Source organism: Struthio camelus, chromosome 2 (assembly GCF_040807025.1).
Source record: "Struthio camelus isolate bStrCam1 chromosome 2, bStrCam1.hap1, whole genome shotgun sequence".
NCBI lineage: Eukaryota > Metazoa > Chordata > Aves > Struthioniformes > Struthionidae > Struthio > Struthio camelus.
The window spans coordinates 152,775,850-152,915,286 of NC_090943.1; the positions used below are offsets into that span (position 1 = coordinate 152,775,850).

Consider the following 139,437-nt stretch of genomic DNA (forward strand, 5'->3'; position numbering starts at 1 on the left):
TTTAATTTCATAGGCCCAAAAGAGGTCTATCGGTGTCTACTCTGCATAAAGTTAAACACGTTCATAGTGTTTTGCAGAATTAGAGCTTTAGACATAAAAACTTTGTCCACATTGGTCTGGAAAGCCAGGGACCCACTTCTATTTATACCGTGAAGATTTTGCCAAGGATATCACATTTCTTTAATCCTGGTTTCCTGGAAAGGTGCTAACACTTTCCCTGCAGAGTGTGGATAGCCTAAAATGTGGAGGCAGTAATCAGTGGCTGATGGAATATAGACTTGTTTTTTAAGAAGCTTATTATCATCCAAGATCATCAAACTTTTTAGTCCCTGTGCTTCCGGGACACTTTTTGTGGTTGCTGTCTTAGCAATTTATTTTCCTGGTTCTAATGCATTAGTATAATGTGACAAAGTCTGGACCACAAGTAACGCACAAAAACCACAAAAGTAATTATAAAATGCTCTAAATTATATTAATTTATGTTTATGGACATTTTACTGCAATCACTATTGCACTTTGTAAATGCTTTTTATTTCAGAATAACACTGAATGGGCTTTGAATTCAGAATTCTTTCCTCCCACCATTAAGTTTTTGTAAAAAGCCTTTAATGGTTTTTGTCAGGTAGAAGAGAGAACTAACAGAAGCTGCCCAAAATGCAAGTGCTGTGCAGCAAGCAATAACTAGATGTCAGCTACCCTTCCTAAGGTGCCTCAGTTTAGGTCCTGTGACTTTGTTTAAAGACGAACACAATTTCTTCCTCACCTGCATGAGGGCTGATCCGCACTGTGACTTCAGGAATTAACAAGTCGTAAGAGTCTATTCACAGAAATATTTCCTTTGCGTTCTGGTTCAAGAGGGCTTAAAAAGCCCTCCTTTATAACATTAACCTTTTTATCTGCCTTCACACAGCAAAAAATAGATTGTTCTTGACAGTTTTTAATTTGAAATTGTAAGAACCAGCAGCTTAGACTTGAATTGAGCAATACTAATAATGAATTAAGTTAGCAACACTGATAGAATCATAGTTAAAAACTGAAGCGGGTATAAAAAGGTGCAAAGGGAAGAATTATAAGCTAGCTGTGTTGGGTTTCAAGAAGCAAACCAGTTGTCCTGTCAGTCACACATGGTCTGCAGCGTTTGGATTGGAGAGCTAGAATTACTTTAGAGATTGTCTGATGAGACACTAAAAAGGTCATAACTGTGAAATCTGGCTCCTATTCCAAGCGATCATTTTACTGAATCTGTGCCAGGCTCACCTCGCACATATTTTTCATAGTCAGAAAATTGTCATTGATTATCTGATCAAGCAAAAGATACTATGGCATTTTTTCCACATTAAATCCCCATTAAATTCCCATTCCCAATCTGTCTAATAGGACAAGATTTATATTTCCCTTAGCTATGATACCTAATACTTCATTTCTTTCTTTGTTAGAAAATTCAGAATGATCTCTCCCCAGTCTTTCTTTGTCATTGCATTTCTTAATATTATATTGTCCCCATATCATGCTGGAACGCATCATCTGTTTAACTCAAACCATAAACACAATTTAAGATCTCTTTGGATGCATCCTATCTAACAGGTCGCTTATGTTTTTCCGTGGTCTAGCAAGTTGTTCTTAACCATTGACAGAAGGTTTTTGACGTTATCTACATAACTAACTCTCATTGACCACCACTGCCTACCGATTACTTAGACAAGGAATTGAGGGGTCTCTGGCTCTTCTTACTAGCTGCACTAAGGATGTTTCCTGCATTTGGTGCTATGGCTTTAGCACAAATGAATCGTACATTATTCTGAAGGACTATTAACAGTTGACATGAGAGCGGGTCAAAAGTCAGGATTTCCATTCTGCAAGAAATGCATTCTGTTTCAAAACAGTTCTGTAAAGAATTTACAAATTTTACTGATGGCTGCCCCCAACAAAATTTGCTGAAAAGAGTTCGGATTCTCAAAACAAAAAGCCAGTGAGCCTTGAACACCTGCACCCCAACTTAGCAGGCTCAGTCGTCCCTGACTGCCTTGCAGCTCCAGGAGACAGGCAGGAAGCCAGGACGCTTTCATGCCACTAATAACACAGCTTTGAGACTCAGAACCCAAACCTCCTCCTTCACCAGGAGAAAGGCTGCAAGTCCTGAATCTCTTTTGACACCAAAGAGGATGTGAGCGGCAGTAATTTTTCAGGGCTATCCTAGACCATAGCAGCCAAGACTGCAGCAGTTCCCCACCCCTTGCTGGAAACGCTGGGGTGCCGTAGGCCTTGACGTGACCCAGCTACTGAGCTCTTCAGGCTCCCTGTTGGGGAACTGGAAGCTAAATCCTGGCCAAAACCAGCATACCTAGCGTTTTCAGATGCTCTACCAATTTTGGTAGTGTCATTTCTCACACAGTTCATAGAGCAAGGTTGCCCAAGGGCAGTTAATCATGCATCCTCCATACCAAGCAGAAATTTCATCATGTAGCAAAACACTGAGAATCATCTCGGTAGTCTGACTAGAAAACCGGCGAGGGACTAATCAGGTGAAGCTGTCGCTTTTTCAGTTGTCATGGTAATTTTCCTCTGAATGCTTACATTCTGGTAACTCATAATTTCTGAATAAAAAATTAACAGAAAACCGCTATCCACCTACAACCGAGATGTACCTAAAAGCTATTATATTTCGAGGTACCAGTGCCACAAGTTCTACAGGTTATAACATTACTTGCACAATAGTATCTGAAATTGCTGTCGTCAGCTGCAGACATCTGCAAAAACAGATATCAGTAGTTTCCTCTTACCAAGAACAGTCCGTAAGAAAAACAGGAAAATGTCAACAGGTTCCATTTTTGCAACTCAGGATGACAAGGCAATGCTCACGTAGTCTATGATACACTTTATTTTATATAGAAATAATTACTCAATACGCTCAATTCAAATGGTTACAAATATAGATAATAGTACAACTATGTAACTGTGCAGCAGGACTTGTAAACCATATGGTCCTAAAAAGACAATCCTGCTTTTAAGCACTTATGAGACAGAGTTTAAGCCAAGTAAAATCCCAAATGTATTAGTAGAACTTCACTTTACAACAAAGAGGGTCAGGACATGATATCTTATTACTGGAGAGAGAGGTGATTGTGTGTAAATCTTCTCAAAGTACACGATAGGCCCTGCTTCAGGAGAGAACTTCAAGTGCTGTACCTCAGTTAGGAGCTTCAGTAGGTATCAATCCCAAAGAAGATGACCTTGCAGATTCCTATCACTACAGAAGTGGTTTGACATAATTCCCAAAACATCCAAAGCTGGTAGGACCTCCTAGGTTCTGGACCTCCTCTTGTATTAATGAGAGCTGAGCATCCACTGATCTCCGTTTCGGTTGCACTCTTACACCAGAATTACCCTTTGGCCTGTGAACATTTAGTGTAGAAATCATTGGCCAATATTTGAACAGTTAGAATGACGGATATTTTAATTTGGCATCTAATGCTTGTCATATCTATTTTAATGAATCTGAAAGTAAACAAACCACAAGTCACTCTGTTTCCTTATTACAGTCCTTTCTCTTATCACAATTTCTTATGTTATTCTGAAATCATATGAAATCAATAAAAGTTGGTTAGAAAGTGTTACTGTCTTTACTGTTGAAGAAAGCCTATAAAAGCCCAGGCTTAAGCCAGAAATTCAGAAGAAAATCAAAGCACAGATCTTGTCTTTACAACAGCTTTTATCAGCACCGGTACCTTCTTTTTAAAGAAGACAATATCTTGCAAGCAGAAAAAATAAATGGCAAATTTGAACTGGAGTTATCAAGGCAACAATGGTAAAAACTATCTTTCATAGCAAATCAAATTTATTTAAAGTATATGGAATACTTCTTTCCTTTTCCTTATAAAAACTCTTTAGAATGATGTTGGGTATTAACCTATCAAATATATCTGTCATGAATACACCAAGTTTCAAGGGAAAGTGTCAAAAATTCAGCATTGATATAGAATTTAAAGTAGAAAGCTGCTTTTTTTTTTTCCTTTGGCCAGGACCTGACCACTGGCACAAGTTATACCCTATTGGCAATGGAGCCCATCAATCTCCTATAGAAATTAAAACCAAGGAAGTCAAAAAAGATGTCTCTCTAGGGCATCTCCAGATCACCTGGAAGCCTTTCACAGGCAAAGAGATTGTCAACGTTGGACGTTCTTTCCATGTGAATTTGAGGATAAGGACAATCAGTCAGGTTAGTAAAAAGGAGATCTGGAAAGGAGGAACTGGAAACATTTTCTCATTCTCTTTTTCTTTAATTTGTACTGAAAACAAGACTAGTGGCTTTTCAGGAGTATTTATACAGCTCAGGGTACGCTTTCTGATTTTGTAAGTTACACCAGCTGCCAGTACCCCTTAAGTGTCACAGAAGATCCAATTTATGCCCTTTAAATCTATAATGTTTTGGCAAGTGTTCCTGTGTTAACATCAAATGGATTGATGATTTCCTGGTAGAAAACCTCCAGGATAATCACTGATTTTAGGGATTGGACAGTAGGAGGAGAGTTTCTAAACACAATAGGGTTTGTTTGTTCATTTAACCAACATGGCCTGGGAGATTTATACATACATAAAAGTTACTGACAGGTATAACTCCATTTGGAATCACTCTGGACTAGGTTTTATTCCTCAGGGAGTCTTATTACTTTGATAGCAAAGAAAGGGATTTACTTGTGCTATTGTGCAAATACTATTGTAAATACTGCCCTACGAGAGCTCCAGATATGTATTTCTAAGTATCATGCATAAACAAATACAGGTCCATATTGCCACGGTGGGAATGAATACGCATTTAATCACACATGCGCTTTTAATCAGAGGAGCAGTGATAATGACCTAAAAATTACATCCAGGTATACCTGTAACATTTCATAAGTTAAATTCAGAAACAGTCACGTACCCATAACTATTACCTCTGCGTAGAAAGGGAGTATTAAATACCGTCACAAATGAGACAAATTTTAATGGGACGTGAACTCCATGAGGTAGGACTTTTCATCTGCAATTATTAAAATCTAATTACTCTTCCTAGAAAACTGCTGGTTTTCTGCTTTTGTTTTCACTCTAGAATAGCTGGCCTAGTCACATATATTTGATCTGAATTTTGGAACTGCATCTGGGAAACATGCAGATTTACTATATCAAAGCACTCTTATACACATATTTAGAAATGACACCTTCAATAACTTTGGCTTAACTGCACACACTTTTTTCTTCTACTTATGACTAAAAACAGTCTACTAGATAAATATGTTAACTTCCATTTTCAAGAAAAGTGCTTGCGTGAAATACTTGAAATCTATGAACTCTGGTAGTCAGGAAGACTTTAACGACTAATGATTTTAACTTGTTTCTTGATGTGCTTGCAGCGCTGACCAGGGGACCTCTCACTGGCAATTACACACTGTGCCAGTTTCACTTCTTTTGAGGCCAAACCGGTGAACAAGGCTTTGAGCACGCAGTGGATGGGGGGAAAGACACCTCAGAGGTAGAGTCAATAAAAGAGATATCAAAGTCACTTTTTCAAAACCCATCTCCAGAAGAAAGAAAATCGCATATGTAAACTGCTCTGATAATTATTTCATTTTGCAAAACACCACCATCTCTGCACGGGCATAGCTGACTTCATGAAAGCACGTTAGGATCTATGGTCAGTACTTAATAAGATAGATTTAGATAAACTAAATCCATATTTAAATAATGAACTAGGGCTGAAGGGTGCACGTACACAACTGAATAGCACCTGCTAGCTTCCCAGTGGTAAAAAGTTCACATATGCAGGCACACTCAGCTTTCGAGTCAATTAGCTGCTTTTCAAAGAGTTTGATCACTCAGTTCCCTACCCTCATTGTAGCTGGAGATGCACAACTCCTCACAGGTGCGAGCGTGCTCATTACTGTAAGGTGGTGTTCTTTGGCTTTTTAATAAGAACGGCAAATAAGAAGGAAAAGCAGAAAAAAATAATGAAGAGAAAGAAGTAGAAAAAGTTAGTTAACAAGGGTCCCAGCTGCTGTCACGTACATTAACCCTCTTCAGATAATGAAGCAAGGTCCATCTGATAGGAAATAAACATGTGTAAACCAACTTCTTTTTATGTTTCCCAGGGGCTTAGCGTCATGCTATTAGTTAACAATATACCAAAAAACAATCCATGTTCAATCCATGTAATGTTATCTTTGGCAGCTCTTTAGATTTCAAGAGTATTACCACATGAAAATCTAATGAGACAGATTAGAGTACTCATTTTTAGTTCAGGCATTAGGAACACACAGCCAAAAGTGTGTTCGTAATAGGAAATTTTCCACTGTTGAGAGTGCTAGAGCTATCTCATTTGATACAGCCAAGATATGAAAGGGGTGTCCCTGCAGAATTGCTTCCTGCCATAAAGAGATAGTCCACTTACGCTGTGTTTAAGCAGCACACGGTTAAAAGCATTTATTAGTTTGCTTTGAATCAGTGGTTTAAAATACTTTAAAACACTATTGAAAAGATAGCAATTCAGCTTTAAAATGTACCTGGGGACTCACAAAGATGAAACCACAGTTTTAAAAATATTTGCATTATATGATGAATTCCATATTTTGTCTCTAATTTTTTTGTTAAGAGATTGCTAAGTATGCTCCAGTGTTCATGGATGAGAAGGCATTTAAAGAAACTATTACGATTTCCACGGTCTGTCAGTTTTGGAAATGTATATTTCACACCTGGAAAAATAACTCAAGGTATAATAACAGGCTGAACAAAATTTTCTTGAAATGCTTTTAAAGGAAATACTGTCAAAACTGCAAAGTTGCTGGAAGATCTGTATTGAATATATAGCACCCACAGCTATGAGGTTCATGGCCGTACCAGCAGTCTATTGCAGTAAACGGAACTACTGTGAATAAGTAGAGCACTCTGTGTGGCAAAGGGGTAACATTTCTTGAAATGCTATTTAATCTATTACATTTGTAAAGACATGGAAGCAAAGGCATGCACAGGAGACTGTTAAAGGTAGAGTTAGAAAAATCTATGCCCCTTGTAAGTTGTGATTTTCCACATCTCTGTGTACTTACCCCTAAATTGCTTTCAGGAATGCATGCAGTTCTGCCTACTGCGAGATAAAGCCTGGGTATCGGAACTGACACTGCCAGAGCAATGCGGCAGAACACCGGAAACCAACAGGCGAAGTTCACAAGCACACTCACACCTTCAGGGTCAGACCCTAAGAGCACAGACTGCAGTTTCTAGCATATTTTACTTTAATTACAGCATCTCCTTGCAATAGAACAGCAGAGTTTATCCTGTCGATTGCTTTTTAGCTTCATTTCCTTCGCTGGAACTCGGACAAGTATGCAAGCAGGGCAGAGGCTTTCGACAAGCCGGATACTTTGGCAATTGTCACTGTTTTCCTGAAGGTCAGTTAATGACATCCTGAAAACACACGTGTCTCTCTTCCCTGTCTTTATCAAAGCTGCACTCAGCACTGAGGATTAGAAAAAACACATCTTTGTGTTAAATTGGTGGAGATGACTATCTCTTATCCTAATTTAGCCCATATTGCCAACTTCACCCACGCTTCCACACAGGTATTTTGCCCAAACCCCGATTTCACTCATACAGCCTTCAAGCAGATCTATGCTTTAATGGTCTGGTTGCTAGTGAGCTTTGTGCTGTTTCATCCACCTTTGCGACAGTCAGTGCTCACACCTTTTGTGTCTGCTTTTCACTCCGTTTACAATGTGAACTGTCACAGAAAGACAGTTTCAGTCACCTACGCAATTACTACCAGAAAAGAAATTTTTAAATCATAATTCCAAGAAGCCTTGGAGCCATGTACGTGACATATTTGGCCTTTCAAAACCAATTGAGGCAGCAAAAATAATTCCTTATTATTATATAAGGAAATGTGATACCGTAATATTACATTATAACATAGTGCTAAAATATAATTGGTCATAATGCACATTGCAAAAAAAGATACCAGCAAAGCCATCTCACTGAATGCTTCCAAGGAAAAGTAGGTTTCAAGGATAAACACCACAGCTGTAGAACAAAGCAATCATATACTTCTTAACTGCAGATTACTATTCCCACTACTATAGTTGCATTAGGCTACCAAACAGAAAATATTACTTTCAGCAAAACATCTTGTTATTTCCTCAAAATTCTAAATATTATTTCCTTCATAGAAGGTTTTCAAAACTAATCTAATTAGTGTTTGTAAAGCATATTTGTATTCTTGGGTGGAAGATGTTCTTTTAGAATAAAACGGTTGTTACAAGCTTAGGATTTTTAAAATATTTTTACATTTACAGCTTGGTTCAGGCAATGAAAACCTGAAGGATGTTTTGAAGGCCTTGGATTCAGTAAAGACTAAGGTAAACATCAGCACAGCCTGGTCATGATGAAATACAGAATAGTTAAATTAAAACCTACTCGGTCTGTCATCCTCCTTTTTGAAGGCTTCAGAATAATTCGGGGGTTCAGCTGCAGGAGGCTGTTGAGACATGGGGCTGAAAGTGTCTTCCTGAATATGAGTTTATAGGAGCCTGTGAGATATTATGGATTCTTGGGGCTCTACCCTGTAGACGGCTGTAGGCTCTTGGTAAAAGATTAAGAGTTCTTATTTCCTGATTCCTGGCTAATCCCATGCTTCCATCCATCTGTCTGTCTATTTAAAATGATCCCTGGTGTCTATCATCAGCACACCCTAGCAATAACTGAACTGAAGCTCTGCTTGGTGGAGGAGGGAGAGGAGGGAGAGCATATGAGTAACACCAGAACTGCGCCTTTCTTAAGCTCTTGTGTAAACTAAACCCCTGGCTGTTCCCACTAAGCCTCACACATGAGAAGCTGAGACAGCACCTGCATTTTAGTGGGCATGTTAAAAATATAGTACTGCATCTCCCATAGGAGGAATGTGGGCTTTGACCCAGAGCATACAACCACTATAAATATATGTGAACATGTTTATATTGTTATATAAAATTAGCCTCTTCAAGCAAAGTGAAATTAATTATCTACTGAAGTGTTTCACTTGCTCAGGAGCATACTATCTGGCAAAAAGAAACCCCTTTGTCAGTGATGACAAAAATTCTTTGGTATCCGGTAGCTGTTTCGAGCCTTTTTGGTTGGTTGGTTGGTTGGGCTTTTTTTAAGATATGCTGCTCATTTCTATTGGTGCCAGCCTAGATCTCTCCCAGTATCAAACTTGCCACCAGGGCCACAAAATCACCTCTGCTGCCATGAGACAATGCTAGCTTTTTGAAGTGACATCCTCTATGTTTTGATTTAGGAACACACTCCCTTGTAGTCTCAATTTTATGTAAGCCATATCTTATTCATGAATAGGTCTCATTAACTCTTATGTATCTTCCACAGGGTAAGCAAGCTCCATTTTCTAACTTTGATCCTGCCAGCCTACTGCCTAAATCCTTGGATTACTGGACTTACAATGGCTCTCTGACTCACCCTCCCCTCCATGAGAGTGTTATCTGGATTATCCTCAAAGAGCCCATTACTACCAGCTCAGAGCAGGTATAGCATTGCAAAGAACAAAAACCTCTCCTGTCTTTTAGCTTCAGTGACAGTATCATTTTACAGCACATTTTATATTAGCTTTATTTATCTCATTTTCACTATAAAATCAATATTATCTTTAGACCAAGTTATTGCTCTTAGTAAATACTTAGGATTCTGCCTTAGCCTGCTTAGGCTACTACCATCTTACAAAGTGCTGTGGGAATTGAGGTAAGAAGACTTCAAATCTGTGGACACGCTTCCATTGTTCAGGTAAAAGCTGTTTGCTTATTTTAATTTCCTTGCAGCGCTGTCGCTCCCAGAGCAGAAGCCAGGCAGAAAGCTGGATTCTTCCTGTCTTCATTCCTGCATGACTCCCCCAAAGAAATTCATATTCCCATCAAATCTCAGCCAAACACCTGCCTGAGCAGGAGGTTTCGTGGCATGCCATAAAAGTCAAAGGGCCAGAGTACGGGTCTCCATTCAGTGCTATTATAAGGTGGTTAGAAACGGTACCGATTGCTCACCATTTCCCAATAATGTCTGTAGGACTAGCTAAAAATCTCTCACTGGCCTTGTCAAGTTAAGTATTCTTCCCTTTCTGATGTAAATTCTTTTATGAAACTCTTCTGTGTTGTTAAATTACTGTCACGTATCATCTAAGGGCGTTTGAATTAATATCTTCCTGGGTAAGGGTAGCTCAGTGCTTTGAATCTTTGAAAACAGAAAGTGCCTATGTAAAAATAAATTGGGTTTTATCAACATCCTTTATATTTGTATAAGGTGTTTTTACTTGGGCTATTTAATGGATATGTGACAGATATTGGGTACAAATAGTTTGACATAAAAAGCAATGTTTATATGCAAACTTGAATTAATTCTAAGGCACTATTTTTTACTTTGGTAATTGGTGATATTTTTAATTTATCGTAACCCAGGGTTTTTTACATAGCTGATAGCATGGTGTACCGGTGAACGAAAGTTTCTGCAATAGTCAGACACAGAGGTAAACAGAATATTTTAAGATGGTTGTTTGTTCCAGCTCTCATGCGACAGCATAAATGCTGATGCATCACTGGATTGATTCCTTTATGCAGTTAAATGTTTTTTAAAAAGAAAGTTAAATGTTTTTTTTCAGTTGGGCAGTATAACAATCTCTCGCTGACATGCAGTGTAAAAGCTAAGCGTATTCCTCCTTCCCTTCTGCCGTTTAGCTGGCCCACTTCTGTGCCCTCCTGTCTTCTGCTGAAGGGGAAAGACCTTGTCCCATCCTGAGCGATCACCAGCCACGCCAGCCACTGAAGAGCCGAGTGGTGAGAAGCCAATTCCAGCCAGTCCAAGGCAGCGCAGTCTGCTCATCAAGACCAACACACCTAAAGAAAGAGCACGTACAAATCTACAAAAGAGTTGAAAAAGAGAATATGTTCTTCGCTGCAATACTCTTATCCTACCACAAGCTGTTGTAGTTCACTGTGGCATTAGGTTAGCGTTTAGACTGAAATTAATCTATGTTCTTTTTATAATAGGAAATCAACCTGTTTTAATGCATGACTTTTAACAGTTGGATATATAAGTTTTTTAATTGATTTTCACATTTCGTCTGACATACTAAGTCAACAGTAGCGATACGAGGCAAAGTAAACGTTCAGAGTGAAATTAATCTGTACTCAGTTTACTATGAGAGGAGTTCACGCCACTCTACAGAATGTCTGTTGAAGTGACAGTCAGTGAAGTCAGTTCTGTTAACGGCAAGTACTAATATGTTATTGTTGATTTTGCTAAGAAAAGTTGAAATCAAACCAATAAAGAAAGCATTCTGAAAAGAAACAATGTTTTAACAGAGATATGTGTCAATTTTTTCAAAGAAATTGTGTAATATTTGCTCTGTTTTATTTCACCTGCATCATATAGTAAAGAACTAGGTATGTGCACTAACATATGTCCAAGCAAAAATAAAATGTACAACCAGAGCCAGGTGCTTTATGTCACACACTTACAATTCCAGATTTCACTATTTTTTTCCAAATAGAGCAGTGCTTAACTTTGCAAATGGCTCCAACAATGAAAACTGAATTATTCAATAACCAACAGTGGCAAAGGTCTGAAGAAGATAAGGTCAGATTTTACAAGGAACAACATCAAGCATTAGAAAAGAAATTAGGTTTTCAGGAGACCCCATTATGTAACTTTAACGGTGTTTAACTAAAATGATGAAGTACCTTCGTTAAATTACATTGGTAATTATTATCTGTTGGCCTATTACAGCATATGTTGCTACACAGTTTCTTTTTAATGTTTAGATGCCTTTCACTATACAGCAAAAGTGAAGCTGTAAACACTTACAGTTCCTCACATTTTTCATAAGCTACAGAAAATTTTCAAATGCTTCTTCCCAACATATTCAAAAGCAGAATTGCCTTAAATGCAAAACACTGTCTGTACTGCCTGCCGGCTGCATTAGTAGGACACATCCCTTGATCTGCTCTTCTCTTCAGTCAGCCAGTGTGTGAATTCAGCAACTGGAGCAGTAAAGCCTTGGTTTGTGACTCTAATATCTTGAGAACTGCATCATGATCTACTGGCAATGATATCAGAACATATGAAATGAATAATTAATTACTCACCCTCCATAAATTATCCTATACCTGGTTTGCCTCGATGTCATTGCTGCATTTCTGCATTGTGCCATTGTCCTCTTAATCATGACATTTGAAACATAAGGATAGAAGGCAAGAATCCAACTTAATTCAAGGCAATGCATTTACAAGACACATCATAAAATCATGCCTACACCTTTCTTTATTCCATTTCTAAATAGATGTCACATCTACGGCTGACTTCATATGAAACAGGTCTGAGAGACCATATGCAAATACACATTTGAAATCACAGAGGTCATTCAGTCTTACTTTCCTTCTCCTAGCTGAGAACTAACGAAAAATGGTAATGAGTTTTTTAAAGCACAGAAAAGCAAGCACAAATCACAGATATGCACATGGCTGCTGAAATATAATTCTTGAGCTTCATCTTGAGACCTCTATCTTTATAAACAAGAATCGTCCTTCCTCAAAAAAGCTTCTTTTCCTAATATCAATTCCCACTGCAGAATCATATGTAAAATGGGAGCTCACCACTCAAAGGCATTCTCAGTTTCTGTGGAGATTAGAAAGAATTAAAATTAATTAAAAAGAATGCAAATCAACCCTCAGTCAGACATTCCTGCCCTCCTCGTTAGCAATATCTATTCCTATTGCCTCAGTTAGCAGAGCCAGTAAAGGGTTGTTACCTCTTTCTGTCCACAGACCTATGCAAAGAATTACAAAGAGGCCAGTAATTCCCTCAGCTAAATGATACCTTCTTAATGAGCCATGCTGCACCCACCCCACCTGTCCCTGCCTTAGTGCAACAACTGTTTCATTCCTTTAACCACCATGAATAGGGAAATGATAATTTTCATTCATGTCGGTTCTCTGAAAATAATCTAATAGCGCTTCTGGGAAAAATGAGAACAGAAACACAACTGTATCCACTGGATTGATTTCAGAGGAGATGTTTTCCTTGTGGTGGCAAATAATTTAAGCAAAATGCACAAAGAGGCACACATTTGAGAAATGGGAACAGATCTGTTAGGCAAAACAACAGCTTCATAAAAAAAAAAAAAATAAAAGGTGTTTCATTCAGAGTCTCTTTGCAAAGCTAACTAGTTTCCTGAGCAATATTGTATAATTTCTCAGACTGAATATGGGCCTGAGCTGTGGATTCAATCAGTTGGAGACCTCTGCATGTGGGCACGAGGGTGACAGGAAGCAGGCAGCTACATCTGCCCCTTCACCTCACATCCATCTTCAGTATAAATGATTTTACCCCATTCTTTTTGTGCAAGTCCTCCGATAAATTACTTTAACAAAATGCCAATGAAAGTATCAAGGAGTAACACTGTAAAAAACACATGGATCTAATTATGACCAGTGGCAAAATGAACGAGCAGTTCCAGGTCTAGGAAACTGTAAGGCAAAGGAAACGTCCTTGATATGTGATGAAGGAAAGGCAGGCTCATAGGATCTCTAGACTTTGCCTACCAGTTAAGCAAAGATCTCTTATCTTTATGGCACAGAAAGAGAACAAAATACAAACAGGATTTTATTCTGAGACGTAAAACTATCACTATATTGACATAGAATGATACTTCCTGGAAATATACAAAAAGAGACGGAAAGGAAAGTTACCTCATGTAGTAGTTTAAACAAGGGATTTCTCAAACACTTGAGAAAATTCAACAGCCAAACATAAGTATTTTAAGCTTTATTTTAAGAATATCATTTTCTACCTTAAACAGAATGAATCTTCTGTCATCTGCTGCTCAATATCTTATTCATACATAGAAATATTTTAACATCTGTGCGCTATGCCAATAGCCAAACCCAACAGTAAATCACCTATAGTCCCCAATCACATAGAAACACAGACAAATGCAAGCTACCACTTACGCAGCTCATCCTGCAGATCTTCTGCTGCGCTTTGCTTATCTTGAAAAGGATTAAACTGCTTCGTTCTGCTAAAGTAAAGCTCCCTCACGTTAGCCCCACGGCTGTGAAAAAATTAATTACACTTAACATTTAGCATCTGATCAACAGACTGAGCTTCTGGTCAGGCTCCAGAGATACCTCCCATCTCTGGAAGGGACAACTCTAACAGGTACTTTAACTAGGACTCCTTCGTTAGAGGAATAAGACAAAATTGTGTTAGTTAATACGTTCCACACTCATTTTTGCTTTAGAAAATCCTTCCTGATGCAATTTTCCTTCACGCTGAGGGAAGGAGTGCACTATTATAAATATGTAGGTGGTAAACGAACGATGTAGAGCTGGTTGCCTAGAGCGGGTTAGAAAAGCTGTCTGCTTTCAGTGTGTTCTGCTGGGTTATCAGTGTCTCCTTAAGTGTCAGCGGCTGTGCGTGGGATATGTTCCACAGCTTTATAGGAAAACATTTATTTTTTAAAAGCTGGAAATCGTGACCTCCTGTTGCTGGTCTTGCTTTTCCTTCTTCCTTTTCCAGCCTTTTATCATCTAGTTCTCTCCCTCAGTGCTAGCTAAATCATTATGGGATAATAAAATCCATGAAAATCTCACTAGAGAAATTTTGTTGTGTAATACAGACATTGGTTTAATAACAACATTTATTTCCAGAAATAAATTGTACTATTATGGAGATCTATGAGTAGACAAGTAAAACATAATGTTTTGATATACTTCTTAATTCACATTAGCTGCCAAACCTCTGAAAGGACGGTAAGTTGCATTCAAGTAAGGCGAAGCACCTGTTAAACAGCTGAAATGAATGTAACAGAGGTGTCTTCATGCATTGTGGAGTAAGCTTAGAGTCTTAGCATTTCAGTAGAATACTTATCTCAGTCCAAAAAGCCCTGAAAATGCATTTTTTAGAAACGTTTCTCAGAAGGAGGCATATTCTAGCTATAGGGGCTGCAGCAGAGCCCTCCTGATGGTCTACCAAGCCTTCCAGTCCTGTGATGGGTCTCAGCTCTACATCAGAGCAGCATCCTGCCCGTGCTGTTCCCCCACTGGCCCCGATGTCAGTAGAAAAACACCGCAGGTTGGTTGGACTTCTGTTTGCAAGGTGGGTGATGCAGGTTAAAATCCAGTTTACCAGGATCCCACAGAAACCTTCGTGTAAAAGAAGAGCATCGTTGCTCCTCTCTCTCTTGTGTCTGGGGCTGAAGTGCTCTGAGCACACCTGCTAGAGAAACCCTTACAGTTGAGACAGCCTGAGGAAGGCCTAGTTAACAGCTTCTGGTAGAGCTTAGGGACTTTACCGTAGGGTCTGTAGATCTTTTGGAAAAGGAAAGACCTTGTTCAGGAAGTCTCCCTTCTTTCACAGCACTTACTGGAAATCCTCTGCATCACTGATCCCCCCTGTAACGGGCGAAGCAACGCTGGGAACGCAGTGCTGAGAAAGCCCAGAGGCACGGTACAAGAAACTCAGGGAGCAGAAGCAGCTAATAACAACGCTGGCTGGTGTAAGCAGCCACTTAAAACTGAAGTCAGTCACAGTAGGTCATTTAGCAAATGTCAAAATGTGATCCTACCTCTGAAAGCTTTTAAAATTATTTTCCAAGACTAACCACTTGATAAAATCAACATATTCACTAGCTATTTTGAAATTCTTAATTGCATTCCTTAGTAAAAAAATAAAATAAAAGATTCGGTGAAGAAGTCCAACCAGGATTAATGGTATACTGCTGACTGTGTTAAGGCCAGGCCCCATAGCCTCCTTGCATACCTTATTCAAGTTTCTCTGCATTAGCACAGAGGTCAAGCGAAACGCTTTCCTTTTTTGACTGCTCAGTCCTTAGCCATTTAGTCTTTTGCAATCCTCTGCAGTAAGCAAAAGATAACCTCATAAACACTGTAAAACCAACAAACTAAATTGTACCACAAAGTCCACCGTAATATAGCGAGAGTCAAGTCAGCTAAAACAATGGTTCTGTCGGAAAAGTTCACCAACGTGGGTGCGTGTGTGTCAACAGAGTGCACTATGACTCATCTCTTTGAGAGCTATCGGTTACAGCGCTAAGACTGCCAAAGGTGTAAGGTTCCTCGCAGAAGGACGCTAAAGAAGGAGCCAGGTGGCACCGAAGAGCCCTTCGCCTGTCCCCCGGGCCTCTCGGCAGCTGGCCGAGCAGACGGTGGAGCTGCCGGAGGGCTCCCGCATCCCGAGGGCGCCCCGGCAGCCCCGCGCCTGGGAGGACTCAGCACGCCTTTGCCATTTGGAGATCAGCAACAGCAGCGGCACTTTCCGCTCCTGTGCTCTGAAACGAGCGCTTCCCTCATGGCTAAGCTATCGCCACCTGATCCCCTCTTTTTATGCCTATTACATTCACTTCCTATTTTGTCTGTGGAGCAACACCGCTTGCGTTTGGATACAGCCAGGAAATCAAGAGGCTGGAATCCTATCTCGAGTGTTCACCATATCGTGCAGGGGTAGCAGCTACTTTATTTTCTCATAAACACACCTCTGGGTGGAAATTTAAGAGAAAACACGGGAAAAAGCCCAAGTTTCTCTCTATCCTCCCCCCCAAAGGGGGAATAAGATTCATTTATCACATGCCCTTTGAACAGTATTCACCCCTCCTCGAAAGACCCGTGAATTAAATCAATCCTGCCCAAGCAAGAGAAACTTGAGGATGACCAAAGGGTGACGGCAGGCGGCACGAGCCCCGGGGCTCCGGGCACGCGGCGCTCTGCAGGGGCAGCAGCTGCTCACGTGACGCCCCCTAACTGGGTCCGGCGGGGAGGTTAGCGTGTCTCCTCCGAAACAATGCCGCAGATATGGCCTGAAAGACGGGCCGGCGGCCCAGCTATGCGCGCCCCGTGCCAAGGCTGGGCCCGCGGCGTCCTGGCTGCAGTTGCATAACTGAATTTAGCCCCAGCAGAGCCCCGGGCCATAGTGCTCATCCCGACAGATCAGCGCTGACTTTGTCGGCGTCAGGTGAGCCAGTTTCTTAAACGGCGTTTTTGACCTTTTGCTCACAGAAACATCAGATATGCCCAGGAATTCCAGCAGGGCAAGGATGGGCTTTTTTGAGGCAGCACACCTGCATTTTCAGCATGTAAAGCAGGGTGGCATCTGTGACAAGTTGGTTCCCCCTCAGCACACAGGCACGTGCCCTGGAGGAGGTAAAGCACTGCAATTAAAGCAGTGCTTTGTCTAATTAATATAGTTTATTTCACTGGCTCCTTTTTCCAAATACATGCTTTGCTCTCAAGCAGTTAAATGAGATGGTTCAATATGAAATAATGAAAATAATGAAAACTGTCAGAGTTCTTAATCTGGCCTGCTCTTACCCTCACTGAAATCTTCAGCAAAATTCCTCTTGATTAACGTCATTTAGGATAAAGCAGTGAATGAGAGTGAAAAAAATCATGGAAAAAATAGTGTCTGGCATGACAAAATCTAATGCAATGAAACCCCAGCTCCATTTGGGACTTTCAGTTACAACAGTAACATAATAATATGAACCGATATGAAAGGCCAAATCATTCATTGCCAGTATCGTTATAAAGGATATCTCTGCACACATCCTCCCACTGCAAGCTCGCTCCTTCAGCCGCAGCTGCGTTAATCAGGAGGTGATAGCAGAGGGGCTGGGGAATCTGTTCATCTGGGCTGCTCATTAAAGCCAAACTGCTTCCTCATGATAAGGAGACACCAACCCTTGGCACACAGACAATGTGCGGTCAGGAAACATTTAGATTTACCCTTGAAAAATGCGGTAGGACAGATTTGGTGGAACAAAGATCCGTCGGTAACTGATACAAGACCACCGCTGTCCTGTCGAGTGGTTCTCCATGAGGAAACACAAGCAAAGAGCGGTGTGCCCACTGCGGCTTCTGCATTTCCACCCAGGAAAGATGTGCTCCACAAGCAATAGGGCTTCCTGGTAGCTCTCTGGTGGAGGCCAAATCCACGTGTCCCCACCTTCCCTCACCAGGCTGAGCACTTTTCCACTGATTCCTACTGCCGTGAGGTGTAGTCTAATATCATCATATTTCTAAATCGTATTTCTAAATTGTCTTCATGGCACCATACAGGCCATTTCCGCAAAGGCACCATACTTTTGAGCCATGATCCAATGGAACCATTGTGTCACCTACCTATAAAAATACACATATGCAAGAGGAATGCCTGAAATGGTCACATTCCTTCCACTATTCAGAGTGCTTTCAGCCCTTGAACAAACCCTTTACGTCAACTTTAAGTAGGATCTTTACAAGGTTGCCAGCTATCGACGTTGCATTTTGTCTCCTTCCACTGCATCTCCCACAGCAGAGTCTGCAACTTTGATTCTTTTGTGATTTGGTCAAGAGAAAGAAAGCCTCCAGGGAAAGCACCAGACGGTTTTGGATAATTATTGCAAAGGAAAGCTCTGCCAAGTCCTACAGAATTGTTTCCTATTTCACTCATTGTACCCTGCTTCTGGCCTCCTAGGTTTTCCTGGTATGAACATTGCTGACCTATCTCTGATCCCCTAGTCCTCCTTCCAAGTATTCATTGTATGCACATTTCTTTCTTCAAGTGACATTTTAACTCTTTTGAACATATCTGATTGATGAGAGAGTGGTTGAGAATAGATGTTTGGCTCAAATAATTGCAAGACCAGACACTTATGCACAGGAGATCAAGCTCTAGGCCTTTCTCTGAAATCTTATTTCTGTAATACTATAGCAAGTTAGGCCAATTGTGAAAGGAGCATAGACTGAATTCAAATAAATGATTCAAAATAACAACACTGTAAGTATAAAGAAGTACATATTAAAACTTAATGGTGGTGGAAAATGTGACATACACACCATTCATATTCATGTTCTTCTGTAGCTCTCCAAACATAAAGGGATATAGTTATTCCAATGGGATGGTTAGACTAATGCTAAGATTCGGCAACTACTCCTGAACCCCTGTGCCTAAAGGTTACGCTTTGAAATCTTTAAGCATCGCAACAGAAATGACCCAACTTGCTGCAGGTAGCAGCTGCTGTTGACTAGAAGATCTCTTTGGTGGTGAGTACTTCATGAAAATTAAAAGCTTCTTTTAAAATGGCTAAGTAAGGAATTCTAATTTCAAGAAACCAGCTTGAAAATATTCACATTATGTGACTAGTGCAAAGCTACAAAAAAAGGGGGGGAGCGGGCTCCAAAGTTAGGAACAGAGCACAGTGTTTCTGCCCTGATCTCCCATACTAGAGGTGGTTCAGCCCCAACCATTAAAATATAGCTTTGCAAAACCATCTTCCATTGCACTCCCTCAGACAGATACATGACCCACCCTGGCCTGAAAGTCAACTCCTCCTACCCACCTACTCTTCCAGGCTGTGAACCAGGAAACCCCTCTCTTCCCATAAAGAAAGAAGAGAGAGCCCAGTCTGTAATTGCTTCCATCCTCCTTAATCTCACCCACATGCTCTTGGCTTTGACCCTAGAACCAGTTGATCCTAGCTTGATCGCGCACCTGACAAAGACAATAGTTGTTCCCATAATTATAACAGCATTCACTTATGTCATACCTGTTACTGATATATTTTTCCCTATCTGCCTGCAATCTGGCTTCTGTGACTCAAAAATCACAAGAATCCTAAATTTCTGTTGAAAGACAACAGGCTATGAGTGGAAAAAGCATTACACAACAACAATACACTCATTGTACTTACTTGTACTTACTTATAAGAAAGAAGCACAAGAAGGAGTTGAGATAGGATCCAGAAGATTTATTTTGGCACCTAAAATGAAACTTAAGCTAAACGTAGGTGGCTAAATTAAGTAAAGAATTCCAGAAAGCCTATGCCAACCTGTCTCCCTCATTTACGAGACATCTAAGTATCACTGTTGTGCAGGAATGCAGTGCGCAGTGGTGGCCACACATCAGCCAGCTTACAGAGACTGAAGTGTCCAGACCTAGTGGGGACAAGGCGCAGAGGCTCCAGTGCGACCCAGAAGAGGGGAGGCCCACGTGAAGCCCGGTGTCGCACTGCTACCCACAGCACTCAGCACGCACGAGACGTGTTAGCTGTGCCAACGCTACGAACTTGCCGGGGACAGGGCTCGGGCGCTGGTCACGGTCCTTTCTGCTGGGAAGTTGTTAGGAAGCACCTCAGCGTGGTTTTGGCAAATGTCAAAGCCTGGGAGAGGACCCAGGCGTGGTGGCAGCGGAGCGTGGACCAGCGACCGCTGTCTGCTGGCCTTGCAGAGAAAGGGATCCACAGCGTTTGTGTTTGGATCATGCCCACAGGCAGGGCATGCTGTGACCCTTCTTCTCAGGACCAGAAAGGGGGGCCCTGGCCTCTTTCATTCACCATGATAGGCCTACTTACTAAGTTCACTGCAAGGCACAGCAGACCCACTTACTTTTCTCTCTGGAAAAGCAGCGGGTGTTAGTAGTTAAAACACTCCTCTGAGAAGCAGGCGGTTTTTTCCCGCTCAGGCTGAGGAAACCCTATTGCCTCTACGAGTGCCCTAATCAGTAGGCTTTAAAAAAAAGTCCATCATGGGGCACCCGCTCCCCCTCCGGTACAAGGGGTGCCTGTGCAAGCAGGGATGCTCCAGGAGGGTAGCGGAGGAGCTGGTCCTGCAGCCTCGCCGTCGGGGAAGGGCTCTCTGGTTTTGAGAGTGTTTATTTACGTTGCACAGTCACTGAGCAAAGACTGGAGGCCGTCCCTGGAGGCAGTCCCCCCTCAGGAGTGCGGACTGGAAACGCATCTCCTCCCTCATCGTCTGTTCCCCTTTTCCCCTGCTGTTTCCTTCAGCAAAATGTGGTCCCGGCTTGCTTAGCTGCCCAAAAGAGTTTTACTTGAACCTAGTTTAGTACTGCTGTGAACACAGCCTTTTTCCACACCTTACAGGACGCCACTGGTTTTTAATACGAACTCTCCACTGTCATAACTGGATAGTACTTACAGAGTGGATGTGATGTGGTGCCTCTCTGTAAACTCAGAAAATATAATAAAAGTTTTAGCAATGAGAATATGCAACTTAATGATTTCTTTTTATCTATTTAACCATTTATTATTATTTATACCATATATTATTATTTATACCATTATTATTTACCTATTTAACCATTTATTATTTATTATTATTATTATTTATTAACCACCATGCTAGTGCTTTTGTGCTTTGGCCTGCTAGCTTTTCTCTCGCCACACGAGGAAGGTATCTCTCACAGCTGGTAACAAGCATTAGCCAATGTTTGTACAGTGCCTACCAGTGGTGCTAAATATTAGAAGTGAGGCACACCTTTGCACCCCCCCAAAGATGCATGTTAAATAGCTGACTCAGTGCCCAGACTGGGACAAGTACTGAGTCCACAGAGGCTGAATATAGCCTTAAAGCCGTAGTAGAAAAAAAGACCAGTACAGATATATAAGTAACAGCATGTAATGCACAACTAAGCAGCAATATACATGTTTCAGAAAGGGCGAAGGGACTTTCTCTGCTTCAATAGAAAGAATTTCAGTCGGTCACATTTTCGTCCTGCATGAATTACTGTATGTAAAGCAAACAAAGAACTATTAAATTTAATCTTTTTTAATCTTAACCATTTTCAGCAGAAGCTTAGTGCAGGTGACTTGGCAACATTCAGGGAGTTGTTTTGCCATAAGCTAGAAAACACCGCCGACCACATTGCCATGCTGCAACACACCCTCACCCGTCGCAAGGGGAAAATGAAGCACAGTCATCCAGCTTCAGTATTATTGAAGCAATATCGCACATAGGCAGGGCATATCCCCGAGGGCTGTTCGGCCCTGATATCCTGGGTGTTCCCACTCCGCTACGAGACGGCCAAGTGGCAGGACTAGATTATTTCCTGATTGTCGCAGCGCAGCACAGGTTACGTGCACCCTCCATGCACTGACACAGCGGGGGAATCCAGATCGATGGGAAAACTGCCCCGAAGGCCAACGGTCCCTGAATTTCATTCCAGTTCGTGCTGTCCTGCATAAGGCATCCAATATAAAGTACCTGAATCCAGTACCTGGAACACTTCTGCAGCTGTGCAGGAAAGCTCTGACACTTGATACCCTAGCGAGCATAAGCTCATCATAGAGGTATTTGAGTTAGATGTCTAAGAGTAAATGGCATCAAGGGTCTCTAAGAAGCTGATAGTCAAATTTCACTTTTGACTCTTCAGCAAAACAGTATTTGACTTTACCAGATGTTCTAGGTGTAGTCCGTCTTGGTTCATTACTGATCCTGCTAAAAAAAATCAAATAAATCAGTTGCACAATGAATTTAGTGCTCAGAAAACATTTTAAGGCTTAAATTTCTGAGTTTTTTGACTTATCCAATAAATCATATATAAAAAAGCAGGACAGAAAGGAAGATGTTGGTAGTTCATTGTCCTGTTTACGATTACTTCTTCCATCTTTTTGTAATCACATAGAGCCATTTCCAGTTAAATGTTTGCAGTTTGGTTGTGTGAACCAGGGAGCCTGCTCTGCGGCCTAACAGGTGGGTGGGGAGAATTCAGTCTCCAGATTCAACAGAGGCATCAAGAAAGCCCACAACACTTCGGCTTTCCTGACTGTAATGCCACCTAAATTCAGTTAGTGCCTGTAATCTAGGCTGCTAAAAATGAAGCTCGAACCTCAGATTTGATATAAATCTGTCCAGTACAGTTCTTGGTCCAGTCCTCAGTCGGAGTAAATTGCTTCTTCGTTGACTTTCATAGTTCAGCGGCCAAAGATCTAATTTGTCCTGCCAGCTTCACAGGAGTATCAAAGACACAATGTAGCCTTTAAATCACATTTCAGAGACCTCTACCTGGCAAGACTGGGAACGAAACACTCTTTGCCCTTCACAGATTTAACTAGGCCTGCTTGTGACTGGGGGACCTCAGCAGTACGCTGGTCTCAGCAGTGCACAGACTCTCAGCTTGCTTTACTATCTTTACTGCAAATATTTGGCACGGAAAAAGGAGCAAAACCCTTTGCATGCATCTAGTTACAGAAGGTGATGTATCTTGAGCTAGATGCTTTTTTTTTTTTTAAAGGAAAATGACTTGAAAGCTCATTTAAATTATTTAAAATGCCACTATTTAGTAACTGGTTACCTGGATTCTGATTTTTTTAAACCTCTTTTTTAGTTTTCTTTTCCTTTCTTTTAACCTTTCTTTTGCAGTTGATGTTAATTATCAGCGGTTAGTGTTCCAAGAGTTCTTTTAGTTTCTGAAAGATTTTCATTTTGCCAAGGAAATTTCCTTACCTATTACGAAGCAAAGATTAGAAGAAATGGCTGTGAGCACCTTTTGCAGAGCGAAGGACATAGCATTTCACTATATCCTGCCTTAAACTTTACAAAGCAACCACCAGCTCAGTCCACTGGGCCCGGAGAAGGCTCATCTCCCTCCTTCTGGGATGGTTTTTACACACGCTACAGGGGACAGTGGCTCCACGAAAGTGGGACGTTGTCCCAAGGCAGGGCGTCAGACTCCAGGCCTGGCATATCTCCCCAGGAGCCTGACACCAGGGTCGTATGCACCAGTGCAAGCCAGGAATACCTCTACTGAAGCAAAACTTTAAAAAATTTGAAAGTAAACTCACTTTTTAAAACTTCTTTTTAAAACTTTGTTTATTTCTGATGTAAAGGAAACATTTTGATGCGTTAAACAGAATTAATCTAACTAATCTGCACTTGCCGGAACTGTTGTGATGCTTTGAAAAAACACTTTTTCATCACCACCTGATCCTCTCCCCTTGGTGTGCTGGGACTCCCGCCCCAGTGACGCCTTTACGGTACCATCTTTCCCTCTGGGCGAACCACCATCATGCACAAGAAGTGCAGTCCAACCGTCAGACTCATCCTCCACCCGAATACGTGTTTAAAGCATTCAAATCATAACTAATATGGAGGTGCTGATGTGTCTCACACACCTGCCACTGCGTTTTCTCAGCAGAAGCCAACGCTGGGGCACGTTTCATTTAGCTTTACAAGTCCGCCTGAAAGACAACGATCTCTGAGCTAGTCACCCCAGGAATCTACATCGGATTTCATGAAACTCAGCTTAAACGTTATGTTCTAACAGTGAACATATTCCACTTGAACTGCAGTATCAAAGGTATACATTTCAGAATTTACTTCAGGACAAGGGTTTCAGGAAGAGGTAGCAGCTTTGGCTAGACCAGCCGATACATTTGGAAAAACTTGAAAGCCTCTGCAGATTTGAATTTATCTTTTTAATTTGCTGTTCAGTGACAAATGGCACATTTTGACTTTTTTTCTCCTTCTTTTAGGCAATAAAAAGGGTCAAATTCATGAAATTATCTATGGACAGGAATTTCGACTTTTTACTGCTTTTAATTAATTTCTTTTCAATGACACTGATAGGACCAATGCGCTTAACTCAGACTTCCACAGAGCTGCCTAAATGTTACCCATTCCTGCATAGTTGTTAACACTAAAATATCCTTTATGATCTAAAATCTCCAGGAACATACATTAAGATAAATTCCATTTTCTTGAATCCCAGGCAAGTCTTGTATAAGAGGTTTATACAGGTAAGAGTAGCACCGGCATATGGAATTTCAGGAATAAGGGGAGACTACTACTCAGTGAAAAATGTGTTTTGAGTACAGTACAAGCATATCAGCCTGCCTCTTAGGATTTCACTCGAGCTATTCCTTTTTACCCCAATGGAGTTAAGAAAAAAGCAAATCAGGACATGCTTCCAAAAGAACTGAGTTTACCACCTGTAGTTATGCTGTAGTCATCCATGGTAAGTCCTGTTACAGACAAAATAGTTTTGCTAGTGTAAAAACTGTCTGGGGGAAAAAAAAGTGATCCAGCATATAAAAATGTTCATGTCACTCACTCACCAGTCCCAAAGGCCAGGATTTCGTCGAAGGGGGAAGGGCTGGTGCACTTGCACTTTGCAGGTTGTCACCATGGCCTATGAAACATGAAACACAGCGTTCAGGACCGCAGGTGCGAGGCAGCCGCTGTACCCAGCGCGAAGCCACAGGTCCGGGGCAGTGTCTCAGGGGACTCCTTGTTCATACTCCTGGGCAATATAGGGCAAGCTGGAAGAGAGGACAATACATTTTGACCAGGGCTGAAGAATATTTCTGGAGAAAGCTTTTCCTTAACTTTGGGGTTTAAGGAAACGGGCAAGTTTTAATTTGCTCAGTGTATCAATCAAGAAACAATCTATCAAGTTACATTTTCAGTGAAGCAATAATAACCTCAGAGAGACATCTTACACATGGAGCAACATTTCCCTTTGATTCTACCTCTCCTGCCCCAGAAAGTAAGTTTCCAGCAACCCAAAATGATGTTTCTGCCTTTGTTCCATATAGCAGAGAAACAAATCCATAATTTATTCATATTTGTCTGCTCCATCTTGAGGAATCACAGCGGTTCTTTGTTCTCCCCCAAGGCTGTGATGGGTGGCAGCTTTCTTAAGGGGAAATCCTCCTTCACTGCTTCTTTTCCTCCTTTTGCAATCATATGCATGATCCAGCGAACAGCTGCTGATTTCTTGCATTCACCTGCAAGAGTAATCAAGCCCCAGCAGAACGGTTAGCATGACTAATCAGGGCATGAGAAATGGCAGAAGGAGGTGAGAGAGGTGCCAGCACTGAACTGAGCACCACATTCCCCTGAATCTGCCAGCACGCTGAACCAGAAGCAAGGTTTTTAAGTAGCCGTATTTTCCATATGAACCTTCTCTGTTCCCTTTGGTTTAAAAAAAAAAACACACACAAAAAAAAAAGCTCAACCATGGTCACCGTTGCTTGTCTGTATTTGCTGGAAGCGTGGATTTGTCCTTGCACAGAGCTTGCTCGCAGAGCTACGTGCACCTGCATGGTCTGACCTGCTGCCCACGCTCTGCTGCTTGCTTCTCATCTGCTCAGTAAAATCCAGCTAATCCAGCACATGCTGGATTTCCAGTGCCTGCTTGGTAGCATTGACCTGGCCACGCACAGCCCAGGAATCCCTGTACCCGAATGACCTAAATTCTCTCTTTTTTAATGCCTTTGGAAAATTTCCAGCTGGAAAAAAAACACAAAAAAACTGAATCATTTCCATCAAAAAGCTGTGAGGCATGTGTATATCTATGTGACAGTTAGTGCTTATGGAAAACAGCTGAGTATTTAAACGTACACATTTGCCTAAATGTGACAGTTCAAATCTGCACATGGATTTTGTTATATATCTGAAAGCAATCCTTTTTTGTATAATCCTTCTTTCACTTTTATGAAAGGAAATAAGTCACGATCAATGCCACATCCTTAGTACCTGAGTTATATTACATATTCTTCCTCCGCAGGCTGAGACTGCAGGTTACTTGTGCGGTGACCCTGGCACCCACAACATTGCCTTGGTCGCAGTGACACCTGTTGGCGAAAGCAATCTGCAAAGGGCCTTTTATTCTATCAAAATGGTCTTCCAGTGTTTATCTTCCTGTCTTTTTCATTCTTCTTCTCCTCCGTAGCCAATTGTTCACATTCAGTTCAACACTCCAGACTACCCAATAGATTTTAGCCTGTTGCCATCTTTTCAAACGCAATACCACTTTCCTCAAAGAACAGCATACCCATCGCCTTCTCCAGAGTATACGCCAACAGAGAAAAGATTTTGTGACGCTGGCAGTTGAGCAGTGCCTGAAAGCACATGAGGCATTTCCAGCAACTCGGGAGACAGAGCTGTTACAGAGCTATTTACACATATAGTGTGTTTATAGGAAAAAAAGATATAGAGAGAGAATATATAGAGATAGTTTAACATCGTTCCTAAACTATTCAGGAACTATATCTAGCAACAGTAGGTACATTAACACTGTCAGACTGTGAGTGCAGAAGAAAATATTTCAAGGACTTGTTCAGAATACCTGCCGAAAACACGCTGTGCTACCTTACAACTGTTCACATAACGTTACTACAGCAGTTTTGTTTTGATTATGCCACACAAAGTGATCAGTCAATTGAAAACAAATTCAGTCAAACAGGAACCGGCCTGGTCTGACAATGTTCAGCAACGGCCTACGGGTCAGCATCACCCTGATAAATGATTCCGTTTCTGATTGTTTTAAACATGCAGTAAAAATTGGCCCTGCAATTTGCCTGTCTGCAGCAAAACAAGTAACTGTTACGTTAGCATGTCAGTACACCTTTGGTGAAAGTATTCTAACCTACCCCTTAGCTGTATGCTCTGTTGGATTTTAGTCAACCAATGGCATGGAACAGAAGTCACATAATAGGACGCTATCAGGAGATAAATTCACTTTGAAAACAGATTCAGAACGCAGCTACGTTTACTGGTGTGACTGCTGTCTCTTCTTTCACGTGGCTACGGATAAGTCAGCCTTAAGAAATAGTCTGTCTGATGTCAAATGTGAATACTCTCACACTACGGCAGTCTAAAGGTGTCTCTGTATGGTTGTACGACACATTCACTCACCTTAGCTGTAACAGCAGGCCAAGGTTGGTTAGCAGCAGCAGACATCCTCTGGGCTTCCCTTCTGGTTTTGTTCTTCCTAGGAAGGTCTCCTGGACCAGCTGTGAAGATGACCCAAACTATGTCAGCAGATTCATTGCTTTCAGGAAGGAGCATTGGATCAGCAGGTTGAAAGTTCAGTGGCTAGTCCCTTCAAACGTTTTTAACAGACTTTCAAATTAAGCATGTCTCTTAATAGCCGAGTACCATGACACTTGTATCATTTAGTTTGATGTCACAATATATCAGTGAGGTTTTGCTCTTGTTTCTAACTATATTTGCAATGAGATGGGTAAAATACTATTTCAATTGTTTTCAGCAATTTTGGGATTGCCGAAGGCATCTGCAAGCTTGCGGACACAGCATTCTTTTGACTATTTATATATAGGTTCCTGTTTGCTGAGTAACCATGAAAATTGTAGAAAGTTTTGAAACACAAATTTGGATGCTGAGACCATTAGTGATTTCTAAGTAAACTCTTTATCCATCAAATCACAAAATATATAAGAAGTTGGAGTTTAAACAGGGCAAAAGGAAGCAGAAGTCAAAGAATAGACTCTCTGAAAAACTAATTCCACCTGTCCCGAAATAAAACCCCAATTTAATTCAAATTTAAATCATAGTTTCATCTAGAAATATATATATATATATGTATTCTGAGATACAAAACAGGAGAATGGCCCACTTTTATCCAATAGTTTTTGTTTTGTAGCTGCAGTAATGCAAGAGGATGTTTAGCTCCTTCTACTAATAGCAAGTACTTGAGCGTACATCTCCTCTGTGGCTTAGCCACTCTGCTGCCAGATATGCTGAGAGGTACAAGTGCCTTGATGCTCCACCTCTGCACTGTTAGCTGGACTTTGCACTGCTGAGAGACTATTTATTATGTTAAATCTCCAGTATGTCCATATCTCTCTTGTGCTGGGGACCCCAGCACTGGACACAGCACTGCATATGTGACCTCACCAGAGCTGAGTAGAGGGGAAAGATTACTTCCCTCAGCCTGCTGGTAGTGCTCTGCATAACACAGCCTGGGATGCCATTGGGCTTCTCTGCTGCAAGGGCATATTATTGGCACATGTTCAGCTTGGTGTCCACCAGGATCCCCACATCCTTTTCTGTAAAGCTGCCCTGCAGCAGGTCGGCCCCCAGCCTGTACTGGTGCATGGGGTTATTCCTCCCCAGGTGCAGGACTCTGCACTTCCCTTTGTTGAACTTCATGAGGTTCCCATCAGCCCATTCCTCCTGTCTGTCAAGGTTCTTCTGAATGGCAGCATAACCATCTGCTGTATCAACTAGTCCTCCCAATTTTGTATCATCTGCAAACTTGCTGAGAGTGCACTCAGTCCCATCATCTGGTTCACTAATGAAACTGTCCCGGCCCCCATATCAACCTCTGGGGGACACCACTAGTGATCAGCCTCTAGCTGGACTTTGCACTGCTGAGAGACTATTTCTATAGGTCCTTTACCTTCCTGTTACTGAATTACAAATACATGCAGGGAATAGAGAAGACTGCAGGAAGTAAAAGGATAACCCTTAAGGCAACTGAAGGCTGCTTTGGAGAACTAAATTCTTGTCCTTCTTCACTACAGAGTTCTTAGGAGCCATGCATTTGGCATCAGTGTTCATACAGCCTGAGATTAAGGATGGGGCTCAGGTGCTTACCACCGTCTGACATGTCCTACAAAATCTGAACATCTGCCCAGGGCCAAAAAATACTATCAAAGGCCTATGGGAAACCTTTTATCCTTCTAGAGTAGCAACTGAAAGTCAGGTGGGTACCCCACATGACAATATATGGTGTTACAGACTTGAGTTTAGGCAAATGAATACTATCCCATGACATCTAACTTCAGGCATCTTCGTGCTTGTGTGCCAGGTGACTAAATTCCCATTACAGTCTGTGGAGATACTCAGTCACCAGAGATGAGGTGATACTCATCTTTAGGGTGAGCTGAACTGCTCTCAAGGCTCCATGGAGCAGGGGATCAGTTCACTTGCCCACATATGGATATGTGTCCTGGCATATCCTGCTTGGTATCCAGCTGCTCCTTCAGAAAAATAAGCATCTCCCCAAAAGTCCTGTATTATACCAGCCATCCCATGCCCACGTCTATACCCTGAAGCATTTCAAACAGCAGCAGTCACTTAGGTGCAGGCAACTGAATTGAGATCTCCATTGATTGTAGTGGGAACTCAGACACCCAGGTCACTTATAAACACCTAAATTAAAGTTTCATTCTCAAACTGAAACCAGCTCATTCTTTATGTTCAATTCAATTACCCACACCTAGATGTCTAGTGCCATTTGAGGTGCTCCAGGTACTGAAGACATCTGCAGTAGGCTGGTAGATATGACACAGGACCTACAGGACACCTCTGCTTTTCTGGACTGCCATTGGAGGCCTAGTGTGATAGGGAAAGGCATCTCATACACAGCTACATGCCCATGGGTGGAGAGCTGAATCAAACCCTTTGTATTCCTCCATTTCCCACAGGTCCAATACAAAAGCATTCAAAGGCTGGCAAAGGTACTGAATGCCCTCAGCAGCAACTGAGGTCAGCTGAGCCATCCTCTGCCAAGTGCCGTGAAACACAAAGTTCAGTAAGATAATACAGGCTGAGACATTCCAAAACGGAGGTACAAAACTAGTGAATGTGTTTCATTTTCACCCATCCATGCCTCAGCTTCCACTCCTTAAAAGAGATAATGCTATTGCCTTGTTCTGCCAGAAGCATTTTGAATATAAAATAAAGAATGAAGCACTTGGATACTGCTGTAATGGATACCACACAACAGCAAAGGAATATATACTCTTTTGGACCAACATGAAATAATGCACAGTGAATAAAGCCTAGGGCCACATAAGGAGCAAACAGGAGGAAACAAAACGTGGCTTAGGACATGAGCACTCACAGGTGTGTACACTGAATAAAGTAGGGATGCTGCAGAAACTATAGCATCTCACCATGCAATTTAAAAAACATATTTTAAATTGGGGGGGGGGGGGCTTGTGTATAGTTTATCTTGCTTTCATCTCTGTTATTTTAATCTTTTTTACTCAGTTCTCATCAGCTTTACTGCTTTATCCCCTGTATTCACACTTATCTTGGCCGCACAATCCACCTTTTCTCCCTTGCCTATGGAAATATACAATATGCAATCATTTCTCTTTACATTTGTGTCATGGTGTACCCTAAAGAAAAAAGTTTATAATCCAGATTGCTCTGTGCCTTGCCTCTTTATGGAGCTCAGGAGCTGTTCTTGAAAGAAGAGAGGCCGCTGAATGAAGAACAAAATCTTGCATCAACTCTTTACCTGACAGCCTTTGCACTGATTTGTTACTTTTCTATCTCTTTCTTTGTTTATTCACTTTTCATTTCACATTCACATACTCCCATGTTACTTTTGCTCCAGGAACACAGAAATCAGAACATCAATTTTGGAAGCCCCACGTAGGGTACATTGACTCTCTCACTAATGTCTCAGGGTGTCTCTCCCTTTTCACAGAATCACAGAATTACAGATTGGCCAAGGTTGGGAGGGACCTCTGGAGATCATCTAGTCCAACCTCCCTGCTCCAGCAGGCTCCTCTAGAGCATATTGCCCAGGATCACATCCAGACGGGTTTTGAATATCTCCAGGGAAGGAGACTCCACTACCTCTCTGGGCAACCTCTTCCAGTGCTCTGTCACCCTCACAGTCAAGAAGTTTTTTCTCAGGTTCAGATGGAACTGCCTGTGGTTCAGTTTCTGCCCATTGCCTCTTGTCCTGTCACTGGGCACCACGGAGAAGAGTCTGGTCCCAACCTCTCGACACCCTCCCTTCAAATACTTGTACACATTGATGAGATCGCCTCTCAGTCTTCTCTTCTCCAGGCTGAACAGGCCCAGCTCTCGCAACCTTTCTTCATAGGAGAGATGCTCCAGTCCCCTCATCATCTTCATAGCTCTCCGCTGGACTCTCACCAGTAGTGCCATGTCTCTTTTGTCCTGGGGAGCCCAGAACTGGACACAGGACTCCAGGTGAGGCCTCCCCAGGGCTGAGGAGAGGGGCAGGATCACCTCCCTCCGCCTGCTGGCAACACTCTTCCTCACGCAGCCCAGGAGACCATTGGCCTTCTTGGCCACAAGGGCACATTGCTGGCTCACGGTCAACTTGTTGTCCACCAGGATCCCCAGGTCCTTCCCCACAGGGCTGCTTTCCAGCAGGTCAACCCCCCAGTACATACTGGTGCATGCGGTTATTCCTCCCTAGGTGCAGGACCCTGCACTTGCCTTTGTTGAACTTCAGGAGGTTCCTCTCCACCCAACCTCCAGCCTGTCCAGGTAGAGAAAGTTCCCATGAACTTTGTTTCCATCTTACCTGGATTACGCTTGAGTCTACTTCAGTGGACTGAATTTCATCCAATTCACTTGTTTTTCACCAGCACTGTAACATCAGGAGTTTCTTGCCTGTACCTGTTGAAAATGAAATGCAAAACCAGGTGTGATCAGCATGTTGTTGGCAACAATATTCTTGGCTTTTCACAAAACATCGAGAGATCCTCAGACACAAAATAGAGAGCATAGGACTGAGGCTATCTCGACTCTGCATTAAAGCTCCAGAGGGAGGAAAACGGCTGCCTGCTCATTCCCCAGACCACAGCTGTGGATAGAAGAAGGCAGTTTTCCACTCCACCCCCTGCCTTCGCCAGGGTTTGCAGGCCAGGCAGCTGCAGTGCAGGCTGCTCTTCCCCTGAAAGCTTTCGCAGTTTCAGGCAGAAGTTGTTTGGTGAAATTAAGGGTGCATCATTTTTCTTGGGAAGAGTAAGTCTGCACAAAATATAAATGAGAATTAAACTAAATGTTACAACTTTTCTCATCACCAAAGATGCTGGGGGTGCCTTTTCCCCCCCCCTTCAAAAAGTCAATTTTTTTTTTATTATTTTATGGAGACCACATTTGTCTAATGTTCATACAGTCATAGAAAAAGAAGAATTGGAAACAAAAATGTTGACTTTTAAATAGTTGACCTTTTATTCAAAATATGTTCAAATCAGAGTCACAGTGAAAAACTAAATCACATCTTCACAAAAAAAATATTTAATCTGTCTTTTGTATGTATGTATAGGATGTTATGTCCTATATGATTTATATCTGAAAAACCAAACTCTCAGGAGCATCGAAAAATTATTCAGATTTTATCTACTCGAGTATGTGGGTGAGCTTTGCTAAAACGGAAGCCATGTAGGAAGTGACCCTACAGCGCACATCACTCCTGTTGAGTGGGGCAGAGAATCTTTGTTTTCACAAGAGAGTCAAGGACCCTCCTGCCGGAGTTGCCTACTGTCCCCAAACTTTGTTGCATAGGCGAGTCCAACAAAGATCATCCACGTAAATGTTTCACCACAATAAAATCTTGCATTTTGCATAAATGATACAGAGTTTGACGGACAAATCATTAGTTTAGAAACACTACCTTGAGCATTGCAACACTATCTCCTGCCTGATCAAAATCATAGACAGCCAGAAAAGGTCATCTGTCCATAGTGGAAGCACTTTGGGAATAACGTATGGACTTTAGGAGTACCTAAGAAAATCATGTCACGGACCAAAACTCTGTTAGGCTAGATCTCTACAAACAGTAAAAAGACTTAATATGAAAACCAAGTAGGTTATCTACATGCAGAGAATAATGGAGGAAATATAATGCTACTAGATTTTTGTAGGATGTTTTGTAAGCTAAGGACTTTTATCCCAAGTCTAAAAGAGATGTCAGGGAAGAAGACGCCCTGGGAGGGAAGGCATAGGCAAGAAATTGTAATTAAAAACAGAAACGGAACTCTTCAAAGCTAAAACCACAAACCAAGATCAGACTGTCTAGGCAACCACAACATAAAAATTAGGTCAGAAGTTAGACCTAGTCCAACTAGCAGCACAGTGACACAGGGATAAGTCCTTCTAGCAGCAAAGTGACAGAGTAAGTTGTCACATCGCTTTTTTGTATTAGTGAATAGATAAGAAAAGAAGAAATCTGCTGTAAAGCAGCATTCTTCTGGCATTCACTCCTTCGTGCTGAGGCTTCAACCTCAATTATTTGCAACTTGACTACTTGCAACTATCCGAAGGTTAGGCAAAATTTAGATCTAGCAATCTGTTTCTTACTTTACTAAAGCTTAAAAGAACCTCAGTACTGAATTTCCTCTCTGTTAAGGCTACAAAAAATGTATTATATGTTTCTTTCACTCCATATTTCCGTTATTTTATTCATTTGCCATATTCCATTTTTTCCCGTTAAGTTATTTAAAAATCAAGTATTTGGAAGACTTAGGTTTTTTTCTATAACTGGTTCTTTGAATTCTTCTAGGTCCCAGTTTCATGTCTGGAAGGTTAACCAAGTCCAATTTGCTGCAACAAGAGAGATACAAGTCTGTGCAGTGGCACAAAAAGCCGACAGAGCAAGTGGGTGTATGGCAGCAAACAGCCATCTACCTGGTTGGTCTTCACCCCAGCTCTTAGGAAGCTGCAGTTACGGCAGCTAAATTACCCTCAGGCCATGTCAGGCCACTCAGACTGTGGAAGCCCTAGCTCTCATTCCTCTGACACGTTACCAGCTTATTTATAACTTCATCTTCCCTGTTTGTCTGAGTTTGCGGTTGAGTTGTAATAGGTTTTTACCTGACCCAAACAGACAAAGAGAAGGAGAGAAAGTGCATGTGCCTCCCCAACCAGACCAAAGCAAGGGAGCACTGTCCTATAGGAACAAAATCTGCAGCACTGGGCTTCGCCTTGCCCATTTGCAGAGTGGAGCGTGGGAAGCCCAGAAGTGTTTACCGCATGAGAAGGCGGCACTATAGGCAGTCCTGGGAGACTGCTCTCACCCAGGTCGCCCGCGGGCTGCGAGGCAGCATGCCCCCACGTTCCTGTGCTGGCCCCAGGGGACCCACAGCTACTCAGACAGCAGAGGCCAAAGGCGAGAGCCTGCCCCCACTGCACTCCAGGAGAGCATTCTTCAACACAAATAGCCAGCTAAACTACGTCCTTGTACCTGAAAGGCAGTGTGAGCTTGACTGGATAGGTAAAGGATACTAACGCAGCAGAGCGGACCGCTTCCCTCCCTGTTAGCTCCTGTACCGACCATAGTAGAGCTGACCCAAGCACCTACTGCAGTTTATTTAATTCTGAGAACATGTTTATGGGTGACCAATCATCCAGCCACATAAAACTCTTGACAGCTACTGTTTTTAGCCAATGCCCTATATGTTTTTTGGCCATGGAGCATTTCATTCTTCTTAGTACAATGGCTCCAAGTGTGTCAGAGGGTAAACAGTTGATCACAGAGCCCTGCGTGTTTTAGCCTTGTCTGCCCTAGAGTCATGTTACCACAGCACTGAACCCACGCTTGAGATTTAACTCCATGGGAGCACATGGCAAATACTCTGGAAGATATTAAGCGCAGGTGGAAAGCAGGGTGAGTGAGTGACTGAGGAGGCAACCTAGCGCTCAGTGCTGAGACTGAACCCGTGCTCCGAGCCTGCAGGCACAGCAGAGTGAATCTAGGAAGCCGTTCCCAAAGGATTTCAGAAAACTGAGCATTTCAAATCTTTCTCAGATGCTACCAGCTGCCAGTCCAGATGCAGTACCATACTAGGTAAATCTACGGCAAACAGCAGTCTCTCCACTTTAGGAGAATTACTGTGAATGACCGCTTGTTCTGGAAGTTATTGCATGAATCTATACACATACTCAACAGTTCAAAAGCGCTATCAAAAACTTTAAATACAATCAATTAAGTGTCTTGCCATTGCCAAAGACATTTCACTTAGAACGTTAAAAAGATACCTAATACTATACGGCCTAAAGAGGGACTTCTTAAAATGAGGAGTGAAAAAATTTTTCCAAAACTCGAGCCAGAGGCTCTAGTTATAAAACTGCAGGCTTCTCTGTAACATTCCAGTCTCTTTGATACAAAATACAAGACACATTCATAAAATCCATTTTTATTTTGATAAAATACTTATAAATATCAAAGCTCTGGATCAACTCCACTGTTTTCAATGTGTAAAAACACCTGAAATTCTTGCTTCTGATACTAAGTAGTAGGCTTATTATTTCTCCTCTTCTCAGGCTAACAAACTTTATAAACTTCATTCAACTTGTAAACAATTTGTTCATGTTCTGCAGCTACTTACATGACAGGAAATATAGCAGATGCCACACTAAATCTTAAAAAAGGGGTGTGAAAATACACAACACACTCGCGCTCTCTCCACGCACACTTTCCACAAGCCCTCATTCAGAAGGAACCAGGCTGAGGTCGTCTCAGCTGGATTCTTCTCCCTGTGCTGGAAAACAAAAAAGTGCCTGCAGGTTTTTCCCCTGTGGTTAATACTAGTACTTGGTGCTGCCAAATGCCTTTTATTTCTCCCTTGACCTATTTGTGCTTGTTCCTTCAGAAAACATTCTTAAGGCGGGGAGAGGCCTTGCAGCAATACTAGTTATATTCTGGGGAGGAGAGGACAAAAATATCCACCTATCTTAAACTAAGCTAAAATATCTATGTCTCTATGTCTATTTGGTTATAAAAATGAATATAAAGTCAATCCAGTTTGTGATTTCCCTCGCATTTGTCCATCTAAGGTCAAAAGGCCTGTTGAGGCAAGAGGCACAGCCTATAAAACCTGTGAAAGAGCAAATTCATAAAGCTCAATAGTAGAAAATTAGTTTAGTCAGAAGTGCTACAGAAGCTGGTGGTACTGGCTGCCCTTGAAATCTCTAGTTGCCTCTCTCAGCTATCTTTGGCTTTCACTACGTAGTTCTCCGTCTGAGGGTAATCTAATCCTATACTAACTATATCCTATGGCAAGTTCATTCAAAATAACAAAAATAAATTTGGCATAAAACAATTATTACATTCAAATAACAAAAATTCCTGAGAGAAACACAAGCTCAAGTCAATTCATAAAGATAGTCATTTCAAGGTATTGCTATTAAGGTTGATCTTTTATTAGATATTGACTGGATTATGATCTTTGTCTGAATGCTATCTTTGGTCTTGGAATATTAAAAGTGCAGCTCCTTGGGGTCACCTATGCTGACAGCAAAGCTTTAGCAGGTTTCCCAGGAAGCGTTGCATGCCAAAGCAAGGCTGTTTTCCACTGCCAGATGTGAGGTGGGCGATGTGTGTCTCACACGGCAGCGTGCAATGTGCCTAGTATGAAACAGGCTAGAGCAAGAGTTATCCCTCCCCTCTCAGCACTCGTAAGTGGTAGGACTACCATGCTTGCTACAGGGATCTAATAGTCCACAGACTACATATAGTCCAGTACTATAATATGTAGTCCCTTATCGTTCACTGAATGCAACAGACTGGATTTTGGCAGGTACCAGCAGATCCCTCTCTGCCCTTCCACCTTGGTTTTGCAAGTTTTGGGACAATTTCATCACTCTATGTGGTGGAATTTAGGAATACTTCATCCACCTGACATGATCCTACAATATACACAGCCCTTACTATCGCCTTTTTTTTCATTCAGTCAGTACATTATCACTGCTACGAAGTAGTGGGAACAAAAGGATCCTTTCAGATGTCTATCATACATAGACATCTGTATTACATCTATCTAGCTTACTGATGTAAATGCTGTTATTTGTCGCTGCTTTTGGCAGAAAGGTTAGCATGATATCCCAGAGGTCAGTGATGAAATCATGTCAGCCTTGAAATACGTTTTCCTTAAGAACTACCATGCAAAGGCTCACGTAGAGGCTGTATCTTATGTTAGAGACCAGAAGCGTAGTCCCACAGTACCCTTTACTGCCATTAACATCAGGGATCCTCTTCACTAATCTAGTGGCAAATTCTGGACAACTGCTTCACCGTTTCTGACCCTTAAGATTAGCACTGCACTCTGTGCATGTAACACTAACATCTCAACACGCTCATACCAGTGCACTCAAAAACATTTGGACCAGTTAACACTGATGAAATGCAACAACTCAGGACATATTTGTCTGTGAGAAATGACTGCATGGTAACCAATAACAAAGTAACACCTATTTGTTATAACAACTCACAAAAAAAAAAAAACACAAAGTATATTAACTATTAAAATTAATTCAGCCTCCTAAATGGTTTCAGAGGTGGCCTATTCTTGCTTTATTCCTTTAATTCCTTCTGACTTCTCGTCCCTTTAAAGGCTGGGGAGGCCGGTAGTTTCTCAGCAAACAGCAGGCTACCTCATCCTCAGCAGTGCTCAGGAGGCTGCGGAATTTGGCTAGCTGCAAATAAAGAGAGATACAAGGTTCAGCGGAGAACCATCATGCTCATACTAATGAAAAACTGTGTAGTAAACATTACATATACTTTTTCACCATTTTTTTCCGCCAAGAAGGAGGCAATCATATTTTTCTATGCCATGTGTGGAATGGCAATTCTACCATTTCTGTCCTTGTAAATGAAAACCAGTGACTAACCAAAAAAAAAAACCTCCTGAAATATATATCAGCAGGAAAATTATGCAAATTTTATTCATTTCATATATTCACATTTTTGTCTTCCCTAATCTGATCTAAAAAATGAGTTTTCTATATTATTTCAGTTTGATTTTGTAGCTTGGAGACTCTGGAATATTTTGTGCCAAAAGCACAAAATTTCTTATGTGTACCTGTGTACATCCTCTAGTTCAGAGAATATATTCACAATTAACCTGGAATAATACGTGCTGTGCTGTAGAAAGCTTCTGTAATTACCATGTGGGACATATTAAATGTGTGCCCAGATCAGGAGAGACTCAGAACTTTTCCCTTACTCAGACACAGAATTGGCAGTTATCAGCCAGCATCAGTTTCCGCATAAACTTCTCTGCCTAAGCCTATCTCAGCAGAAACCCGGATCAGAACTCCATTTCTAAATCTCAGGCAATCTCAGTCTTTTCAGTATTTTGTCCCACTTCCAACATACTAATTCTATATTCTTATACTAGGTCAATATTCAACATTTGATATTTGATAGTCTATATTCTTATTTCCTTTCTACGTTACCATGGGTAGAACAGCACAAAAATCATCCTATTTAATAGTGCATTTTTGTGCAGTCATGCAGCACATTGGGAGTGTCAGGAGCTACTCAGGCAGTGTCACGCAAATGGGATATCTTCCTTCAGAAACCAAACCATTTTAAAATAAAAGTGATGCAAAGTATAAAATATCCAGATTCCCTCTCCTTTAGTCATGAGCGGAACTCCTGAAATTGTCCCATTCATTTAATCAGGGTCTCTATCTTCAGTTTCGGGTAAAGTCAGTATAAAATTTGACCACGGGGATGTTCTGTGCATAAGGTAGCGTGTGTATTTGTTACACGAATAAATACAAACACATTTCCAGTTGTTCACCATTCACAGTGCAAGGTCCCCAGAACAAAAATATCAGCTGCCGACTCCTTTTAAAATCACATTTTCATTGGCAGGACACCTGACTTTTGCATTGAAGTTGGGAAATTTCATCATTATGTCAAAGTACTTAAATAATCAAAATTAATGTCATGCTGAACTAAGAAACACATGTGATAATGATTAATTGCCTTAAGAACAAAAAAATTCAGTATTATCTTCCTCTACCCCATTCTAAAGCTAACATTCATAATTCTAAGTCACTCAAACTCCCTGTGAGTTTCTACAAGCTTAAAGTTTATTTTTAATTTCCTTCAGCCTGTAAAGAATACCAAAAAATAGGAGAAAAATGGAAAGCCTCAAAGAAATACAATCAGGAAGAATAAAATTAAATGGTCATAGTATGAATCAGAATTGTAGGCATTACTGGAATCGAACCCTATATGCATGTTCATATGACTACACTTCATTTATACTTTAATACATAAGATATACAAGATAGTGTGTGAAAAATGACTAGTGAAGAATCACTTTCTTTTGCGTCATTGCCAGTGCGGTATCCTTTTGTTATACATGGATGTTTGCATTCAACATTTCATATTATAGAACATATTAACTATAGTTTAGCCCAAATAAAAACCTTTAACTCAGAACAACGGCTTGTCTTTGGGAAGTTCAGTACAAATTTTGCACCCTAAGTACATAGCCCGACTGGGGGGTCTGGGGAAGAGACATAGAGGAAAAAAATGGAAGCGCTGTGTGAATACTTGACTTAAAATCATGTTACAAATGGCATTAGAGGTCTCCTGACTAACTAGCATCCCTCCCACGCAGTGACTATCGTCAACCACCCTTTGTGCAAAGACTGAGGTCATCGTTTCTGCTGAGTACGTGACTTATGGCATCTAATTTTACTGAGCTATTTGTAATATCGACCATAAATTAGACAAATGCTGAGGTGAAAAGTTCTTGAGGTTTACAGCGTGCCCAGCATATTGATGACATATATTACAGGTAAACTACTTATCATCTTCCGAAATTAGAAGCTATAATCTTCAGCACCTCCATTGGGAAAAATTCTTTATATCTAAAGTGATGAGCCCACTGGATGTCACTGTTGCACCACCAACACGCAGCAAGAAGCTTCACTGAACAAGAAATGAGCGGTATCATACTTCTCCTAAGAAAGCCTATCATGAAAAACAACATATTACACTAATATTTGCTAGTCATTAATCTAGTAAAGTCACCGAGGCGTACGCATCTGGAATGTGAGAAATGTACTGTCGACCTGCCAAATTAGAATGCCAGAGAATAGGTGCGAGCAAGATCAGAAATAACCAAACTGAGTAGAATTCAAACATTTCTTAGCATCACCAGAGTTGCAAAAATAACCTTTGTTTCCATAAGGGTTTTGTCGGCTTTTTGACTTTTTTTTTTTTTTTAGACCATGCAGATTCTTTTTAAAACACGGCTAATAAATTGTTGTTATACAAAGAAAGGCAACAAGAAGTCATGGCAAATTTCATAGACACGCTTTGTCCTTTGAAAATTTGATAAGGTAAGCAGTGGCATGTTTTGCAAATCTATATACTTTCGGGTGGTATTCACAATTTGGAGTTTTACAAAAGCGACATTTTTAGAGCAATGAAGGATTAAAACATACCTGTTCAGAACAAACACTTATAGGCTCTCTCAGAACAATCCAGATGACACTTTCAAGAAGAGGTGGAACAGTGAGAGAGCCAAAATATGTCCAGTAGTCCAGGGATTTGGGAAGCAGACAGCTAGGATCAAAGTTTGTGAATAGTGCTCTTTTACCCTGGAAAGAAAAAAGCTCATTATGCTTCTAGATTAAATATATTTAGCAAATTATTTCTTACACACGTTCATTGATGCCTTATGTTCATAAAGAAGTTTTTTTAAAAAAGGTAGGGGAATATTATTTAAAAACAACAGGCCAGGAAGACAAATCATGCCAAAGGTTGCAGAGCTTGTTCAGCTATGGGGAGGGTTTGCAGCATCCTGGACGATCATAGCAGATGAGCTAGCGCCTTCAAATGAGGTCTACGCTACCTACGCTGCCTTTGCTCCTAGTATCCTTGACTAGTATCCTTCTCAGCCTGTAACTCAGCAAAACCAGGGAGAAAACCTTTGTTTTGATCAGTATGTTCCTTTTCTGTTAATAATTTTTATTTGCCAGAGATTAAGTTCTGTGAGGAACTAGCCTTCTCCTCTGACCTCTTATCATATAAAAATTGTTCTCTGCCAGCCTGTTTTTCAACTTTAACCTAACCAGAATGCTCCTGAACCGTCCCAAAGCACAGTTAGAAAGGAACAGCTACGAAACCAGGGGCTAGGGAACATGACTGCAAAGGGGAGTAGCAGCCAAGTTCCTGGAAAACAAAACAACAAAACCAACCACCAATGTCAGCGTTCTTGTAGAAGCATTCATTCACCTTGATTCTGATCGTGTCCAAGCGGTCAGTAATCTTCTTCAGCTGAGGGTTACATTCACCAATCTATTAAAAAAAAGAGACAAAAAAGAAATGCTTGAGCTCTGGAGAAAGTAAACAAAAGTAAATGACTGGAAAGCAAATGCATACCAAAATGTACTCATATAGTTTTACTTAAGTGCCTGTGAAATCTGAGTAGCTTGCGACTAGGTGGAACAAATACTTATTGCGAAGAAGATGCACTCTTCCGCTGACAACAGTCATTCTGGCTGCTCACAGTGTTTACTTCAGCTACAAAAAATTCACAAACTTTACACTGCAGTGGAACTAAAGCAACTTAGTTACTTAGCAACTTTTTCATACTTTATGTGGAGAAACTTCAAGGTTTTAGGTTTACAACTGAAATCTGAACTCCTTAAAACACAGTGAGAAAGTACAGAAACATAATTCTTGTGTATCCTGAGTAGAATTAGTGTGCTAAGAAACCCCGTGAAACATGTCTTGAATCAAGGGAAACCAAGGTAAACTGGGAAGACGGAGTTACTGAAGCGTCCTTTGCAATTGCTGGATGCTGCTCGCTCACTGACTGTCCCAGAGGCAGCCACTAGCTCTCCCCAGACAACTGTGGCAGCCAGGCAGACACCGCGGGCTTGACCAAAGCCCTCTCCTTTGTCCCCAGCGCCAGGAACTCTGCCTGCTTCTTTGTTCAAAAGTCAGGGAAGCTGCTGCAAGAGTTGGACTTCATCTGAGAACAGGCGCAAGAGGCAAAGAGGAATTTTAGGGAAATTTTCCCATGTTCGTTCTTGTTTTCCTTTTCAGAAACAAACCGCTACAGAGGTATTCAAGCCAAATGGGTCTGCCCTTCTAGAGGAACCTGTTAGCCAAACACAAGTTACTGGAAACCTTACGGAGGCAGCTGAATTAAGCTCTACAGCATAGATCATATACAGGATTGCAGACTACGTAAAATGAAGATTCTTACCGCCTTTAAAATCTTCTAATCTGACACTTTTATCTTCAAGTATAGCTTTCTATACTTAAATACTTTGTGTATTAGGAAGGAAACACTGTTTTAATGCCCATATAAAACAAGTATCTCTTCAGCAGTAATTATACCAACCATCACTGTTATCCCTTTGTTTGGGCTGGTAATGCAGATTTATTAGGAGGGCTGAGATATTCTCTCCTTACCTTTAGAAATACAGCCATGACTGCCAATCCATCTGACTGACGAGCCGCCTCAACAAAACTGGAATATTTTTCCGAGTTCCAGTGAACGACGTGAAGCTGAAAAGCAAGAGGCACAGACAGCATCAACTCCTGCTGAACTGGAACAGTTACAAATTAACACTACAGCTGTACCAGGGTCAATTTTCTACTTCGCTTGCTTGTACTCAGAGCCATTCAATTTTCTAACTGCAAATACTTATTGAAATCAGTAAACATATAATACATACAACTGCCAAAAAAGCACTGCCAATGGCTGGGATTATAGTCAGACTGGATTTGGCATAATTATGCCCGTACTAATTCAGAACCTCTTGTCTTCTATAAGCCTCTACTAGTGAAAGCCAAAATTTAGCAGCAATCAGCACACCACAGTGCCTGGGGAACTGCTGTTGGCTCCCCAGCATTTTGAACAGAGAAGCTAAGACAAGCTATCCCACGTCTGCCTATCTAAAGCCAGGATTTTACATCCATTTTTAGTACAGATGATTAAAAAAAGTGGTTGAAAAGCATGAAGATGCCATTAGTATTCTGCCCCTCTTTTTCCTTAATCAAATCTCGAGCTTTCAATAACATTAATCAGCCACATAGATAGCTACAAAAAGGACAGAGGAACACACATTAAACTTTTACTGACCCCTTTTCCCTTGTTTATTATACGCTGAATATCAAAATGCCATCTTTGATACTTTCCAAATGTCTTTTTTCTATGATTACTAGTACTTAGGCACTTAGAAGTGGCTTGATTACCTAAGGTGCTGAGCATTTGCATTTCCAACATATAATATTCTGGAACTGTCCTGTGGTAGTTGCTTAAGCAGCTCAAAGACACCTTGACCATATGAAATATAATTGCTTGAACACTCAAAAAAAAGGTATAAAGTCTGGAAGAACCACTCAGTCCTAAGACTGCTACCATCTGGCCAGGAGGAGAAAGAAAAAGGTAGTGATCTCTGCCCCCACACCACTTCAGTTCCTCTTACTGAGCGAGGGTGCCTAAGTCGTGCCGACTCCTTGGGGGGAGCTCCCGGTTCCCGGGAAGGGCACGGTGCCAGCCAGGGTGCCCCAGCCTCCAGCAGGGCGCCGACCGCCTGGCCGAAGAGACCACCAACACTCATAGCGTGCTTCAGACTAAGCGCTTTACAATTACTCCCACAAATCCCCAGTGGATTAGCAAATCTTACTATCCATAGTTTTTAGATAAGGAAATAAGATAAGTAGGGCACAGGATTAGTTTTTCTAAAATTGCTGTCCTTCAGGAATCCTGAAGAAAAGTCTTCTGCTTGGAATACAGCACCTGGAGAGCCCTAGAGTAAAGGGCAATTTAAGAAAATTGGAACTTGCTTTAAACAATTCGTATGGGAGGCAACATAGCTACCGGGCTCTAGGAGTGCAAAGATTTTGATCCTAAATCTCAACGCTTGCCTAATTTCCATGAGCTCCGAGTTTCCATATCTGTCATGTGGTGCTGATACTTGGTGTTACAGGGTATAACCGACATTTGTTAAACACCTGGGCTCTAAACTGCTGAGACATTACTTTCGGCAAGCAAGGACTCCCACTGAAATCAATAATAATACACAGATGCTCACAATCAAACGTGCTGGATCACAGCTTCAGAGATCCTTGAAGGAAAGTTGCTAAAAGCATTATTAATTCAACCAGGAGGAGAATACAGGACTTCGTAACTCACTGTCCAGCCCAGTAAGCCACTCTACGGTGTGCACTTGCACACGCATTACTGTACCGGAGCTCACAGCGCCTGCACGGCTCGTCGTTACAGGTAAACAGAAGCTACATGGAACAACTTTTGAACGATTACATTTTCACATACACAAAAAGGAAACGAATACTCTCAGTCGGAATTGACTTTATTGTGGATTTTTAAAAAGCAAAAAAACAACAAAGAACAAAAAGTAAAATTCCCACAACTAAATAAAGCTCTTGCCCTCCCCCATAACTTTGACCCCCAAAAAATCCAAGCAAAAAAAAAAAAAAAAACAAAAACCAAAAAACAAGAAACAAAAACCCCAAAGCAAACAAAGCTGTGAAACATTTTTGGGTACAGCCCCCATTCTCAATGGCTTGCGACTTCTCTTTTAAGGAATATATCCCGTCTTACCACCGCTCTGTCACTGCAGCTTGTGAAGAGACCTTGATCAGACCATTCGTTGTCACAAAGAATGGAGCCATGGATCCCTTCTGCTTCCTGGTGGTTTTAGGGGGCTGCACCTTGCAGTCTTCTTTACCTGTAAACTACTTCTTTCTTCGTTTTGGTAGATGTTTTTTCTTCAAATCTTACACATCTTGCTCATGAAGGTGAGCACTGAAACCATCTTCGTATCTCCTTCTGAGGTATTTTCTTTTGTGAGAACAGTGCTCAGAAGCCTTGATCTTAATTCTGGGTTCCTTATCCCAAAACCAATGTGACATCTAGAGGGCTTCTTGTGGAAGGTTACCAAACCAACAGGTAACGGAAAGGTTTTTAGACTGGCTAGAAATTCAGAGATATTTTCTCCTTCCATTTGGTTTCTTAGGTGGGAAACATATATATTTTTTCTCAGCTAGAAATTTGGTTTTGGTACTTAATGGTTTTAAAGCACCTCTATTAATTCTTTATATTCCATCTCACCTGGTTCCTGTGGAAAACATAAGCCTTTAAACACTGCAAATGTCACTTTTCCCCATTAGTTTTAGAAAACTGATTTTTTTTTTTTCTGGCCACTCTCTCTTATAGCATGTCCAATAAAATCTGATCACATCACTGTGCACACATTTTAATTTTTTCCTCTTTAAATAGGTCTTTTATTTTTCCATTCAGATTTATCTTTATACTTTTTCCCTTCTTTTTAACCCCCAAAAACCTGAGCTATGGGTTGTTAAAGCTCTTAGTCTCATCAAAATAGTCCATGTTCCTTCCAGTGGCAAAGAGGAAACGTACTGTCGGACTGCCTGCTTTTTACTGTAGACTATTCAAATGCACCGAACGAGCAAGAGCAAAAGTAAACCCTCCGTGCCAGAAGCAGATGGTGCATTTCTCCTGCGTGACACCCTGCCTCGACTGCAACACAGTACAGCGGCTGCCTTCCGGCACAGACAGCGCAGACCCCACAGATTTTAAGGTGCAGTTCTCAAAATCATGACCACCACATTGCTCAATGCGCCACAAGATATAATACTCCTCCGTCTTTCACAAGCATTAGACTGCACAAGCCTCAGGTCAACTAATTCTGTGCTGTGTAACTGAAGCTGACTTTGAAAATGCTCTCCAAGGAACAGATAGTGAAAGACAAAGATTAAAATAACTCTTGAACATTAAATCTCTGAATATCAAGTGTTTGTCTTCTGTACTCCTTTTTTTAATCCTCTCCAAAGCTTTCAAACAGGTTCTCCTTTGAGAAAGGACCAGACATGAAACACTTCAGCAAGTTTGCTTGTCTTGTGGTAAAATGGGGGGAAGAAGGAAAAGTGCGGAGAGAGGGGGCAAAATAATTCTTACAGTAGAAAACTAGTCACAACCTTAAACCCACAGGTAACTCCGAGCAAGGCCTTACCTCTGCTGCGTACTTCATGCCGTCCACAGCGTGCTCGGAGCCAGCCTCATCGCTGGAGCCCCAGTGGAAGTGAATCTGGCGCAGGCGGTACGTCCCACTGAGCGGTCCCCCCGTCAGCACTAGAAATCAAAACACACAAAAAGGCTTAACCACAGGAACGTACTTCTATTACCGAATCCTCTACGCGTACACCAGACTTCCACCTACAAACCTTTCCCTAATTCTTTGCAAAAGATATCTCAATGCACTCTCATTTCTTTCAAGTGCTTTAGAAATTCCTGCTTGTCAAGAATGACTTTCAAAGCTGCAGTTATGGGAAGACTGGCAGGTTAATGCCTGCTAAAGGATAGCCCCAGCTTTTGTCTTGCTGTGGGACAGATATTTCTCAGAAGATGGGAAAATATTTTGCAAATATGTTCTCTTGAATGCATTTGAAAGGATCACTGGGAAATTAAGCTTAAAGAGTATTTTATGAATAGTTATGAGTAAGGTTTTATGAATAAAGGGGAGGATCAGAAAAATGTAATGTGAACGGAATTTTTTTCTCCTATTTGAAATCTGGAGGAAAGCAATGTTGCTGGAGTTAAAAAAAAAAATTCAGAATACTTTCCTTCATTTGCAACCAGATCCAGTCACAGCACATCAAAGACTGAGAAACAGGAGTAAATACTAACATAAGTAAAATGAAATCAGTACTGTGTCCTCTGTTGTACAAGTGCAATATTAGTGAAGTTTAATTAGCCATTTATTTAAATTTAACACCCATACAGATGGGCTTTTTATTGTTTTGCTTTCATAAGCGTTCATCTTTCTCTAAGCAGAGCTGGACCCAAACCATCTCTGTCAAGTCTGTTTAGTGACTTGAATGTGAATCACCTACATTTCAAGAATACTCCTTCTTCACTGCAAAAAAAAAAAATCACCCCATTCTCCTGTTCCATATCTCCTCTGACGATTTTGGGACTACTCTGGGCAGTTTTATTAGCTCATTACAGAGGTCTTCAGGAGGAAGGACAAATGGGTTTTAATTTAAGAGCACCTGAAAGAAGAATGCTCTTTTTTCTCCCTTCTAGGTTTATACAAAACTTAGACTTTGTTAGGAGCAAAACACCATCAAACAATGGTAAAAGAAGAAATTCTTCAGTTGCCTTTCTGCTAAAAAAAGTATCCTGTCTAACAAACAGAAACTGTAACTGTTTATCTGTGGGGAAAAATATTTGACCTACTTAAAACTTCACCTCAAAAAGGTGCTTTTACAGAGCCCATACACGTAGTGAACAAAGGGGACGGGGAGGTGGCGCTACCAAACAAATTCCTTCTTTCAGGGACTGAAAACTCGGAAGCAAATGATCTGAACAGTGCGCAGAGATCAGCGCTCCAGCCGGCTTAGGGAAAACCACAAGGGCGAAACGTATCAGCCTTCAGTGAATCACTTCTGCTGAATAATGTGACAAATGGCCTGATGACGCACTTGTGTCACATCGCACAGTGATGACGACAACCTTCCCTTCCAACTGTAATTAAGGACAAAGTTAATCAGAAGATTTTCACAGCAAGTGTCAGTCTCTCGAAGTTTGAAAAGAGTTGCATGAAGAGGCCTTTGAAACATTAACGGGGCAATTTCGCAGAATGGATCTAATGTGGTACCAAAGAGGATAAACAGAATTACACAAACAAACACGATCCTGACAGCCTAATTTCAATGCTGGGCAAAGTAAAAAAATACTTTATATGGAATTCAGTTACTAATGAGTTAAAAGATGACACCGTGTTTAGTACCAATAATTTGATGTTTTTCATAAAACCATCATAGGGCAGGAGTGTTTGCTTCGCAGGGATACCCCAGAGACCAAATTTTGGCCCTAGAAAATTCAGTGTATTTTGATCAATGACCTGAAAGAAGACAAAAATATTACGGATAAACTTTGTCGGGAAGAATATTAAGGGAAACAGCAAATAACTAAGTTTATGGATATAGAAGGATTTGGATTTTTTGATAAGCAGGGTATGATTCCGGCCAAAATGTAAAGAAGATATATGCTGTCTCCTGAAAGAGACTGAGGATTACAGCTCTTTAATTAGCTGATCATCAGCTAGCAGTGCTTTGCAGTGACATGGAAAATATCCTTGGGCATACAGACTGAGGAAAGCAGTGGGAAGAGGCTCTCCTTACCCCTGCTTTGGTACCAGTGTAAGCCTACAGAAAGACTACGTTCACTTCCTGTCACCTCATGGAAGGAGTTAGAAAGTGGAATTGATTCTTGATGTATTCACGTTCATATTTATTTCTTTAAAACAGGAAAGGAGTTTAAAGGCCAAGCTGATCAAAGTCCCACCAGAAATAAAGCGTGATTTCCACTTTTTAGTTGTGAGGGTAATTAACAATTAGAATAACTTACCAAAGGCTGTGGTAGATTCATCACCGCTGGAAATTTTGAAATCAAGATTGTGTATTTTTCTAATAGATGTGCTTTAGTTCACCCACACCTACTAGACTTGAAGCAGAAATTAACTCTGGAAGTCCTGCGGTCTCTGACACTCATGAGGTCAGACTAGATCACTGACGGTCAGCTCTTGGCTTTCAGGCAACATCCAAATGTTGCTTTTATCAACAGGAAATTTAAGAGTTAAATGAAGAGTCTCTGGGAAAGCAAAATATGATGTTGACTCCATCTACTCCATCTCTCCCTGTTGCCACTGTAAGCCAAAAATATTACTGATAAAGTTTGTCCGTGGCAAATACTAAGGGAAATAGCGAACAATTAAGTTTAGGGATACAGAAGGATTTGGATTTTTTGGTAAGTAAGGTATGATTCTGGCCAAAATGTAAGCTGTGCGTGAGTACCTGAAGAACCTAGGCCATACACAGAAGATACGGAGTCTCCTGAAGGAGACTGGGGATTACAACGGTTTAATAATTCTGGGGACTAACGGACAGCGTGATCACAAATTAGCCCTCTTCCGGCTTTGACATTTGTGAATGTATTATGTGGGCTTGGATCCTCACTTATGCCTAATGCAAGCACAGAAGGATTTTGCTTGAAGAAACTGCGCTCCTACAGTTTCAGGGAAGGTATGCAAGCTACCGTCCCAGAGAACTAATTAAAGATGAAGGCACTAACATTACAGAGACTATGCTAAACCACAGAACTTCTAAATAAGAATTACTGCTTGCAAAAAGGGAACCTGTGCACGCCTATAAAAGAGCGGGACAATGACACTTTCCAGAGAAGATAAGGGATCACTTGGGATACATTTCATTTGTTCTGTACTGGCTCTTTCCTGACATAACAAGTCCGGGCATGGATTATAAAGAGGAAAAAAATATATAACCAAACCTGCAACTAAAGTCAGATAAGAGACTTGAGCGATTCAGTTGGAATGAACCTGTAATGAGACACAAAGGATTCATCTGCAGTGAGAGACAGCAGCATTTGAGAAATTGTATAACAACACTGTTCAAACAGGGGTGCTGATGCTGTCTAGCTAGTTGGGGTGGATCAAACCATCCGTGAGAAAAGGGAATCCTAGAGCTTTCTGACAACCACAACCTAGTACTTCTGTCGCAATATGTTCCCAAATTGTAACATGCTGAAAGACGGGGAGAAAAAAAGGGAATCTCTCATCCAGAGGACCAAAGCCTCACTGTTCATGAGAAGTCGTGTGTCTGGCAGCGGGGCATGCCCAGGCTGTACTCTATTCAAGAAATGGAGAAAGAAAATACGGAGCAATATGAAAGGAACAAACCTGATTTGTTTACGGTGTCATCGAATTCGACGCTGGTGGAATGGCCGTTGTTAAGGATGATTTTAGCAGAAGCTGGATCGTAATTGGGATTTAGAGGACGGAGAGAGGGATCATACTTGGTTTCCTCAGTTTTGATGTCGATGGGGGACTGGCGGTCTCCATTAGCGACAGGAAAAACCTCCTTCCAGTGGGCAGGCCCTGCAAGGCATTGGAGGAGAACTCTGAATCGATGGCAGTGCTGTGCTTCATAAGAAAGAAGACTCGGCTTCAAACGTTCTTGTTTACATTTTTGTCTAACCCAGAACAAGTGCATTCAGAAAATCGCAAACCAAAATAGTCAGCTGCTTCTGCTGCACTGCCTTGCAACGGCAGCTCTCAGGGCCCCTTCTAGATACACCTGCTGGGTATGATGCATCTGGCTGTATTTGGCCAGTCTACCTGCAGTAGACAGATATTTCATTCTACATAGTTAACACTCAGTTACGCAACACACATATCCAACAAATCCTCATCCATATTAAGCATCCTATATCAAACAGACACTGCGCCCCAATACATTTTTGGTAAAAGGCATTCCATTTTTGCCTAATATAGTGGTTTACCTCTCATATGGTTTACCTGTTATCTATCCAAAGTCCCTCCCTTAAGAGCTTTTTATATAGTAATCACTGGCTGCAGAAGATCTAACAACAACACATCTGCCACGGACTGTGCTGAATCAGACTGGGGGAATGCCAAAAAAAAAATCCAGCAGTGTTATGGGGAATCTGCAACCTGAGCATCGCTGCAGCGCGCGCGCACACACACACACACACACACACACACACACACACACAAATGCAGAGCTGCCAGTCAGCAAAGAACAGGAACACTCACGACAGGAATGCCTGCCTCAGTCTCTGCTTCCTACCATCTCCTGGTGATAAATGACAGCAGATGTTGCAAAGAGAGATTTGCTCCACCATTTACCCAAGTTAGTGAGAAATTAAAAAACTGAAGAAGCCGTTAATCTACACTATTGATCTCAAGCTTAATCTTTCTCTCTCTATGCATCCCAAAATACAAAGCGGCAACTAAAACTGCTAAAAAGCATTATCTCTGTAAATCAGCAACGTGGAAATGAGAAAAGGGGCAACTGTCATTCCGCAGTAGTAAGAAATATTTCGCAGATAAGACTACATATCTCACATATCTCACCTACAAAACATAAGAGAGCTGTCGGTAAGAATACATGTAATTTTTGAATCTTATTTGAATAAAAATCAGTCTGGAAAGAGTCCAGAGAAGAAAAGTAGGAATGGTATTTGTTTGGGGAATACTTCCTATAAGGTTAAGGTAGTAAACAAGATTTAGTCTAGAAGAAAGAAAGAAAGTGAAAGTATGCAGGGCTGATGAACTGTCAGTATTATTAACAACACAGTATTTTTTTTCTCCAGACTTCTCATTGGTAAGAAGCATAGTAATCTGCATAATAAGGAGAGACTAGACATTAGAAAAACTTAAACACGAGCATCAGAAGCTGAACTTATAAAATCTGCATAACTGGAAATCCTCGTAATTCCCTGTACTGAGGGAAATTGATCTCAGTTTTAGATCAGCAAGCTGATTTGCATCTTTTTGGGTAGCTTAGTATTTAAACATGCCAATGAAAAAGGATTAGAATGGAGTACTCCATGCCCAACATCAAAAGGCATCATTTTTCAGCCCTCAACTTCAACAGAACTGAACCCAGCTCAGAAATTCGCAAGTGCTAAAATAGCCAAGTGCCACAATGAGAAATCAGGAAGGCTGCCCTTGGGGCTGGGGGGGAGCAGCTGCAGAGCCTTCTTGGCAGTCTGGCAGTCTTCACAGAACCACAGAATGGTGGAGGTTGGGAGGGACCTCTGGAGATCATCTAGTCCAACCTCCCTGCTCAAGCAGGCTCCTCTAGAGCACATGGCACAGGACTGTGTCCAGACCCAAGGAAGCAGATTCCACAACCTCCCTGGGCAACCTGTTCCAGTGCTCTGTCACCCTCACAGTCAAGAAGTTTTTCTTCATGTTCAGATGGAACTGCCTGTGGTTCAGTTTCTGCCCGTTGCCTCTTGTCCTGTTGCTGGGCACCACAGAGAAGAGTCTGGCCCCTCCTGTTTGTATCCTCCCTTCAGGTATTTATACATATTGATGAGATCCCCCCTCAGTCTTCTCTTCTCCAGGCTGAACAAGCCCAGCTCTCTCAGTCTTTCTTCATAGTAGAGATGCTCCAGTCCCCTCATCATCTTGGTAGCCCTCCGCTGGACTCTCTCCAGGAGTGCCATGTCTCTCTTGTCCTGGGGAGCCCAGAACTGGACACAGGACTCTAGGGGAGGCCTCACCAGGGCTGAGGAGAGGGGCAGGATCACCTCCCTCCACCTGCTGGCAACACTCTGCCTCATGCACCCCAGGAGACCATTGGCCTTCTTGGCCACAAGGGCACACTGCTGGCTCATGCTTCACTTGTTGTCCACCAGCACTCCCAGGTCCTTCTCTGCAGAGCTACTTTCCAGCAGGTCAGCTCCCAGTACATACTGGTGCATGGGGTTATTTCTCCCTAGGTGCAGGACCCTGCACTTGCCTTTGTTGAACTTCAGGAGGTTCCTCTCTGCCCACCTCTCCAGCCTGTCCAGGTCCCTCTGAATGGCAGCACAGTCTTCTGGTGTGTCAGCCACTCCCCCCAGTTTTGTATCCTCAGCAAACTTGCTGAGGGTGCACTCTGTCCCTTCCTCCAGGTCACTGATGAATGCATTGACCAAGACTGGGCCCAGGACTGACCTCTGGGAGACACCACTAGCCACAGGCCTCCAACTTGACTCTGCGCCACTGACCACAACCCTCTGAGCTCGGTCATCCAGCCAGTTCTCCATCCACCTCACTGTCCACTCATCTAGCCCACACTTCCTGAGCTTCCCTAGGAGGATGTGATGGGAGACAGTGTCCAAAGCCTTGCTGAAGCCCAGGCAGACAACATCCACTGCTCTGCCCTCACCTGTCCAGCCAGCCATTCCATCATAGAAGGCCATCAGATTGGTTAAGCGTGAATTTCCCTTTGGTGAATCCATGCTGACTACTCCTGATCACCTTCTTGTCCTCCACATGCTTAGTGATGACCTCCAGGAGGAGCTGTTCCATCACCTTTCCAGGGATGGAGGGGAGGCTGACAGGCCTGGAGTTTCCTGGCTCCTCCTTCTTGCCCTTTTGGAAGACTGGCGTGACATTGGCTTTCTTCCAGTCCTCAGGCACCTCTCCTGATCTCCAGGATCTTTCAAAGACGATGGAGAGTGGCCTAGCGATAACATCCGCCAGCTCCCTCAGCACTCGTGGGTGCATCCCATCAGGGCCCATGGATTTATGGATGCCAAGTTTGGACAAAAGATCTCTAACCTGATCCTCCTCCACCAAGGGAGAGTCTTCCTTTCTCCAGACTTCCTCTCTTGTCTCCAAGGTCTGGAATTCCTCAGGACTGGCCTTAGCAGTGAAGACGGAAGCAAAGGCAGCATTCAATAACTCTGCCTTCTCTGTCTCCTTTGTTACCAGGGCACCCGCCCCATTCAGCAGCGGGCCCACATTTTCCCTAGTCTTCCTTTTGCTATTGATGTATTTGAAGAAGGCCTTCTTGTTGTCCTCGACATCCCTTGCCAGATTTAATTCCAAATGGGCCTTAGCCTTCCCTGTCACATCCCTGCACACTCTGACAATGTCCCTGTATTCCTCCCAAGTGGCCTGTCCCTTCTTCTACCTTCTGCACAGTCTTCTGTTTGAGTTTAGCCAGGAACTCCTTGTTCATGCATGCAGGTCTCCTGCCCCCTTTTCTTGACTTCTTGCTCATTGGGATGCACCATTCACAGGATCCGGAACTCCACCATCTCACGGTCACTGCAGCCAAGGCTGTCCCCAACCTTCACATCTTCTTGTGTGTTAGTACAAGGTCCAGCAGCACACCTCTCCTCATTAGCTCCTCCATCAGTTGTGTCAGAAAGTTATCATGAATGCGTTCCAGGAACCTCCTGGCTTGTTTGTGCCTTGCTGTGTTGTTCCTCCAGCAGATGTCAGGGTGGTTGAAGTCCCTCATGAGAACCAGGGCCTGTGATCGTGAGGCTACTTCCAGCTGTCTGCAAAAGGCCTCATCGACTTCCTCCTCCTGATCAGGTGGCCTGTAGCAAACACCCACAACAGTGTCACCTATGCTAACCTGCCCCTTAATCCTTACCCATAAGCTCTCAACTGGCTCATCGTCCATCCCCTATTCTTCTGAGCATCACAGAAAAAGAAAGAGTGAAGGAGGAGTTTTAAAGACCAGCTAAGGCTTACATTTCAGGTAGAACAAAGGCATGGACCTTCAGTCTTGAATTTGTTAGAAAGTAATTTTGTTAATGACTTAATTAACTAAGCCCATTAAGCAAGCCACTAGTAAGATAGTCGATAAACATCTTGCTGGCTTGAAATATTTATTTACATATTTATGTATTTAAGAGTAATTCTTATTACTTCAAAAACGATGGTCAAAATCATTCAACATTTTAATTAAGCATCATTTAGCATATTACACAATTTTAATTGTGTTTAGATTCTGGCACCTTGTAGTTAGAGATGCAGTGCACAACTTTACCCATTTAAGAAGCAGCATACCTTAGTGCTGTGATTTAGGACGCTGGGAAAAAGCTTATTGCTACTTAATTTCCAATGCGCTTAGGGTATTGCTAAGCTGAGCAAAGGTAAAATATATTTATGCGCTTAATTACTTGGTCCCATTGCTCTGGCTCAGCAATAACTACAGTTATCATACAGTAAATAATATGAATTATTTGTGATATAAATACTACCCACTCAATTAAAGTTTATGCAAACAAAGTATGAGTAAAAAAAAAAAAAATCCCTCATTGGATTCCCCATATCAAATCTGCTCAGTTGTCTAAAAGGAACTTGGAATACAGAGACATGACTTCAGCATGCTACAAAATCCACAGGGATGATAAAAAAAATGCTCTACCTGAACATGATTTATCTAAACAACTCCACTCTTAGATAGAAAAAAGGTAGCATAATTTATGCTAAAACTATTTTAATCTCTTGGGTTTGGGACAGAAAGAGGACCCAAGTCTGTAATCCTACCATTAACTAATTATTCTACAACAAACTTCGGTTCTAAAAAGACACTATATCTGCACTTATACTTGTCCTTAGTTCAGATTATCAAAATCATGTTTTTGTTTTAGTGACTAAGTATCTCTCAGTAACAAGGGATTGCCAAAAATCTGGCCTTTTAACATATACAGGAAAATAACAGAAAGCTTAACGTAATTTTTCATCACTTACATAAAGCGGTATTCCTTACTAGATTATCCACTACCAATTTAGCAACAAAATTACCACTCTTGGCACTCTAGGAAAACTGTGGCTCAATTCACGACTATTGACCTCATCCCAGAGTAAACACTGTGCATGACCATCCAAAAATAAGTCATTACTGTTGGAAGATCGTGGACACAACATTCAATTTGAACGCACATCAGGCAGTCAGATTTAAACCAGTGGGACATCCAGGGTGAAAATTGCTTCTGAATTTGGACCTTAACTGTATGCCTCCATTTCAACACAATATGCATTTTAATTTTCCAGGTACATGTTTAAGATAGACTTGGGAATGTACAGCTCACCAATTTAGCTTCCTTCATTTTTTAATTTACTGAAGGAACTTGGTTACAATGAACGTATCTGAACATACGAAATTCCTTCTTGTTGATGGAAAAAATATTTTTTGGCCAAGAGATTGCATAGCAACTTCTGACAATCAAAGCCGTTGTGACCAGGATTCATGACAAAGACCAAGGCATCTGCTCTGGAGATGTGTGCCTTTATTTTGGACACAGAATTGACTATATGCACACCTCTGTCACTTTGAGATTAGGCTATCGCTACTTATGGTGCCCACCGGCATTGCACACTCAGTCTATGAACCGGATCTCATAATGAAGGCAGTTATGAACTTGTTAGGAAATACAACTCGCTCTAGCACCTAACGGCAGTCGCCAATTGCTGCTCTTTCTCCAGCTGGCATTAAAGGTGCTGAGTGTCATCAAGAAGCCCAGACAAAGCTGAAGCAAGCCTGGCAGAGACACTGAGGGCTACGGTTCAGAGGCGGTGGTGGGCTTGTACACTTGTATGGAGAGAGTAGGCACAGGTGAAAGCGTGACATTTTTTTCAATAGCTTGATATTATATGCAGGAAGTCTATTAGTTTGGTATGGCCCAATCTTTGCAGGATCACGTCGTCATTTATTTCTAATGAGAGCCCACTGCTCATTTTATCACATGCTTAAATTTGCAATGACTGCAAGAAAGTTTGCAAGAAATTTAGTTATGTGGCAGCTTACAATAATATTAGCACTAATGAAACCAATTGGAAATTCATAATGGGTAAAATTTAGTGGCCCTTTTCAAAGCGGGCATCAGAACTGCGGAATTATTCCCAGTGAGATAAGAATAAAAATCAAGAATTCATATCACTTGTTTTATTTATAAAACACTTGAGTGTTAGACTTGTAAGAGACCAGTAGACATTTTTGCAGTAAAATACAATATACATAAGTACCTTCCATACATTTGATTAAATAAGTCATAAACTAAAGGCAATCGATTCTGAATTTGTCTTTTAGCTAAAGCAACTGCCCAGCTATCTAAAAAGGAAATGTTATGTGAAGGGGTGCGGACATTCAGCTCCTTACAGGAACCCCGAGCAGCTGAGAGAAGCATGCACAATGCCATGCAGGCGCCAACTTTCAAGAGCTCAGTATTATGCCTCCGTATGCCAGCACCATCAAAACTACGAAGTAAGGACAGCGGCAAGAAAACAAAGACCAAGGTTTGCATAGAAATGAAGTAACGCCTCTTAGCATTTCAGAAATACGGGCATCAAAGCAGTTGAAAACATTTCGTTCTGTGTATACCAGTCAGTCCATGCCCTTATATACACACATATACCATACATGCGGACATGTGTGTGCAATATTTGAACGTTAACGTTACGGACAAAATAACTTCTGTTACGCTCATTATCGCTAACAGGGCAAAAGAGTGTTTCCCTGGTTTTAAAAACAAGCAGCTCTCTGCAAAAAAAGGCAAAAAATAAGCAATTTTATCTCTGCAAATAACAAATGCAGAATTTGAAGTCAATGTAGATGTCCTTCCAACTCTTCAGGAAGTCAACTTTAGCATTTGACTGCAGTCAAAGTTAATTAATTGTCCTCCGTTGCTACTTCCTTAGTTGCAAAAGCTAATCTTAGCGTCAGGGAAACTATCCACAGCCAGGTAGGGCGATGAAATTTGTCAAGATTCAGAGCAATCTCCTGCATCAGCAAAGCAAGAAACAAGCTTAAACCAACGAAGCGAACGCGTAAAAAGAGAAAAGCTAAGAGGGAAGCCTGCTGCCAGGGAAGCACTGGGTACCCAAGGCACCCCCCACTATCCTCCCCCGAGGGGCGATGGGGAGAGGATGGACTTGCCAAGAGCTACGCACCCAGCAACAGCTGGGGCCCCGGGGGGAGGCAAAGGCAATCTCCACTCCGTATATGTTATCAGCCAGAAAACAGGGTTTGATACTGGAGATGGGGCCTCAAGCAAGGTCCAAGGCAACTGCCTGATAGGAACTGGGGCACCCTCCCCTTCCTAGAAGCTGAGAATAGCCAAGGAGGGGGGCTAGGACAAGGGAGGGAAAGTGGGCTTCTTATCTGGACCTTGCAGGTGAAGTCCACAGCACTCTTGGAAAACACATGGAGACACAAATTTGAAAAACAAGCCCCATTTTGCGTCTCGGAGGGGAGGGGTACTGCACACTGCACAGTATTAGATAACACGCCTAATCGTTGCAACATCGCTACGATCCACCACCACCCAGTTTTTCTGGAAAAGTCTATCCATCCAGAAAAGGCTGAACAAAAGGATCGCGAAGGAAAGGCAGGACTTGCACTAACAGCATTCCAAACGCTAAATGATCGCAGAAAGGAAACACACTCCGGTATGTGCAAGTATACCCATTATGTCCTTTTACTACCATGCTCTTTTATTTCTCCGTGCGCTACCACAGACAACGCAAGGTTTCATTACTCCACCAGAGCTGACTCCCTTCAACTTACAAAAGCCCGTCGATTTCTGCGTGCGGGAACTGCGCGCCGGTCCGCGCCCCAGAGCGCAGCCGCCCGCATCACCCACCGCGCAGAGCGCAGGCAAGTCTTTAAGGCGGCTGAGGAGGACGCGGTGCGGCTCCAGAGAAGGGCCAGCTTAAGGAAACTAGGAAACAACTCCGATCTAAAAGTTTCTCCTCTTAAAGAGGTGCACAGCTGCAAGTCCAGCTTGCTCCGCTGATTCTCACACTTCGCGTTTCCCACCGGCGAGCGCAGAGCGCGGCCGGAGCCCCGCGCTGCCAGCACCGTAGCTCCCACCGGCGCGGCCGCCGCATACATACGGGGTGGGGGGTGGGGGGGTCCCCGCGGGCCGGACGGGGCCACCGGCGCCCTCGGGGCGAACGGGACAGAGCAGCCCCGCGGCTCCCGACGGCAGCCCGGCCATGCAGCCGCGGACCCCGCGCCGCCTCCGCTCCCCTCCGCGCTTGCCTTTTCCCCTACCGTTGTGCTCGTCGTATCCCCAGTGCAGCATGGTGCGTCGAGCCGCGTCGAGCCGCGCCGGGCTGCGCAGGGAAAAGCGGCCGTCGCGGCACCGCCGCCCGCTTTGAAGGAGGCGAGGGCGGCGACGCCCCGATGCTCCGGCGCCGATAAGAAACCTGCTGCGCTGCGCACCCGCGCAGCCCTCCCCCGCCCCGTCCCGTCCCGTCCCGTCCCGTCGGGGCTGGGTCCGCGCAGCCCACAGCCGCGGGGGCCTCTGCGAGGTGTGATGGGCCCGGAGGCATCTCCTGCCGCGGGCAGGGGCGCGCCTGGGAGCGCGCCGGCCCCCTCCGACGGCGGTCGCCGGCGGCGCGCAGCCTGCGCACGGGCGCACTCCTTGCGCGGAAACGGTGCAGACGGAATAAAACTGTCTTCCTGCAAGTTGTACGAGTTGTTTGACATATACGCAGTAACGCGGGCTGGGGGGGGTCTGTTTCTGGGGTTACGTCCCGGAGCGCTCCGCGGCCGCTCAGCGCTGCCCTGTACTCCTTGGCTGGCCCCGCGGCAGGGGTCCAGCGGCGGACAACTCCCCCCGCAAGGGCCGCGCTGCAGGTCCGCGTTTTATAGCCGGGGGCCGAGGAGAACGCGGGGCTCGAACCGGCCACGCCGGGGGAAGGGGAAAAGAAAAGAAAAACGAAAAGAAAAGAAAAGAAAAGAAAAGAAAAGAAAAGAAAAGAAAAGAAAAGAAAAGAAAAGAAAAGAAAAGAAAAGAAAAGAAAAGAAAAGAAAAGAAAAGAAAAGAAAAGAAAAGAAAAGAAAAGAAAAGAAAAGAAAAGAAAAGAAAAGAAAAGAAAAGAAAAGAAAAGAAAAGAAAAGAAAAGAAAAGAAAAGAAAAGAAAAGAAAAGAAAAGAAAAGAAAAACCAAAAAAACCCCCCCAAACCCCTGCGTTTAAACAACCGCGAAGCGCGGCGCGGGGCGGAGCGCTGACGACGGCGGCGTCATCGGCGGCGTCATCGGCTCCGCGCCGCTGTGACGTCAGGCGCGGGGCCAGGCGGCGGCGCGGGCATGGGCAAGAGCCGGGCGCGGGCGAGCGTGTTCCGCCTGGCCGGCGGGAGGGCGGCCAAGGGCAAGGGCAGGGCGAAGCCCGTCACCACGGGGCTGCGCAAGGTGAGCGGCGGCGGCGGGGCTTGGGGAGGCTCCTCGGGGGGCTTCTGCGGGGTCCCCGTGCAGGGAGCCCGGGAGGCAGTTGTTCCTCCGGGCCGGGCGGTTGGGTGTAACCTTGGGTCTTTCCGAGAGCGGCCCAGCCGTTGGTCAGGCCTCGTGGGGGGGGAGGGGGGGAGCAGTGTTCTTGAGTAAATAAAGCTGTATTATGAGCAATACGCTTCTGGATAAAAATTCAGTTAGAATTAAAAATAAAAAATAAAAAAGACTTTTATTTGGAGGGAGAAAAATCCGTCTGCTAACAGCTGGATTGTGTTCCTAAGTACACGGTTTGCAGCTGAAGATTAGCGCTGTGCGTTGAGGTCGTTACCTTACAAAAGGGAAGCGCAAAAAGGTCCCGAGGTCGTTACCTTACAAAAGGGAAGCGCAAAAAGGTCCGCAAACACCCTGTCACATAAGACCTCGAGCTGTTTTCCTTCAGGGTGGTCATTTAGAAAGCATCTGATAGCATCTTAGGGTGCCCTAGGGAATGTGATGCTAAAGACACCAGCAGTGGTTTGAAGAGTTTACCTTTACTAGGCAAACAAGACTCTCAGCATCTCTGCTGGTGCAATAATTCAAGCTGTGATGTAGCAAAAGGGCTAGAGCCAAATGAAGAGTTAGAGGTGGGGAAGCCGTGCTCCTCGGCTCTGGACCCTGCTCCCCGGCTCACCCTGCTGCAGCTCTGGCAACTCGTTGCACAGTAGGCGATTCGGCCTGCTAAATCAGCAGCAAAAGCAATTAAAAATGCAGTTTGTATTTTTCTGTGCTGGACTGGTGACCTGAACCAGTTTAATGATGGGCAAACGCCAAAAGGCAGCACGTACAAGGTGAAACATTTGGGGGAGAAGAACCAGGAAGGACAGAGCCTCTTGTGATCCAGTAGCCGTCTGTTTTTCTCAGCTGTAAAGTGAAACCTGCCTGGCTGGGAGCGATGGAGGGGAAAGAGGAATGGGAGTGATGTGAGCAGGACTTTTCCTCTTGGTAGGAGCAAGTCTTTGTATTGCATCCTCTTCTCAAGGCCTGCCTCCAGCCTCAACTGCGGCATCTGGTCTCTCAGAAGGGCATCCGATAATAAACGTAGAAAGTTAGTGGATTAATGTTCCCAATATATTTAGTTATAGTGTGGTGGGCAAATAGAGTTTAACTAAACAGCAGCCCTAAAAAAGGCCCTCTCAGATTTTCTTCTGGAAGATAAAGCTGCTTGACCAGTGAACCTGGTAGACAGACAGGAACAAAAAAACACTCTGGAAAGAAACAGGGAGCCCCAAAGCAGTTTAACGTTGCTGGCGTCAGATTTCCTTAGTCTAGAGTGTTTTGTGTAATAAAAGCAGAAACAGGTTTGAAATCATCTTAATGAAAAGTCAGTATCTCATTAGGAGTAAAATTTTATTCTGTGTGTGTGAAGCTGTATTCTTTTATTCATTAGGCCTTTGGGATTTACTTACCATTAACCAGCATAATGAGGTGCTCAGAAAAAATTCTTTAAAACAGGTTTACTCTTTAACAGATAAAAGCCAATTATAACTATTCCAGCAACTTTTGATACAGACACACGCACTAGCTACAGAGCCACTTCCTACGGAGATGTCCTTTCCAGAGTATCAGAGGAGATCAGTTCTTTAAACCAACAGTACCCTTGCAGTGTCATTGTGAGGCTGGAAGACGTTAGCAGGCCCTAAAGGCCTTGTAAATTGAGCTGCTCACAGTCCCATCCACTCTAATTTGAGCTACGAGCTGAATCCATATTTCTTGAGGTATTATGAATTAAACTGCTACTCCTAAATAAGCTTGTTTGATCAGCTTCTTGCCACTGCCTTATTACTACTCTGATTCTCTTAGTGACTCATTCAGAATTATATATCCGTGATCTGAAATTAAGGAAACATTGAAAGCAACAGGCACAGGTGTAACGATTCATGGTTTGCTTCTGTCCACCCGTTTTGCTGCGAGGTGAATTGCCGTGGTAGCCTTTGGAACAGCAGTAGGTATCCTGAAATCTGGGACTGCCTGAAGAAGCGTGAGCATGCTTCTGGAACATTTGGCAGCGTAGTATGCCATCATCTGGCTAAGATCCTGTTCAAAACCTGGTGCTTCAGAAGCAAGCAGGGTCTCAGCAGGGCTGAGATCAGCCAAATCTTTCTCTCCTGCAGCAAAGTAAGTGTCTATGGCCCCAAGTATCCAGCCAGCTCCTCTACTACAGATTATTGTCCCCAGAGAAGATCACAGCATGTCTATGTCTTAGTTGTTCCCATTCAGAAGCAAGCATCTTTGTGAAAAGAGGAGTCCAGAGAGCAGATACACACCCTGTTCTGCATAAGCTTCTTTAAATACCATGGCAAAGTCTGGTAGGCGTTGTTGGTCAAACCTGCCGTAGGAACAAGTAGGACTGCAGTGTGTGACGCTGAAAGGTAAATTGCTGGAAAAACTCAAAATGGTCTGATCATTTATAAATTAAGGAAGGAATCCTTCCTTGAACTGTCTATGTTCACTTACTCCAGCTAAGAGGAACTGAAGGTGGCATGGCTTACCTACATCTGGGCTTGTTTCTGGACCAGAAGCATCATCTCCCTTTCCAACAGAACAAGTTTAACTGCTTTCATAATTGTCAATTTATTAGAACATTAGTAATATCATAATATTTACATGACTAGGTGGTACAGTGAAGTACCAGTACATAAACCCAAACCTAAGACTGTTGCTTGCAAAAAGCAATTTTGGAAGATATGCATAATACGTAGACTCTCTAATAGTTACACAGAAATGAGGCAATTTCACAATTTGCCAATGGAATTTCAGTCTAAAATACCAACTTCCAAGGCTTTTTTTCTCTTTACAGATAAATATTGTAAACGATGAGAAAGTTCGAGCACTAAATAAAGCATTTACTGAAGTTCAGAAAGAAGTAAAACAGCTATCAAAAGGCATCGCAGCAGAACCTCAAAAGGGACAGCAGGTAATTGTATTTTCATTTCCCTCCTCAAGTTTTTTTACAAAGTGCCACGTTCAAAGCATTATGCTCCATCCCTAAGACTGCAGACCATTCATGCTCTTGCTCTAGAGCTATAAACCAGGTTTATTAATTTCAGTTATGTGGTAATGTTGAAATCCGGTTAGCAATCTGGTTAGTGATACAGCAAGTGCTATGTAACTATTAAAGTCAGAAGTGAAGAGGGTGGGCAGTCAAGCCCGAATGTGCTTCCTAAACATTTCAATGATTCTCCAGCTTTATTTCTGATGCATTTTTTTAAAGCCAGTTCCAGGTACAGACCCTTGATTTGAGGCTTGTGTCTCAACATGAAGAGACACAGAAAGTAAAAGGGACTCTTCCTGTACTGGTGCTTCCTACCCAAAGCACCAGTAGATCTTTTGAACCAAACGGCTCTACCTCTTTCTGTTCCACATTCCTAAGCCTTCATACTCCCTTATTAGAACGAACAACATCTGAAACGTAACAGTTCCTATACAATAACTCTTGCCTGCAGCACTTCAAGACAATGTTTTTCTCTTGCTTTGTCTAGCCGAGCGCAGTAAACAGGGCTAGACGGTCTAGAGCACTGGCACACCATTTAATTGCTGACAAGCTCCTCCTTTTGCCAGCTCTCTTTGATGATCTGGATGTGGTTTGGGGGACAGAAAAAGCAATGGCCCGGGTGGAAATAAGGATGAATCCATGCTGGCTGTTGGGGTAAAGAGAGGGATTAGTTCAATAACGTGGATGCAAGTTTTATTTACTGTGCCTGGGGTAGTCAAGTTTCTGTATGGCTGGGTGCAACAGAACCAGCACCAAATACCTTAAGAAGCAGCTGAGGAAAAAGGAACTGCAGGTGACAGTGCCTCCAGCATAGGATGAGGCTGAGCAAGGGTGTCAAGGCAGCTGGTGCCATTGGCCTTAGCCCTGCTAGCTTGCACGTGCCTGGGAATTCAGACTACGCTGCTCCTCATGTGCTAATTCGTGACAGAACCATGGATTTGATCACCCAGGCTGCAAGTAATAGTATTTCTTCCATGGTTTCAAAGTTAGGCAGTCCAGAGCGTAATTCCCTCAACTAAAAGCTCAGCCTGTTTCCATCTATGTTACTGGCACAATGTTTTGTCTATGTCCTGTAGCATACAGTACCGGCTGCTGATCTGACAGATTTAGTGAATCCCGTAGTCCTCCCCAAATTACTGAATTATGACTACAGAATTAGCCTAAGTTAAATATATCAAAGACAAATGATTCTTCTAGACAGCAGGTACTTCTTAATTTTTTTTCCTCCCAAGCAGTTAAAAAAAAACAGGAAACGAAATTATGCTCTACTTTAAAGTGAAACTTATTATTTTCAGGTTTCCGAGCATCTGGAACAGGAACCAGCAAACGTGGATGCTGCCACAAGCCTATTATCTCAATTGTAATGCATAATAGATGATGCAGAGATTGCAAGAAATGAAGAGTGCACAGAGCGGTTGCTTTGTTTGTACAATTTTATTAAAAAAATCTTGTTAATATACAAGTATTGGCACACTTTAATACAAACTACAAACAGACCTTTCCTATAATCTAGGAAAGCGGAATGTCAGAAGTCAGTGTGAGAAACTTAAAGTGCTAAAACAGAAGGCACTTCACAAAATTCGTTCACTGAAACAATTTAGGATAACTCAAGCTGATGTCCTTCACTTTTCATCTTGGCAGTGAAAGCTTCAAAACTGATTGAAAGGTTATTGATTGAAAGGTATAGAAAGCTTCTTGGCAGTCAAGCTTCAAAAAAATGCTGATAACTGTGAGCAAGAAGCCAAATCATTTTTTTTAAATGATCAAAAGGCTATAAAGCATTTTTGCTTTTCTTACAAAAGAAAACTTGAAATCACTGGATTACACGAAAGACACGCAGGTGAAAAAAATGCCAGAATTTCTGATGAAAGCCCTTTTCTCTGGTTGTTCCATTTGTTTTGTGAAGTAGTTAAAGGAAGCAAAAGGCAATATACTCCCAGAGTCAGTGAAGTAAGAAGTTATACATTCATTATTCAAATACTTAGGTTATGAAGAAGTCTAGAATGTTATAGTTAGAGGTAGATAAGATAGTCTGGTTGACACAGTATCTAATAATTTAGTATCTGCACATCAAAGAGATCACAGACTCCTTCATTATCATCCAGGTTAAAGTTGTAGTCATCTCCGGGAGTAGGAGAGAGTCGTAAGAGGGGAAAAACTGTAAAGCAGGAATAGTTTAGTTTAAGTTAAAACACTTCCGGAATATCAGTCCTATCTCATTATTCAGCATGTCTGTCATCCTCAGTGCCAGGTTTAGTCTTAACGATGAAAATATTGTCTTGACAATCTGACAAGCATGCTGGGATATGTGCTAGGAATACCTGTATTGCCTTACAACTAAAGCAGTAAACGATATGTCTCCCTTTTTTTCCTTAATGTTGTAAGTGACTTTGCTGGGACAGGGTGATGGCTGTGGAATATAGACTTAATCTCTCCTTGTGCTGCAAAGAAGCTGCTGAGCAGCTTCTGAAATTTCCATCAGAGCGCCATCACTTAAAAATGCATTTCCATCTTCCTATTACAGCACTGTAGTCTTCAAACATTTATCGTTTCATGTAAGGAAGCTACCATTGTCCCCATTTTACAGATGGAAAATGGAGGCTGGCAGGCTCCCTGTGTGCCGCATTTCTAGCGTGGACCTCAAACAGTCTGGGCAACGCAAAAAAAAGCCTTAGCCCTCGTGCCTTGCCTCAGGAACACAGTAATCTAATGCAGATGAGCTGGGCATGCTGTATCTGCTCTAGAAGTTCAGCCTATTTCCATTTTGGCTACCTATTTTATTGACGCGTTCACGTAATCCTCTCTGCCCTCTTAGATCTTATAATTGCAGGGTTCCTCCTGGATAAACCCTGAGGTGGTCTGCTCGAATTGCAGAGAGTAACACAGGCTGCTCACAGAACAGCACAGGTACAGGGAAAGATGAAGAATGCCAGCTGAGTTCACCTCTTTGCCTGGCACCCTGATGTCAGTGCAGCAGGGAGCACACGAACTTACTAGCCTCGGCTCAGTTCTGCATTCCCGTTGCCACTGAGGCGCAAAAGCACAAGTGAGTCACATTTGTCTGTTCTGCCAGTGTAGCAAAGTTGGCCATATATCAGTCTGCGTGCAGGCAGCCCCAAGTATGTGCTGAAGTATGTACTTAAAGCTCCTGCAGGAAGCCTGGGGCAGAACAAAACTAAACTGGACTTTTTTTTAAGGTAGCATCCTAGTTATCAGCCGATTCTCTTTGTTCCTGAAGTAAGTACTGTTGAGTTACTCATGCAGGCAAGTGCTTGCTGGATTGAGACTTTTGCATTTTGATTGTTAAATAAAACTGTTACAGGGGAACTGAAAGGGGAGCAAAGACCAGAATGTCAAGGATAGAGGTGGCAGTACAGGGGAAAGAAGTAGTTTCATACTGACTCTTGGCATCAGATTTAACAGATGCCTACCAAGAGTACCGTTCATACGAAAAACATGCTACTGCTCGTCATTATTAAAAAGTGAAGATACTGAATACTTACCATCAGAAGACATGAGTTCATCAATAATATCTCCACTGATAGTTCCTGTGAAAGACAGGAGCACGCATTTATGGTAGCTAATGCCGATTCTCTGCATTAAAACACTGAATTGCAAAAGTACAGTATGGCTCGTGCACACTGCAGGAGCTGTGGAGATAGTTAGCGTGTCGTATATACATAAAAGATATTTGTCTTTTTATTTCTCAGTTGTTCCTGCTAAATTTCTCCCCCTCTCCTTGTGCTGTACAGGTGATCTCTTATAACCTTAAAGTTGGGTGCACTACAAAGCTTATTTGGCAGCAGAGGAGGGTATTTTACTCAGAATGAGACTGCTACTCAAAAGTGGCTTACTGGCTTCATTAGGAGGTAGACAAAGGCCTGTCGTTTTCTCTGTGGAAAAAGAGTTCATCCTTACCCCTGGATAACTCATTGGTAAATTGGTCACAAAGAATGGCTCAGGAAACTGCTAAAAGTGTTAAAATAGTAACTGTTTCTTCCTACCTGCAGGCTCATCCATCTTTGCTATGTCAAATGAATTTGGCTTGAGAATACAGTTAACATCCAAAGGGAGCAAAGCCTGATAGTCATTTGAGCTAGTTGTAGCTTGGGCGACATCTCCTGAAAGGCTGGGGTATAACACAGAGTCGGGAAGGCTGGAATAAGGAGTTGCTGAAGTTGCACTGTTGTGCTGCAAACTGCTGTCTACAAAGAGGGAAAAGCATGTTATAAAGTCCGTTTTGGTAGAGAGGAACACAGAGCATCTGCACCCAGCTTTGTCTCACTGGGAGAACAAGATGGATGTCAGGGCTGAGGTGAGAGTGTCTCCCCTTCTTAAGTCACAGGCATAATTTAATCAGGACCCCTCAGAAATGTAGTTTGCTATATTGATAGTGTTTCCTTAAGTATTTCTATATTGTCCTGCCATTATTATGAAAACAAACTAGGCCACATGCAGGCAGTCTCTCACTGGGATCGTGCAGAAGGTGGTGAGCAATCTTGTGCACAAAAGCAGAAACTGCTGCCTGTATTGTCAGTCTCATTAAAAGATGCGTGTTCAAATCATATACTACAGAGGTCGGTAGTCTCGTTCCACACTGCATGCATTCATTCTGGAGAAGCATCTTAGAATATTTTACAGGATCACATCCAAAATCTTTTTCGTATAAGATGATAAGCTACCATGGAATAATCTGCTTCAACAGATGAAAGACAGAAAAGGAAGAGGCTTCTCTGTAACTTCCAGAGAGCTATTAGTAAGCTGTTGGGGTACCTTCTTAACAGAGAGCTGCTATGTTATGCAAATTGTTATCTGCCTTTCCTTTATCTACCCCCTTTCTAACTGCTTTCCTTCCTCCAGTCCCCTTGCTCCTCCTACCCAACTGAAATGAAAAAACAAACAAAAAAAAAAAACCCAGACGTACCTGATGGCGTGTCTACAACTGATGTTTGTGGTAAATGTTGCCCCTGGTTAAGACCATGTTGTTCTGGTGGATTCTGAGTAGTGGTAGTAGGTTTAGGAAGAGTAACTGGAGTTGCAGGTTGAGATGGGGGTTGTGCAAGGTCATCAGGTGGAGGAACTGGAAACACCATGGGCTTGGAGGAACTTGATTCTTTATTTATAAGCAGCACATGGATGGGTCCTGAACTACTTTTAAGATTAATCTGGTATTTCTTTTGTCCATTCTGTCCCTGTGAAGTTGCATATGAGGAAAGTTACAATTCCTTGAGAATCTGAAACTTAAAATAAATAACAGCAATTGCATACAGTTATTTCCCATAGAAAGTAAAGAAGGTGTTTAAATAGAATTCTCAAATTGATGTACTTTTACCTTCTAGGAGACAAGTGCAGTGCTCTTCTAGTCAGAACACTAGGAAGAGATAACTGACAAGCTTATCAGATCATATTGAGAAAGAAAGAAGTAATTTAACACAGATGCAAGTGACCCAGTAAAAAACAGACTAAAAAACCTGTTATGTGTTTACCTGACCAGAATGCAGTTACAGAAGACAAAAACATACAGTCCTGCAAAGTGCTTAGCTGATACTGAATTCGCGTTACATGAGAGTTGTTGCAAGGCTACATCTTATTAATAGCAGCAATGATAAATAAGGATTTCTGTACATTTAGATTGCTTCCTTTTAAACTGAGCTTCAGAATTATCTTAATTGGGACCAAGCATCCAACTACAGTTGAATATCCCACTCAGATTCAGTGAACACAGAATCACGAGTCAGTAGAAACAACGTCTTAGCTGATTTGCCAGGTCTTCTCATTGACGAGTTATTTGAACAATTTAGCTAGCACTAGCTTCCTGTAGTACAGTCTCAATGAGACTGCTGACCCCACAGTGGTTAATTCAGCAAACAGGTTTTCAGCAAATACATTCTGAAAAAAAGGATGAGGAAAGTGGGAAGGGGGGAGGGAAGGGGAGCCAAAGCAACAACATCCAATTTGAAGTTGCAGATGAAGACTGAGATGAGCTATTTTAATCCTCAACAAAAGGTCAAAAAAAAAAAAAAATACTATAGGCAACTCTGGTCACATAGAGAAACCTTACCATTGCCTGAACTGTCTTTAGCACAGATGGGCAAAGACCATATCACTACATCAGCTTCATGGTTCTAGTTGTGGATGTTGTTATGACATCAGGGCGTGCTTAGCCTCACTAAAAATAGCTTGTGGAACTTGTCACATGAATATCATCCTTCTGCAAGCATCATGGGTGGCTAACATGCTTCATACCACCCTTTATCGCAACTACGTAAGCCCTATTTTAAACAGAGCACTACAATACAAAAATTAAAGATGGACAGAGATAAGTAATTTGACTTCCTATTTTAATCCTGCTCATTCAAGACTTCTGGCTAAAGCAAGACTGCAGTCTGTGTTGCTCTATCCAGTCTAGTGCCGTATGACTAAACATATTTCTACAACTAAATCTAAAAGGTTTTTCGTATGGGATCTGAAACAGGGATATTAACAGAGAGAAATTTGACCTACAAAAGTCAGTGCTAATAAATTCTCAAGGGAATTCAAAACAAGTATGCCAAGCTGCAGAGTTGTAACTTTTAGGAGTAAGAGAAAAAAGGGGGCAGAAAAACCTTCCATTACATCTTGTTTTTAATGGCAGATACAATTAATATTAGTCTATCTAGGTGTACAAAAAGTTCTTTTTCCCCATCCTGCCCCTCCACTCTCAACTGAGATCATCTTATTTTTTTTCTTCTCTCATACATGGCTAGAAATAAATCCTCAGCTCTGATGTAGCTCTTCTTTTCCATTGCCACTCTCGAACACTTAGATAAACAAGAAACCAGTACATACCATTTCGGGTATAGGTACTTCTAACTGTGTACCACAAGGTGCTTGAATTGCTAGAAGTGTGTCTCCTGGTTAAATAGCAATTTTTAAGAAAGTGTTAAGTGTGCATATTTTTTCTGAAGTCTTGCATGGTATGTACGGAAATGAGATATGGTAATTCTCTAAGGCCACTTAAAATACTGCAAAATTCTAGCATAAATAGAAAGGTCGGGGTGGGACGCACACCATCCCTATAAGATCCAAGTATATCACATAATATAAATCACAGTGCTCCAACACTTAGACCATGGTTGCAAGGACCTTTTCTTGCAGCAGGGCCAGATTTGGTATCTTAGTATTTCCTTTACCTGCTTGTTACTGTCCCCAGATCTCCCAGTTGTGTACATAACATGCTGTGAAAATAGGTTATTTTTCAGCTAAAACAGTTCTGTGATAAAGCTCACTTCACGGCTGTGAAAAATGGTGGTAATACAGAGAGAATGCACACGGGCAGGAAAAAAAGTCTTACTGGTGGTCTTCCGTGCCAGCATTTCCAAGTGTCTTAAGTTCAAAACTTCTGCAGCACATACCACTGAGATGTAAAAGCTGACTATCAAATTCTCCTGTAGCTCACCGTACGTGCACTACAATTTACTGGTCAGGAGATCACAATTATATCAACATACTGACACAAACTGCTGCAGGTCACTCACTCATCTGCGCATCGTTCTCCTTTTGTCCACAATTTGGAACAACGCTTTTCTCTCTCTGTCTGATACGAGATATTTACATGAAGTACCACGTGACTGGCATTACTAAATGCCTCCATATTTTGTAATTCCTAACACTTATTAGTAAGAGTTCGTTTTTGTTCAACTCCACAGTACCTGTCTAATCTTGCACTTTTATTCAAAAACAAACCCCACCTTCCTTGTCTCAAAGAAGCAAGAGATGGTACTAAGCCTCAATGAAAGCTGAAAAACAATCTTCCCGTGGGTAACCCCCTGATCAGGGAAGGACATCAAGGGAAGTAATCTCTGCCAGCAATTCTTGACAAGTTCTTCACACCTCCTGTACAGAAGGACTCCTTTTGCTTTGGTAGCAATACTGCATCTTTGAAGTTTAGCTGGCTCCACTTATATAGTATTATCAGGAACTCCTCCTGGCTGCAGCTGCCACCAGAGAATGTTATGAAGTTTGGACCTGCCTGGTCTTTCTGGTGGGTTGGACCAACATGCCCTGTACCTCGTTCTGTTAGTCTCCTGAGGCAAGCTGCTGAAAGTATGAATATATTTTAAAAAAACAAAAAATCCAAAAAATAGTGCTCTGAAAATAGCTGAAACTCCATTCTATACAATTTGTGACAACAACTACAAAATAAGTTCCTTTATCTGCCAGAACTCATAGGTCATGAATACTATGAGGGACATCTCTTTACTCCGGATCACTACTGAAAACATGCTCAAAGTTCAGATTACTTTCAGGGAAAAAGCGGTTTCTAATTTCTAATGTTACTGGAAGATACAAAACCAAAGCAATACATACAGGAACATTAGGAAAGCCCTAATTTGCCTAGCAGGAACTTACCATTGAAGCAGTTACAAATATCTTCATGGGTGACATATGAAAACGTAATTTTTGTCAAGGAACAGTTTTGTTCAAACAACATGAAACTGGTATTTGTTGCTCTTTAAAAGAAATTTGTCCAAACTGAGCCTACACTATAAACTTGCTGCTGTTACTCAGAGATGTAATCAGGGCATGACTTACGGCTGTCAGCTGTCAGAATGGCTATTTAAAAATAGAACAGTTCTGTATTGTAAAAATGATTCTATGTATGTGAGGAAAATACTAGAAGAAGAAAAATGAAGTCGCTTGAATGAGCTTATTTTTAAATTGAAAATATGTGCATTCTTGGTTTTAAGAATACCATTTGCCTCATAGACTTGACAATGGAGAATTCAACTATGTATTCGGACTCCCCAGAATCACGGAAATACACTACTATAGGTGGCTTGGGCATGCACCTGCAGTCCCGCCTCCCTGCCTCAAGATCGGGCCAACTATTAAGACATTTCAGACATTTGCCTTTCCTGTTCTGGAGAAGCTCCAGCGATAGAGATTCTCCCTGGGAGAATCAAGTCTAGTGCTCAACTCTCCTGTCGGACAGTCTTCCCTAATAGCTCACTTAAATCTCCTTTGCTACAAAATCCATCTTATTGGAACAGTTTCTGTAGAGCAACTGCAAGTAATTTTAAGTACTTATCAATGTATTATAGATAAGAGTACCTTCCTGCTCCAAATCCCAGATGTCTATTTCGCACACAGTATCTTGCAAGACAGCTAAACGCATAGTTACAAGTAATGAACACAGTGTAGCTGGAACTCTCTGCTTATGGGGTATTTACACATAGGATACTTTCCCAGTTCCAGTCCAAGCAAGCTTCAGCACTTTGTCAACTCGATTTACCTTTGGGAAACAGCTAAATCTTTTCAAGAGAAGGACACAACACAAAAAATAGTAATATAAATTACTGCTAAGAAAGTGTAAAGTGCCTAACAGCAATATATTTCATTTAAAGCCAGACACCTGGATTATATTATGGATTTAAAAATTATTGCCATATATACATGTGCCAGATTATTTTCAGAACAGTTATACAGGTTACAAGTAAGGTCAGGTAAGCAAATTTTATGCTTTTTTAATGTTGAACCAAAACCAGAACAAAAATGATCCTTCCCTTGCTTCTGCTTAAATGAACTACATTATGCTCTACCACATAACTGTTGTTTTAATTGTAGTTCCAAGATGTGCACAATGTTTGTTTAAAAGGATATTGGTGGTTTGTAGAGTCATCCATAACATTCTTGATACTTTGCTGTAGCCACAGTTTCTGCTGATCCAATTCTTTTTCTTTTAGCTCTAGATCTTCAATTTCAGCTTCAAGATACCTCAGTCTGTCTATGACTTCCTTTGTATTGCAGCCAGCACCTACTCCTCTTAAAAAGGTACAAGGGTTCGTGAAACCACGATATGTGAAAATCAAAAGCAAACAGGCAAAGATCATTTGTGAAGTCTACTTTACACATTTAAAAAAACCTACCAATTCCATATGAAGCAAATGAATGTTTACTCTCCCAGCAGTGTTTTAAGTTTAGAATTTTCATTTTTTCTGTTAAGATCAAATTTAGAATTCCCTTCTACCTAGTTTTATATTATTTTAGAACATAAGTTTTTCTGTGTTAAATTTGTAGGACCTTTTTCCTTCCCCTCTCCCTAACTCTTCAGCTTGGCTTTTCATCTTCAGTGGCTCATGACAAAATAAGCGCGGCACACAGGCACAAACGTAGGTCGAGACAGTGTGTACCAGTACCTCTCCCAGGTTCACGTAGAATAAATTTTTCAACTGTAAGTGCTAGTTATAAGGTAGCAGTACAAGTTTCCCAAAAGTTTCTCTCATATATGCTTCAACCTGATTTCACGTATCAAAGATGCAACTTAAAGGGAAGACAAAGGGCATACGCAACTTTACTGTGATTCCAGTATGTTGCATTGCTCATTGCAGAGGACGACATTAATTCTTTGTTATAACATCTAGTTAGAAGTGGAAGGAAGCAATTTTTGTTGCTCTTGAGCATGTGAAGATACGCAACAGGATTGACTTACTTCCACTGAATGCTGTTTTTTGACTTTTTCTCAATCAGATCAATTCCTTCCAAAACGTTGGTGATATCATAGATCCTTCTCTTCTGTCTCACAGCAAGAGTATCAGCAGCCTGTTAAGGGAAGAGTGACAAGTGTCAGCAACTTGCACACTGAGGGCAAAAGACAGACTCAGTAAGCCATTTCCCTGGGCGGGGCGGGGGGGGGGAAGACACTAAACAATAATTCTGTAACTCTGAAGGGAGAAGGCTTATCTTTTCAACACCTAGATGTTCATCATGAATTCAAAAGCTGAGCGCCTGCTTTGAGTGGCACACAAGAGTGGCATACTAGTGCCATAAAGCACGTGAGAGCAGCCACCTCTTTCAAGGCCTGCTGGCCTATCTTTGTCAGAGAGGAAAAAGCTCAAAAATATTGTAAAGACTGTGTTTGGAACATGCACTCCTCATCCTCATAGAAGAGCTTGTAATGTTCTTTTTGGAAGGCAGGAAAAAGAGTAGGAAAGACAGACAGCGACACCTGGCCATGACACAAGCCTCTGAAGCCAACAACATTACCTTTATCATCCCTCCCTCCTTACGCTCAAGATATTGCGGTCTTTGATTGGATTAAATTGTGCTTGGATCTAAAAAGACAGGGCTGTAATTTCACAAAGCGGTTGAAGAAGAGCCAGAATACAGCACTGTCTTATAACATTTCATTGCATGAATCCCCACTGTAGTATACCTGAACTCACTCAGTCTATCATACTGAGTACCAGGAGCCATTTCAAGGCTACCAGAACCCTCATACCAATTATACTGATGATCACCATTGTCTCAATTTCGCTTTTAGATTAAAGCTCGCTAAGCTGTGTTTCTCCACGCTGTCACAGCATGGCACTCCAATCAAAGCATACGCTCTCCGTCAGCGGAAACACATACAGATCAGCATGAACAGAATCACAGAGTGATCAAGCAAAGTGAGTATCTGATGCAAAGACTTAGCATAGAATAAGCAAACCTGAGCTAGTAATGCCTTCCATACCCTAATCTTTTTGATGGTATAAACTGGCTCAGGTTCAAAGATATTAGCTAAAAAGAGAAAAAACAAAGAGGAACCTGACTCTGTAACTAGTCAGGGTACGCAGACAGACATGCTCCCTGAAGAGTTTATAATTGTCGTATTAAGCAATCAGAAAAAATGAATTAATAGAGAGACTGCAAGAACAGCAAGAGAAGGATAGTTGACAAAGGCTTTTGCATCCCAAATTTGAACTAGTCTGTAAACCCAGCTGGCATACATACGGCTTACAAAGCTTACAAGTCAAACCTTCAAAATCTAGCAAGTGACAAAATTAATGCTGCCTGTGCAAGCTTTAACCAACATCTTGTATGGTTCATAGGCTTCAGATACACCAACTCCTTACACTTCTATAAGCTCTCTACATCATTCAATGCAAAGAATGAACAGCACACACTTCAGCAGCAGCTATTCAGTTCATTCTGATTTTTTCTCATTGTTCAACATATGGACCCTTGCTCTGCTGCCTGTGGTTTGAATCATGAAGAAACCGCTCTGGAGACAGATTTCATTTCTTCATGAGATTTTCTAAAATGCCTGTCTGTATTTTATGTGAACGCTTTGCTAATGTTAATGTATTTTCAGAATGCTCCTGTGGTTAAAAGATACTGATATACAAACTTGTAGCTACAACCAAGTATATTCAGATGTTTAAAAAAATCCACTAATTTTGAATGCCCGACCTCAGACGTTTCAAACCTGGAATACTCTCAGTACTCCAAATTCTACTGCACTTTGCATGTCTGAAGCACAAGCTCCCGTTAACATCAGCGGTGGAGATTCAGCACATTTGCAAACCAGACTGCAGAATCCCAGGTCAGAGACTGAGAAAATGAAGGACACAATTAGTTATATATGTATTTGGCTTGACTAGCACTATATACAATTTCATCACAGCTATAAAGTCCACGTACTTACTACAGAATTCCAACTGCAGAGAAGGCAAATTAGGGCCAGTCTGGAAGGTTTAATCCAGCTATTTACTTACTTAATCTAATTATCGTCTCAAAATTGTATAAGGTATTTCACAGGTGTTTTAGAAACAAATTGAAATGTTCCTCCTCTCTAACTCCAGCAGTTACCAACGTGACATCATTTGGTATGCACACAGTTCAGCAGGGGAGTTCAGATTCTCCACACAAACCAGTCACTAAGTATTTAAATAATTAAAAAAAAAAAAACCTCCAGAGACTTATTAGCAAATCTCCTGTTGTCAATAAAACTGTTTTTTAAAAACTTACCATTTTTCAGCCTATGCCAAGTGGTTGAAATAGATCCAACCAGCACAACAAAGGGCCATCCACTATAACGGCTCTGCTAAAATGGCTCCTTCTTCCAAATCATTTGTACTTGCAATTATTTCATAAAATATTTATAATGTAAAGCTATCACTCTGCAGCCATTCTTTCCAATATCTCCTCATACTTTGAGTAAGTATGTATACAAGACAAATATCTGACTGTCTTATAAAAAGGCTCTTAACTACAAGTATTTCAGCGTGGTGCTTAGCTTCTGTGCATATTCAGATCATGCGGCTTCTAGAATACAGAAAATGTGCTGTTCAGCACAGTTTCGGCTGCACACATACATATGCGCACAAAACTCTGCCGCCGCCCCCCCCCCCCAATAAAAAAGGGATAATGGAGAGCTTAGGCACATTCTTAGGCAACTTTTCCTTTGCTCCCTGGTTGCTGACAAAAGGCAATAGAGTTATCAGCAAGCACCGCACATGTGCCGTGTTAACACTGAACGGTACAGGAATTTGCTAGAGCACGGTGGCAGGGGTAGCAATGCCCGCTTGATCCCCACGTGCCAAAGGGAAGAAGTGCTGCATCTCACAAGCCTGTGCCAGTGGCAGATGACAAGGCTCTTCTCCCCAAGAGGACTGCCACCAGCTTGGTGAGAGTTTTACAGCAAACAGTGCGTTTGGCCAGCAGTATGCAAGAGTACTGAATATCACTGCATGCATACATATTAAGGGACTATAAAATTTAGGCTTATTTTCTTCTCTTCCTTGAGCAGCACAAGCGTAGGGCAGTTATTATTCCTAAGAAAGAGAGAGAAGCGCGTACACATAGGTCGAGTCAGCAGAGTTTACGTTGCACAGGTTAATACACTGCTCCAATCTAAGAGCCTTGTGGTCACTGAGGAAGCTGCTGCCAACGAGACACATGAAGCCCCAAACATCAAACTAGGTTTTAAAATGCTAATGGCCTAGAGCGACTGAGAAAGAGAGGCTAAATATAGAATAGGAATTGTGGAAAATTAGGGAATTCACTGATGACAAATTACAGTGACATTCTGGTTTCCAAGGAGTAAATAACTCATGCTCTACCAAAACATCAAGAGCAGTGAAGTTCAAATCTGAGTTTAACAGTGACAGCAGGAAAGCAGACCGGGTAATCAGACAGTTTTCCCATCTTGTTACCACGTGCTGACTACCTCACCCGAGCAGCAGTCTAAAGTGCCACTCTTAGATCTGCGCTTCCTAGGCATCAGTGGACTAAACAGAAGGGCCTTCTGCCCTTCTCGTTCACATCCTGACTCAACTAAAGGCAGGGAAAGAGCTTGAGATCGCATCAGAGGCATCTCCCTTTCTACCAGCAGCACAGGAGGAGAGGAGAGCGGGGATCCAGGTCTCTTTGTGGGGCACAAGCAGCACAATGAGGCAGGACAACCTTTTCTCCCTTTTCCTTTTGCTTTCCCCTCTTGATTACCAGTTAGACACTTCAGATAGTTCTACGTTCAGCAACTCATCAATTACAGGGAAGAGAGAACTTTTTCCTGTTTTTTTTTTCCCCCCCTTCCGCTTCATCCCTCAATTTCCTTAGCTTGCCTCCTTAACTAGACTGGCTTACACAGGCTTATTCAGAGACAGTTATTGGACAGTTATGAAGTTATTCAGGAACAGCTGTTTAATTTTAAAATGAACGTTGTAGAATTTAAATTCTAAGTAAAGAAAATCCTCGGTTCTACTCCCACGATTTCTCAGATGTTGACAGGGAAGCATCCAGCGCCAAATGCAGCCGAAGTTAAGCACACAGAACTAGCAGTGTCTCTTGCCCCACGCACAGGACCACGCGTCACTGTTTCACATGCCCCAAGCAGCATTCTACACACCGCTTAACACTAATTTTTATTGAAAAAAGTTGTGTGGAGAACTTTTTCTGATTTTTGCAACGCCCGCTGCCCTTTCCCCGGCTGGGTAACCTACCACGTTCTCCGGGCAGTTACCGCCAGACAGGAACGCCTGCCCCGTTCCGTTACGGAGCCCAACTGTACCGACCACATCCATCTTCTTCCGCCTTTCAAGCTAGAATTTCTGCCCTGATGTCTCACACACCATGAACCTTTTTCCAGCTTCTCAAACGGACCGGGAAGATCTCAGAGCCCGTGACAGATGATAAGCTAAGCAACCCCTGAGGCGCGGGCAGCTTTATCTCCGTTTCACACAAGAAATAGCCAATTCAACACAAATAGGTTCATCGCTTTTTCTGTGTCACGTAAGTGAGCTGACAGCGCCAGCCGGGGGGCCGCCGCCGCCACCACCGCCGCGCCCGCCCCGGCCCCGGCCCCGGCCCCGCCGGCAGCGCTCGGGGGGGCGGCGGGGCCCTGCGGCGGCCACGGCCCGGCCCCGCCGCCCGCCGCCCGCTCCGCTCCGCTCCGCCCCGCTCCGGCCCGCACCGCTTTGAGGTCCAGCACGCCGTCCTTGGCCTCCTGCAGCAGCGACACGAACTTGGTGGTCAGCAGCCCCAAGCTCTTCTCGTGGCGGCTGCTCCCGCCGCCCGCCGCCTCGGCCGCCGCGGCCATGGTGCCCCCCCACCCCGGGCAGCGGCGAGCGGGGCCGCCCCGCGGCGCCACGTGTCGCCGCCGCCGCCGCCGCCGCAACGGCCCCGAGCGGCCCGCGCAGCCCCCGGCCTGGGGCAGGCCTGCGCGCCGCGGCAGGAAGTGACGCGCCGCCGCCGCCGTTGCCTGGAGACCGGCCGGCTCCGGTCGGGGCCAGCCCGCCCTGGGCCCCGTCCGCCGGCCCGCGCCCCTGCGCGAACGCCCCCCGCAGGCCGGCGGCCGAGCGCGGGCCTTCGCCCACAGCCGCCTGCGGGGTCGGCGGGGAAAGTACCGCGGCGTGGGAGTGCGCGTAGCGCCGCCGCTCGGGAGGGAGAGGGGCGGCTGAGAGGAGACGGTCCTGAGGTGTCGGAGTGCGTCACGGGCGCGGCCTGCGGCCTGCTCTTGCCCCAAAAGCCCCCCCCCCCCCCCCGTGCGCACCTTTCCTTACCGTTGCTGTCTCACGCTCTTTTGTCTGCTTTTAAGTTATTTGCCTGAAGTTCGGAGCAAGTTAAAAAATGACATTTTTCTGTTTGTAAAACAACACCTTAGAAAGAGTTTTATTAGTCCTTTAAAACCAGTCAGGAAGGCTCCGTTATTCTGCACGCGTTTCATTGCGGTAGCACCTCTGTGAAAAGCGACAATTAACGCAGGGAGCTGAAAACAGAAATAGAAATAACGTTGACGGTGCCGAGGTCGGTAACGCGTGGCAACGGACGGGCAGAACAGATGCCGCCTGGTCCGAGCCCGGAGGCCGGTGGGCAGCGGCGGGGTGTGCTGCCGGGCCACCTGCCGGGAGGCCGCGGCGGCATCGCAGCCCCGGTGCCTTCTCGGGCTTCGCAGGAGCAAAGCTCAGAGCTGGCGTCGGGCAGTACCTCGGGAAAACACAGCCGAGGGCCAAGGAAGAGTAGTGACTTCTGTACCCGGTAAAGAAAGAGTATTCCACCCGGATAAAAATGCCTTGCATGCGTTTGTGTGAGTTCATCGGCAGTTACTGTTACCAGAAACGTTATTTCAGGCCCCCAACAGAGATATCCTCGCATTTTACACCAGTGGAAAGTCACAGTAGTTTAAATTGCGCGACTGTTTTTCTGTGCAGTAACACCTCTTGTTCCACACAGCTTTTTCACAAAGAGAGAGCAGACAAAGTAGAACACAAGTAAATCTAGGAAGCAAAATCTGTTATATAGACAACTCCTATCCCACTTTTCATGGGCAAAGGGACATAATTAACAAGGTTGGCTGCATGATTTTGTATTTTCTTCTTTTGCTTAATATGATGAAGTCAAATTCAAAGCAAACCAGAGCTGTGCACACTGTAGCTTTTATATGTGTGTACGTATATATTTATATACATGCCCTTTCTGGGCCTTGAATTGCATTGCTGCAGGTCTTCTGTAACAAACGAATTCCCTAACCCGTTCTACACACGGATTTAAATAGAAGCGTTATCTTGTCTGGAAATGAAAACAAAGCTGAATCTAATAAAAGCAATTATTTTAAAATTATTACAGTTAATGCATGAGAACATATGCTGCCTCTGACAAGCACAGAGTTCCCATTTCATTTAATTTTCATTTATTAAATACCTTCCAATAATCTCGAGCTGAAATTTATCATATAGATATATATATCTATTCCCTATGTATCATTCTATATATACAATAGGTACTAAAATTTGGCACAGTTTTGACCTACACCATAATTTCTAACTAATTTATCATTTCAGGGCCTACTCCCAAGGTAGAAATTATAAGCATAAAGTGGGAAACAGTGCCAAAGGTAGAATTTGTCAACTGAAAAAAAATCCAAACACTACTAACTTCATGTACCCAGGTTCCATGGTATGAGATTTGTGAGCCAAGAGCAAGGAACAAAAATAATTTATGATAAACAACAGTAGTAGTTCTCTATGACAAAGCCAGAAACTAGTAACAATGAAAATTTTGGAAGAAAAATCCTGAATTTATGTTACTAAATTTAAAAAGGGTAAAATCGAGTTCTTTTATCCTGCTGATGCGTTCCAGGCGTTCGATTATTTCATTAAAACTGTGGCTGGATCAAATAATAAGCGAAGGGAAAAAAAGCGCCCCAAAAGACACTGGGTAAGTATGTGAGAAAAGCATTCTCAAAACGCTGCTGCAAAAAAGCAACCTTTCTGTGCGAGTGATATCCACTATTACAGAATTTTTCCAGGTTAGTATTTTCTCAAATAACGTGGCTCCTGAAGGAGTATGTAGAGTGCAAAGACTGAAAAGACATCTTCTTCTGCATTTAGATAATGTTGAAATATGTATATATGTATCAGGGAGTCAAGAGATTGCTGTGATGGGAGTGTTTACAAGAGAAGACTAGTTTTAAACTTTACAGCAAAATGTACTAGATTGCCAATCATTGACAGGGTTGTTATGAGTTCTTACCCCATTAATCATTATCACTATGTATTAATTCTTACATATTCACTTACCAGCACAGATTTAAAACAATCAGTCCTTAACAGTTATATCCTAAACGAGCTATGAGCGTACAGTACCGCAGAGCTGATGCCACGTCGTTAGCACTGACGGTGGTAGTCCTCGGCGGTCTCCGTCGCTGAGGTCAGGGTGGCCAGATGCAGGAGCTCTTTGCTGAGGGGAGAGAGAACTGAAGTAGGCGTCTTCTTTCTGCCCCCTCCCACAAATTTGGGCTCTTACCCTTTTATAAGATAGTTTAACTTCCAGGCTATTCCCAGCCCATAACCTCAATCCTTGGACTATCTCACCGGACAGCGCTGAGGGGTGTTACTTTCCCAGGCCACTGCAGGTGTTTTACTCAGTTGGGGGACTTTTTAAAAATTATTTTCCTTAGTTGCTTCTTCTGTTCTTAAAGCAAAAGCAGTCTTTTCCCAGATCTCAAGGTTGTGCTTTTTCCAAGACCAGTCACTGACCATCAGCAAGTTGTTTATGATGTTAGGGCCTCTGCTTTCAACTTGTGCCCATGTTTCAAGGCCTTTGCTGCTATCCCACGCCTAAGCTGTACATCCTAACAAGAAACACCTGGCACCAAGCCCCAGTTCACACAGCGAGTTCTCATAACAACAGTTGGTAACAAGTCTAACAGGCCTTGCACCGTTAGCCAAGGGCCTGCGGCCCATTACTAGCAACAGCAAATGGTATTTTTATTGGGCCACTGGGCACAAAAGCGGTTATAACGTTTAAGCTACATTAGATTGTTTATGCTTAAATTCAAAACAAACTCATGTTAGTCTGCTTCGTGACTTCTACTTTCATTGCTGCAACAGGCCTCTCTGCATTAGTGTCAAGGGGTTTCGAGTGGGGAAAAAATAGCTCCACCTTGTGTACCAACAGATAACTGCTTATAACTATTACTGCAGCATTTAACACTTCAGATTGTGGTATAGTGTAATGACCATTTAGTATCTTCTGAAAATAAGCAAATGGAATAAATGCAGCAGTGCACTGGAGACTGTGAAAGAAAGTAGTCAAAATATTTGCCATCATGGAGGAGGTGGAATGATCATATTAACATAAGGGTTATGATTAGTTTCCGTATGATGACGTTAGTGTATTATCTCCTACTTTTCAGAAGCCTGTTTGGAAACCTATTTCCACAGAGAACCAAAAGGGAATAAAACAAGTAGGAACAGTAATTAAGAGCATATTTGTTACTTAGTGATTTCAATAAAGGTTCCTCAAGTCCCAGAACCGTAATTTTCCCTGGAAGCAAATGCGTGTTAATTAAATAAAAACACAGTTATTAAAAACTTGTCTCATTAAAAGAAACATAACACCATGACCCAGAAGCAAGCTATTCAGTATGAAAAGTTTGCTTTCTCTGCCCTGGTGGAGGAAATCTTCAAGCTCTTCTCTTTCCATTTTTCTGTTCCTGTGCTTAGACCCTCTTTGTATTAGATCTCCTTTATTTTTACTATCTTATCTCTTATTTAACATAATGCTAGTTCCTAACTTCATATGGTATACTTGTAGACTTGTTTTGACCCACTTTGACAGAACAGTCAAAAAAAAATCAGATAGGCAACTCAGAAATAGCAATTTATTACAAAAATATTTTACAAATACTTATGTCTGATTTATGAACCTTTAAAATATACATCTCAGAATCTGTTCTCTTAAAACACTTCAAAGAAAACAAGGGAAAAAAGTGCATCGTAAGGTATGTGTATGTTTACTTCATGCACTTTCTTAGTGTATATATTGAAGAGGAAAACTCTTCAGATGTAAGGCGTATTGTTTCAAAGATCTTGTTGAATGTCATTCAGTGCAGTTGTAAGTCGTCTTATTTTATTTTCCATGGATTTTTTGTTGTTTGCCATTTCCTGCAGAAGCTGACGCATTTCTTCTTCAACGTGGTAAACCTGAAATAGCATATAGAGATCAAATATAATTTTTGCTTTTCCTTATTATGCCAACAAACATGATCTTGACAATTTTTAACATCAGTTAAAAAAAGTAGGAATTATGCACTTATATTAGCAAAGAACCCATGTTATAAACTTTACATTATAACACAGATTTTTTACTAAAGCTGTAATCAGAAGTAAAAGTATTTCCTTGAGGGAATGCATGGAAATACGACAAATAGAGACAGGACAGGATAAACAATTTCTGAGTTAGAAAAAAAAACAAAGTCCATTATGTATGGCATCAAATGTTTAAATAAGTGGTGCACTACGTTTGCCAGTAGTGAAGTTTGGCTTAAAAAAAAAAAAAAAAAAGTATCCATTTGTTAGGAGATGGCCAGTTTTCAAGAGTAAAGTATCTTCTACATACAAAAAGCACTAGTTATCACACCACACCCAAACAAAAAAAAAAAAAAAAGAGAAAGAGTGTAATACATCAGGAAAATACTGGCGAGAACAGTAATTAACGCAGGTAGACTTCAGTTAAATGGAATATTTGATATAGCACTATTACTCTTGCCTCTGTAGATAAGGAAAGTTGAGGTACTGACTATGAACAGCTACATAGCATGTCACACTGCTTTTCTTGAAGACAGAACCTCATGACCACAACGTTCTACAGATTCTCCTACTGTGCAAAGGCGGAGTGCTACACTGGGGCCATTTCCATGAAGAAATAAACCGGTGATCTGAAGTACCACTGTTGTGGTACCTGTACAGTAAAAATACAAACAAAATTAAATTACTTTTTCATTTGCTGCTTCAATTTCTTTTTGCTTTTCATTTGCCAACTGCAACAGTTCTGCCTGATGAGCTGCTAATGTTGACTCAAGTTGTTTTCTAAAAGCATCATCCATTGCATGAAGCTTTTCCATCGCAACCCTAAAAGAAAGAAAAAAAAAGAAAAAAAATCCACACTCCATCAGACAACCAAAACAAACAAGTATGGTGTTTTGCCCAATTCTGACTTTGATAATGCTTCTAATAATATGGCCACAAGACAATTATTTCAATATCTAGCTTCAGAAGAACTCTTGTTTTCTCAAAAACACATTCTAGGTTTAGGCGTCGTGTTTAGGGCTTTGGTATTCTTCTTAGCTGAAGCATTTAATCACTAGCAAACAATAAAAAGATACAGGCTTGCTGCTGTCAACACGGATAAGCACTCTATGTGCTTTCAAACATTTACTTATCACGGAGGACAGTGTTTCTTCCTGAGAAGGTAAGGACTAGACTACGCAATCCTGTAAATTGCCTGTAGGCTTATGTTTCACAAAAACAGAAGTGTCTGCTCTGTGGAAGCAAAGTAGAAGACTCTGGCTCCATCATGCACACCCTTCCAAGATGTTGTTTCCTTGATTCCAAGAAAAGTCTGCTTTTGCAGGATAACTCTAAAACAGGCAGCAACAAAAAGCAAGGGAAGTTATTCCACTGTGCTACTAATTTACAGCGCAATTTTGAAATAAAACAATTATTTTGTGATAAAATTTCAGTTTCACTATTGAAATTCCAACTATTCCAAAACCTAGTACTACCAACAATTTGAGTTTGCTTCTCCAACCAACTATTAAAGTATTTTCTTTCATTCCTTAATCAGATGCCAATTTAATCTCACCTTCCTTAAAACAATAGTGAAGATGTGATTTTAACTTAAAAAATTTAAAGCTAATATCCTTAGTAATGTAAGCTCATTCCTTGAGTAACAATGTGGTTAATGCTGTTTATTAATACAATCTTAACAGAGAGCTAGTTCCTTTCTTAATAAGTGAGAGGAAGGAGATAAAAATAAATAAGAGTAAGGGGCAAGTGAATAAAATAAAAATACTACTTACAACCTATGCTGATCACAGGCAACAGTTTACCACACTTCTCCACACTGCCAGAACTATATAGAGTAACTAAGCATCATGTAAGTCTTTGTTCATTTTCTGGTGTATGAATATTTGTTTCCCAATCATCTCATATTTACTATTAAGTGCTCTAAAAATTTGACAATACAAGAGGAGTAATACGAGAAATTAAAACTCCATTAACCCATGAAAATAAAGAATAAAAAAAGAAATTAAAAGAAATTAAAAACCTATTACTAATTGTATAGGAAGCGAATACAGATAATTTATATTTGAGTCCATCTATATCACAGCCCATCTATTTGTTTAAAACTCAAACATACATACAGATATCTCATTTAATCTAACCACAACAGCCAAACTAGTGTTTCCCTTGATTATGATGGTAAGTATTGATAAGTCCTACTAGTTTCCTACGCTGTTCATAAGATCTTCGCACTTTCACCTTCCTACACAGACGTGTAGTAAAGCACGTTGTCTCTCTCCTCACCCCAAATGCCAGCCACAGTTGCTTGCCTGCCTTGACCTGTGGCTTGCAACCAATTCTGCCTCATGCACCCTGGTCATGAGCTAGAAGGTGGACAGACTCTGTCCTCAAAGAAACCCTGCTATGAACACCCCATTATGGGGCTTATATGAGACCCCATTATGTGCACCTTTACTGCATGACTGCAGCTGGCATGTGCAGTGATTGCATGCAAGTCAAGTAAGTCTCACGTGGCGTTTCCTCGCCGTCAGAGAGCTAAATTGAAAGCATTGTGGTGGCACAGGCATAGCAGAGAGCACTGAGTGTAGAATCTAACCATTTCCAAAAAAAAAAAGGGGAATACAGCTAAAAAGTTGAACTGAATTCAGCTATAACTGAATACTACTTCCACGGAGTAACCACCGGTATAGCAAGAATTACTTCTAAGCACAGAGTTTATGGGAACTGGGCTCACAAAGCACTTAAAGGCATTATGCATTCTTTCACGGCATAATCTAAGTTTTTTTTACATATTAAAAGTTGAACTTGATAATAACTGAACAGTTATTCATGTTAAGGTATTTACTTCTGAGTTTGCAGACTTTTATTTCTCTCCTCAATCAACTTCTTCTCTTTGATATCAAAGGTCTCCTTCATTTGTTTAACTTGTACCTCCAGCTGGCTTAATAGTTCTCCTTTACCTTGCCACTTCTTTTTCAGTGCACTGAAAATAAAAATGTGCATATTTACAATGAACATAGATTTTACCACTTCTTAAGAGAGTAGAAAAAGTCGTCCTTGTTTCCCCTTGTACACATTTCTTTGTTTTAATAGTAAGCATGTTCTCTCTGAACTAAAATTTCACAGGAGAAACATTTCATGCAATTGGCGATAGCTCTTTAGAATCATATCTGTATACATCACCTGTGTGCTTTCTTAACATCATCAAGTTCTACTTCTTTTTCTGCTAGCATTTGCTTTAATTCCTCTTTTCTTTCACTTTGCCTTTCTAATTTTTCCATTAGCTCTTCATATTCGGCAGCTTTTTCATCCAACTGTATCTGAAAAATCTTTTGAGCTTCAATATTTTCTTCATGTTGTTTTCTGATTTGTTGGTCTTTTTCCTTTAAACCCTTTAGAAGACAAATATTTTAGAACACAAAAAACCCTCTTCATTCTTAACTTTATTTTTACCTGCTAAGAATATCTGTCCATTCTATCCTGGAATAAATCAGAGACCGATATGTGAAAGTTCACTCTTATAAACATATTATTTGAAGAAAAATACTTAATAAAGTAATAACCAATTAAGTAATCTGACTACATGATGGTATTATGTTGTTATATTTTGATTTTATTATAACATTTTTTCTACATACATAAGTTACTGAGCTCACATTCTGTGACCCTTAAGAATACATTTACATAGTTTAACAAATGATGTATCCAACTGGGTTAACATACCATAAAACTTTACTGTGATTAATCAGCTGAAGACTTAGGTCTCTAAATGAGATGAACAGAATACATAGAACAAAACAGTTGCTCCACTGTTAAAATACTGAATTACAAAAGCAACAGAATAAAGAAAACACACTTACACCACTGTAAAGTAAACCTGAAGCAAATTTTAGTTTACTTCTTTTTTTTTTTTTTAAACATACACACAAAAAACTATGTTTTCCTACTCTTTATCTTTCAAATTCCTCATCAAGAATAGCTTGTTTGGAAGTGAGGCAAAGAGAAGCAAGTCTATATATAAATATGTTTCAATGAGAGATTCAAGGTAGTGCCTCTGACAGTCCATCAAGTTAATACAAGATCCCCTTCCACACTCCCAGTGAACTCAATTGCCACTGACAGCTTTCAGAGTTGGTAAAACCAGGAGCGCGGAGCCAGCTTTTATTAGAGCCTATACCGTAACTTTCCCTGCAAGTCTTATTTAATATAAGCATAGTAATTGTCAGGTATCCAACTTACTTCTTTTAATTTCCTAATCGTTTCTGTCTGATCATCCACTATTTTGGTTTTAATTCTTACAGCATCACTGTCCTGTTCCTTTTGCTTTTTTAAAATCTCAATCTCATTTGTTAAAACTTCAATTTTTGCTTCCAGTTTTCCCCGATCTTGAGCAAGATGAGCTCCTGGATAAAACAGGATATTCATACTATAGCACTTGTTTTAAGGATTACTTCAAGATACATAATGTCAAGATGGAAAAAAAAAAACCCAAACATGTAAAAAACAGACACGATCATTCGGCCCACAAGAAGTGCTGAAGGGCTTTAATCTGTACATAGGTAATATCTAGTAGGAAACACAGAACTGAAGGACGGTATTTTGTCTTTTGAAGACTTATTTGACGTAAATGAACAATAGTGCTTACAGACCCAAGCAACCTCAAAGAGCCCACAACATGGGGCCAGTGTTATATTAAAAGTCATATGGACCTGGGTGGGGGGCAGAAGCCAAAGCCTTTTTTCATCCAATATTCAAGTCCATTATTTTTTAAGAGGTCTATTGACATTTTCACTTGGGACCTATCTGATAGATAAGCAGCTTTACATAATAGTATTTAGGAAAAGAAATATTTCAGAAGTTTCCTATTTAGAAGTGCTTCATGTAACATATAATGGTATTTTGAGACTTTGGGAGAACAGAACAACAGAATACAACGGAACGCAAACTGTAACTGGAAAAAAACTGCATTTGTATACATATGTGCAATTTATAGTCAGGCCATTGGTATGCACTGGTCTGACTTCTTGTATTTGCAGCATTCCTTAACATTATCAGTTTCAAGTGACCGTATTTTTCTTTTATCCTCTGCATAGGGCAAACTCCCACAACTGCTGTTATAATTCCTATAATGGCCTGTGCACTATAGTAAATATAAAGATGACTTGCAAAAACAAAACTGGATAACATCAGCAAAGCATACAGGGACCCTGTGATGATTACTCCGATACTGGGATGATCCCTTGAAAAGGGATGATAAACACTAGTATTTTTACCCCAATACAAACATTCTGTGTTTTACCCTGTTGTGCCAGCTCCTGTCCCCATATTTTTCTTTCCATTTTTAACCCATCAATCAGAGATTCCTGGGCTGTCAGCTGAGAAGTAAGTTTTGTGTTTTCTTTCTTCAGGAGTTCAATTTGAACAGCCTTCTGCTTGTCCCCCTCAGCCACAGTTTCAAGTTCTCCAGTTCGACACTGTATGAACGAATATTGGAAAAGACAGTAAGATCCTTTTTAAAAACATATTCAGAGTTTAAATCAATACTAGCTATCTAGGAAACCAGTACTGATATGCACCGAATTAAGCTAACTGAAGAGTATTCTGCTCACATGCACGATTCTATCTGATAAAAACAAGCATCTCTCGATGCAAATGCAAGTGTTCTGCTTCAAAAAGACGTAATTCATTTCCAGAAAGTTAAGCCTGTAAAACTGATTTCTAAATAGTCATCTTAAATTTCTGACGTCTTTATAAAAAACAAAAAATAAAACCAAAACTGTTTAGAATTCTAAACACACAAGTCAGAAACAAGACAAAGAAAGTCAAGGTAAGATATTAAAAACCAAACAACAAAAAGCCCCACAGAGGCTGTGCTGAGCTTCCACTTCCCATGAGAAAGTGTTATCTCAAATTGCACAAGCTATTTTTAGTGTTTTACAGATTGCAGCTGCTTAACATAACTACTTTTTGTACTTTTTTGTACTTTTTCAAGAATTGTTTTTTTTTTTTTTTTTTAAAGCAACACCAGTCACTAGCAGAATCCTACTTCTTATATCAACAATGTTTGCACATCACAACAGCAACCTGCAGCAAGGAGAGTAGAAACAGCTGTGCAGAGGTTGTACTGCACAGATAATGATTGTGATACACGGACCGGATCACACTTAGAAGTTACAAGAAGCTGCTGAACAGCTGCATGTTCCTAAGAACATATATTATCCTACTTGCGGGTAATATAGTACTATATGATAGACCAGTAGTACAAGATAAAGCAACTGTGCCCACAGCGCTTAACATTAAAATTATACGTAATTGTTAGATAATGACTCTGATGTTACTAATTTCACGGGATTCTGAGGTATTATGTTGCCAATACTATATTTGAATATTAGTGCAATTTAGCTTTTACTTTATATATAGCAGCCTCTCAATATTTTATCTGCAGAACTATATTCCATTATCATGAGTTTGGAAAAGTTCAGAGATATTAATATAGATATGTAATTCTCAGTTTAGAGTGACCACTTGATTATATATAACCTGCTAGCACTCACAGGCAGGAAGAGAACTTGTGGGGACCTGAATGTCTGTTTAGATTTTGCTGTATCGGGAGCTGAGTGTCTGTAAGAAGAATAGGAAGCAGCATGATATAAAAATAAAGGCTGATGTGGATCCTGAGTACTGGATTTTAGTGTGACAGGACACATACATCTTTCGGTGAATACTCTGTATGGAATTACTACTTTTATACACAAAAAGTTACAAAAAGTCATATGTACATATGCATAGTTGACATGTTTTGAAATGTTTTGAAACAAGTACCTTGAGGTTTGCGGTGGCTTCTAGCTTAGATTTTAATAATTCTGTAATCTTTGCTTTCTGTTCTTTCACTACACTTGTCAGGTCTTGGATCAGACTTGCCATCTGTTTTTCCTTTTGTTCAGACTGAAAGAGGTCCTGTTTATGTTCAGCTAGCTCAGCAGCAACATTTTCAAATGCATCTTTAACCTAAAGTTTTAAGATAAGAACCACCCTTGCAAAATATCAACTTTCAAAAAAAAAAAAGTCATGTACACACACACAAATAACTTCAGAATTTCAAATACAGGAAGAAATATAAACTGATCAGGAGCATGCAAAATTAACACCTGAAGCTAGTTTTCTGTCAGTTCCTTGATGATATTTTAACTCACTAAGCTAGTTCTGCAGAGCTACAAAGTTATACAAAAATTTAAAAAATTATCTTGGGGGGTTGGGAGTAAAACAAACAGAAAAAAATCACAGTTTGAGGGGAAAAAAATGCTTTGTTTCACCTCGCTTAAGAGTGACAATAAAATCCGGAAAGAATCACTTAACAAGGAAAATTAGTTTGAATTCACATTAAGAAAAATAAAGGAATTTTAAAAAGAAGTATTCTCTTTCACCTCTTCGCCCATGTACCTAGCTGATTTAAAGTGAAGAAAAACAATTTTAAATTAAAGATGAAACATTTTAATTTTTTTGTGCATCTCAATTTCCATATAAAATGATGTCAACACGAGCCATAGAAATAAGTTATTTAGGGACTTTAGCAAGAAAATTCCAGAAGAATTTTGTAAATTAAAACAACTGGGAACTTTGTTATTAAATACACTAGTAAACATGTAGTCATAACCTTCCTGTCAAGAAAGAGGGAATTTTCACAATAATATATTCTATTAGCCAATCAACAAATTCTAAAATATTACCACCCCCAACAGGAGTCTCCCTAATTTCATGTCAACTTTTATTTATAAACAAAAATGCAGTATTTTAGAGTGCTGACTTATCAAAGCTTAGAGCATAGACACATACATAGATAAACGTTATTTCAAAGCTTACTACCAGCATTTTAGAAGGCCTCAAGATCAGAAGAATTTAACGCGCAAATTTAAGAGCTCCTCAGCACTGCCCAGTTCGCACTAGAATAATCTTTAGTCTTACCTCTTTAAACCTTTTTGCTTCAATAGTTAAAGCTAAACGAAATTCATCTTCCAACTCCACATACTTCTGGTTTAGCACATTAATTTTCTCCTGAAATTCTTTAACACGCTGTTCATGCCTTTGCTCTTCTTTAGCCACTTCTTTTGACAACACATGTTGGAATTCAGGCCCATTTAAAGCAACTCGAGTTTCAAGCTCTTTCCTGGAGTTACCAAACATATACATAAGACAGAAGCTGCAGCATCCAACAACGCTATTTTCGTTGTCTTTCTTAATATTCTTTAAAAGGATAACAATGAATTACATAATCAAGAGAGATACATCCCTTAGTTCCACTGAGAGATTTCAGTCCTCCGTGACAATGGCCCCAGGATGGGGAAAATATACGTTGACTACTATTAAAACATCCTCAGAATGGAACAACCTTGCTTTTTAATTCAAATTTTAGCAGAAATTATTCAATTGCTCTTTTGCTGTCAGTGATGTAGCGAGGAACCGTAAAGATATGGAAGACATACAGGGACTTGGGAAATCACCCTTGACCAAAAATCCTTGCTTCTTATTCAACCCAAAAACCCAAAGAGTACCAGCAACAGGGATCAAAAGGGCTCCAGGATATCAGTCTCCTTCCTGACATCCCCACAGGAGCATGTTGAAGCAAAATCAGCCTGTAGCTTAAGTCTTTTCTATTCGTCATTTAAAGCACAACACAAAACATATTTGCTGTCCTTCATATTAAATCTTTTACGAGATTTATAAGGAAATAATTGAAAGTTCCCAAAATGCATTTATCAGATCCTCCCCATTCATACCTGAAATTGCCTTGGTATTTGTACACATTTATCCTTGAAAACTTCAGCAATTATTAACAACTTATTTTATTAATAGCCCCCCCAACACATGCACTAGTGTACTATACACCGCCTCCTCTATTTCTTACATATATTTGATTGCGTGACGTAAAAAGTAAAAAACTGGTCAAGTGTTCTCTAAAAAAGGAAGATTCGGAAGGGAAATGGTAAAACAGCCAATAAAACCATCCATCTGCACTAAAGCAAGATGCTATAAAAGTTGATACCTCGGGGAGAACATTTTGCGTTATTATAGTACGTGCAGACCTTCAGATGGTTGTTCAAATGCAATTCCGTTTTTACCTGATTTTTTCCTGGATTAAAGACCAAATATTTTAAATAACATAAGTTCAGCCATCTAATAATACAAGATCCTACCAAAAGAAAGACTGAAAGAACGTATTTGCCTATGTGGTCTTCCAAGTCAAAAGACTAAAAGATCCGAAGACATTCTTAACTGAGGAATAATATGGATGGGAAGACAATCTACTACTTTTTTTTTTTTTTTAAATCAAGAACATCTCTCTGCCTTAAAAAAAAATACTTGGCAGAATACATTCAAACAAAACAGGTTTGCAACACTAACATCTCCATTAGCTTGTTGTGCAAACAAAATAAGAAACTCCATACCTCTGTTCTTGCTCTCTTAATATGAGAAGTTCTTGGAGTTGTTTTACCTTCTCCTTCTGTTGTCGAAGAGCTAGCCGGAGCAACTGTACTTCTCTTTCATTTGCTGATGCTTTAAGTTCTGCTTCTTGAATCTGTTTCATCTGTGTAGAATTCATAAGGATAAGAGGAACAAGATTCTTAAAATTGTCATCTATTCCTCACGTCTTGTACTAGTACACAAAGGAACAGGTGCTTTATTAAGGCTTTACACAAACATCTGTCTGAGCTATTATCTTTATAGCATGCTCCACAACAGTCAGTATTTTCAAAAAATTTTATGGCATTTATAGCAATACCTAGCCCAAACAAAGCTTTAATTTTGTACTGTTATATGTTTTGTTGCACCTGCAGAAATTTACGTAGGTTTACAGTTAAATGCTAGCTTAATTTACCACAAAACAAAACAAAAAACAAATTTCTGTGGAAAACCAAGGAAGTTTACTTAATCTGAAGAACTGTCTTAGAAGCAGGACAAGGTCTTAGAAGCAGGACAAGTATATCGGCAGAATGACTTCCTCAAATTACAAACTCTTGTATTGCAACTCTTGTATTAGTTTCAAGGAAAATATTTTTAGATGTATTCCATATCACCATTTTTTAATACACTCCAATTATAACAACTATTATTAAAGTCTGCTTCTTACTGAGTTTTACATTTTAACATTACTGAACATCGTTGCCTTCCAGCAATCTTACAAAAACAGAATCACAGCATGAATACGATGTGTCTTTTTGACTTGACAAGTAGAAAAGAAAGATCATACGGAAAAAGTTATTAAAAAAGGTTTTATTTACTGACGAATCAGAATTTACTGACGATTCAGAATCAGAATACTGACGATTTTTATTTACTGAGGATTCAGAATCAAGACATTTGAGAAGGCTGCAAGTTAGAACATGGGACAGAAACAACAGAGGTGATAAAAGGTGCGCCTACTCCTTCTAATCATTTACTTGCAAAATCCATCTCCCTCTGTGTGTGCTTAAGCAGTGAGTGCTAATCACTTAATTTTCTTGTCAACCTGATCTCCTAAGCGAAGCATAACATTTGGCACATTTTTCCCTCCACATTCTGTACTTACACCGTTCCAATCTCTTCGCTTTCCAGGGTACCAAAGCTGTAACTATTTGCTGATTAATGAACTACTCAAGACTACGCTAAGTGTTAGTTATCCAAGGGCAGAGCTAGAATGCAATAAAGACAGCCTAGTTTATTTTTGAACTCTTGGAAGAAAAAACAAAGCAAAAACATAATCTATTTTCTTTCAGAATGACATTACTATTCCCCCCCCCCCCCGGCCCCTGTTTTATAAACTTTCTAGGGAGGCTTGTACATGTTTATTTCAAAGTCCTCATATTCTACACGTTAAGTCTCTTTTTGAGTAACATTTAGACACACCCCAGTGTATCCCTGATGTTTTGGCGATGAAATGAAGCAACTGTCTCTTAAATTGAAGATAAAACAACAACAAAAAAAAATCAAGTGAGAACACATGCGCATCTAAAGACGACCAGAAAACAGGGTACTAATGTAAACGTTTTGCATCCTTTGAAGTAATAATCTGGTCATGTTGACTTAAATACTTAAACAGCAACTACATAGAGTAACTACCCTTCACCACTGATGACTAAAGTTTCAGGCAGAGTATTCATCTCTTTAATAGCAAGCTAACATTCCATGTGTACTGCTCTACAAAATAGTCTAGAATTAATTACTATTAAAGTTGCTAAAATAAGCTATGAATATATGAAAATCTGAACATTCAAAATGAGATAATGCAGTTTTAGATCATGACTATTCTTTGAAATATAAATAAGAATACTTCTCTATAGGATCTTAAAGATGGGAGCAAAGACCTTTCCAAAATAAAGCTTTTGCAGATACCGTAAACAATGCCGCTACTATTGAGAAAAAGATTATTTCCACAAACTTCTTAAAAAAAAAAAAAAAAAAAGCCTCATATAGTACTAAGTTATTTCTTTTCTCAAAGAAAAAGAAATAGAAAACCATCTCCTCTTCTTTACAGAAAATCATCACTAAATTTAGTTCTTTCCAAGTGATGAGTAGATATGTGCTCTGAACTGAAAGTCACTTCTAGATCCATAGGAACCCTGATGCAGGAAGATAATTAAACAATAGGAAGTCAGATATTGGAGGGTGCAGGTTTTGGTCACTGAGAATTATGGAATGAGTTTTCAGTCAAAAATAATGGCTGTATCTTGTCTAGCATCTTGATTTTGTCTGTTTGTGTACTGAATAAAGTGCCTCTGGCAAAAAAAGCATCATTATCTTCTCCAGCTGTAAAAAACGAGCAAAGAGTAAATCCCAGAAGCTTTAAAATAAGTTCTCAGCAATTGCTGTTTTGTTCTTGATGCAGTTAGAAACATCTAACTCTTTACATCAGTAAAACAAACAGAACCGCCAGATTTCCATTTCACTAGTGCTGTTACAAGATCTTTACCAAGTTACACAACATTAAGGAACTTGTTTTCAGTACTATATACCTTTAGAAGCTATCAGTTCTCAGCACATCAGACTTGATCTCTTGTCTTAAAGACAACATGGCATGTGAAACGTATTTCCAATTTTAAAAGAGAAGACAATAGTTAATAACAAACACCTATTTTAATTAGTACTATATAAAAAAAAATCAGCTTTTACAGTGAAAAATTCAGGCTTAAGGCTTGTGACATCTAGTGTTTATATCTAGGGATTTAGTAGCCCCCCTGTCACCATATTATTCACTTATGAAAAATATTACCTCTGCTGTTTGTTGCTGCAACCTCTGTGTCTCTGTCTTGGACAGTGTTTCTTCTAAAGCTTGCATGGCCTTCTGATATTCTGCTTCTTTATTTCTTGCCTGATTTAGCTCATTAGTAAGTCTTTCGGCTTCGCCTTTCAATTGCTGGACATCTGCTTGCAATCTTGTTTTAACATCTCTCTCTTTCAATATCAATTCCTTTAACCTGAAAATTAAGACAATAAAGTTGTTATAAACATAATATTTATGTTAGTATTTTGTCTGATGCCACTGGAAAAAAAACACATTTAAGGTGTTGCACTTTGCTCTTCTTTGCTGAGTGGAAGATCATAATGCAGAACTGCCTAATAATATGTAAAATATTACTGAAATGTGTATAATGACTATACCGAGCTTAACTTTAAAAGAAATTAAGTTGGAAACAACCTGAGAGATATGTCTTTTAGGTAAAGTCATACTGGGAAGGTTATTTCCTTATATAGGAACCAAATAATATCAATTTGTAATTTTTGATAGTTTTACTTCAGAAAATTTAGATCATTTATCAAACATAACTAGGATATTTAAGGATATTCAATCCGAAAAGAAAAGGAATATAAAGCCTCTTGTGCAAGATAATAATGAATGAACACTAGAAATTAACTGAAAGGTAAAAGGAGAAAAAAAAAAAAAAAGGAAAGGTATTTCACAGTCAGTCACGGATGGTAACTCAGAAAACATTTGGCTTGTTTCTTACAAGAATAAAAATGTGCCTTCTATACATACAGTGCAGCTAAAAAAAGGACAAACAGAACAGCCACCTCCAAACATCACTGACAACATTCATCGGAAAGGAGAACTTTTGAAGAAGATGATAACGTTAGCCAGAACTGATAACGATTACAATGACAGTCTATACAAAAATATGCTAGATCAGACTGGGACAACATATTCCCTGTTGGCTGACTCTGGTCTGCCAGAAATGTCTTTGTTCAACTGTACCGCACAGGAAAGATAGAGAACCATATGTATAGATGAAATGGGAGCCTGGAAATTAAAAGGTGGAAGTTCAATTGCTTGAAGACCAGGTACAGTAGGTAGGGCATGTGCTGAAAGGCAAAGTACAATTATGGTAAGGATTGCTTAGAAAGTAGAGGGCTAGGGTTAGAGGTAAGCAGCGTACTGATGCTGGAGGCATGAGGAGGAATAAGGGAGTAAGCACTGTCAGAATTTCTTGTTTTCCCATGTCTTTGAGTAAATAGTGACAACCCATCAAGTTTTGCACCGCACTTGTTTACAGCACAGTAGCAGGAACAATTTCATTAGGCAGCACTGAGAGAACTGGAAGCAATACTTCTTGATGCATCATTTTCCAAGTATATTTTTAAAGTTGTTCACTTCTTGAGCGATATAAACACTGTGACTTGTTAAAAAAAATTATACTACAGCACTTCATTTCCCTACCTATCTGTAGTGTATACAGCCATACTCTGAATATTTTTTTCTTCTTTTGCATGTTTCTGTAGTTCTTTGAGATGCTCTATTAACTTCTTCTCAGCTTGCTCTGCTTTCCACCGCCTTTCTTTCTCCTGATCCAGTTCTTGAATCAGTGCCTAAGCAAGAATATATTAAACACCAGCTTACTAGGAAACATTCAAATGTAGCCAAAACTGACAAACAATATTCGCAATTGTAGAACAGGATTTCTTGGTCTTTCTGGAACAGATGGAAGACAGAAGCAAGGCTCTGAACAGGCAAAACCTCTCCTTAAAAGTTAAATAAAATATACTATCAGCAGGAAGAGAATTCAAGAATTTCAATATTTTTTGATGCTATCTGCATGGAATTACTTTTGTCACCTCTGATTTTAGAGTTTCACAAGGAGACATATGCTTGGCTTCAGGTGAAAACATACTCCTATTTAACCTGAAATGATGTAAAACATACTCGATATGTGGATTCCTCTGTGGCATTTGAATTAGTTTCTTCTACTTTTTCTATATGGTTCTGCTTTCCTATTAATAATTCAGCTCTTCTTCCCACTACTTTTAAGTCTGGAGCATCTGATGAAGAATTCACATCAGGGTCTCTCCGACTGGAGCACGGACGCTCTAAAGAACTCTTCTCTTCCCTGTAACAGCAGAAAATCAAGATATATTTAAGGATACGCAGAGTTTAAGCATCTTCTTACACGTTATCAAAGGTACGTGGGATTCAGATACTTTTACAGTACAGAACTTTTACAGTTGTACACAGAATCTGAACTATATACACACACAGAATAACGTGCAAGCTGGTCAGGAAACAAACAACTAAACTCAAATCTTCAGCTATAAAAATATGCAATACCAGTAGATGCTATTTGAAAAACATCTTATGATCAGATAGTTATGAAACAATTTGAGGCAGAGTAGTTGCAGAGCTGCAATGGCTGACTGAACTAATACAGCCCAAAGTATATTATCTTCTTTTCCGTACTTCTGATATTTACTATGTAATCAAACATAAATTATTATAGCATCCTCAGTTTCATCACAAAGCAGAGTTATATTCTTTTTTTACAAAACAAGAGACATGAAAAACTACTTGGGAAGCAAGGAGATACAGGAGATTATATGGACTGGCAGATTAAGAAAAAGTGTTCATACATTAAATATTTATCAGCAGTGCCACATGATAAATATTTAATTTTTTTTTTTTTTTAAGGGAGGGGAGGAAACATTCAAGAGTTTGATGCAATTGTTTTCCTAAACAACAGATTTATTATGAAGCTTCAGTAACCACACTTTTGGAATATTACTAACAGAAGAGAATCAATCCAATCTACCACTTTCAGTATAATGTTTCAAGTTAAATTACATTTACCATGAAAACATTCAGCTTAATTTTGGATTTATACGGCAAATCTGGAAATACCTGTCTGTTATTTTACTCTTAGGATGATTAGCATGACACCTCGTAGATAAGGCAGTTCTACGGTAAGTAGGGATCTTGCTTCTTTTCACCACCTTTCCGTTGTTTTCCTTCTCACTCTCATGTTCACTCTCTGAAGTTGGATCTGTGTCTCTCTTAGCTTTGAGAACATTTGCAGGAGCATCCTTTCTTGAGGCATCAGATACCTAACAACAGATCTAAGTTTTATCTACACATTTTAAAATTTCTAATTAACTAATTTCTAACACTTATTGAGGTGTCATGTTTGAAAAGTAAAGACTTAACATAATTGCAATAGAGAAGTAGATAATTGCTTTCAAACTACCCATTCCCTTACTAAAACACTTATTATTTTTAAATAGAACATAAGACCAACAGAATAGCATGCCTGAGAATAAGTAGTTGTTTCTTTTTAAAATATCAGTTTGTTAAAATCCTCAGGCATAGAAGTACATTACCAAGCTTGGTGTAAAACATAAAGCAGACACAACACTTTAAAAAAAAAATAAAAAAAAAAACTTTGCAAATATGCTAGGCACAAGGTAAACTCTTAAGGAAAACACATTTGTTAGGCATGCTTTCCTGTGTATCACACCAGCTCCATCTATTATTTAGCAAAATTAGTTTTCACAAACTTTAAACAAATGTGATACATGAAATGCAGTAAAACGGTCGGATTATAATTACATATATTAATGGCTTCAGAGTAAACAAACCTAGAAAACAATTTTCTACCCAATAATTACATGATTCAATAGTTTTTCTAGACCCATATACTATGTTTTTTTATTCAGTACAGAAGTTTTCATGATTCAAAGTACAATCTTCAGTTTTAAAGTCTTGCTTTTATCTTACTTCCAATTTTTCAAAGTCATCAAGTACACATTAGCACAAAGTCAGCATATACCTAGCAATATAAATACTCCTACCAGGATAAATATTCCAGTCAGTCATGGTGAACTTCTGCATTATCATAAACACACACCTCATTTCACAAAAAAAAGTTTCTGTACAATTACGGAGGGTGGGGTGGGGGGAAAATCACCTTTTGCAGTATCTGTGAAATCTGATCTTCTATTTTTTTAATTCTCATCTCACTGTCTATTCTATCCAGTTTGGCCTTTTCTGGTTCTGAAGATGAGACGGCCTCTGTAGAGGAGCTGACAGCACTTTGCACAGGTACTCTTGTTCGTTCACGAAAATGAGCTAACGCCTGGTCAATGTGAGGCGTTACCACTGGCAATGTAGCATAGTTCTATTAAAATGAAAGACAGCCCGTGCAACATCAATGAGTTGTGTGCAACATAAAAAACTGGTGTATCCATTTTAAGATCAACGCATACAAACTATAACACCTTATCTTTGTACAGGGGGGACGCAGATGAAACCAAAGAGTCCAAAATATCTTCTAAACACTGCAAGTTTTCTTCTGCCAAGTCTACTGGTTCACCGCAAATATTTCTTCCATCTAGAACTGTTAGCTGGGGCAAAGTCTGAAGAACAATTTCTCTGTAACCTTGAGGAAAAGATCACATTTAAACTGAAACGAGTAGCTGAAAAAGATGCCTGGTATACTCTAGGCACCCTACCATCTATTAAAAATGCAATGCATAATGTAAGAAGAAAAGGAGCAGTGAGTTATCTAGATGTTGCTCCCGTTTCCCCACCCATAAAACCCATTGACAGGAAACATCACAAAACAGAAGTTCTGGGAAGCTACCTCCATATTCCTGGTCTACACTGGAATTTCCCTACCGCTATGATATCAGCGCACTGCAGTTACATAGGCAAGAAAAAAAAAGCTATTGAGTTTTTGAGAGTTTGTAAAAAAAAAAAAATTTTGATCTTTGTGAAGAGAGAGCAGACAGTTTTAGTCAGACTGAAAGTCTTCACAGCAAAGCCCTCAACTCAAGGAAGCAAGGGGAAAGGATGCAGCAGTGTAGCTTGTTTGAATTCAGGGTGCAGTATTTATTTGGCTCAAAAAACCAAAAAAACTCAACAGCTCTAATCTAAACTAAATGATGTATCCACAAGCATTCCTTGAACTTCTCTCCAAGCTGCCTAGTGAAATCCGTGCCTGCTGTTTCGATGAAAACACTAACTACAATGGAGCATCTTACAGCCTACCACTGATTATTGAAGCTGCGGGAAAAGCAGGGAGGGCTAACAGAGCTTACTACTGATCTGTCTTGTGAGGTCTCCAACAGCAGATCACCTACTTCCTACGTCTTCCCACTTTCTCTGTCGTATCTATTTGTACACTTCTTTAAATTTTCCACTCTCCCACTCTATAACATTCACACTCCCTTCCTCCTGCTTCTGCAATGCTTTCTGTTCCTATAGTTCTGTCTACATCTCTTGCCTTAACCTAAAATAATGTATGAAAAGTTGAACCTAATCAAAGCACACAACGAGATTTACAATTTTGAAAACATTTTGGTGGGGGAAAAAAAAGAAATTTGTCTATGTAGAACAAATTCACTTTGACAGAATTTAGATTTCTGCAGGCTGGCCAATTTATAAATTAACCTCGCTTACAGCTTAAGGGAAACCACTGACCTGCACAGCATAAAGTGACCATCTAAAATGAGATCCATACCTGCTATGTGACAAATTGGATTGGTCTTTCCATTTTTTTCTAATGTGAGATTGGTCAAATAGCGCAGCCCCTTTGTGCACTGAAGTAAATGATTAATATTGTTTATGCAGTTGCTGTGAAGTTCAATATGACTAATCTTATTACTGGTTCCATGAAAGCACTGGAAACCTGAAAGTTTGATTAAAAAAAAAAAGAAAACACAAAACAATGATTTCTGTTATGAAACATGGGATTTGAACCAAATAGCATCTTGTTGAAAAATAGTAAACAATACATCATAACTGGAAATGACGTAACAACTGTTGGTGTACATTCCTGGCAAGGTATATTAACTAGTTACAGGACACTAAAACACGCAAGCTAGTCATGAGAGTTAACTTTAAAGAAACAGGTATGTTTCTAACTGTTAAGAAGCTCATAAAAAAGAACATATTTTGCTTGAAGTCAATGTGTTGTTGTAACTTAGCTCATTAACAGACATGTTACGAACGTTGTTTTCAATTTTGTTTTACCAAGCCAATCAACAGATTTTGTAGCTTAAAACCTTCATTAGAAACAACAGTTTATCATTTAGAGAAATAGTTTAGAAGAGAACAATCACATTGTAACTAAAGTTTTAATTTTTGTCCTAAATAAAAGAAAGATCAATCTTTTGGAAGTATTTTGTAAGATTATTTTATTTTTCACTTTGCAGAGAAGTATGAAATGTTTACTGTACTTCTGCGTGAATCTAGTACGCAGTTCACTACAGAAACCACAGTACTACTACGTGCCAGTATTTTGTGCACACAGTACTAGTATAGCACTAATAACAACTAGTGATATGAGAGCTCTTTAAATTTTATTTCTTCTGCACAGCAAAAAAGTAGAATTCAGTTAGTTAAGGAAATAAAAAGCTTTGCCTTCAGCATCCATTTTATTCACAGTTAATTATAATTCAAAGAACACCACAAAGAAATTGAAACAACGTATTTGTTCAACAAATTAGTAGTTACAATTATTCAACTTCCAGATTTACTTAGGTCAGATTATTATAGAATGTACATATGAGAAAAATATAATGTAGTCCTTTAAGGTACCTGTGAGAAAAACATAACGTAGTACTTTTTTAAAACCATGTCCTATGCACACATTCATGTGCAACTATTTGTTTTAGGATTACAAACCTGCAAGAGCAGCCAAAAATGAGAATAATCACAGAGAACTCCAAAAACGTAACAAGCAAACTTTAAAAGTCTAATTAAACAGTTAAGTCTCTAGAGAATGAAATGCTGCACTGAAGACTTGGTCTTTTCTTCCCTAGAATAAAAATGAATGCGATCAAGGCTCCTGAGATGCACAGTGGTTCCTAGCATACAGCGAGAAGGTGATGAGAAAACTGAAAAAGGTTTCACTTAAAGATCAGTTTTGATTTTTAACTCTGTGAAGACCACAAACACCTGTTTCCGGCAGAAATGCGTGGACTTGCTCTTTTTGGCCTACGTCATAGAACACAGCCTAGCTTTGCTTCATATAAAAGCTATGCAATGATACCAGAGAACAGAAAATACTGTTGCTGTGTTGTACAAAAGGGAACTTCATGGTTCTCAATGGGAGCCTTACCAAGGCAGGCTAAGCTGTGACAGCTACAGCTGCCTGAACTCATATCCTGCATGCAACATCTGGTGATGATGTTAAGTTTTTTTCACCCCTATTAGCTGTAAAGCTAAATATGAGCAGCTCTAGACTAGCAGGTACATGGCCAGGTTTACAGAGATGAAGTTCAGTCTGGTCAAATACAGAAGAATAAATTCTAGTCCAGAGCAACCCACATTGGAAGAAACTTGAGAGTCACAGCACTTGTCATTTTTAACAGCACTGTTTAGTTAATTAGGTGAGCTTCTGGAAACCTCTGAAAATACGCTTTACCAATTTTTTTTGAAATTAAAGTGTGGTAGACCTTTCTTATCGCACAGAACATGTCAAAGTTACTTACCAGAGAGATCATGTATGTGGTTATATGACAAATTCAGTGTAGTTAAATTAAAGAGTTTTTCCAGGCCTAAACAAAGCAAAGGGAAAAGAAATACAGTAAGATTCTTTTCAGAAGAATGTTTTCATCAAAGCCAAACTTGCAAAACAAGTAAGGCTTTTAAAATAATAACAACAAATAACAACAAAGTACAACCATAATACAGAGAACATCATAGCTCTTCCTTCTCAGGTAAGGAATCTTGCTATGATAAAACTTGGAGAGACTGTATGCTTACTTTAAAACTTAGAACATAATACAGCTAGCAATTAAGATTAGCTTAGTATAATCTTAATTATATGCATACTTTCCAAAAGCAATTTTTAACACAATTCCTAGAAAAACATAATAATTTGTAAAACGGCTAGAACTAAAGATTTACCAACCCTCCACTTTAGTGATCAGGTTACAGGACAAATTCAGCGTGCGCAGATTAGCCAGGGAGCTTAGCCCTTCCATCAGTCGGATTTGGTTAGACGACAGATCCAAGTGCTGCAAATTCCGGAGGTGACCAAGCCCCTCGATCCTGGAAATGCGGTTACAGTGCAGGTTGAGCGTGTGCAGGTCCGGGCGCAAGGAGACCTCCAGTAAGCTGCGAGGAAAAGAAACCCGGCATCAGCTGGCTGGGGAGCGAGCGAGCGACCGACCGACGACCCGCGGCCGCCGGTTCGGCCCGACCCGGCCCGGCCCAGCGCCTCCCACCACTGCGGCAATGCCCCCCGCCAGGCCGCAGCCTTCCCTCTCCCCAAAGGGCCCAGCGCCGACGGGGCAGCGGCGCCCTTGCCGCTCCTCACCTCTTAATGCCTCTGTCCATGAGGCTGAGCTCCCGCGCCCCGGCCCCGGCCCCGGCCATGCCGCCCGCACCGCCGCCTTCCACTTCAAATTTCCCTCCCCGCTCAACGGCGGCACCCCGCGCTTTACGGCGGGGAGCCACAGCCGTTACGACAGTCCTGCCGCAAGACACCATCTTCTTCCTCCACCCTCTGCACGTCACGCCACCCCCCCCCCCCCGGTGGGTAAAGCGCACGCGCAAAGAGGTGGGGGAGGGGCAGAAAGGCGCATGCGCGGTGCAGCGAGCGGCGCCGCTGCCCTCGCTGCCTGCGGGCGGGGTCGGCGGTTGCCCGCGGCGGCGGCGGCGGCGGCCGACGAGGCTGCGCGGTCGGTTGTCGGGCTCGCTGCTGCTGCTCGGGAGCTGGGCGAGGAGCCAGGAGGCCGGCCTGACACATGAGGGGTTTTGAATTCTTTCCAGGGAGGTGTTTTGGGGCCCTTTTTTTCGAATTGTTGGTGTTAGGAGCTTTACCCAAACCGTAGCGGACGGGTGCGCGCTTGCGCAGGCAGCAGGCCCGGGCGGAGGCCCAGAGCCAGCCTCCTAAGAGCAGCTGTTTTCTGCGCCCTGAAGCCCTAGCAGCGTTTGCACTGGTCGTTTCGGTACCTCCCCGTGGTTCTGCCTGCTGGGGGCTAGTGTGCTGCAGTCAGGGGCTCCCACACCACGTACATGCGTGGCCTGACCCTTGCCATGTCCTAAAAGGCAGGGAAATCCCTTGGGCTCTGGCAGGCCGACGGGGAAGATCTGCTGGTCCCGACTCTAGGGGCTCCCTCCGTGGAGCTTACCTGGACAACAGGGAGACCCTGCGGGTGAGCAGAGGGCAGTGATGAGGCACTGATCTTTACAGAACAGCTGAAATTGCCAAGAGAAGTGTAGTTAAAAGTGAGTTTTGGTTAAGCAAAGTTCAGGAAGACTGGACTGAATGTCCTAACAGGCTTTTTACGTGAGCTAGGAATTGTAGGTGCTTAATAATGTCAGTGTCCTTGATGTATAGTACTCCAGATGTTTCTTCATGAGTTACTCTTCAGGGCACCTCAGCATCACTGTATAAACTTACGGTGCAACACAGAGTATCTGATGGAGAAAATGCAAACCCATCCCTATTTGGAGGAGGAGATTCATCTAACTATCCACCTAGAAGTGGAAAGGGAATCACCTCCCAAGGGCGGTTCATACAGCCAGCCCTGGGATAGGGCAAGTCTCTACCCACCTCACTATTTGCTACAGAGGCAGCCTACTAAAGTCTAGGCACCTACTTTTTAAATGGCTACATTTAGACTGGTGGGTGCTATTTTTTATGATACTCACCAGCCAATGTTTACTGCAGTTTATTGTTAAAAAAGAAGGTTCCACCCTTTTTCTACTGGTTCTTCATATAGGATAACAGGCACTGTATACAGCAGTTCATGCACACACACTCTTATTGATATTTTAACTAAGCGAAGAGACATACGTATGAGTAGTAAACTGCATGGCTAGCCTGCCCAGCTGTAGTTAGGATGAAAGTGCAAACATAGTAGCATGTCACAAAAGAGTGGCTTTCCCCATTTTTTGTGGTTTAGCCATTAGCTATTGCATGGGCTTTCTTTCCTGATCAGTAACAACAGTAGAATGATAACAGCTGCCAAGAAAATGAATAGATCCTTAGGTGTTTTAGTAAAAGGCAGATGCATAATAATTTCAGCCAAGCACCGGGAAAATCTTGCCAAGGCACCTTGCCAAGGCACTAGGCTATCGTGTTTCTGAAGGTGCAGTTCCATTTTTCAAAAAAAACAACAAAAAAAGCAGTTTGTGAATACCCTATGGAGACCAGTGAGGCAGATGGTAAGCTGGTTTCTATCTAATGGGACTTTTGAGAATCCTTGAAGAGCTGTTGAGCAATGCAAGACAAATAAAAAGTGCTTGAGAATGACATATTTCCCACAAAAGCTGACCTAGAGAAGGGGAAAAAAAGGAGGGATATGCATACAATTTGTCATTTTTTTCCCAAGCTGACCTATTTTCTGAAGAAAATTAACTATTACTATTTTCTGTCTAGTAACTCTCTTCAGAACTCTCTTGTGTTCTTCTGCTCCTGTGTCTTTGCTGAATGACAACAGCAGTAAGCCTCTTCAAAGACAATTAACACTTAAAAATATTCATTGAAACTTTGCAAGACAGATTAAGTTCTAATTTTTGTTCCAATGTATCCCCTTAAAGTATTTGGGTTGATGCAGAGTTAAGCCAACATCGTGTTTAAAACGTTATGTAGTAAATTTAAGAAGAAATAAATAACTAAAAATTTTGCATTTTTTAGATACATGGGCTTCTTTCTCATCCATCTAATCAGTGAGTGGATCACAGAAGTGACCCAGCGAGTATGCGGAAAATTCTTACAAGACAGTTTACGTGGAGACAAAGTAAATCCCTTATCAAATTACATTGAAATGCAGTTAATTACAATTGGGAGATGATGCCTATCAATTTTAAGAAGCTAAAATATTCTGCCACTACTTTTCTGTATTGGCTTCTCTGTTAGATCCAGAGAACTAAAGTGATTGAAAAGACAGTCTCGATCAGCATTAAACATTTGACAATGAAGAACTTGACACTGAAGGCTAAAAGATTTTTGAAAGTCTGAAAATTAGAAGGGGAAATCCTAATACTGGAACTAAAAATGCTCTGTTGAAGTTTCATGATAAATCTTAGCTGTTATATAGCACTCTCCTGACCTTATTTTACTGTTAAAGGGAACTCAGTAGTTGGCACTCAAAAAGAAACGTGGTTGTTCCCTCTTGAGTATGAAAATTACAGTACTATGGCACTTCATTTTTATGATGATAAAACTTTTTAGCCTGCTCCAGTTACCGAGTTCTTAGGCCTGTCTTACAAACGTGCAGCTTGTTTTAGTCCTTTATCTTTGTCCTATAGTCAGGAAGGTGAGTCTCTGGATAATGCCATCAGAGTGAATGCGACCAGGTATCCAGGAGAGAGTTGGGTGTGAAGCTGGAGACATTGACGTGTGAAACCTGGCGTAATGCTACAGACTGCGACAATTTATTCTCTTAGCCGCGGGGAGAGATGGACGTGTTACAGAAAGCTTTGAAAGTGAGTATTGTGTGCCTCAGAAGACTCTGCCCTTATATACTATGAAAGAAAGCCGTTTGGATGAAAATTACCTGTTGCTGTTTAACCAGCTGTGTTTCATTGAGTTCCACCCTGGTAATGCCCTAAATCCACCCTAAATTAGTAGGTTAGAGAACTTCCCGTTTTCATTGGATTTGTAAGAATGTTCTCGTTATCTCAGCTCTTGCTTGCCTACTCCTACTCTGGCAACGACACACCAAAATGAAAAGCATATACTTTGCATAAACCTCAAAAACATTTCACTGAAAGTCTAGAAACATTTATCTGAGTTAGGCAGAAAGCACACACAAGAAAGTAATCTCAGCGGGGTTTTTTGAAGTCAGGCAGCTTTGTAAGAAGTAAAAAAACCAAATTGTTCTGCTTCTCAGGCAATTTTGGAAATGCCTGTGTTATACTGGAAATTAACATACTTTCTGATAACAGTGAAACAAATCAGTGGCGCCTGTACTTTAAGCTATTTACTGTAATATATATATATTTTTAAATAGCAATACAGGTCCAGCTGTATGTGACAAAACGCTCAAAAAGTTGGAAGATTGTTGGGTATCAAAAAAAGCGTATACATTCAGGGAGAAGGAGTGTAAGAAAAAACACTGAAATAAAACAGAAAACTATTTATTATAGCCATTTTTTTTTTCCACACAATTTCCACTTCAGGAATACTGGTGAACGAAGACTTTGAATTATGATGAATTAATACACAGTAAATGCATACTTGAATTTAAATAAATATTGCAAGCCATAAAGTGAATAATAGCATTTTAAAGTGCATGCAAAGTTTTATAAATAGAAGCCTGCTCCATTTATAGCTCTATGGAAATTTACTGATGAGATCTGTAGACTCTAGGACTTATTTTTTTCCTTTTTTTTTTTTTTTTTTTTAATTGGGAGGTATATAGTGAGTGCTGCAGTGGTTTGCAGAGGATGGAGGAATTGGGTTAAATGCTGTTCTGGAGCTGTGGATTTTCTTAGTGACTGTGCTCCAGAGTTCTGATGTGATGATGGACACTCATTTTAACCAACTTTTCAGTGTTGGTAAGTAAGGATGGCATTTAGTTGCCTAAAACAGGTGACTAATGTTTTAGATGCCCAATCAAGCCTCTAGCTGCCACTCCAGAAGGGCAGGAGTATCCTGCAGATTTTGTGTCGTATTTGTCAAGATGTGAAGATGTCTTGAGACCCAAGAACAGTTAAAATGGCTTTCATTGCCTGTGTTTGTGCACCTGAATTACTTCTTATTTTTGTCCCATGTTTTTTCCTGGGTGGTGCTGAACCTGAACCCCTAGCCCCTTTTCCTAGGTGCCCAACCTGATTTGAAGAAAAGCTCAATATGCTCAGCTACAGTGGGAGTCAATGGAGTCCCAGCTAGCCACAAGGAACAAAGGTTCTTCCTCTGGCTTCTCTAGTTGTGCCCTCTCAGTTTCGGTTTGTCTGCCTGTTTTGGGGTAGTAGTCTGTGATTCTTACCTCAGGCCCACTGTGAACTGTTATGATTTAGTAGGTCTGACTGTTTTTTGACATTTGGCAATTTTTTTTTTTCCTCTGGACATCTGTAGTTAGTCATGACCAAACTGACAGACAGAATAAAAAAAGACACTTAATATTGTTTAAACAACTGGAAGAAGTCATTGAAAAATTTATTAAAAAGGACCCAGTCTATACATATGCCTGTCTTACCTGAACATCTTTTTCCTAGTGGCATACTACACAAACCTAATTTTTCGGACTGATTTATTTAGTCCTTGAGTGACGATCCAGCTCTTCAGGACCAGTCTGTACCACTGTGTCTTCGAGGTGGGCTTGCTGAGAGCTGTGAGTTCTTTTGCCTCACTGCATTACTGAGCTTTGACCTTCTTGACAAAACGGGCTCCACAGCTTGACGGGCAAAAAAACTTTGCAGCTAACAGTTTGGGCATTGTCCCTTAATAACGTTTAAAGTATGTGCTGAGCCATAGCTTCTTTTTCAGCCAGTTTTCCTCTTTCTGCCTGTTTTTCTCTACATCTCCTGAAAATAATACATTTCTTGGGGTAAACATCTATGCCAATGCTATATGCACATGTGATTGAAGAGAAGCTCCTTTGCCATACTTTCAGTATAAAACATACTACAGAATGTTAAATACTTAGGAAAATCAGTTGGCTGCACCTTAGAAGGCACACCCCAACCTAGTGGGCATTTTCAACCTTAATGTTTCTGTTCCACAGCCCCCCAGTATACAGTGGAAGTGATAATACAGCCCCATCCCATTGCAGGAGTGCTTGAGGATTAGTAACTGCTTATGAAGCACTTGGATGCTACTATAATGATGAGCGCTGTAGAACAACTAGAGGTCAACGTAACTGTCTTGCTAGACCAATGTTAGATGAGTAAATTATAAACAAGCTTCAGTGTATACATTGACTAGTGGGGATTCGGCAAAATGTATTAGTGTCCGCTAGTGTCCCTGTCCATTTAATATACTGACTGTGGAAAAATAGTACCTGACTATTCAACTAAAGCCCTTGTCACAATCAATAACAGAAGGCGGGCTGACTTTTTCTTAATGCTTGCCACACCCTCGCCCTTTCCCTAGCTCTAATGCAGAGGTAACATATGTCCACCTCACAGGGTTGTCTTCAGAGACAAAAATATTTTGTAATCATTTGGTGAAAATCACCAAAGAAATGTAAAGCATTTAAGCATTATTTTTATGCCAGTTTCTTTAAAAAAGTCCCCAGACCTTAAAAATTTGCGAAGTACATATTAAACCAACATTTATATGAGTTGCCAACGTTGCTGGAAGTATTTGGTTAATCATCTTCACGCACAAGACATCAAAACCCAAAGTATGCTCTCTTTTCTGAATGATTAAGCCAGGCTTCCCGGAACATTTCACTAGCGAGCAGGGTCATGACAATCTTTTTAACAACAAAGTGAATGGGAAATACATGTAGTCCAGTCTTAGAAGTCATATAATCAGCTGTGAAAAAACAGAAAAAATGGGAAAAGGAAAGAGTGACCATCCCAAAGATGTGAAAAGAAAAGAAAAGGCGAAGATGCAACTCAAAAGAAATATAGGTTATTTTGATGGGGTAAGTTTTATTATAGGATCTATAGTAGGGGCAGGGATCTTTGTGTCTCCCACAGGAGTGTTAAAACACTCCTTGCTTAATGTCGGTGTTGCGCTTACGATCTGGACTGCCTCTGGGCTAGTTTCTCTGATGGGTTCCCTCTGCTATGCCGAGCTTGGAACCGCTCTGCCGTTTTCTGGAGGCGAATACAGCCATATTAAAAGAGGCCTTGGATCCCTGCCAGCCTTCATGTTCATCTGGACGTCCATGTTTACTAAGCCGGCATCGAATGCCGCTCGAGCTTTGCTGTTTGCTGAATACGCCACCCAGCCTTTCTATGGCGTGTGCCCCGCGCCTCAAGTGCTGAAGAAATGCTTGGCCTTGGCAGCTCTCTGGTCCCTGGGGATTTTGAACGGGTGCAGCGTCAGAATGGCTGCGTGGGTGCAGACGGTTTTCACTGTGCTCAAGATGATGGCACTGTCTGTCATTGCCATCGGCGGCCTAGTTCTCCTCCTGGGAGGCAGAAAGGAGCATCTGGCAAGATTCGAGGACGCGTTCAGTTCGGAGATTCCCAATGCGTCACAGATTGCCGAAGCCTTCTTCCAAGGGTTATATGCCTATGGTGGCTGGTGGTCCCTCAATTACATGGCAGGTATCTCACTCCTTTTCTTTAGAAATTGTTCTGCAGTCGTGCTTACATTCCTCAACGTGTGTTAGTAGAACTTGTCTCTCAATCAAAATGGAAGAGTCTGTAAAGATTTAAATTTTATAAAGCATGTTATTCAGAAGTTTTGTTTGTTTGGGTTGATGAAAGAGGAATTGTTCTTCTCTATAGAGCTTTCTTCTTTCACGTGCAGTCTCCAGAATCAGACTGATATTTAAACAATAATACAAGAAAATTAATTTTTTTTAAAATCTCACATGTAAATAGAACGTTGCATATCTTAAAAGAATTCAGTTGTCTCTCTCAATGTGAATTGCCTTTCTGCCAAAGAATGCTTGTATTAAAAAGTCTCTGCCAAACCATGTGTACAGTAAGAACCAAACCCATAAAAATAATTAACTGATAAATTTGTATTTAGATACCTATACCCTCTCTGAAGTTATCCAGTTGACTTTTACATGGACACTTCACTTTGAATTGTATTAAAGTTTAGCAATTCCAAGGGATATATTGGATGGTTTGTCAGTAATCAGTTCCTTGGGAAAATACAGTTTTGCAGAGAGGATAGAGAAAAATGTAAGGAAAGTAATATAAATGCTTTTATGTAACTTATACTCAATTTTAAACATTCAAAACGTTTTTGAGTGTTCATTTCCTTATCCTGTTTTATACCTGATGACACTTACGACAGTAGTAAGTAGAGCAACCACGATTACAGCGTTTCATGACAGCTGCAAAGAGGTAATGTTTACAATGTTAGCTATGCACTGCACAATGAGTTAAATGAATAGTGTTTTACAGTATCACTAGTTTTGAAGAATTAAGTGGTAAGCTAATGGATATTGCTCTTATATCTTTAGCCTTATTGGCTTCTTTAGCCTTTCTGGCTTCTATCCCATGTCAAACATTAAATAGACCAATATACCAAAACAAAGTTCAGTGGTGAGAAGAAGGTGAAAATTGGGTTAATGTTTAAAGAAATGACTGTTGTTATTAAATTAAAGTTATTCTTGCTTTGGGAATATGCTGAAATTTAAAAAGTGATATGAATCAGAAAAATACAAATTTGAAATATTAGGATTTTCTTAAAGCAAGCATTTGGCTTTGTAACCTCCCTAAAATGCAGAATTATTCATAAAATACTATTTTATTTTCTGTTAACAGTAGTAATAAATACAGTACTTTAGGCAGCACAGCTGTTTAGACAGATGCAACTTACGTAATAGATGTCTTTTGCACTGAATTTCCTATTTTTTAACAATGGCTTTCATTCCTGCGAGCTTAAGCTAAAGAATCAGGTGCCAGCTGGATGGCAGGGCTGTAACTAGCAGCAAAACGGAGAGATGAGTTTAGATCGGCAGTTCTAGTGATTATGTCTTTCTGTGCTCACAATTGCCAAATGCCTTTCTTACATTTTAAACAAATCCCAAATCCTCTGCTAGACTGCCTCTGAACGTCCCTGTTGTGCTCACGCAGCCACTGTGGCTCTGTACACTGCACCCTGCTGGCCAGGGTTAAAGCTGACGTTCTGGCCGGGAGACAGCAATGATAACTGAGGGAGGAAAAAGGATCCTCCTACCACCTAGCTTAAGTGAATCACATTCCTGTTTGACTTTTCACTTCTCCCTCCCTTTGTGAGTTATCCGTTTGTAATGTTTACGAGTACCTTTTGTAACGCTTAGGGAGACTGGAAAGGGAGCGGGAGAGGGGGGGAAAGAACAAAGGAGTGAAAGAGAAGAAATCGACCCGTTTTCCCCAATCCTTTTGGACTGAGGTGAGGATCAAGTATTAGAGTTCCGGAAAGTCTGTATCTGTAAAGCCTCTCCATGACGCTATCTATGTGCAACTCCTGCCAGAAATGAGGCTGGATGCATTTTAAGATGTTGCTGTCCATAGAAATCAACTCCATCTTTTGCTGGGTTTATCACATCATTTGTTAGGAACATGTGCCAGTGTTTCAGTTGTTCAAATGTGAAGTTTGGAGTTATTTTTTTATTCTGATAAGGGTAGTTTTAAGCTAAGATTTAGGACCTTTATAACCTTAGTGCCAGGTTTAGCACTAAGCAGTTTTCTTCTGCCAGCTTTGCCCCAGCAAAGGGAATCAAGAGCAGAACCTAGCTGGGAATGGTGCCCTTTATAATCACTGCATTACTTCTCTTCTGTCAGTGCTCTCCTGTTATATTTCCTGTACTCCCTGAAATAACAGCAATGTTGCGTATAGGAATAGGAAACTGATCATAAAGTCTCAAATCAGGACTCATGAGGTGAGGTAAGAAAAAACAAACTAATTTTAGAGTCTCACGTTCAATCTTGTGATGTAAAAGTAGGGTTACTTGAAAATTTCTTGTCAAACCTTTTCCTAATGTAGTCAGATTTTTTGATTAATCACGTCAGAGAAAACTTTGCCCCTACCTATCCCTTCTCCCAAGATACCTGATAGCTGAAAAATAGCTAAATAAGAAAAAGAAGATTTTAAACTTAAATTTTTTTTGGTTTATGCTTCTTTGATACTAAACTATTTGAGAATCACTGTGCGACCTCACAGGCAATGTAGTTTGGCAGCTGTGATTATGATTTGGGGCGTGACTTCTGCGCCAGTCTTGTCAAGCTCTGTGTCAATTCAACATGGAAACATGCTTGCTTTATTAAATTTCCTTTTAAATTGTATTTTTCAGAGGAGATGAAAAACCCTAGTAGAAATATCCCTTTAACTGTGATGACTGCGGTTCCTGCAGTAATTGTATTTTATTTACTGGTAAATGTCTCATATCTGACTGTCCTCACACCTAAGGAAATTGTCTCCTCAGGTATGGATTTTATTTTCTTCTTACTAAAAAGGGGTGGTTCATTAGCATACCTGTCTGATGCCAGCTTACGGGGTAACTTGTGCTTACCTAACATCACAGTCGGGAAGTTTGGGTTTCACTATAAGATTTAACAGAGAACCCTTGCTGAATCCTACCTTATGGCAAGAGTTGGACTGGATATACACAGACAGTGTAGCATATTGAAAATGCTGGCTTAAACCTATAGCGTCCAAAGAGAAATCAGAAGTATATTAAAACCTGCAAGATCAGGCGGAGATCAGGATTGTGCTTAGTATAGATTAGGCCTCTGTTTTCCTGTAGTTTTAATCCTTTATCCTCCTTTCTTCCCACCTTCACGGTGCTTTAGGCTAAAGTCATTATTATGTAGGAGATGGACAAGTCTGCCATGATAAGCAATATCGAAAAGGCTGTAGACCCCAAATTGTAGCCCTTTTGGGGTGTGTTATTCATGATAAATACCCTCATATTGCTGCAGTTCTTGTACATTCACTACCTTTCCCCCCCCCCCCTTTAATTAGCTTCCTGTGCTGCGCAGATAACTGCAAGGCCTATGTTCCTCATGGCATTTGGTTATAGGCCCATTAAGTAGTAGTCCTCACTACAATATGGGCCAGTTTCTAAGAAATACTGAGAATCTTTTGTTCAGAAATAGTCTTTCATATTTTCTAGTTCCATCCACAACAAAAACGCCATTAATAATACATTTGCTGACCTGTCTCTGCATGTACATGCAGTCATTTTGGCAGTTTCCTCATAACAATAGATCATGTCACTGCTATGATCGTGCAGGGAACTAATGTGTTCATTTTCTTTCCCCAGATGGCCTTGCCGGGTGTGTACATTTATGATTCATGACAGTACATTGTGGCCATGCTGTTTGCCCCCACTGGGCATTTCCATTACCTTGGGACAGGCCAGAGCCGGCTTACCCAGCTCGCTCTGGCGGGCAGCACTCCTTCTTGCTATCCTCTCCCAGGGAATTTTTAACTCCTGAATAACATATTCTTAAGATTAGATTAGTCACTTTTGATTATTGTAACAAAAAACGGGCTTTGCTGGTAAATGATAAAGACTTGATATTTGTTAAGTTTCTTCTCTGTTGAGTCTGTTGCCAATTCAGAGCACGGTACCTACACTCCTTACTAACGCTTTGTTTTCTTGCAGTTGCTGTGGCAGTCACTTGGGCTGATCGAGTGATCCCCTCTGTCGCCTGGATCATTCCTCTGTCTGTTGCTGTCTCAATATTTGGTGCCCTCAACAGCAGCATGTTCGCATTAGGTCGATTAAGCTATGCTGGCAGTCAGTCAGGACACTTACCTATTTTAATATCCATGCTTAATGTCCACTCCTGTACTCCAGCACCAGCCATGATTTTTTCAACCGCCATTGCATCCATTTTTATTATCCCCTCTGACCTTATTATGTTAACAAATTACTTTGGATTTTCTGCCTGGCTTATGATTGGACTGACTTGTGCAAGCCTGATTGTACTTCGATACCGGGAACCTAATCTACATCGGCCATACAAAGTAAATGGAAATAAGTTTTTAAATATTTTCACATATTTTTTTAGTCATGGGTAGCACCCAAAAGTTACAGAACAAGTGCAGTGTTCTGTACTTGTGTTGTGATTGTGCAGTGATAGCAGCAATCATAAATTGATAATCACCAAAGACATAAAACCAATAATCACATTGTTTGAAGTCTTATTCATAGTCTGGAATAGCTTTGCTTGTACACTGTGCAAAGAGGGGACAAAAACAAATGGTCCCTGCTCCAGAGAGCTTAAAACTGAAAACAAGAGATGGATTTAGACAGAAGGGGGGGGAGATATACAAACAAGGCGAAACAGGAATACGTAACAGTGTGACAGGCTGGCAGTTCCTGGTAGACTTTGCCATGTCTGTGTCTACCACCTGACGCAACCACAGGCACTGACAGGTACAATTTCATCGAAATTTAGCTGTCGGAAAGACGGGTTGGAAGTGTATGCTAATCGTCTAGGCTGCTTCTAGGCGCGTAAGCTTGAGCTTCTTATAGGTGCCCATATTAACATATGTGGATGAATAACTTCCAGTGGGTGTCTGTCTCTTCCCCATGATAACAGAAGGAGCCTACAAGTATTTTAGAAAAGATACCTATCTTAAGACAATTTTAGGTTGGATGAATCTCATCCGGGGTGAGATTGCAGCAATGTGAGAAATTATAGTGTAGTAGAGGGTGTGTTATTACTCTTATAAATGATACGTAAAATCGCAGTTGATCAGATTACTTCCTCAAGCAGTTTTTTTCCTTCTTTTGCAGGTGTTTCTACCAGTTCCATTTATGATGGTGGCAATGTCTTTCTTCTTAGTTTTAGCTCCTATGGTCTGGTCTCCAAAGCTGCATTATGTTTATGCTTTCCTGTTTATGCTAGGCAGTCTCATTGTTTATTTACCTTTTATATATTTTAAATTGCATTTTGCATTTGTTGATAAAATTACTTGCTACTTACAGTTACTGTTGGAAGTTTCTCCTGCTGATGGATCTGCTGACAGCAAATATGAATAATGGCAAATGTTTAATCCCTGTACAACTAACAGCCAACAGAGGGTTTTCTTTAACTAAGGTTGTTGAAGACACAAATTACATGTTAGGTGTCAGTTGTGCATGTGCCTCTGTGCGTGTGTGTGTGTGTGTGTATTTCTATGCATATATATTTATGCAAACATCTAGCTTCCTGAATTTATATATATATGTGTGTGTGCATATATATCTGTATATATACACATACTTTAAGCTTGTACTTAAGTGCATATACATTAAGCTCTGAAGTACTTAACTGCATATATATGTGTACATATATACACATACTTAAGTTTATAAAGTGCAAACAATCCTCTTCTTCAAACTGGTAAAGTCTGTAAAATGCTCCCTCTTGCTCCTGAAACCAGGATTACAGTTGTATATCTATTACATACATATTTACATTGTTTATCTAACAGAACTAAGACTAAATTACAGTACAAATATTTGTCAATATTATTATATAATTATATTATTATTATATAAATAATAAGTAAATGCATACTTGTCAGCATCATTATATAAATATACTTTGGTCTCCTGACTAAGCTTTTCCAATTATTTTTAGTTGTTAGTAATTTCTTTATTAGATCTTCTGAGTTGAAAGGTCTAATTAGTTCGGTTCATCTGCTATCTTTTTTGCCTGAATTTACTTTGAACAGAAAGCTTTGAAGAGCATTGAAATCTTGACTGAGACCTTTATTAATCCCAAGAAAAGCATATAAGGTGTGTATGCCTTAACTATTTTAGAATAACACACGCTAACAGAGAGAGTAAAATCTTTCTAAATATCAAATAAGGAAATGAGAATTATTTCTGCCCTTTGTCACACTGATAAAACTCAAGACATCTTTAGAAAATGTCAATAAATTGTTTAAATCTAATTAAGCATTACTATTACAATATTGCTTACTTTGTTTTATGTTTTGCTGAGAAATGTGAGATTTTTTTTTAGACCCTTCCCTTCCCTTTTTATTTTGTTTATGAAACTAAGATAATAAATTCTTGCCTGTTTCATCCGATAATGATGATTGATAATTGAGGCCAATTCAGTCCACTGAATATTTATATTCAAAAACAAAGAACAATTACACAGGAAACATCACAGCCTTAGATGGTTAATCTATTAATATATGTTGTTATTGTGTGTAGAGCGGTTTTTCAAATCTAGGCCATGCTCACCGGTGCAACCACTAGATGGCTCTAGGCTAACATCTCTCTTACAACATGGTGTGCTGGGTTACGGCAGGTTGTATTAGTGAGTTGTATTAGTGATGTCTAGCTGCTTCGCAGCCAGTAGCTACCCACGGTTAGCACAGGTGAGGTAAGGAGGTAGTTCTGGTAGATTCTGGGCCCTTAGGATACAAGTTCAGTCCCGCCTGGGCGTCCAGCAGCTGTGTGTTCAGCAGCTTCACATCAGCGACCACTCTGTGCGGTTCCTGGGGCTCCCCGTGCAGTTGGGAGTGTAAACCCTTTCTTAAACGTATCCTGTTTAACCCCTCCTGAACCTTGAGCATATCTCTGTGGCTGGTATCCAACCCTCCGTTTCCTGCCTTGCGGTCACACAGGGCACCCAAGCTGGTCACTGAAAGCCTTAACCCTGGCAACTGCAGTTGCTTCACTGAAATTTTGTTGGTGATTTTTAGAAAAGTGTCACTCTGTTTTACTTAACTTAATTCTGCATTTTTAACAAATGTTTAAAGAGTATACACTGATAGCAAGAACCACAAATAGAGGGCTTCCCAGTGTCTGTTTAAAATGCATTCACTGTTTTCTTTCCTTCTTGTGGGCTAGCTACCCTATAAAATTGCACTTTTCTGACAACTCTGTGTGTGTTTTAAATGAGAGGAACGGAAAGAGTGGAGAGATGTTGGAATTCACTGGCATGGGTCGGTTAGTCGAAGTTTAACAATTCTTGCTATTCACCACTATCAGTGTTGCATGTAAGTGGTATATTCCCCGTTGTCTCCCAACTCTCTGTACTTCTGCAAAATTAACACTGCTCAAAGCATTACATGAGACATGCAGCTGCTTATCAACAATCTACGATTAAAGCAGTTTTAAAATGTGCTGGGTATTCTAATCTTATTAATTCTTCATTTGCATAACAATTTGTCTTCATATTTTTCCTAGAGAGTTTAATACCATAATCTAACAAAAGAAGACAGAGAGAGTTTCAGTTCCTCATTCAAAGTGTCCATTCACTTTCATAGTAAATCTGAGCCTGGGAAATTTGCCTAGGCAGAGTATTAGTTGGTGTGTAGGTAGCGAGGAAGCACGGACGCTGCAGTTCAGAGCAGCTCCAGGATCACCTGGCAGAAACTGCCCGAACAATTCTCAGTGAGCTGCTCCTTCCAAATATGGCCTAGAGGCCTGGAAGAATTCTGCCTTTTTGCTACTTTCCTACAAAGTCCCTTAAAATAAGTAACATATGCTACCAGCCTATTTCCAAAGACCTAAGAGGGAAAAGGAAAGACAGCAGGACCTGTATGTGAAGGACAGACCCGGGCAGAATAGATAATTGAGCATTGTTTCAGCTGGAGGACAGAAGGAAAACAAATAGAAATTTCAGACTTCCTCCTGCTATGGATGGATATTTTAACAGAAAATTAATACAGACATGTCAAAAACCCAGTTAAACTCCAGCTCCACAGTAAGCCAAAATGAAAAGCGACAGCAGCTTGACGTAACTTACCCTGTTGTCTCATCTCAAATTCTGACAATGAGTTTGAATTGTAGGATAACATAAGTTTGACACAAAATACTCGTCCAGTGTCCCATCTTCTGCTCCAGAAGCAAAATGCTTTCGCTTGAAAAAAATTAAATTTGTACCCATATAATGGGAAAGATGATTGCATGTCTTACATCTGATGCATGTTTTGAAAGCTGTATCTGCCAGTGTTTCTAGAGTCTGAAAAGATAGTTTGAGAAATGTGAGTTTTCCCATTTGGGTATTAATTCATTCACAGAACTCAGGGAAAAAAAATCCCTTGTAGCAAAATAATTGCATGTTTTTTATATTTTCTCCTAACACTAAAAAGAAGAAATAGGAGGAAAAATTGAGCAACAATTCCTTTGACCACTGTGCAGAAATGTCAAATGCTTTTCATTTATTATGTGACATTTCAAGCTTTTTCCACTGTTAAACAAATTACCTAAAAAAAAAAAAAATTTCCTTTGAGTAACATCTCATTAAAGTGAGATGTCCTTGAGAAATTCTGCTGACTTTTATAAATGGACAAAAAAGGGAGAAAGAGGAAAGAAAAGAAAAATTATCAGAGCCGGACAGAGTGCCAAGCCAGAAGAACCAGACTTCAGCAGACCAGCAGTATATATTGTTTTATTTGTTGTACAGCTAGTTCTGGTGGATATTAATCATCCCACTCCAAACAAGTACAGGTACTTAGTTATTGCCTTGTCTCTAAAGCTGATATAAATGCCAGTAATATAACGCACTAAAATAATTTAAATATACTTCACTATTATTGGGAACTATAAATTTTTCTTCATCTTGTATTTAAAATATAATTCTACCATTCCTACTCATTATTCTGAAATTTTCTTGTTTTCCTTGATTTTTCACTCAAAGAAAGCCCAGCTCAGTAATCTTTTTGTGATGACTGATGCACTTTTAAAATGAAAACATAATACATTGCAGTTCATCGAAGTCAATGAAAACAAAATTAGACAAAACAAAACAACAAATCTATCCGTTTCAGTTGTCTTTGACTAGAACGCTACTTCCTCTGCATGTAGCCATATCATCTAGAAAATATTTGGAAGTAAAACCTAGTGATAATAGCAGAGGGCTCACCAATACTAGTTATATATTAGTATTGGATTATAGAAAGAGAAATAAGAGAAAATAATCCTATCAAAACTTTTATCTTCAAGCTGTTCATGAGGCCATGAACAGTTCATGAGGCCATGAGCTCTTCATGAGGCAGCGTCTTCCTTGCTTGGCTAGGTAAACGCTCACTAGCCTGCTAGGCTCAAGAGTTTTTATCTGTATAATCCTACTCTCACCACATAAGTTGTCCTCACTTCTAACACTGTAGTATTTTTTACTTAGCAACAATGACTGTTGGACCCATTTCCCTGAGTCACATTAAACCAGCATGCAGCTGCCATAATAAGGCAGCGGGGCTGCTGTCTGCCATAGGACAAGAACTTCCCCTGCTCTGCGGTAACTCACTCCCCATCGCTGGTGAGGTGTATTGAAGGGGTCAGGCAAGGCCAGTCCGCGCCACTCTCCAGCGCTCCTCTCTTCAGGGTTCCTGGGTTCCTGGCTTGTTTTAGTGAACTGCGTCAGTAAAAGATATGAGATAGGCTTTAGGTACTCCTTCCACTGAGCTGCCGTTGTGGGCAGAAAGCACAGTAGTCAACAAATCTCTCAGTGATTTTATAGCCAGTATGTTGGAGAGAGTCAGCTCATTTCCCAAGTTACAGGAGGATGCTGTAATTCTGCTGAGTATCATGAGCTGGGATTTTTTATGTGGTTGAGTTATTTCCCTGATGAAGGAGGAACCTGTAGCACAAAAAGTCTCCAGGACAATTCCCTCTTACTCCCTTTTCACCATTTACAGAGTCAGGTTGGTTTTTCCACTGCTGTTATATGAAGTCTGTCCCCTAAATTGCCACTCCAGCATCATGACTCTTCTAATGCTTGTTTTCATGCAGGTTAAGAGTTTTGAGGCCCTCAACTGCCAGTACCTCATGGAAATTTATCACTTCAGCTTCTCACCATTCTTTCTTCTAGCCACTCTTCCAGCAGAGCTATTTAGTATTTCTTATGTCTATCTATCTAAAAAAAACCCCAATAATAAAAAACAGGAAGGAACATCTGAGACTTACCTTTTAACTGGAAGATGGAGTAAGGGTCCTGTTGTGACTTAGTCCAGTTCCTTGAGATCATTAAGCTATCCAGTGTATCAGCAGATGTCTATTCACTTGGCATGAAACGCTCAAATAAATGTTCAGGAAATTTATCTTCCATTTTTCAAAACGTTTCCCCCTGTGCTGAAAAGAGTGATTCGCACTGTCCTTTCATTTTACATCTTGGTGCTATTCTTCAGGCAATATATGTTTTCTTCTGGAAAGATCACATCCCGCGAACACAGGTATGGCTGTGAGGATTTCCAGATTTGACTAGTATCCTGTCACCCAGGATATATCTGAGATTGTTATATTGATTGCAGAACATTTGGAACATCTGTTCTAGCCTGACCTCTAATAATTCCTGACTTTCATCCTCAGTCTTAGCATCTAAGTGCTCCCTCCTTTTCTTGATGGCTATGAGGGCATCTCACTGCTTAGAGTCAGAGACTGTCTCCCTCTTCTCCCGTAGTTACTGGGCTTCTGTTCCCAAGATTGGCTCTTCCCCTCTCACTGTAGCTCTTCTCCACTCTCACTTTAGGACAGAAGAAAGTAAATGTCACTCCAGTCTTCAAGAAGGCAAAGGAGGAAGATCCAGGGAACTACGGGCCAGTCAGCCTCCCCTTGATCCCTGGAAAGATCATGGAGCAAATAGTCCTGGAAACCTTTTCCAAACATTTTAAGGACAAGCAGGTGATTGGGAGAAATCAGCATGGATTATGAAGCAGAAATCATGCTTGACCAACCTGATAGCTTTTTACAGTGAGATGACTAGCTTGGTGGATGAAGGGAGAACAGTGGATGTTGTTTATCTTGACTTCAGAAGGCTTTTGGCACTGCCTCCTGTAATATCCTCATAAACAAACTGATGAAGTACAGGCTAGACAAATAGACAGCGAGATGGACTGAAATCTAGCTGAACTGCTGGGTTCAGAGGGCTGTGAATAGCAGCACAAAGTCCAGCTAGAAGCCAATCACTAGTGGTGTCCCCCAGAGGTCGATATCGGGGCCAGGACAGTTTCATTAGTGAACCAGATGATGGGACTGAGTGCACTCTCAGCAAGTTTGCAGATGATGATACAAAATTGGGAGGCCTAGTTGGCCACACTATATGGCTATGCTGCTATTCAGAAGGACCTTGACAGACTGGAGGAATGGGCTGATGGGAACCTCATGAAGTTCAACAAAGGGAAGTGCAGAGTCCTGCACCTGGGGAGGAATAACCCCATGCACCAGTACAGGCTGGGGGCCAACTGGCTGGAAAGCAGCTTTGCAGAGAACGCCCTGAGGATCCTGGGGGGCATCAAGCTGACCACAAGCCAGCAATGTGCTCTTGCAGCAGAGAAGGCCAACAGCATTCAGGGCTGTGTTATGCAGAGCATTGCCAGCAGGTCGAGGGAGGTGATCCTTCCCCTCTGCTCAGCACTGGTGAGACACACCTGGAGTGCTATGGCCAGTGCAGGGCTTGCCAGGTACAAGACAGACCTGGACATACTGGAGTGAGGCCAGCAAAAGGCCACAAAGATGATTTAGGAACTGTAGCATCTGTCATTTGAGGAGAGGCTGAGACAGCTGGGATTGTTTAGCCTGGAGAAGAGAAGGCTCGGGGGGGATCTTATCAATGTGTATCACTATCTGGAGGGTGGAGGGGATAAAGAAGACAGAGCCAGACTCTTCTCCGTGGTGCCCAGTGACAGGACGAGAGGCAATGGACACAAACTGAAAAACAGGAAATTCCATCTGAACATAAGAAAAAACTTTTTTACTGTAAAGGTGATGATTGGCACAGGTTGCCCAGAGGTTGTGGATTCCTGATCCTTGGAGATATTCAAAGTCTGACTGGACATGATCCTGGGCAATCTGTTCTAGGTGACCCTGCTTAAACAGGGGTGTTGGACTAGACAGTTTGCAGAGGTCCCATCCAACCTCAACTATTCTGTGATTCTGTGATTCTGTTTCCAAATCTACCTCCCTTGTTTTGCAAATGAAATGTTTAAATCTTTCATTCCATTTTCCTCTTGAGAATACACTGGAATTGGAAATATTTCCTAACACTAGCATAATACCAAAAATATATGGCCAACTGTGAGTAACAAGTGAGAAACAGTTATAAAAAAAGAGCTCTAGCCATCACTTCCAACTGGCATAATATTCTTTTATTTTCTTTCTTTCGTTCATTTGTTCATTCTTTTTTTTTAACAATATACATACCCTGTAAGTGCCAACTCCTGAATATATTGGAAGCATGATAAACAACACTTCTTGAGGAACACATTATGGTAACTTGGGTTAATGTGACACTTCACTTAACTGCTGAACTGAAAGCAGTTAAAGAACGTAAGCTGTGCTATACTTAGCTTATATCTGAATTTCACAAACATACTGGTTTTAGTTGTGTGCTTTTCCCACAGTGTAGTGCAGGCAAAACAATTAACCACAGTACTTTGAGGCATGATAGAAACACTTCACTTACTTACTTTTGATATCAAATCTCTTGTCATGGACCTACATGTAGTTATGGATTAAAGGAAGGTCAAGATTTGGAGAGAAGGATTATATTTTTCATCACTTGGTCCAAAAAATTACCCTTCCTTCCAAACCTTGGTACCCTTATTTCTCTGAACTATTGCTGCCACGGCAACATCTATGGATGTGAAGATAACAGGCAACATCAGCAGGGCAGAAAAACATCTCAGTTTTCATTAGGCTTTGAGTATATCAGACAAAGCCATATCAGTGCATCCAGAGAAGATATAATATGTAAGATAAATCTCATCGTACTACCTCTCATTTAGCTGTAACATTAAGTAGACGAAAAATCAAAGTTAGAACTGAGAATGGAACTCCTCCTTGAATATAATCTGAACTGAGACTAAAAAATACCGTGATGCATCATACAACTTTTCCTTAACAGAAGAACAGCTTACTCGTTCTTTATGATTTCTTATAGCTGTGCGTTGTCAACTATTCATCATCATTGCTTTGCAGAGGTATTTGCACACATATACATGTAGATGCATTTTTTTTAGTTGTTCAGATAATGAAGAAAATACCATTGACTGAGAAACAAGCATCAACATCTGAGGTATTCAGTCTTAGTTAATTTAGCTGACTGAGCAGAGATACACTTATAAATGTGGGTTGTGAGGAATCTGTAACTGATGTTTTGTTGTTTAGTTTGATGTCTTCTGCTGGGCTGCTAAGCTTGGAAATCAATAGTTTAAAATTAGGAAGCCACAGCTTATGGAAGATTTATGTTTTTGCTTCTGATGAAAAGTACACCATATTTGTCAAGAGTGACATAGCTTCACACATTCCCTGAAGTTGCTCTAACTCCTTTTCCCCCTCCAGTGCAAATGCTGGTGTATGAATTATGAATCCTGATGCACTGTTTTTTTCCATTGCCTGATAAGAAAGGGATATGTGAAAGATTTAAAAGCCATGACCTTTTCACATTACCCATATGAAACAAACACTGGGATCCTAAGGGATGAAGAGGCTTCCATAAATCTGTGATATTTTTAGCAGTCTCAGGAAAATTGAATAGATCCTTTTGAACTGATATGATTGAGGCACAGCAGTTCTCTGCCTGGGCCATAGAGTGGCAGTAGTACTCCATTTACTGCTCACTTGGGCAAATCTCTGGAAATGAAAGCGCTCAAAAGATTTGCAGCTCATTTATTGCTACCCTGCAGGGCCCTTTTCCCATCAGAAACGAATCCTATTTCTAAATCTGAATGTTTCTTAGAACTAATCCTAGAAAACTAAAACAAAACAAAGCATGCTTTGTAAGAGCTGTGTAGAATCTATGCAGTAACTCTTATCCTTGGCTCTACCCAAGCTGGAACTGCCAAGAGAACAGCTTCCCATAGTATTGCAGTATTTCTAATCCTGCATGAGGATATTAAAATAAACACCCACACCCACACCCACACCCACAAACACACCCACAAACACATGAAAATTCTGTTTTCATCTCAGATAAAGCTGAAGGATCAGGAACGGCTCCTTTTTATTAAAAATGTTCTTATCCCCATCTACAGCAAAAATGTATAACACATGAATATGCAAACTGGTTTCTTGGACAGTTTCTTGGAAGATGTTCCTTAGACAAAGTTTCTTGGATAATTTTTGTCAATCTTTTGAATAAAAATGTTACTCAGGCAAGAAACAAAATCTGTTAAAAACTTCTTTCAGAGCTTTTCTGGGTTTAGTAGATCTGACATTTCCTTCATAGTTCTGGATCATAGTGTTTTTCCAAGTAGGAAGTGAGACATCGTTTTGACTCTAAAAACTACAACATCAAAATCTCTCATCTTTCCTCATGCCTCATTGCTTTCTTCAATCAAATAGCATCTGATTGGCCAGGTAATGTTTAATATGAGAGAGATAGCAACTGGCCTTTATTTTGTGCAAAAACTGAATCCAAACTAGCACAAAAATCTAGGGTCTAAAACATTTTTGGAATATGTAACTGCTATTTTTATAGTATCTTCAAACCAGCATGCAGCTGCCATAATAAGGCATGGATTCACCAAGGGGAAATCATACTTGACTAATCTGATAGCCTTCTATGATGGGATGAATGCCTGGGCAGATGAGGGGAGAGCAGTGAATGTTGTCTACCTTGACTTCAGCAAGGCTTTTCACACTGTCTCCTATAGCATCCTCAAAGGCAAGCTCAAGAAGTGTGGGCTGGATGAGTGGTTGGTGAGGTGGAAGGAGAACTGGCTGAATGGCAGACCTCAGAGGGTTGTGGTCAGTGGCACAAAGCTTAGCGGTGCCCCCCCGGGGGTCAATACTGGGTCCAGCATTGTTCAACTTATTCATCAATGACCTGGATGAAGGGACAGAGTGCCTCCTTAGCAAGTTTGCTGCTGATACAAAACTGGGAGGAGGGGCTGATACCCCAGATGGGCAGTTGGTCCAGAAAAGTGTATGATGAAAGGGTATTTAGAAAAGCAAGGCTGTTCATTAGAAATGAACAGGACAGGAGTATATCTAAACTGCATTTTGAGAGCAATTCTAGAGCTGGCATTAGACCCAAAGTCTCACATTTACATGGAGTAGACACCAGCCACAAACTGGAAGCTTTAGGCAAGATTGATGATATTCTGTGAAAACAAAGCTTGATCAAGCTCTGTCCCTTAGCATAAACCCATGAATACATGAAGTACAGTGTGGAGAAGACAGTTTATCAGTATTTCTCATCTGCCCTTATAATAAAATCATGTGGCAGGCAGATAAGAGGGGCCCTGTCTAAAAGGTCCCTCACTAGGACACAAAGGCAGCCAATCAGACTAGTCAGATATACTAACATATACTGCATTCTCCATCCCGATGATGCTGACAATTAGACATGGGCCAGAAAATGTGCCTGCCCTTATTTTGCCCCCTTGCCCAATGTACAATATTGGCAAAATTTTAGTTTACTGTTCTGATGACCATAAATACTAACAGAGTACAGTTACTTCTCTGGAATACCCAGCTTATGAAGCATTTCACTGGAAAGTTAGGCAAGGCATTGGAACAATTTATCTGCAATGGCCACATAAAGCAATGGAGCCTGTTTTGAGAGACTGATGGTAGACGATAGTATCTTATGAAAAAGTTAGGTTGTTTCTTATTAGAAGCCTTGTATGACAGATAGACATAGCAGTATTTTTCACAGGGTTTGAGACTAAGGAGGAAGAAGTCCAAACCAAAAAACTGAGTGCCTTTTGTTTCTACCTATGCAGAGATAGAGCAAGGAACCTACTGTATGGAAATTTGTTTGCTTGAACTAGAAAATAATAATAAAGTAATAAATCTTTCAAAACACTCTTTTAGCAGTGGAATACCACTGCATTAATACAAAAGCAGCAGGCAACATATTATTTTTGAAATAAAAGGGAGACAATTAAACAAAATTATGGTAAAAATTAAGATCAGAGGAACTGAGGCATGGTCAGACGATGGAGTGTTCATAAAATCCTAGGAGGTGACGTGCTCAAAGCATTCTCCTTTTCCATCTCCCTGGAGGAAACAGAGGACAATGTTGCGGAAAGGCCTGTTATTAAAAATGAATCTTTTTCCACGTTTCTTGGGGACAGTACTTGACATTTGTAACAGAAGGGGCTCCAGCACAGCTGTTTGCTACTGCACAGTCTGCATTGTGCCCCTCTCTGGAGTCATATGCTTTACTTAAGTCCCATGACAGTCTGTGGCCTTCTGCAGGGACAGACTGAAGAGTCCCTGGAGCAGAGCCTCTCTTATTTTTTCATTTTTCTTTGAAGATTTGTCAGCCTCTCTCTGGGTGACAATTCCTTTCTTCGTAGGGGTGTAGTTCTGCAGTTGCTAAGGTTGCTAATGATAAAAAGCATAAGAACATGTCGTGCATCTCTTAGTTTTCATGCTAACAAGGATAAAAATGTTTCTGCTCAGAACTTTGGAATGCTGTTGCCCCTTCCTCCTCCACAGAGGGTTTTCTTTCAAAGGTCTTGTCCAAAAAAGCCTGGATAACCTAGAAGGAAATGAAGTGCTGCTGTTCTCTTGGCGACATGTTCACATGGACGCAAACAACAGTTAGTCGCGACCTCTGAGTGCTGCTTTGACTTGCAATCTGTACAACAAAGCAAAACATCCTCTTTGGCTTCTATTCAGTTTTATGATACACAGAAATCTGCACGAAGTATAATCCAAAATTTAGTATCATCATCATTGCAGAATTGTCTTACACAAAATACATCACACCTCCTTAAATCTTTGTATATTCTTAGTCATTTCTGTTGCTTAATTAAATATATACCTCTTGAAGCTTAAGCTTTATTTAATCTTAAATTTATTAATACCTCTTTGAGTTAATACATCATTTTAAATTGATTTTTACATACAGTCTTGGTATCTTCCATATAATAAATATTTCCATTGTGCGATGTCTGAATTTTGTCTCTTGTTTTGTGCAGAGCTTGAATTAAAGGACAACCATGGAGTGGGAGGATCTCACAGCAGATAGCAGCTCAGGGAAAATGTATGAAGGCAACAAATATGCTCAGTGATTGAAGATTTCATGCAGAAAATTAATATTTTGAAAATTTTAAATTCTTCAGACTTGGCAGCTGTTTGAACAATGTGGCATTAATGCTGAGGTAGGATCCTAGCTTTACTAATTATTGCAGCAGACATCTGGTATCCAAAGGAAAGTAATTTTGGTGTCTCCTGTGAAGAGGTATTATAAAACAGAACTAAACTTTTGCTGGGAAGATTCCCTCTGCAGCATTTCTAGGGTGGTAGAACTCTTCTTACAGGATGTCCAATATTAGTGCCTGAGCAACAGTCTGCTGGAACATATCTGGTTGCTTTGATAAATCTCATCCTGGCCAGATCTCCAGGGTGGAGAAGGAAGGTGGGTATTCAGTTACGAAAGCTATTATCTGGGACATTTTAAGGACCATCCGCTGCCTCCTGCTCCCAGACATGCAAAAACGCACCCCAACTGATCATTGTGAAGGTGGACAGCAGCACACCTACAGGTCTTTCTTTGGCTCTTTCTCCTGGTGGTATTTCGGCCTGTGTTCCTTCTATTTGTTTCAGCACTGGAGCCAGCTTTGGATGCGTCCTTTCTCTTTGCAAGTGCATGACAAGAAAATGTCATGCAGATATTGACATTCTCTGACAATTCTCCAGTTAGGGCTGAACATATCTCTCTCCCTTGATGCCACTAGGTTCAGGGTTTCTGAAGGGTTCCCAACAGGCATAGTAGGAGGCAAGAGAGAATGGCTGCAATAGTCGTTGTGTGATGTTACTATTTCTTAACATCAGGAAGAGAAACTCCTGTCTTCTTACTACTTTTAAATCAGAATGGTGACACCTAGTCCAAAAGATCCTAAGTACAAGCACACAGAGGTTAGCTGAATGATTTTAAGAGTGCTAGAAAACCACCGCTTAGGAATACAACCACGTGAATCTTTAAGCCTAGGTTTTTGCAAAATCTCACCTATGCAGCTGAGAGAGAAAGACAGTCATGAAAAACTGCATGTTGGGAAACCACTTTTCCTCACATCTTTCAATCTAACCACATTCCTCTCTTATTCTTTTCAACGCAGATTATTAAATAAAATGATAGCTTTGTACAAACAGGTTTCCTTGTAGAAGACTGTGCCCTCAGAACTCACCAGATTGACTTATTCTTGAGAAGAGGATTAACACTGCAATACCCCACAGCCGGGAAAAGTTAGCAGAACTCTTACTGGTTAGGCCAGCTCGCCTGCAGTGTTAGCTCACCTGCGCAAGCACCTGCTTGCTGACTACAGAAGGACAGATTTGGATTGGCTGTGCTGTTGCATATGCCTCATGTACAGCGTGTTTGGCCAAGGCCCCTCTCAAAACCTAGGCTGACGGGCTGAATTGTTTTAAATTGACTCTCACCTAACAGACGGAACAATAACATTGTCAGACATCCTGTAGCACAGTGGCATTTAAGACCACCTATTTTTGTAAAGTTAGGCATCTGTTTCTATTCTAGGCCTCCATTACTGCCAGCAAAAAGTATTACTAGCTACCGCTTGACAGAGTATGAGACAACGAAGTGGAACTACTAAATGAGTTCCTTATTAAAAGCACTATACTACTTCTTTTTCCGGAACTGCTGTTAGATTTCTACTCAGAGACTGAAACTCATCTGTTTCAACTGCAGTCTTGCAAATGATCATTTCAGACAGTAAATTACCTGGAAATATTCACGCACAACCCCTGACAGAACTTCAAGAAAGCAAACGAAATAAAATAAACGTTAAGCTGTCCACAAGTCTACCGCAGCTCGTTTCCTTTACCATCTCCTTATAAAGGTTGTTTTACAGGTTTTCATATTGGGAAAAAAAAAAAAATGTTGTCTTGTCTGATGTTCTAACCTGTCTACAACCTTTTTATTATTTCTCTAACCTGACTGTTGTTAACGGTGCCCTCAGCTTGGCACTGCCTCCCGGGCCAACCTTCGCAGACTGTGGAGACACTTCTAACTAACAGCGCAGTTGTGCTCAACTCACCTGAAACAGGACTGGCTGTAACACTTTGTCCCGATTCTCTACAGTATCACAGGATTAGCTCAACCTGCCCTATTCGTCTCGCTGTTTCTTTGATCCTAACGAAGGGACAATGCCCAGCAGGACCCATCCTGAACGCTCAGGCAGCCTGGCACATCACCACAAGCCAGGCGCTTGTGAACAACCTGTAGGCACCAGCTTTTCTAAACAGCCTGCCTTCAGCGTTTCCCACAAGCTCTGCAAACAACTGGAAAAGCAGTTTTCCAGAATATTGCCCGATAAATACGTAAACTAAGGAGAATTTTGGAAAGGAAATTGACACCTCAGCACTGTCAACGCTACCAGTCTATTTGCTCCTGTGTTGTTGTGGGCAAAGCGCTCTAGATGTGAGGTATTTCACCTGAGTGCGTTTAGTGCCCACCAGCACAAACCTCTGATTACTAATTTGGGTACGGAGAGAAGGCAGGCCACAGATTAAAAAATACCAGCCTCAACTTTCCTTATTTCTGCCGTGGGTTACAGGCAGTGCAGGCGCCCCCGCCTCGGCGTGGGCCGCCCGCAGCTGCGGCCCCTCGGGGTGCCCGCGCCGCCCCGGCGTGGGTCCGCCGCGGTCCGCAGTCCCTGGGGGCATCCGTGCCCCTTCGGCGCAGCCGCCCCGCCAAGAGCACGTCTGCAGACCGCAGCAGCCGCCAGTGTCTGGGCAGGGGCACTGGGGGCTTCTGTCTGGCTAAAGTTTTGGTCAGGGAGGTGTTTTCGCCGCGCTGGGCACAGCCCAGCCCGAACCGGTCAGAACCGGCCGGAACCGGCCGTGAGGGGCCCAGGGCGGACGGTGGCGCCCCTGCAGCCCCCTGCGCCCACCGCAGAGGCCACAAATACGTGGGGGAAAAATTAAAATGTGCTGAGAAATAGTGGTGTGTGCCAGGTTACTGTGAAAATAGTACTGAACTTCTCATACCTCAGATATTTATGCCGTTCTTGTATGCGTCGCACTCCTAAAGATTTCTGTTCAAAAGACTCCTTTGAACTTTTTAAATTTGTATATGAAGTGGACATTTAGGGTTGTTTTTTTTTTTTTTTCCTAATTTAAAAGGTATTTGTGTCAACTGACAGGTATCGATCGTACCCCAGCTCTGGTGAGCAGCTTGCCATCGTGTCCCTTTGAATCGTTGCGTCAGGTACACTTCTCATGGAAGAAAAGCCATTTTTAACCTTTCTTATAAACAAAAGAGCAAAAATTAGAGGCCTGGCAAGCCCTCCAAAAAGCTGAGTAACAATTATGAAGTTCACCGTCTTCTTGGTAGCCATTTGCACAACTGGCCTCGACTGCAGCACGCTGCGCCCTGCGGCCGAGCCGGCCGCTTTCCACGCCGCCGGGAGGTCCGCGCTTCACACAGGCTTTCTGTCTCTCCTAGGATCCACCAGGGCTGACTAAAATTATATTCTTGGGAGATAGCCATCCCATCAGGGCGGAAGGAGGTTATTTTCAGAATTTGGAGGGCTTATGAGGCTTAGGCTACTTTTTCGGTTGTTGATGTCCACCGCTGTTGTTGAATAGCTGCATTAGTAATTATACTTTTTCATGCAGACCAGAAAACGGATTTATTTTCCAGGAAGGTAAAAGATTTACCTACATAAGCTGAATGGGAAGAAATAAAACCGATTTCTTCTTCAAGTTCAGCTTTTAAAAATGAAAGAATACTTTTGTGTTCCCTTTTACAAAGACAGTGCTGCCCAGAGTCATCTACGTCTCAGGCCTTCAACTACTCATCTAAGCGTGTCATCTTCTGCCCTGTGTGTCACACAGTTGTGCACAGCTCTGCAGAGGGAGCTGGTCAAACCCCTGAGGTGCTGGATGGCCTCCTTGCTGTTGAAGATCTCAGTGCCCTGTGTAACCTGCCTCTTTTGCTTCCATATGCACATAATACCATGCCTTGCTTTACTACTGCTTTGCTACTGCTAATAACAACATACCTACAATTATTAAACGCGTTAACATGTAACACAACCGTTATCGGAGATGTAACAATCATTTTGCTTTGCAGGGATGAGTGTCAAGAGTTGCTACCCATGGAGAGACTTGATTGACGAAAAATATTTGTGAGGCTATGCTTCTTATTACATCTGATGCTAACTTCCAACATGTTTAAGGGTAGGATTCACGACAGCTGAAGATTATACTGTTCTTCAGGCTCAGCAGAAAATTTTCAGCATGTGTTTGATTTTGTCTTTATCTATATCTGAATGAATGCCAGGGTGAATTTTCACTACAAAATGGGATGATATTTTGGACACCACCCAAGTCTGTATCTTGGTACATCCAACTCTGAAACGTAACCTTCCGACATACCACACAGAGCAGAAAATAACACAAGTAAACTTTTTTGGTAAATGAACCAGTTATTGATGCTTAAAGGGCATGAAAGTATTGCAGATTAAGCACTAACTTATTTCATTTGGAACTAAAGAAGATTTCTCTCCATTAGTCCCCACCTGAATACCTTTTAAAAAAAAAAAGTCTTTGGTAATTGGTGCCATAAATGCAAGGTAGTCTCTTTTAACGTTTCTTCTTCAGATTTCTACATCAGAGTTTCCAAGGTTTAATGACAAAGAAATCTTCATACAAAAAAAGCCTATACAATTAGAGTACAGCCTTGCTACTGAGGAGTTAAATAGCAGGAAACACCATAAACTATTTTGTCTAATAGAGTTCCCAAAATAACAGTTCAAAAATAAGATGGAACAGATAGTAACACTCATCTTTTCAAGCCCATATGAACCTGATTTGGGTGGAGGTGTAAATTAAAGACATGCCCTTTAGCAGTCCATGTGATATGTAGAACACTGCCAAGAGCAGAGTCTTTTTCCTATTTCCAGTAGTAGCTTGGTCTCTGATCCTCATACCACAGGGTGTATGGCATTCAGCATTACGCAGTGCCACTAAAAGAGATTTTGCTGTTGGAAACATGACTGGTTGGCTTTCCTCCTTTCTCTGCTGATCTTTGAACACAATGGAGGGAAAAATTTTCCATAAAGGGAATTATTTTACACGATTTTTGTGAAGGTCAGGGTCTTGAGTCCTGGCAGATATGCCCAGTCAAGAATTGCCCCATTAGAGGCGAACCCAAGACTTGTAGCGGTAGCATTGTGTTCTACACTAAATTTAAGCAGATTATGGCTCCTCAAATACATGGTGATTCACTGAAGCATCTACGGGCCTTTTAAAAGCCAAAAAATCAGATAAACACAGTAGCGTCTGATAGCTTAACCTCAGAAAGGCCTACAGATTCAGCTGCAACATCTAATGAGGCTCCTGCCCCCCCGATGTCCGTCTTACCCCCACACTGCAGATTAATGCAGGAGTATGTTACACGGGTGAACACTTGTTTCTGGGTTGCTGCAATTTACAGCCTAGCGTACTTGGATACGTTTCCATCTATTTCAACTTAAATTTGCTCTGAACTTGCATAGCTAAAGAATAAGGCTGATGATGATGACCTCTCACAGTCTATGGAGCAGATAACTGGGGAATCCAGGCTATTCAGCTGCCACAAGTAAGTTTAAGAAGGCCTGTGACTCACTCCTCAGCAGTACCAACTCAACTGTACAGAAACACTTATATAAGCATCAAAAATTAGTTATTGCCCGTGCACTGCCCTTCTCTCTGGCCATATGCATATCTAGTCCTTCAGAATAGTACATGCAGAGCTATCAAGTATTCCTTTCAAGCACCTAATCTCCCTTTCAAATTAGGTGGGTGATGAGTTTTGCCATCACATGGATTGCAAGAGAGTTCTTAGTAGGCCAGGCTAAACAAAGCTTTCACAAGTCAGAACTGTATATACAGCTAGGTACATTCGTATCAAGTTTCACGGGAGATGTATTCTTCACGTCATACATAAGCAATTGTATGATGCTGAGAGTTTTTAAACTGTGATTCACTAATGCAGGTGCATTTTGCGTAGGCGATGCCATGTAGAAAACATGTGGGTGCCATGTTTAAAACAGTCTGGTCCAGTGTGAGATGTTTCACTAACAAAACTTTCTGTGCAACTCTTTTCCTTGGTGAATGCTTTGTGGAAACACTTTTACAAACAACAGTTAGCAAAAATTAGCATAAAAGGGCTTCTACATTAGTGTGAGAAAAGAGAATTAGAATAGCATGTAAACAACAGAGCAGAGGATAAGTGTGCTTAGTGTTGTGTGTAACTTAACAATGAGAAGGCAATTCATTAAAATTAACAGCACCACAATCAAAAGTAGAATCTCACTCAGAGGTTTCTCCGGGCATTTCAGTCTACCTAATGAACCCGTGTTCCAACAAGGGCAGAAAGTACACACAGTACTATCTGTAAAAAAGACCTCATTGCTGTAGACCTACCTGAGGACTGCTGCATTGCTGAAGAGCTTGACCTACTCTCCAAACCTTTCATCTATTTACAGAAGGCAGTGGTGGCATAAGAGTTTCTACAGAAAAGGAAAGTGACTTCTGCTTGGCAAACGTAGCACTGGAAATTGGCTACAGCCAGTGGACAATTTTGCTGCTCTACATGTGCTGGAAGAATTAGGTAGCTGAAAGAAGCCTGCAGGAAGGCGCTCCCACCATAAGCTTAATGTGAAAAGAAAGAATGACTTGCTCTTTTTGAGACAACTTCAAGTGGAGGAAAACACACATTTAAGGAATTGCATTGTGTATCCTGCTATATTCGGCAGTAGGAAATCTGCTTAGGAATCAGAACTGTCTTGTTCTAGATTTTAAGTCATACTCCAGACTTCTAGAAATACATGCTGCATTTCAAGAGTGGTCTGGAATAAAGCCCTGATGATACAATAATCCAGGCTGAAATACACACACACACATACACACCTTCAGTGTTAGCAAAGGGTTCACCAATCTCAAATGACCTGTATTTGCTCAGCAACCTGCTCAAGAAGCCTTCCTCTTGACTTACATCTGTTAAATAGCCATTTAAATAAGGAAAAGTTAGTGTGGGTTTATGATGAGGTTATTTGTGGCAGAAAGTTCTAGTCTATTCTATAGCCAAGGTCTTCAGCTCCTCTGTGTATTCAGCTCAGTAATGCTAATATTCTATTTAAAAATACACTGATACTCTTTAGTGCCATTATGGTTAAAGATCTCACTTTTCTAACAAATGAATTTGGAAGCTTCCCAGGCTATACATCTGCCCTTTTGTTTTGCATCACACCTCAGAACATGAAGCTGACTAGAGAAATGGGAAGAATTAATATATTTCTGCACAATGCATGCACTATGTACTTTCTTGCTCTCTCTCTGAATAACATCTGGATTTTCTTCAGAGCGGCTGGCTGCTTAACTAGAAAATACATGCTAAAACATCTGCCAGGCATCTACATATTGCAAAGCATCTGCAGGCTAGAGCTCATGGGAATTCCCCGAGTTATAGTCTAGGGAGTACTGGGGAGCAGAAGGGAAGAGGGAGAAAGACAAGAAGAAAACCCACATCCTTCTACTGCACTGTTTGTATAAAGAAACTTAGAAATTAACTCAGAACTATGCCAGAAATGTACAATATGACTTCTCAACAGAAGGCGGAGATTTATGGTTGTTGAAGTTCATGAATAAAAAGAAATAATAATTACAATAACTAATAACAATAATGAAAAATAATAACAAAATGAGAAAAAGAATAAAGAATGATTGCTTCATTCAGCTAATCATATTGCAGAGTTGCAGCTCTTATTTATAGTTACAAGAAATATAATTTTGAATCTTGGGCCTATCCAAACAGATTTTTTAAATGCTATCATTCGGCATTCATGAATGACTAGCATAACTGCATAAAAATTCAGACTAAAATGTTTTCTTTCGTATTGGTTCTTATTCTCATCTAGTCTTCTATGAACTATTACATCGTCAAAAACTACAAAATTTTCCCTAATTTTAGTCCAAGGTCAAATACACCTTTGGATGATAAGAACCTTACACCGTTGTCTACCAAGGTCACAGACTGTCTTTAAAAACTGTCTCACTAGAACTGAACATAGAAATTGGTTTGAACCATCCCATTGAAAAAAATCTAACAAACACTAGAGACTTTTATCTAAATACCTTAAAAACAGCTTCCAATGGGTCAAACCAGTAGTCTGATATTCTGTCTCCAATAGTGGCAATGGGAGATACTGTTAAAGGAGAGCACATGCGTCTAGCCATTCTCTGCACTCCATTCCTCTTGCACTCCCTCAGCATTTACAACCAGTGGATCAGGGATGTTCTTTAGATTAGTGATGTACCTACTTGCCTAGTCTTTCAGTTAGATTAGATTTTATTAGCTTGTCTTTTATCATCTGTTTGTGGACCTGTAGTCCATGAAATTAATCTAATTCCTTCTTGAACCTGTTGATACTGACGAAGCGTCATTTGGAAGGGTTCTTCGGTCAGCTAGTCTGACCTCCCACTCCAACTAAATCTATCACCAACATTAGATCAGGTCTCTACAGCCTCTTATGGCAACAAATTCCAGAGGTTCCCTACGTGCTGTATGAAAAGTGCTTTCTTGTATCTGTTTTATACCGAGCTCCTACTCGTTTCAGCACCCGCCCTCTTGCTATGCTATTACAGGATTTGATGAATAACATGTTTGCGTTCACCTTATCCATTGCCTTCACGATTTTGTAAACTTTGACTAAATTTCCTTTAGCCTTCTTGCAAGTAAAGAGAATTGGCATTTTATTTAGTCACTCCTCATAGTCAGTGGCGAGATCCCATTACTGAATCGTAACTGCTAAGTTCAAGTTTAAAGTCATATAACTGTGGTTTAGATTATTTTTCCTTAGTTGCATTACCTTCTGTTTATCTATCTACACAGAAGCTATATCCGCCACTTTTTTTCTCACTTAGTTCTGTGAGGGCCCTCTAAAGCTCCCTGCCACTGATGTAGCATTTGACTCACCTGACATTTAGCCTTACAAAATTTTCTAGGATATTTTCATAAAACATCAGAAAAGTTTTTTCATAAACACAGAAGGCCAGAAATAGACCTCACTGTCCAGAGAATACACATCACACTCTTACCTAAAATGTAAGAGCTCCCTTTGCAAGTGGAGTTATAGTGTTGAGTTTGGTGCCTAAGTTTTCTATACAGCGTAGACATGCACATTTCCCAAAAGCAGATTCAAAACAGCTGAAGAGGCATCCTCAAACAAAGACTGAAGGAGTCAAATGTGAGCATGGGATTTACAGGCTGAAATCATATCCTGAACTTATGTACCTGCATTGGCAGCTGAATCCTGTTCTCTCATAACTCATTTGTGCCCGTTACCTCTTAAAAAAAAAAAATTAAAAATTTCTGGATGTGATCCTGGGCAATATGCTCTAGGTGACCCTGCTGGAGCAGGGAGGTTGGACTAGATGATCTCCAGAGGTCCCATCCAACCTAAACGATTCTGTGATTCTGTGATTTGCCAGTTCCGTCTTTAACTTTTAAGGGAGAAGATCTGATCACAAAATAAATGATTAGGGTCAGCCTGAGAAAGCTTGAATCCCCATGCCCTAGCGAAGAGAATCACCAGACTGTAAGACATTCGTGGTAGAAGCCCTGTTTACTGCGCCTGCTGAAGCCAGGCCACTGTGTAACAAGGAACATAAGGCCAAAAGGAGAGTTCCAAACTGGGAGTGAGAAATTCTGTGGTTTCAGTCTGTGTTCCTGAGTTTTTTTGTGTGTATGTCATCAGACAGCAGTCAGATAAAGACTGAAGCAATTCTGGAGCAAAGATCAGCAGCCCTCCCACAGTTGAGGGCCTTAGTTTCTGTAGATGGCAATCAGTACCTTCAAGTTCGCTCAGAAAGGGAAAGCGAACAGAGCCTCTCACCAAAACTTTTGATAAAAAAAGGACTTGATGGAGAAAAATTATGCTCTTATCTTTCCCATTAAGCCCCTGAAAGTCTGACAGGGAAGCTAAGGCATACTTTCAGGCCAAGACATATTGTCAGACTGCCACTCTTTGGGTAATCACTTTGTCTTCTTGAGCTGCATTTCTATTTTGAGAGTGACTGAGGAAAAACAAATCAGCCTCATTTTCAGCATTTATTTATTTGAGGTTTATAAGCTATTAGTTAGTTTCATTGGTACTGCCCAATTAAAATCATCAAGACTACATGAGTGTCACTGAAGCTGTAACTTGAAAATAAAGAGTCTGAGTAGCGCTTTTACAGCAGACGTAACAACAGAGATACTACAGGCCAGTTTAGGTAAGGGTCCAGCTTCACTTGAGTTCAGGTTGAATTCATTAGACATAAATGGAGCTAGTTTTCATATAAAAATCAGTTGAAGTCTAGAAAAGCTACACAATGGGGTAAAGACTGGGCTCACCCAGAACACTCTTTCTAGACATATTTTCCTAATATCATTCTTCATTCCTGAGTGCAACTGCACTTAAAACCACTGGCCTACCCATCTCCCAGGTGTCCTGCAAGTCAAGCTGGTCTAATACTTCCTATATTTAATGTAGCTTCCTCACTCCTGGGCAGTGACATCTCATGAAAAAATTGTTCTCAGGTACAGTGCAGAATCCTCAATGAAGAACTCACTGAAAAGCTGACAGTGGTTTGTGGGTTACGATTTCAAAGGGTACGTTTTGTTCTTCTTGGTGTCAGTCCAAAATAACAGAAGCCTAAAGTTTGCTGGAATTTATCCCAGCTTACACCATCATAAGTGAAAGTGAAATAGAGTCAAAAGACAAGTGCACTTTGTTGGTGAAGGAATAGAGACATGCATTTTGAATTCAAAAATCTCTCATACCCTCTGTGAAATGGAACATGGTAACATCACCCATTAAGAAAAAATATATTATTATATCAACATAATCAAGTTGAAGTCTATCTGGTAAAAATGTTCTCAACCTAGAAGCTTTGAGTCAAGGTTTTCTCAAAACTTATTTCAATTTAAAAAGCAAGCAAAAATTAATAAATTTAATGTGTCATTTAATTGATTTTTGTTTCATTTTAGGCCAAATCTAACGATAATTTGTTCTCTTGTGCAGTTTTCTGTACTATGAACTCACACTGCTAAAGGAGGCAACATCATGTATGTTTTTCTACAGGTATTCATTTTTCTTTCATAGAAGTGTTTAAGAATGTAGGTGTCATTCACATTTCACATCTCATTCACACACGAACATTTCTAGGACAAAAATTTCTGAATGCTGACATTTGTAACATGGAAGGTTTGTATTGCCACAATGCGGAGCACAACCTTCCTTCCCCAGGAATAAGAAAAGAGACATGTAACAATAATTCCTCAGTGGCAGGAACAGCTGAGATGCATTATAGAACAGTCACCACAAAATAATTACTTTAAACATGCACCTGCTTGGTTTTTGTTTTTGTTTTTTGTTTTTAATTTAGAGAGACATACTAGCAGGCAAGGATAAGGTAGGGCATACTGAGGATAGAGGAGTCCTCAGTGTAGAGTGGGGTTATGCAATTGTCTCCTCTGGGAAAGGTGAATAAGATAAAAAAGACTGTATGTTTTGGAAAAAGAACTTTTTACACATCATTGTAATGTAATACTTTTTTTGATTGCTGATTATAGCAAGGAAAGTTCTTTATCCCATTAACTTTAAACCTTTCGTAGTTTTAAACAAACTTCCGGAAGCTAAGGGTTAAATTAGAGGCATAAAAATATTGTGAAGGCAAGAGCTCCAGTGCACATTTCATAAAATTCTAGCTCTTCTGTATCCTTCCAGGATTTGAGAGAAATGGCTAGATTCAAGTTTATGACAGCTCTGAACAAGGAAAAAGGTGGAATCCATACCAGGTAAGCTGCTTACCAGGAAGAAAGACCTTTACAAGCCTGTTTCTGATCGAATTTAAAGGAATTAAGTGGTGGAACGGCACAGGCTGTTTTTGTGATATCCAGCTTTCAAAATCTGTTCTTCCTCACTTTACCCAGAAATACTATCTATTTGAGGATCTGGAAACAGTAGTGTAAACCAGGCCCCTTTCAGAGCTATTCTCAGTTCTCCCGGCATCCCAAAAGTATGAAAGCCACAGTTGTGAGGACCATCTCTGGAATCTAGACAAGGAGAAGTACCAGTGAGGTTAGGTCTCCTGTGCCCAGCACTCAGGAGGCCACCTCTGGGGTACTGTGTGCAGTTTTGGCCTCTGCTGCTATGAGAAAAGTT

The 139,437-nt window shown here is 41.0% G+C and overlaps 6 protein-coding genes and 2 long non-coding RNA genes across 15 annotated transcripts; 4 read left to right on the top strand and 4 right to left on the bottom strand.

Moving 5' to 3' along the window:
* The first annotated feature begins 3,768 nt into the window (after positions 1–3,768).
* Positions 3,769–11,103, top strand: LOC104143949 (carbonic anhydrase 1-like). Its single transcript, XM_068933115.1, is given in 8 exon segments — positions 3,769–3,805; positions 4,020–4,187; positions 4,190–4,216; positions 5,391–5,509; positions 7,323–7,418; positions 8,319–8,381; positions 9,385–9,540; positions 10,737–11,103. Coding segments are annotated over 8 exon segments (918 nt in total). The 3' UTR covers positions 10,989–11,103.
* Positions 11,104–21,435: 10,332 nt separating this feature from the next.
* Positions 21,436–31,982, bottom strand: LOC138066079 (uncharacterized). 2 transcript variants are annotated; one of them, XR_011139296.1, is made up of 4 exons: positions 31,894–31,982; positions 27,489–27,586; positions 24,905–26,692; positions 21,436–22,286 (listed from the first exon to the last, which is right to left on the bottom strand). It is a non-coding gene; the product is annotated as an uncharacterized lncRNA (long non-coding RNA). The 2 variants fall into 2 exon arrangements; XR_011139295.1 differs by lacking the exon at positions 21,436–22,286 and adding an exon at positions 23,222–24,028.
* Positions 31,983–35,493: 3,511 nt separating this feature from the next.
* On the bottom strand, positions 35,494–59,442 carry LOC104143948 (carbonic anhydrase 13). 2 transcript variants are annotated; one of them, XM_068933121.1, is made up of 9 exons: positions 58,516–58,677; positions 49,881–50,078; positions 49,472–49,520; positions 48,533–48,558; positions 46,134–46,252; positions 42,544–42,639; positions 41,356–41,418; positions 40,563–40,718; positions 35,494–37,787 (listed from the first exon to the last, which is right to left on the bottom strand). In XM_068933121.1, exons 1-9 carry the CDS (start codon positions 58,544–58,546, stop codon positions 37,674–37,676), a joined length of 852 nt encoding a protein of 283 aa, XP_068789222.1. In that variant the 5' UTR covers positions 58,547–58,677; the 3' UTR covers positions 35,494–37,673. The 2 variants fall into 2 exon arrangements, with proteins under 2 accessions (XP_068789222.1, XP_068789223.1); XM_068933122.1 differs by lacking the exons at positions 48,533–48,558; positions 49,472–49,520 and having other exon boundaries at positions 58,516–59,442.
* Positions 59,372–64,188, top strand: RBIS (ribosomal biogenesis factor). The gene is made up of 3 exons (XM_068933123.1): positions 59,372–59,659; positions 62,532–62,648; positions 64,022–64,188. The coding sequence occupies exons 1-3, from the start codon at positions 59,558–59,560 to the stop codon at positions 64,088–64,090; spliced, it is 288 nt and encodes a 95-aa protein (XP_068789224.1). The 5' UTR covers positions 59,372–59,557; the 3' UTR covers positions 64,091–64,188.
* Positions 64,189–64,745: 557 nt separating this feature from the next.
* E2F5 (E2F transcription factor 5) lies at positions 64,746–78,098 on the bottom strand. 3 transcript variants are annotated; one of them, XM_068933120.1, is made up of 9 exons: positions 77,941–78,098; positions 73,198–73,307; positions 72,369–72,530; positions 71,118–71,161; positions 69,555–69,619; positions 67,651–67,918; positions 66,731–66,931; positions 66,230–66,274; positions 64,746–64,884 (listed from the first exon to the last, which is right to left on the bottom strand). In XM_068933120.1, the coding sequence occupies exons 1-9, from the start codon at positions 78,064–78,066 to the stop codon at positions 64,775–64,777; spliced, it is 1,131 nt and encodes a 376-aa protein (XP_068789221.1). In that variant the 5' UTR covers positions 78,067–78,098; the 3' UTR covers positions 64,746–64,774. The 3 variants fall into 3 exon arrangements, with proteins under 3 accessions (XP_068789221.1, XP_009672971.1, XP_009672972.1); XM_009674676.2 differs by lacking the exon at positions 77,941–78,098 and adding an exon at positions 77,471–77,826; XM_009674677.2 differs by lacking the exon at positions 77,941–78,098 and adding an exon at positions 74,956–75,030.
* Positions 72,452–75,742, top strand: LOC138066080 (uncharacterized). 2 transcript variants are annotated; one of them, XR_011139297.1, is made up of 3 exons: positions 72,452–72,539; positions 74,029–74,155; positions 74,579–75,742. It is a non-coding gene; the product is annotated as an uncharacterized lncRNA (long non-coding RNA). The 2 variants fall into 2 exon arrangements; XR_011139298.1 differs by lacking the exon at positions 72,452–72,539 and adding an exon at positions 73,236–73,368.
* Positions 78,099–82,117: 4,019 nt separating the features above from the next.
* Positions 82,118–103,291, bottom strand: LRRCC1 (leucine rich repeat and coiled-coil centrosomal protein 1). Of its 3 annotated transcripts, none has more exons than XM_068933117.1 (19): positions 103,117–103,291; positions 102,709–102,914; positions 102,287–102,352; positions 100,312–100,479; positions 99,068–99,228; positions 98,758–98,967; positions 97,695–97,897; positions 96,726–96,909; positions 96,243–96,391; positions 94,800–95,004; positions 91,999–92,138; positions 90,518–90,719; positions 89,378–89,500; positions 87,855–88,029; positions 86,795–86,958; positions 85,739–85,947; positions 85,401–85,538; positions 83,245–83,380; positions 82,118–82,453 (listed from the first exon to the last, which is right to left on the bottom strand). In XM_068933117.1, the coding sequence occupies exons 1-19, from the start codon at positions 103,287–103,289 to the stop codon at positions 82,331–82,333; spliced, it is 3,135 nt and encodes a 1,044-aa protein (XP_068789218.1). In that variant the 5' UTR covers positions 103,290–103,291; the 3' UTR covers positions 82,118–82,330. The 3 variants fall into 3 exon arrangements, with proteins under 3 accessions (XP_068789218.1, XP_068789217.1, XP_068789219.1); XM_068933116.1 differs by having other exon boundaries at positions 89,378–89,563; XM_068933118.1 differs by lacking the exon at positions 85,401–85,538 and having other exon boundaries at positions 89,378–89,563.
* A 120-nt stretch (positions 103,292–103,411) lies between these two features.
* On the top strand, positions 103,412–116,406 carry SLC7A13 (solute carrier family 7 member 13). The gene is made up of 8 exons (XM_068933124.1): positions 103,412–104,972; positions 105,445–105,547; positions 106,059–106,235; positions 107,166–107,309; positions 107,970–109,976; positions 112,664–112,795; positions 113,981–114,345; positions 115,121–116,406. Exons 5-8 carry the CDS (start codon positions 109,253–109,255, stop codon positions 115,364–115,366), a joined length of 1,467 nt encoding a protein of 488 aa, XP_068789225.1. The 5' UTR covers positions 103,412–104,972; positions 105,445–105,547; positions 106,059–106,235; positions 107,166–107,309; positions 107,970–109,252; the 3' UTR covers positions 115,367–116,406.
* Positions 116,407–139,437: the final 23,031 nt, after the last annotated feature.

Excerpts from the sequence above, each read along its gene's own strand:
- RBIS (XM_068933123.1), top strand. The coding sequence starts at position 59,558 with ATGGGCAAGAGCCGGGCGCGGGCGAGCGTGTTCCGCCTGGCCGGCGGG. Across the intron at positions 59,660-62,531 it reads TCACCACGGGGCTGCGCAAG|ATAAATATTGTAAACGATGA; the intron begins GTGAGCGGCGGC and ends TTCTCTTTACAG. Across the intron at positions 62,649-64,021 it reads AACCTCAAAAGGGACAGCAG|GTTTCCGAGCATCTGGAACA; the intron begins GTAATTGTATTT and ends TATTATTTTCAG.
- SLC7A13 (XM_068933124.1), top strand. The coding sequence starts at position 109,253 with ATGGGAAAAGGAAAGAGTGACCATCCCAAAGATGTGAAAAGAAAAGAA. Across the intron at positions 109,977-112,663 it reads GTCCCTCAATTACATGGCAG|AGGAGATGAAAAACCCTAGT; the intron begins GTATCTCACTCC and ends TGTATTTTTCAG. Across the intron at positions 112,796-113,980 it reads TAAGGAAATTGTCTCCTCAG|TTGCTGTGGCAGTCACTTGG; the intron begins GTATGGATTTTA and ends GTTTTCTTGCAG.
- LOC104143948 (XM_068933121.1), bottom strand. The coding sequence starts at position 58,546 with ATGCTGCACTGGGGATACGACGAGCACAACG. Across the intron at positions 49,521-49,880 it reads TGACACCGTAAACAAATCAG|GTTCATTCCAACTGAATCGC; the intron begins GTTTGTTCCTTT and ends GTCTCATTACAG. Across the intron at positions 41,419-42,543 it reads TCATGGCTGTATTTCTAAAG|ATTGGTGAATGTAACCCTCA; the intron begins GTAAGGAGAGAA and ends TTTTTTTAATAG.
- E2F5 (XM_068933120.1), bottom strand. The coding sequence starts at position 78,066 with ATGGCCGCGGCGGCCGAGGCGGCGGGCGGCGGGAGCAGCCGCCACGAG. Across the intron at positions 72,531-73,197 it reads AAAAACAGCATTCAGTGGAA|AGGAGTAGGTGCTGGCTGCA; the intron begins GTAAGTCAATCC and ends TACCTTTTTAAG. Across the intron at positions 71,162-72,368 it reads GATGACTCTACAAACCACCA|GTTTTCATATGTCACCCATG; the intron begins ATATCCTTTTAA and ends GACAAAAATTAC.
- LRRCC1 (XM_068933116.1), bottom strand. The coding sequence starts at position 103,289 with ATGGTGTCTTGCGGCAGGACTGTCGTAACGGCTGTGGCTCCCCGCCGT. Across the intron at positions 102,353-102,708 it reads CCTGATCACTAAAGTGGAGG|GCCTGGAAAAACTCTTTAAT; the intron begins GTTGGTAAATCT and ends TGCTTTGTTTAG. Across the intron at positions 100,480-102,286 it reads CCACATACATGATCTCTCTG|GTTTCCAGTGCTTTCATGGA; the intron begins GTAAGTAACTTT and ends TCAAACTTTCAG.